At 44.6% G+C, this 144179-nt stretch overlaps 2 protein-coding genes across 6 annotated transcripts in view; both read right to left on the bottom strand.

Annotated features, from left to right (window-relative positions):
* Positions 1 to 6131: 6131 nt before the first annotated feature.
* On the bottom strand, positions 6132 to 77114 carry KCND1 (potassium voltage-gated channel subfamily D member 1). Of its 3 annotated transcripts, none has more exons than XM_056540898.1 (7): positions 77034 to 77114; positions 49402 to 50943; positions 28765 to 28927; positions 27831 to 27914; positions 25180 to 25272; positions 22696 to 22928; positions 6132 to 13750 (listed from the first exon to the last, which is right to left on the bottom strand). In XM_056540898.1, exons 2-7 carry the CDS (start codon positions 50511 to 50513, stop codon positions 13549 to 13551), a joined length of 1887 nt encoding a protein of 628 aa, XP_056396873.1. In that variant the 5' UTR covers positions 50514 to 50943; positions 77034 to 77114; the 3' UTR covers positions 6132 to 13548. The 3 variants fall into 3 exon arrangements, with proteins under 3 accessions (XP_056396873.1, XP_056396872.1, XP_056396871.1); XM_056540897.1 differs by lacking the exon at positions 77034 to 77114 and adding an exon at positions 72460 to 72567; XM_056540896.1 differs by lacking the exon at positions 77034 to 77114 and adding an exon at positions 67683 to 67800.
* A 5695-nt stretch (positions 77115 to 82809) lies between these two features.
* Positions 82810 to 144179, bottom strand: part of GRIPAP1 (GRIP1 associated protein 1) — a 98996-nt gene continuing 37626 nt past the window's right edge. For all 3 annotated transcript variants that reach the window (XM_056540894.1, XM_056540895.1, XM_056540892.1), the window contains 6 exons: positions 140971 to 141070; positions 116952 to 117079; positions 111165 to 111287; positions 109529 to 109622; positions 92822 to 92976; positions 82810 to 84508 (listed from right to left, as the gene is read on the bottom strand). In XM_056540894.1, the coding sequence (XP_056396869.1) occupies positions 84425 to 84508; positions 92822 to 92976; positions 109529 to 109622; positions 111165 to 111287; positions 116952 to 117079; positions 140971 to 141070 (684 nt within the window). In that variant the 3' untranslated portion in view covers positions 82810 to 84424. The remainder of the gene's footprint in view (positions 84509 to 92821; positions 92977 to 109528; positions 109623 to 111164; positions 111288 to 116951; positions 117080 to 140970; positions 141071 to 144179) is intronic.

Consider the following 144179-nt stretch of genomic DNA (forward strand, 5'->3'; position numbering starts at 1 on the left):
GTAGAGTGCTACCTTATATAATATGTATGTGTTCTTATATCTCAGTAGAGTGCTCCTTTATATAATATGGGATGTGTTCTTATATCTCAGTAGAGTGCTCCCTTATATATTATGGGATGTGTTCTTATATCTCAGTAGAGTGCTCCCTTATATAATATGGGATGTGTTCTTATATCTCAGTAGAGTGCTCCCTTATATAATAGGGGATGTGTTCTTATATCTCAGTAGAGTGCTCCCTTATATAATAGGGGATGTGTTCTTATATCTCAGTAGAGTGCTCCCTTATATAATATGGATGTGTTCTTATATCTCAGTAGAGTGCTCCATTATATAATATGGGATGTGTTCTTATATCGCAGTAGAGTGCTCCCTTATATAATATGGGATGTGTTCTTATATCGCAGTAGAGTGCTCCATTATATAATATGGGATGTGTTCTTATATCTCAGCAGTAGAGTGCTCCCTTATATAATATGGGATGTGTTCTTATATCTCAGTAGAGTGCTCCATTATATAATATGGGATGCGTTCTTATATCTCAGTAGAGTGCTCCCTTATATAATATGGGATGTGTTCTTATATCTCAGTAGAGTGCTCCCTTATATATTATGGGATGTGTTCTTATCTCAGTAGAGTGCTCCATTATATAATATGGAATGTGTTCTTATATCTCAGTAGAGTGCTCCCTTATATAATATGGGATGTGTTCTTATATCTCAGTAGAGTGCTCCCTTATATATTATGGGATGTGTTCTTATATCTCAGTAGAGTGCTCCATTATATAATATGGGATGCGTTCTTATATCTCAGTAGAGTGCTCCATTATATAATATGGGATGTGTTCTTATATCTCAGTAGAGTGCTCCCTTATATAATATGGATGTGTTCTTATATCTCAGTAGAGTGCTCCATTATATAATATGGGATGTGTTCTTATATCTCAGCAGTAGAGTGCTCCCTTATATATTATGGGATGTGATCTTATATCTCAGTAGAGTGCTCCCTTATATATTATGGGATGTGATCTTATATCTCAGTAGAGTGTTCCCTTATATAATATGGGATGTGTTCTTATATCTCAGTAGAGTGCTCCCTTATATAATATGGATGTGATCTTATATCTCAGTAGAGTGCTCCCTTATATAATATGGGATGTGTTCTTATATCTCAGTAGAGTGCTCCCTTATATAATATGGATGTGATCTTATATCTCAGTAGAGTGCTCCCTTATATAATATGGGATGTGATCTTATATCTCAGTAGAGTGCTCCATTATATAATATGGGATGTGTTCTTATATCTCAGCAGTAGAGTGCTCCATTATATAATATGGGATGTGATCTTATATCTCAGTAGAGTGCTCCCTTATATATTATGGGATGTGTTCTTATATCTCAGTAGAGTGCTCCCTTATATAATATTGGATGTGTTCTTATATCGCAGTAGAGTGCTCCATTATATAATATGGGATGTGATCTTATATCTCAGTAGAGTGCTCCCTTATATATTATGGGATGTGTTCTTATATCTCAGTAGAGTGCTCCATTATATATTATGGGATGTGTTCTTATATCTCAGTAGAGTGCTCCCTTATATATTATGGGATGTGATCTTATATCTCAGTAGAGTGCTCCCTTATATAATATGGGATGTGTTCTTATATCTCAGCAGTAGAGTGCTCCATTATATAATATGTGATGTGTTCTTATATCTCAGTAGAGTGCTCCCTTATATAATATGGGATGTGTTCTTATATCTCAGTAGAGTGCTCCCTTATATAATATGGGATGCGTTCTTATATCTCAGTAGAGTGCTCCCTTATATATTATGGGATGTGATCTTATATCTCAGTAGAGTGCTCCCTTATATAATATGGATGTGATCTTATATCTCAGTAGAGTGCTCCCTTATATAATATGGATGTGATCTTATATCTCAGTAGAGTGCTCCCTTATATATTATGGGATGTGTTCTTATATCTCAGTAGAGTGCTCCCTTATATAATATGGGATGTGTTCTTATATCTCAGTAGAGTGCTCCATTATATATTATGGGATGTGTTCTTATATCTCAGTAGAGTGCTCCATTATATAATATGGGATGCGTTCTTATATCTCAGTAGAGTGCTCCATTATATATTATGGGATGTGTTCTTATATCTCAGTAGAGTGCTCCATTATATAATATGGATGTATTCTTATATCTCAGCAGTAGAGTGCTCCCTTATATATTATGGGATGTGTTCTTATATCTCAGTAGAGTGCTCCCTTATATAATATGGATGTGTTCTGAAATCTCAGTAGAGTGCTCCCTTATATAATATGGGATGTGATCTTATATCTCAGTAGAGTGCTCCCTTATATAATATGGGATGTGATCTTATATCTCAGTAGAGTGCTCTCTTTACAATAATAACAGAGAATTCATAAATGTTTAAAGTTCTTTTATTTTAAGTCCTTATCATCAAAATAATCAATTTAAAAGGACATATGAGATGCAGAGTCTGAGACATCCCACCCCCTCCCCCCAAACAAAGCGACGACAGTCAGACGATCAACATGCATGGAAGACAGAAAGTGACAACTGCTCTGAGCGGGTCCATTATTGGGGGACATTACTGGGGATGTGGGGGGCTGCTCACAGTGTCCATGGCTCTAAGTCAGTGGTTTCCAACCAGGGTGCCTCCAGCTGTTGCAAAACTACAACTCCCAGCAGGCCCAGACAGCCGAAGGCTGTCTGGGCCTGCTGGGAGTTGTAGTTTTGCAACAGCTGGAGGCACCCTGGTTGGGAAACAATGCTCTAGGTAGAAGAAGGGGCATGTTGGATCCCTAGGTCTCCCAATGTGTATTGTACAGTGTTGTGCCATTCAAGAATTAAAGAAGACCTCTAGTCACCACATCCAGACCGAGCATTGATAAGTATAGATTCCGGGTGGTAGAAATGTCCCATGATGCATTGTTTTCCAAATCTTTACTATGTGTCACATGACGCGGGGATAGTAAAATAAGAGGGTGGAAGCTGGAAAATACAATGTATCATGGAAGTGACAAACTGCTACATTGTAGAAACCATACTGTTACAGCAAACATCGGAAGCCATAACAAGAGTGTAACAAGCCTGCTTTTAAAGGGGTACTCCGAATGGGGAAAAAAAGAGTTTCCTAATCAACTGGTGCCAGAAAGTTATACAGATTTGTAAATTTACTTTTATATAAAAATCTCAATCCTTCCAGTGCTTATCAGCTGCTGTATGCTCCACAAGAAGTTGTGTAGTTCTTTCCAGTCTGACCACAGCGCTCTCTCCTGACACCTCTGTCCGTGTCAGGAACTGTCCAGAGTAGGAGCAAATCCCCATACAAACCTCTCCTGCTCTGCACGGTTTCTGACACAGACAGAGGTGGCATCAGAGAGCACTGTGGTCAGACTGGAAAGAACTACACAACTTCCTCTGGAGCATACAGCAGCAGCTAAGTACTGGAAGGATTAAGATGATTAAATAGAAGTAATTTACAAATCTGTATAACTTTGTGGCACCAGTTGATTTGAAAACATATTTTTCCATCGGAATACCCCTTTAGGGTGCGTTCACACGCTATTTGTTTTTGCGGGTTTTCCGCTGCGTATTTGAAAGTGGGCGGGCTCTTCTCGTCTGTCCGCAGCAGATTTTCCAAGTAGGAATTTACGCTGCGGAAAATCCGCTGCAAGCCCCATTGAAGTCATTTTCCACAGCGTACATTCCGCCGCAGAAAATCTGCTACGGACAGCCGAGAAGAGCCCGCCCACTTTCAAATACGCAGCGGAAAACCCGCAAGAACAAATAGTGTGTGTACGCACCCTTAAAGTTAATAGGTAGTCTGGAGGACCCCTTTAAAGGGGGACACCAGCGGAATTTTTTTTTTTTTTTTTTAAATCAACTGGTGTCAGAAAGTTAAACAGATTTGTAAATTACTTCTATATAAACATCTTAATCCTTCCAGTACTTATCAGCTGCTGTATGATCCACAGGAAGTTCTTTTCTTTTAGAATTTCCTTTTCTGTCTGACCACAGTGCTCTCTGGTGACACCTCTGTCCATGTCAGGAACTGTCCAGAGCAGAAGAGGTTTGCTATGGGGATTTGCTCCTACTCTGGACAGTTCCTGAGACAGACAGAGGTGTCAGCAGAGAGCACTGTTGTCAGGCAGAAAAGAAATTCGAAAAGAAAATAACTTCCTGTGGATCATACAGCAGATGATAAGTACTGGAAGGATTAAGATTTTTAAATAGAAGTCATTTAAAAATCTGTTTCTTTCTGGCACCTGTTGATTAATAAACAATGTTTTTCCATCAGAGTACCCCATTAAAGGACATCTGCAGCGTGATTAACACTTATCCCCCATCCACAGGATAGGGGATAAGTGTTTGATCGCGGGGGTCCGACCGCTGGGACCCCCTGTGATCTCCTGTACGGGGCCGCGGCTGTCCTGTGCAGGGGGCGTGCCAGCCGCCGCATGACGTTGCAGCCAGCACGCCTCCTCCATACATCTCTATGGGAGAGGCGCCTTAGCGCTCACTATGAGCGCTAATGGCAGCGCCCCGTTAGGGAGATCGCGGGGGGGTCCCAGCGGTCGGACCCCCCACGATCAAACACTTATCCCCTATCTTGTAGATAGGGGATAAATGTATATTGTGCTGCAGTTGTCCTTTAAGGACTCTAAGATTACATGTACTTCTCTCTAGCAGAGTTTAATTAAAGGGGTATTCCAGGAAAAAACTTTTATTTATATATATATATATATATATATATCAACTGGCTCCAGAAAGTAAAACAGATTTGTAAATTACTTCTATTAAAAAATCTTAATCCTTTCAACAATTATCAGCTGCTGAAGTTGAGTTGTTGTTTTCTGTCTGACAACAGTGCTCTCTGCTGACATCTCTGCTTGTCTCAGGAACTGCACAGAGTAGAAGAGGTTTGCTATGGGGATTTGCTTCTACTCTGGACAGTTCCCGAGACAGGTGTCATCAGAGAGCACTTAGACAGAAAAGTACAACTCAACTTCTGCAGCTCATAAGTACTGAAAGGATTAAGATTTTTTAATAGAAGTAATTTCCAAATCTGTTTAACTTTGTGGAGCCAGTTGAGAGACTTTTATATATATATATATATATATATATATATATATATATATATATATGTGTATATATATGTGTATATATATATATATATATATATATATATATATATATATATATATATATATATATATATATATATAAAAGTTTTTTCCCTGGAATACCCCTTTAATGTAGTTCTTGCTCAGCCATTACACGGCTATGGAAGTCTGAAGGTCCAGGAGTCGGGTAAGAATTTTTGCTGTGTCCAAACTTTTGAGTCACTAAAATTCAAAGTGGCTCCTGACAGCAAGTTCTTATCTCCCTACAGTGCCCCCGCAGGGGAAGTGATGCATTACACAATTCTCATTGAAATCAATGAGCTGTCCACCTCATGCGGCAAGGACCCTCCAGGGGTCCCGCGTCAGTTCTGTGAAGAAGATTTCGACTTGATGCGCTAGGACCCCTGTGGCTTACCACCGCCACAGGGGTCCTAGGATATGATGTCACTGAGGACTTCTGACTGATGAGGGAAGAGATGTTCTGCAGCTTTTAAGTAATTGAAGTGCGATGTTCTGCAAATACCAACACTTGCATTGGAAAGCGAGTTTGTGGACATGTTGCATATGAGGGGAGCAACATTCTGCGTGCTTCATGCAAGAAATGGTCTGCGGATACCGTGAGCAGATGTGCTAGATCAGTGGACTTCTAGATGTTGCAAAACTACAACTCCCAGCATGCCCGGACAGCCGGCTGTCCGGGCATGCTGGGAGTTGTAGTTTTGCAGCAGCTTTTTTTTTTTTTTTTAACCTCTCCGTATTGAAAACACGTGCACACTCAGATGAGATAAGCATGCACGTGTTTGGGAACAGCCATTTACTGTCTGGGCATGCTGGGAGTTGTAGTTTTGCAGCAGCTTTTTTTTTTTTTTTTTTTTCCTCTCCGTGTTGAAAACACGTGCACACTCAGATGAGATAAGCATGCACGTGTTTGGGAACAGCCATTTGGTGTCTGGGCATGCTGGGAGTTGTAGTTTTGCAGCAGCTTTTTTTTTTTTTTTTTTTTTAACCTCTCCGTATTGAAAACACGTGCACACTCAGATGAGATAAGCATGCACGTGTTTGGGAACAGCCATTTGCTGTCTGGGCATGCTGGGAGTTGTAGTTTTGCAGCAGCTTTTTTTTTTTTTTTTTTTTTTTTTTTTTCCTCTCTGTATTGAAAACACGTGCACACTCAGATGAGATAAGCATGCACGTGTTTGGGAACAGCCATTTGCTTTCTGGGCATGCTGGGAGTTGTAGTTTTGCAGCAGCTTTTTTTTTATTTTTTTACCTCTCCGTATTGAAAACACGTGCACGCTCAGATGAGATAAGCATGCATGTGTTTGCGGAGGAATAGCTTTCATGATCGATCGCTATCTAATGTGTATGGCTGGCTTAAGAGGAGCAATGTTCAGCAAGTATCGAAAACAACGTTCTGCAAAAATTACGGAGGGAGGGAAGTAATGCTCTGCGTATCAGGGAGTCAATGGGCGCTGAGAGCAACAGTCAGATGTCATGGACAGAGGATGCAATGCTCTGCAGCAGTAGAAGGTAGCACAGAGGATAATCTTTAGCTACCATGGACAGCGTGAACATCACTGCAGATGCTGTATAGAGCCAGGAGCCAGCTGATTATTACAGGAGTGCAATGCTCTGCAGGTAATACTGAAAACAATAGCGACATTCTGCAGATAGCACTGAAAGTAGTAGCGACATTCTGCAGATAGCACTAAAATAGTGACACGCTGCAGATAGCACTAAAATAGTGACACGCTGCAGATAGCGCTAAAATAGTGACACGCTGCAGATAGCACTAAAATAGTGACACGCTGCGGATAGCACTAAAATAGTGACGCGCTGCAGATAGCACTAAAATAGTGACACGCTGCAGATAGTACTAAAATAGTGACACGCTGCAGATAGTACTAAAATAGTGACACGCTGCAGATAGCACTAAAATAGTGACACGCTGCAGATAGTACTAAAATAGTGACACGCTGCAGATAGTACTAAAATAGTGACACGCTGCAGATAGCACTAAAATAGTGACACACTGCAGATAGTACTAAAATAGTGACACGCTGCAGATAGTACTAAAATAGTGACACGCTGCAGATAGTGCTAAAATAGTGACACGCTGCAGATAGCACTGAAATAGTGACACGCTGCAGATAGTGCTAAAATAGTGACACGCTGCAGATAGCACTAAAATAGTGACACGCTGCAGATAGCACTAAAATAGTGACACGCTGCGGATAGCACTAAAATAGTGACACGCTGCAGATAGTCCTAAAATAGTGACACGCTGCAGATAGTCCTAAAATAGTGACGCGCTGCAGATAGCACTAAAATAGTGACACGCTGCAGATAGTACTAAAATAGTGACACGCTGCAGATAGTACTAAAATAGTGACACGCTGCAGATAGTACTAAAATAGTGACACGCTGCAGATAGCACTAAAATAGTGACACGCTGCAGATAGCACTAAAATAGTGACACGCTGCAGATAGCACTAAAATAGTGACACGCTGCGGATAGTACTAAAATAGTGACACGCTGCAGATAGCACTGAAATAGTGACACGCTGCGGATAGTACTAAAATAGTGACACGCTGCGGATAGCACTAAAATAGTGACACGCTGCGGATAGCACTAAAATAGTGACACGCTGCGGATAGCACTAAAATAGTGACACGCTGCAGATAGTACTAAAATAGTGACACGCTGCAGATAGCAATAAAATAGTGACACGCTGCAGATAGCACTAAAATAGTGACACGCTGCAGATAGCACTAAAATAGTGACACGCTGCAGATAGCACTAAAATAGTGACACGCTGCAGATAGTACTAAAATAGTGACACGCTGCAGATAGCACTGAATTAGTGACACGCTGCAGATAGCACTGAAATAGTGACACGCTGCAGATAGCACTAAAATAGTGACACGCTGCAGATAGCGCTGAAATAGTGACACGCTGCAGATAGCGCTGAAATAGTGACACGCTGCAGATAGCGCTGAAATAGTGACACGCTGCAGATAGCACTGAAATAGTGACACGCTGCAGATAGCACTGAAACCAATAGCAACATTCTGCAGATAGCAGTAAAATAGTGACATTCTGCAGTTAGCACTGTAATTAGTAGATACATTCTGCAGATAGCACTGAAAGTAAGTAGTCATATTCGGACCTTCTGCAGATAGCACTGTAAGCAGTAGAGACCTTCTGCAGATAGCACTGTAAGCAGTAGAGACATTCTGCAGATAGCACTGTAAGCAGTAGAGACCTTCTGCAGATAGCAATGTAAGCAGTAGAGATATTCTGCAGCTAGCACTGTAAGCAGTAGAGACCTTCTGCAGATAGCATTGTAATCTGTAGAGACGTTCTGCAGATAGCACTGTAAGCAGTAGAGACATTCTGCAGATAGCACTGTAAGCAGTAGAGACCTTCTGCAGATAGCACTGTAAGCAGTAGAGACGTTCTGCAGATAGCACTGTAAGCAGTAGAGACATTCTGCAGATAGCACTGTAAGCAGTAGAGACCTTCTGCAGATAGCACTGTAAGCAGTAGAGACATTCTGTAGATAGCACTGTAATCTGTAGAGACGTTCTGCAGATAGCACGGATCAGGGGGAGTGAAGCTCTTCAGATGGGAGTTTTGCAGGAGTAGAGAAGCGTTGAGTGTGGACCTGGACAGAGCTGGGTATTATGTGACCCCGCCATAATGCGGTATAGACTGTCAGAACACACATATGTAACAGTCTGTGTAATACTCTAACTAGAAGCAATACAATGAAAAAAAACCAAAAACAATCCAAATATTCGCCCCAGGTCTTGTACATCAGGACCATGTGGACAGGTACCTAGAACGGTACCTAGTCAAGCGCATAATACCCATACATACCCCCTCCCCCGCCCCCCTACACCCTCACATATGGCTGTGTGTGAATTGTGCCCACATGTGCATATATGAAAGTCACAACATGCATAGAACGGCCCTTGTAATGCCCATTGCGAGCCTGCAGATGGCGCCGTCACCACCCAAAATACACCCTGGCATCACCCCACTGTATGGCCGCAGACTTACACGTGCGACCTGATTTTGCTGTCTTTGGCCACACAATGATTGTACAACAATCACACAATGAACCTCAGCAAGAATCGCACAATGGCATCGCTTCTTTCAAAAGAGAAGAAAAAAAAATACATTTAAAGGGGTACTCCACTTTTTGTTCCGAACGCTGGGTGCGGGCTGCGGGGGTCGTGGCTTCACGCCACAGTTGCCACGCCCCATCCCATAGACTTGAATTGAGGGGGCATGGCGTGACATCACAAGGGGTGTGGCCGTGACGTCACAACCCCGCAGCCCGCACCCAGCGCTCGGAACAAAATGTTGGGGCAGTGGAGTGCCCCTTTAAGGGGTGGAGTGGTGTGCTCCTCGCCGTCACATTCGGATGGTCCTCGCGGGCGGTGGGCGGGCAGCACAGTGGGGCTGGTGGCATGCAGTGGTCACTGGTTGCAAGGATCAGACGTGTTGTAGTCTGCAAGGCCTTAAAAGTGAAGGCCGACGAGAAAGGAAGAAGAAAATCTGTGTGTCCCTGAGTCAAAAGCTCTTACCGAATCATCCCCTTTCTTTGTAGGGCAGTGCTTCCCAACCAGGGTGCCTCCAGCTGTTGCTAAACTACAACATGCAGTTTTCAATAAACTTTATTCGGCCCAATCTGTGACGCTTTTTTGGACATTTTTCACGACTAACCAAGCCAAGGGACCTCAAGATGATGCAAAACTACAACTCCCAGCATGCCCGGACAGCCAACGGCTGTCCGGGCATGCTGGGAGTTGTAGTTTTGCAACAGCCGGGGGCACCCTGGTTGGGAAGCACAGTCGTAGGGGGTTGCGGCCCACCACCCAGCTATATTATGCATAGTCGCCTAACCAACACCTTAACCTGCGCTGCATCGTAGACCCTGGAACACATTGCCCCTCCATTTATACAGTGCTGTACATATATATATATATATATATACACACATACATATCAACATATACAATGCTGTGCATACATCCACGGGGGCTCTGCATAGTCATATACATGGCTGTGACTACCGATCTGTGTTGTGCATACGTGTGGAGATTTTATATATATATATATATATATATATATATATATATATATATATAATTATATGGCTGTGCATAAATATACCGTACATAGCTCTGTGCATGTAGACCTTATACATTGCCCCTCTATAGAAGTGTACTGCGCTATACAAGTATCGATATCTACAGGTCTGTACATACATGTCCATCCCGGGTTCCGTACACACAGGTGTGCAATGTGTCTCAGTTCCAAATGCAAGGACCCCCCTCCCCCAGCGATTATATATATGTTTAGAGAATAATATGTGCATAGATTTCCTCTCATTTTGTGCATTACTCTAGACTACAGAATTGTCCATCCAGTGGAAACCAAGGTTGTGTGTGTGCAGTGTGAGGGTGTGTGTGTGTGTGTGTGGCGGTGTGTGTGCAGTATACATGGTCTGTGTGATGGATTGGTGATGTAGGATAAGGCTAGACAAATCCCAGTAGCCAGGTAACCAACGGGACTGCATAACTTCTACTGCTCCTATGAAGGTTCTTATTGGCGGCCTACTAGAAAAAGTCACAGGGGCTCCTGGTGCGGCCTGAGTGACCCCCTAGTATATTGTCCGTCCCTTGGATAGGGATGAGAGTGAAGAAGAATCTGAGTGTAGATAGAATGAGCGATGAAGATGAAACCTTCCCATACACATATCCATACACACAGATCCCCCTCTATGTTTGATGGTTCTTATAAGGTCCTGTGCCCCATTATCTGACCATCTGCATCTAAAAAGGTTTTAAGTTACCCAATAACCTGACCTAAGAATCTTGCAGAGGCCCGGACACCCCATTATCTGCTTCTCTGTATTACCCTTTAACCTTCATGACCTTTATTTAATACTCCATTACCTGACCTTTGGCACCTGTGATGGTTGTAAGTTACCCCATAACCTGACCTTCATGACCTGTGAAACATCTGATACCTCATAACATGACCCTTTGTACCTGTGATCCTTCTAAGGTACCCCATAAGATCTTGCAAAGGCCATGACATCCTATTACTAGTCCCTTTGTATCTAAGGTTTTAAGTTACCCCATAACCTGACCTAATGATCTTATAAAGGCCCTGACACCCTGTTATCTGACCTTCTGTATCTACCCCTTAACCTGATCTCTATGTCCCATGAAGCTTCTGATACCCCATTATCTGACCTTCTATATCTAAGAAGGTTCTAAATTACCTAATAACCTGACAACCTATTACTTTACTTTTTGAATTTATGAACCTGACCTTCTTGACCTGTGATGGTTCTGACACCCCATTTCCGGACTGAGATGGTTCTAAGTTAAACTGTAACCAGACCTTAGGGACCTTGTAAAGGCCACGACTCTCTAATACTATACCCTCCGCATCTAAGACGTTTCAATGTTACTCCATTACCTGACCTTCATGACCTGTGATGGTTCTGACACCCCATTACCTGACCTTCATGACCTGTGATGGTTCTGACACCCCATTACCTGACCTTCATGACCTGTGATGGTTCTGACACCCCATTACCTGACCTTCATGACCTGTGATGGTTCTGACACCCCATTACCTGACCTTCATGACCTGTAATGGTTCTGACACCCCATTACCTGACCTTCATGACCTGCGATGGTTCTGACACCCCATTACCTGACCTTCATGACCTGTAATGGTTCTGACACCCCATTACCTGACCTTCATGACCTGCGATGGTTCTGACACCCCATTACCTGACCTCTATCACTGATGGTTTTAAGTCAAACAACATCCTATTACCAGACCCTCTTTATCTAAGAAGTTTTGTATGTTACCCCTTAACGTGACTTGGGTGACTTGTAATGGTTCTGACACGCCATTACCTGACCTTCATGACCTCTGATGCTTCTGACACCCCATTACCTGACCTCCATGACCTGTGATGGTTCTGACACCCCATTACCTGACCTTCATGACCTCTGATGCTTCTGACACCCCATTACCTGACCTTCATGACCTGTGATGCTTCTGACACCACATTACCTGACCTCCATGACCTCTGATGGTTCTAACACCCCATTACCTGACCTCCATGACCTGTGATGCTTTTGACACCCCATTACCTGACCTTCATGACCTGTGATGCTTTTGACACCCCATTACCTGACCTTCATGACCTCTGATGGTTCTGACACCCCATTATCTGACCTCCATGACCTGTGATGCTTTTGACACCCCATTACCTGACCTTCATGACCTCTGATGGTTCTGACACCCCATTATCTGACCTCCATGACCTGTGATGCTTTTGACACCCCATTACCTGACCTCCATGATCTGTGATGGTTCTGACACCCCATTACCTGACCTCCATGACCTGTGATGCTTCTGACACCCCATTACCTGACCTTCATGACCTCTGATGGTTCTGACACCCCATTACCTGACCTCCATGACCTGTGATGGTTCTGACACCCCATTACCTGACCTTCATGACCTGTGATGGTTCTGACACCCCATTACCTGACCTTCATGACCTGTGATGGTTCTGACACCCCATTACCTGACCTCCATGACCTGTGATGCTTCTGACACCCCATTATTTGAAGATTTTTATACCCCTTTCCAGACCTTCTGTATCTGTGATGGCCTAGAATGACCTCATAAACCTGACCCTAAGTCTCTGTGAAGGTTTTGACACCCTATGAGTTGCCTTGACCCTTCTTGATGTGATAACAGGGTGTATGGTCCATGGTGGTACTCATCCAGTATGACTGACCCTGGCACTGCCATGTCTTACCTCCGTTGAGGGTCCTTTCCCACCGCCCTGGGTCACTTCTAGGGAACTATGCTTGTCAATCTGCTTTTTCAGCATGGTGGTCAGAGCCTCCAAGACTTTTATACAAATCATCACGGTCTGGACTATGTTCACCATGGTTCACTATGGTCACTACCACCCCGTACATTACACAGTAAACATTATGTGTGCTTTTAATATGCCGTTTCCTTTAACCCTTTTCATTCTGTTGCCGTTAATCGAGGGTGCTTCGGTGGCCGTGGCGATGTGCATGAAGATGTTATGGGCAATGGAGACGATTAAAGTTGTGCTGTTTTGAATGTGGGAAGCTTGCTGTCTGTAGTGTACGTAGTGGTGTTGTGCGGTAGCAGCGGGGTTTGTGTGTGTGTGGTCGTGCGATGGCTTTTGCATTGGTTCTGCTGTCCACGTGGAGATGGGTTGATTGTCTGGTATATATGGTTGACGTGAGGTGTTTCTTGTCTGTGTGGTGTCACAGTGTGTCTGGAGACGTCCCGGGGTTATACCAGACCCTACAAGCTGGAAATCCTGACAGTCTCCTGGTAGTATCTGGCGGTAACGCTGGAATTCCTCATGATGCCGGCGTTCGGCGATGAGGGCTCATCCGGGGTGTTGGCGGGCGGCGTGGGAATGCTTATAATGGCCGCCGTTAGGTCGGACGTCTCGCAGTTCAGCTTCATGTTCCCGTGGGTTTTGGCGTTGAGACTGGAACGACTAGACCAAGAAAAGACAAGACCAAGTGTGATTAACGATGTGTTTTCCAACCAGTGAGTCTCCAGCTGTTGCAAAACTACAACTCCCAGCATGCCCGGACAGCCAACGGCTGTCCGGGCATGCTGAGAGTTGTAGTTTTGCATAGTTTTCCATGTATCCAAACAGTGTGTCTCTGTTGCAGAACTACAACTCTTAGTATGCTGGGGGACACACTGTTGGCTAGACCTTCAAGAATTTTTCTTTATATATATATATATATATATATATATATATATATATATATATGGAAAACTATGCAAAACTACAACTCCCAGCATGCACGGACAGACAATGGCAGTTCAAACATGCTGGGAGTTGTAGTTTTGGATAGTTTTCCATATATATATATATATATATATATATATATATATAAAGAAAAATTCTTGAAGGTCTAGCAAACAGTGTGACTCCAGCTGTTGCAAAACTACAACTCCCAGCATGCTGAGAGCTGTAGTTTTGCAACAGCTGGAGACACACTGTTTGGACACATAGAAAACTATGCCGTTGACTGTCCAGGCATGCTGGGAGTTGTAGTTTTGCAACAGCTGGAGACACGCTGTTTGCTAGACATTCGAGAATCTTTCTTATAAAAAAAAGAAATGATACAAAACTACAACTCCCAGCATGCCCGGACTGCCGTTGGCTGTTTGTTAGACATTCGAGAATCTTTATATATATATATATATGACTATGCAAAACTACAACTCTCAGCATGCCCGGACAGACAGTGGCTGTTCAGGTATGCTGAAAGTTGTAGTTTTGCATAGTTTTCCATATATAAGAAAAATTCATGAAGGTCTAGCAAACCGTGTGTCTCCAGTTGTTGCAAAACTACAACTCCCAGCATGCTGAGAGTTGTAGTTTTGCAACAGCTGGAGACACACTGTTTGGACACATGGAAAACTATGCAAAACTACAACTCCCAGCATGCCCAGACTGCCGTTGGCTGTTTTGCTAGGCATTCGAGAATTTTTCTTATATATAGAAAACTAAGCAAAACTACAACTCCCAGCATGCCCGGACAGACAATGGCAGAAAGTTGTAGTTTTGCATAGTTTTCCATATATAGAAGAAAAATTCTTGAAGGTCTAGCAAACAGCCAACGGCAGTCCGGGCATGCTGGGAGTTGTATTTTTTCTACAGCTGGAGACACTCTGTTTGCTAGACATTCGAGAATCTTTCTTATATATAGAAGACTATGCAAAACTACAACTCTCAGCATGCCCGGACAGACAATGGCTGTTAAGATATGTTGGAAGTTGTAGTTTTGCATAGTTTTCCATATATGAGAAATATTCTTGAAGGTCTAGCAAACAGCCAACGGCAATCTGGGCATGCTGGGAGTTGTTTTGCAACAGCTGGAGACACACTGTTTGGACACATGGAAAACAATGCAAAACTTCAACTCCCAGCATGCCCAGTCTGCAGTTGGCTGTTTGCTAGACCTTCAAGAATTTTTCTTATATATGGAAAACTATGCAAAACTACAACTCCCAGCATGCCCGGACAGCTGTCTAGGCATGCTGGGAGTTGTATTTTTGCAACAGCTGGAGAAACTCCGTTTGCTAGACATTCGAGAATCTTTCTTATATATAGAAGACTATGCAAAACTACAACTCTCAGCATGCCCGGACAGAAAATGGCTGTCCGGGCATGCTGGAAGTTGTAGTTTTGCATAGTTTTCCATATATAAGAAAAATTCTTGAAGGTCTAGCAAACCGTGTGTCTCCAGTTGATGCAAAACTACAACTCCCAGCATGCTGAGAGTTGTAGTTTTGCAACAGCTGGAGACACACTGTTGGGACACATGGAAAACTCTGCAAAACTATAACTCCCAGCATGCCCAAGAATTCTCGAATGTCTAGCACAGTTTGTCTCCAGCTGTTGCAAAACTACAACTCCCAGCATGCCCGGACAGCCAACGGCTGTCCGGGCATGCTGGGAGTTATAGTTTTACAGAGTTTTCCGCATATAAGAAAAATTCTCGAATGTCTAGCAAAACAGCCAACGGCAGTCCGGACATGCTGGGAGTTGTAGTTTTGCATAGTTTTACATGTGTCCAAACAGTGTGTCTCCAGCTGTTGCAAAACTACAACTCTCAGCATGCTGGGAGTTGTAGTTTTGCAACAGCTGGAGACACACTGTGCTAGACATTCGAGAATTCTTCTTATATAGGGAAAACGTAAACTTCTTGGCATGCCGACTCTAATGTGACGTCCCATCAAAAATGGAATCCTCCGCATACAGAAGAGCTTTGTCGTATCCATTATTAATGTGTTTTATTTAAGCCGTTCGTTAACTTTAAAGCTCTCGGAGTGGTGGGCGGCGCAGTATGTACGGTGTAATAGATGAGGTTGTTATGTGATGGATAAGTCATCGTACAGCATCAAGTGCACTGAATAGAGATGAGCGAACTTACAGTAAATTCGATTCGTCACAAACTTCTCGGCTCGGCAGTTGATGACTTTTCCTGCATAAATTAGTTCAGCTTTCAGGTGCTCCGGTGGGCTGGAAAAGGTGGATACAGTCCTAGGAGACTCTTTCCTAGGACTGTATCCACCTTTTCCAGCCCACCGGAGCACCGGAAAGCTGAACTAATTTATGCAGGATAAGTCATCAACTGCCGAGCCGAGAAGTTCGTGACGAATCGAATTTACTGTAAGTTCGCTCATCTCTAGCACTGAACCTATGTACAATAGGTTGTGGCTTATAATGTCCAATATATAATATACAGCTGGTATTCGTAAAAATTGTTAGCGCCAGTTGCCCTCCTTGCACCCAGTATATTTGAGGGTACCATTAGGGAGATCAATATTCTTAGGTTATCACCCAAAAAACTGGAGGTCTTCTCTATAGTTTCTGGGCACAGATAGTGGCGCTCTCTGTTAGCAAAACATAACCTACTTGTATGTGGCTTCCTACCTGCAGAGGGAGCTGGTGAGTACTTTGAAAGGGTAGGGAGGGGAGGGGGGAGACCTCGCTAGGACCACTGACAGAGGCAATCTAGGCAAGGCTTGCTGTTATTGCTTACTTAAAGGGGTACTCCGGTGAAAAAAACTATTTTTTTTAATCAACTGGTGCCAAAACGTTAAACAGATTTGTAAATTACTTCTATTACAAAATCTTAATCCTTCCAGTACTTTTTAGGGGCTGTATACTACAGCGGAAATGCTTCTCTTTTTAGATTTCTCTGATGTCATGACCACAGTGCTCTCTGCTGACCATTTTAGGAACTGTCCAGAGCAGCTGCTGTATATAATACAGAGGAAGTTCTTCTCTATTTTAATATCTTTTCTGTCTGACCACAGTGCTCTCTGCTGACACCTCTGTCTGTGTCAGGAACTGTCCAGAGCTGGAGAAAATCCCCATAGCAAACCTCTCCTGCTCTGGACAGTTCCTGAGACAGACAGACAGGTGTCAGCAGAGAGCACTGTGGTAGGACAGAAAACAAATTTAAAAAGAAAAGAACTTCCTTTGTAGTATACAGCAGCTGATAAGTACTGGAAGGATTAAGATTTTGAAATAGAAGTAATTTACAAATCTGTTTAACGTTCTGGCAGCAGTTAATTTAAAAAAAAAATTATTTCATCGGAGTACCACTGTAAGGAAGGAAAAGGGTGACCTTGCTGTATTCGTTATAAAGGGACCCTGCTGTGACTTGGGGGGTTGAGGAGCCTGTTGTGACTACTTGGGGGGTTGAGGAGCCTGCTGTGACTACTGGGGAGGTCGAGTATACTGCTGTGACTACTGGGGGGGGGGGTTGAGGAGGCTGTTGTGACTACTGGGGAAATAGTAGGGGTCTGCTGTGACTACTGGGGGGGGGGGGGTTGAGGAGCCTGCTGTGACTACTGGGGAAGTAGTGGTAGGGGCCTGCTGTGACTACTGGGGAAGTAGTAGTAGGGGCCTGCTGTGACTACTGGGGAAGTAGTAGTAGGGGCCGGCTGGGACTACTGGCTTGGAGTGAAGGGAAGCTGAAGGGGAGGGGGAGCACTGCTGTAACTAATAAGGGGAGGGGGAGCACTGCTGTAACTAATAAGGGGAGGGGGAGCACTGCTGTAACTAATAAGGGGAGGGGGAGCACTGCTGTAACTAATAAGGGGAGGGGGAGCACTGCTGTAACTAATAAGGGGAGGGGTAGCACTGCTGTAACTAATAAGGGGAGGGGTAGCACTGCTGTAACTAATAAGGGGAGGGGGAGCACTGCTGTAACTAATAAGGGGAGGGGTAGCACTGCTGTAACTAATAAGGGGAGGGGGAGCACTGCTGTAACTAATAAGGGGAGGGGTAGCACTGCTGTAACTAATAAGGGGAGGGGGAGCACTGCTGTAACTAATAAGGGGAGGGGGAGCACTGCTGTAACTAATAAGGGGAGCTCTATTGGGATTACTTGGGGATACAAGCAAATGCTACATAAATCCAGGCTCATACATCCCCAATTGTAGTGTGTGGCAGTAAAGCTCTAGTAATACCTACATAAATAATGGCAGATCTTACCTTTTATACTAGTGTTTCCCATCCAGGGTGCCTCCAGCTGTTTCAAAACTACAACTACCAGCAAAGCCAAAGGCTGTCCGGGCATGCTGGGAGTTGTAGTTTTGCAACAGCTGGAGGCACCCTGGTTGGGAAACACTCCTTTATACAGTATTTGGCTCATCCCTCTATTCAGAAATGTCCATCTTGCAGAAATCTATTGTCTTGTTTACCTCTATGTACAGAGACGTTACTGCTGGGTCAGTGCTGACAACTCACTTTACTACCTGCCTGTCATCCTGACTAATGCCTGTCATCCCTCCCGCCTCCTGACAGCCGCTGCCATACCAGATATATGATGTGGTGGACTAAGTGCTGTCCGAGCAGGCGGCAAGTGAGCATTACAGGATGCTGACTACAAGCGCTGCCTCTTCTGTTCCCTATATATTTATTTTTTAAATATAACATTTTTTTTATTATTATTTTTTTATACAATGCATTCAGAAAGTCTACAGTCCCTTTCACTTTTTGACACTTTATGTTGCTCCTTGTGTTTCCAAATCTTTTCTAATTTATATTAAAAAAAATGGAAAATCTACAATTTTGCAGTGACATAAGTATTCATACCCTTTACTTAGTTGAAGCCCCTTTGGCAGTGATTACTCCTGGATTTGGGGATTTTCCTCCATTCTTCTCTGCAGATCCTCTCACCTCTGTCAGGTTGGATGGGACCGTTTGTTGAAGCCATTTTCAGGTTTCTCCATTGGGTTCGGCCTCTGGCTGGGCCCATCAAGGACATTCATAGAGTTGTCCCTAAGACGCTACTGTGTTGTCCTGGCCGTGTACTTAGGGTCATTGTCATGTTTGAAGGTAAAGCTTCACCCCAGTCTGAGGTCCAGAGCTCTGGATCAGGTTTTCATTAGGAACATCTCTGTATTTTGCACCATTCAGCTTTCCCTTAACCATAACCTGTCTCCCAGTACCCACAGCATGATGCTGCCCCCACCATGATCACTGTAGGGATGGTATTGGGCAGGTGATGGGCAGTACCTGGTTTCCTCCAGACATGATGCTGCCCCCACCATGATCACTGTAGGGATGGTATTGGGCAGGTGATGGGCAGTGCCTGGTTTCCTCCAGACATGATGCTGCCCCCACCATGATCACTGTAGGGATGGTATTGGGCAGGTGATGGGCAGTGCCTGGTTTCCCCCAGACATGATGCTGCCCCCACCATGATCACTGTAGGGATGGTATTTGGCAGGTGATGGGCAGTACCTGGTTTCCTCCAGACATGATGCTGCCCCCACCATGATCACTGTAGGGATGGTATTGGGCAGGTGATGGGCAGTGCCTGGTTTCCCCCAGACACGATGCTGCCCCCACCATGATCACTGAAGAGATGGTATTGGGCAGGTGATGGGCAGTGCCTGGTTTCCCCCAGACATGATGCTGCCCCCACCATGATCACTGTAGGGATGGTATTGGGCAGGTGATGGGCAGTGCCTAGTTTCCTCCAGACATGATGCTGCCCCCACCATGATCACTGTAGGGATGGTATTGGGCAGGTGATGGGCAGTACCTGGTTTCCCCCAGACATGATGCTGCCCCCACCATGATCACTGTAGGGATGGTATTGGGCAGGTGATGGGCAGTGACTGGTTTCCCCCAGACATGATGCTGCCCCCACCATGATCACTGTAGGGATGGTATTGGGCAGGTGATGGGCAGTGCCTGGTTTCCCCCAGACATGATGCTGCCCCCATCATGATCACTGTAGGGATGGTATTGGGCAGGTGATGGGCAGTACCTGGTTTCCCCCAGACATGATGCTGCCCCCACCATGATCACTGTAGGGATGGTATTGGGCAGGTGATGGGCAGTGCCTGGTTTCCCCCAGACATGATGCTGCCCCCACCATGATCACTGTAGGAATGGTATTGGGCAGGTGATGGGCAGTACCTGGTTTCCCCCAGACATGATGCTGCCCCCACCATGATCACTGTAGGGATGGTATTGGGAAGGTGATGGGCAGTGCCTGGTTTCCTCCAGACATGATGCTGCCCCCACCATGATCACTGTAGGGATGGTATTGGACAGGTGATGGGCAGTGCCTGGTTTCCTCCAGACATGATGCTGCCCCCACCATGATCACTGTAGGGATGGTATTGGACAGGTGATGGGCAGTGCCTGGTTTCCTCCAGACATGATGCTGCCCCCACCATGATCACTGTAAGGATGGTATTGGACAGGTGATGGGCAGTGCCTGGTTTCCCCCAGACATGATGCTGCCCCCACCATGATCACTGTAGGGATGGTATTGGGCAGGTGATGGGCAGTACCTGGTTTCCTCCAGACATGATGCTGCCCCCACCATGATCACTGTAGGGATGGTATTGGGCAGGTGATGGGCAGTACCTGGTTTCCCTCAGACATGATGCTGCCCCCATCATGATCACTGTAGGGATGGTATTGGGCAGGTGATGGGCAGTGCCTGGTTTCCTCCAGACATGATGCTGCCCCCACCATGATCACTGTAGGGATGGTATTGGGCAGGTGATGGGCAGTACCTGGTTTCCTCCAGACATGATGCTGCCCCCACCATGATCGCTGTATAGATGGTATTTGGCAGGTGATGGGCAGTGCCTGGTTTCCCCCAGACATGATGCTGCCCCCACCATGATCACTGTAGGGAGGGTATTGGGCAGGAGATGGGCAGTACCTGGTTTCCCCCAGACATGATGCTGCCCCCACCATGATCACTGTAGGGATGGTATTGGGCAGGTGATGGGCAGTGTCTGGTTTCCCCCAGACATGATGCTGCCCCCACCATGATCACTGTAGGGAGGGTATTGGGCAGGTGATGGGCAGTGCCTGGTTTCCTCCAGACATGATGCTGCCCCCACCATGATCACTGTAGGGATGGTATTGGGCAGGTGATGGGCAGTGCCTGGTTTCCTCCAGACATGATGCTGCCCCCACCATGATCACTGTAGGGATGGTATTGGACAGGTGATGGGCAGTGCCTGGTTTCCTCCAGACATGATGCTGCCCCCACCATGATCACTGTAGGGATGGTATTGGACAGGTGATGGGCAGTGCCTGGTTTCCTCCAGACATGATGCTGCCCCCACCATGATCACTGTAGGGATGGTATTGGGTAGGTGATGGGCAGTGCCTGGTTTCCTCCAGACATGATGCTGCCCCCACCATGATCACTGTAAGGATGGTATTGGACAGGTGATGGGCAGTGCCTGGTTTCCCCCAGACATGATGCTGCCCCCACCATGATCACTGTAAGGATGGTATTGGGCAGGTGATGGGCAGTGCCTGGTTTCCTCCAGACATGATGCTGCCCCCACCATGATCAATGTAGGGATGGTATTGGGCGGGTGATGGGCAGTACCTGGTTTCCTCCAGACATGATGCTGCCCCCACCATGATCACTGTAGGGATGGTATTGGGCGGGTGATGGGCAGTGCCTGGTTTCCTCCAGACATGACGTTCAGTATTAAGGATAAAAACTTCCATCTTGGTTCCATCAGACCAGAGAATCTTGTCCCTCACAGCCTGATCCTTTAGATCTTCTCTGTAATCTCCAGACGTCTTCCATCTTATTACTGAGGAGGCTTCTTTCTTCTTTCTGTCCAGATTGTGGAGGCCTCAGTGAATGTTCTGAACCTTCTGGAAGTTTCTCCCATCTGCACACAGGATATTTGGGGCTCAGAGTGACCATTGGGTTCTTGTTCTCATTTCTAACCAAGGTCCTTCTCCCCTGATTACTTAGTTTGGTGGGGCGGCAGCTCTAGCAAGAATCCCAGTTAAGAATTATGGAGCCCACTGAGCTCTTGGGAACTTTTAGTGCAGCAGAAATGTTTTTTTGTACCTTCTCCAAATCTGTGCCTCCACACAATCCTGTCTCTGAGCTCTACAGGCTGTCTCTGAGCTCTACAGGCAGTTCCTCCCTCCTCCTGATTCAGTGTTGCTGATATACATTATCAGCTGTGAGACCTTATATAGCCAGGGCTGTGTATTGTCCAATAAGATAAATATCAAGTGTCATAGTAAAGGGTCTGAATACTTATGGCCATGGGAAATTTTTGAACATCTGGTTCCCATAGACTTCAATGTTAAATTTTAACATCCGGTTTTTTGGCCGGACCAAAAATTAGTGCACTCACCGTCTTTTGTGCCGGCAAAACGGACGTAACTGACGCAAAAGGATGGTCAAAAAAATCCCATTGACTTGAATGGGATTTTTTGCCGGCCGTTTTCAGGACTTTTTGCCGGGAGTAATAATGGAGGTTTTTTTTACACGATGTTACCTGTAATGTGAAAGGGGCCTAAGTCTATTGAGGATTGTGGGGAAAATAGTAGTGTAGCCAGTTGTGGGGGCTCTGACATAGACCGGTCAGTGGTGGTCCTCATCTACTCACCTCTGGCTGAGACCCTTCTGTACATGCAGGGTGTCCAGCTCTTGCATGCTGCCACGACTGACCGAGACAGTGGAGTTAGCAAGTCGTATGGCACGGCGCTTGGCTCGTCGCGGGCAGCAGGACGTGGTCAGACCCTGCTGGGAGGAGACGGAGGTGCTGCGGCTTGTCCGGTACCCGATGGACTCGGTCATGAGAGCCTCGCTGTAGGTATGCTCATCTGTGAATTCATGGCACTGGGAAGAAGAAAGAAGAAGAGAGAAGGAGACAGCAATACAAGCTCAGCCCGATCGTAAAGCATCTTAGGTAGCATGAAGACCTCATCTGTACTCTATGGCCTAAAGTATGTGAACCCCCCCTCCTAATGATTGAGCTTTGCTGTTTCATCTACACCAGTGGTCTAAAACTGTGGCCCTCCAGATGTTGCAAAGCTTCAACTCCCAGCATGCCCGGACAGCCGTTGGCTGTCCGGGCATGCTGGGAGTTGAAGTTTTGCAACATCTGGAGGGCCACAGTTTTAGACCACTGATCTACACACATTGCACACAGCTGCATAACATCAAGCACACAGCCATGCAATCTGTATAGACATGCGGGATGCGTAAGAAATTGCACCCCAAACTGTCTCTGGAACTGACATCAGCCCAAAAAAAAAAACTGTATCAGGAGCTTCATGAAATGGGTTTCTTTAGTGGAGAAGCTGCACAGAAACTTAAAAGGGTACTCCACTGGAAAGCATGTTTTTATTTAAAATCAACTGGTGCCAGAAAGTGAAACAGATTTGTAAATTACTTCCATTAAAACATCTTAATCCTTCCAGTACTTATGAGCTGCTGAAGTTGAGTTGTTCTTTTCTGTCTAAGTGCTCTCTGAGGACACGTGTCTCGGGAACCGCCCAGTTTAGAAGCAAATCCCCACAGCAAACCTCTTCTACTCTGTGCAGTTCCAGAGACAAGCAGAGATGTCAGCAGAGTGCACGGATGCCAGACAGAACACAACAACTCAAATTCAGCAGCTTATAATTATTGGAAGGATTAAGATTTTTTAATAGAAGTCATTTACAAATCTGTTTAACTTTCTGGAGCCAGTTGATATAAGAATTTTTTTTTTTTTCCTGGAATACCCCTTTAATCCTTCCAGTACTTATCAGCTGCTGTATGATCCGCAGGAAGTTCTTTTCTTTTTGAATTTATTTTCTGTCTGACCACAGTGCTGACACCTCTGTCCATGTCAGGAACTGTCCAGAGCAGGATAGGTTTGCGATGGGGATTTGCTCCTTCTCTGGACAGTTCCTAAAATGGACAGAAGTGTCAGCAGAGAGCATTGTGGTCAGGCAGAAAGGAAATTCAAAAAGAAAAGAACTTCCTGTGGATCATACAGAAGCTGATAATTACTGGAAGGATTAAGATTTTTAAATAGAAGTAATTTACAAATCTGTTTAACTTTCTGCCACCAGTTGATAAAAAAAAAATAAAAATCCCAGTGGAGTACCCCTTAAGATCAGCATGCACAATGCCACATATCGACTAGAGTGGTGTAAAGCACGTCATCACTCTCTACAGTAAAATGTGGTGGAGGCGCGGTAACGTTATGGGGGCTGATTTTCAGAGATTGTCACACAATTGTCGATCCGGTTTTGGTGAAATAGTTTGGGGAAGACCCTTTCTTATTGCAGTATGACCTCCCCAAGGTTTATAAAGACAAATGGCGATGAGATTGTTGTGGAGGAACTGAGCTGCTGCACGTATCCCTGTCCTTAACCCCATCCAATATCTTTAGAATGAATTAGAACAACCAAATTTCAGCCCGAAATCAGGGCCTGACCTCACACGTGCAGGACGAATGCCTACGGACATTCTAAAATCTTGTGGAAGGCCCAAAAGAGGAGAAGTTGTGATAACTTAAAATGGGGACCCAACATTACATCAACACCAATGGTTGTAGAATGGGTTGTCCAACAAGCTCATATAGATATGATGGTCGGGGGGTCTAAATCCTTTTGGTCATATAGTGTATATACATAGTCATCTATATACCTAGACTGTGGACCCAACATATCAACACCAATGGTTGTAGAATGTGGTGTCCAACGAGCTTGTATAGTGTAATGGTCAGGTCTACATCTTCTTGGCCACTTCTGTGTACCTAGATTGTGGAACCAACATTCTACCTATGAAAAAGGCCTGCAGAGGGCCTTCTCCTGTCCTTGGCACCTTTAAGCTCGAGAATGCTTTATAGCATCCAGACCTGAATTTTTTTCTATATCCCTTTCCAAGCACATGTATTCTGTCTACCTGCATTTACCACTAGGGGGAGCTCAAGAGCTTTACTGCATACAAATTATACATTGACCTCCATTATAACTCTGTATACAGCGAGGATTTCTTCACCTCACGGTTTATCGTCCACATTTTACATAGGCATCGTGAACATTCGTAAGCTTTTGAGGACGGGGGAACCAGTATATAGACGTCTATAGATTCTTACCGTGGTCTTCTCCAGACAGTGAAGGAGATGGTGATGCTGGAGCTCAAAGGCTGAGCGGTTCTTCACGCAAAGGGCATGCATTTCGGTGTTCTCCTGGGAAAGAAGAAGACATTGAGAAACCACCTCCAGAACCTGTATCTCTCTAGCTGTAGCAAAACTACAACTTCCAGCATGCCCTGACAGCCGAAGGCTGTCAGGGCATGCTGGAAGTTGTAGTTTTGCTACAGCTGGAGACAGATCTATAAGATTTAGCCAAGGAACTATTTTTCTTCAGTCTATTCTCTCCTTAGCCTTTCTCCTTGTCATTCCTTGACCTCTAAGGAAGCTCTAATTTCTCCTTAAGAACTCTTCTATGCCTCCTCACCTTACTGATATCCCGTTTTCATGCCAGCTGCCAATATAAGATCCTTATTCCGTCCCCACTAGCGAATTGTTTCCTATCGATTTTTCACTGACTGCACATTCTACAATCTACATCGGGCATTGAGTTACCCTTAAAGGGGTACTCCGGTTGAAAACATTTTTTTTTAAATCAACTGGTGCCATAAAGTTAAACAGATTTGTAAATTATATTAAAAAAATATTTATCCTTCCAGTACTTCTTAGCAGCTGTATGCTACAGAAGAAATTCTGTTCTTTTTGAATTTCTTTTTTTTTGTCTTGTCCACAGTGCTCTCTGCTGACACCTCTGTCCGTGTCAGGAACTGTCCAGAGCAGTAGAAAATCCTCATAGCAAACCTATGCTGCTCTGGACAGTTCCTGACATGGACAGAGGTGTCAGCAGAGAGCACTGTGGACAAGACAAAAAAAGAAATTCAAAAAGCAAAGAATTTCCTCGGTAGCATACAGCTAGTAAAAAGTACTGGAAGGATAAAGATTTTTTAATAGAAGTAATTTACAAATCTGTTTAACTTTCTGGCACCAGTTCATTTAAGAAAAGAAAAAAAAAAGGTTTTCACCGGAGAACCCCTTTAAAATGTCTCTACTTTACCCGGTTCCTGTCTTAGACCGCGTTCACACTTCGAAAATAGAGATTCGGAGTACGGCCAGCACTGACTGAATCAGTCGGCGCTAGGAGCGAACGAACATTGCCATCCCGGTAGATGGCAATATCTGCGGTGCAGATTCCGACAGAATACTGAGCAGGTTCAATGTTTTTAGAATTTTTAGATCGGAATTTTCGGACGTAAATGGGGAAAAACGGAAAAACCCACTGACTCACATTTTACCCTTAGGAAGCGAAATCCCACCGTGAAAATTCTGCTAAAATAGAAGACTTGCCTTATATTTTGCAGAATTCTGCAGCTGAATCCCATTGAAATCAACGGAGCTTGAATTTTGGCGGAATTCTGTGTTCTGAGAAGCTTTGCTGACTGGAATTGCAGAACACAGAATTCTGCCGAAATTCCAGCCCCATTGATTTTAATGGGATTTCGCCCCAGAATTTCACAAAAACTTTGTTAATGTGGAATGCGGAAAGCGGAATGGGACAGCGGAATCCCATTTAAATCAATAGGCATTAAATTACAGCGTAATTCTTCAGCGGTATTCCGCATGGAAATTCCGCCGTGAACATACCCTTACTACAGTGACTTCCAGAGCTGCATTCAGAATTCTGCCGATCTAGTGATTAAAGGGGTTATCCAGGAAAAAAAAATTTTGTGTGTGTGTATATATATATATATATATATATATATATATATATATATACTAGCTCCAGAAAGTTAAACAGATTTGTAAATTACTTCTATTAAAAAATCTTAATCCTTTCAGTACTCATGAGCTGCTGAAGTTGAGTTGTTCTTTTCTGTCTAAGTGCTCTCCAATGACACGTGTCTCGGGAACCGCCCAGTTTAGAAGCAAATCCCCATAGCAAACCTCTTCTACTCTGTGCAATTCCCGAGACAAGCAGAGATGTCAGCAGAGAGCACTGTTGCCTGACAGAAAACAACAACTCAACTTCAGCAGCTGATAATTATTGAAAGGATTAAGATGTTTTTAATAGAAGTAATTTACAAATCTGTTTAACTTTCTGGAGCCAGTTGATATAAAAAATAAAGTTTTTTCTTGGAATACCCCTTTAAGCAAGCAGGTCTACTTGTGTACACTATAGCACCCCCTGGTGGATGAGTACAGGTCAAGCTTGGGATTGTACAGTAGCTTGATGTAAAACATAATATCATCTCCCATAATGCATGACATACATTCAATGTACTGCAACTATTATGAGCCTGACGTGGCAGCCTGCAGAATTATCATTGCAGCTCTGGAGGTTATATAACAATTAGAGATGAGCGAACTTACAGTAAATTCGATTCGTCACGAACTTCTCGGCTCGGCAGTTGATGACTTTTCCTGCATAAATTAGTTAAGCTTTCAGGTGCTCCCGTGGGCTGGAAAAGGTGGATACAGTCCTAGGAGACTCTTTCCTAGGACTGTATCCACCTTTTCCAGCCCACCGGATCACCGGAAAGCTGAAGTAATTTATGCAGGAAAAGTCAGCAACCGCCGAGCCGAGAAGTTCGTGACGAATAGAAGTTACCGTAATTTCGCTCATCTCTAATAACAATATAACAATACAGAATAAGTGGAGACTGTTGTGATGCTGCTGTCTGCCATCTGGGCTAGTTTAGAGAAGAACCCTTCCTTACCTCTAGGCCCCCACTCTCTTTGTAGCGCAGGAACGCGTTGGTTGTGTTGCTCTTTGCCAGTCTAATTCTGGCCAATCGGATTTTCTGTGAAAGTTAAAAAAAGAAAAAACAAAAAGAGAGCAAATTACTTAAAATAAATTAAATAAATAAATACATACGCGACCAAATTATGTAAAAAAAATAAATAAAAATCTCCGTGTAATTTGCCCCATATATCCTATGTGACCCTTCCTCAATAAGCTCCACCCCTGTACGGCTCAAGAACTGGGCTGGTGCTGGAGCCTTTTGAATTTCAACAAACTTAGGTCATTGGGGGGGGGGGGGGCGCTGTTTTTTTTCCAAATCTATGGAAAGTACTCAAAGACCTAGTGGTGGAAAGTAGTACTACAGGTTCTTTGAGACTAATTATAATGGGATCACAAAAAACATTCCCGCTTTAGGGTACGTTCCCACACGGCGTATTTTGCTGCGTATTTGCTGCGTATTTGGTGCTGCGTATTTTCCTACCCATTGACTTCAACAGAGAAAATAAAATACGCAGCAGCAAATACGCAGCAAATACGCCGTGTGGGAATGTACCCTTAGTATAAAAACAGCGGGCGCCCTTGGGTTGTAAGAGGCCGAGCTGCAATACCAGTTGCAACCTGTAGAGGTGCTGTGTCTACAAGTCAGCAGCCATGTTTTCCTAATCCCATACAATCCTTTTACACGCTAGACTAGTGTTTCTCAACCAGGGTGCCTCCAGCTGTTGCTAAACTACAACTTCCAGCATGCCCGGACAGCCAACGGCTGTCCGGGCATGCTGGGAGTTGTAGTTTAGCAAAATGTGGAGACACGCTGGATAAGAAACACTGTGCTAGACCATTAAACAATGTGAAAAGTCTCACTGTGTATACTGGCACCTGTGTATATTGGGGGGGGGGGGGGGTCTTACCTGCTGTGCCCGGCGCTTGTCGGCCCTCTGGTTTTGGTGATAAATCCGGCTAAAGTTGGATACGATGACGGGGACCGGTAGTGCAATAACCAGCACTCCGCTGAGGGAGCAGATGGAGCCAAAGATTTTGCCGGCTATGGTGTCTGGTACCATGTCTCCATACCTGAGGGAAGAGCGAAGACAACCATAACCAAAGTGAAAGGGTTTCCAGTTGATTTAAACTTGGAGTATAAAACACGAACCCCCCCCCCCCCCCCCCAAAAAAAATAAACATTTTAAAAAACGGTATTCACCTCTAAATTTGTCGCCATCTCAGTGCTGCCGACGCAAACTAAGATCATGGTAAAAAAAAAAAATTATTCAATATTTAAAAATAGAAAAAAAAAACCTAGGATTGTCACAAAACCAATACTGGTATCGGTGCCACTGCCGGACATGTGCAGGACCTGCTATGTGATGACATCATTATATTGTACAGCAGGTCCTGCACCACTTGCGGAGCAGACGATGCAGATGCCTCAGCGGGTGCAGAGGAAAGGTGAGTGTGATTTTTTTTAAATTTTTTTTATTATTTTCTTTTAAAGAGGACTTACTGGGGGAAAACTAATAGGGGGATCTGCTTAATATGAGGTTTCCTACCTACCTTCCTACCTACCTGACTATTAGATCAAAATACAAAATGTAGATGTGCGACCAGGTCTGTTGAATTCACCTAACTACTGGGGCTTCTACCTAAGAGGGAAGATTCCCTACCTACCTGTCTTCTTGGGGGCTTCTACCTAATAGGGGGGATTTCCCTACCTACCTATCTTCTGTGGGCTTGTACCTTGAAGGGCGTATTTTCCTACCTACCAAGGGGATTTTGCTGCCTACTGGGAGCTTCTACTTAATAGGAGGGATTCCCTACCTACCTAATTTTATTGGGGCTTTTACCCAGGGGGTATTTTCTGATTAACCATTGGAGTGGTGGTGAATTTAGAGGCGAGTTAAGTTATTGTGGTAGATTTATCAAAACCTGTGCAGAGGAAAAGCTGACCAGTTGCCCATAGCAACCAGATGGCTTCTGGAAAATGAAAGTGAAAGCAATCTGATGGGTTGCTATGGGCAACTGGTCAGCTTTTCCTCTGCACAGGTTTTGTTAAATCTCCCTCATAATTATTTAAATTTTTTTTTACTTCAGTTCCTGCCTGTGGCGACAATTTATTTATTTATTTTTTAACTCCGGTCCTAGCCCCAAATTTAGTATTAAAGAGTCTAAATACCTGAAAACCGTAAAAAAAAAAAAAATTCTATAAAAATTATATTTTATTTCGGTGGGGCTGAAAAAGCAAGGTTAATGCAGAGGATTTTCAGCATAATGATAGTTATTTATAGTGCGTCGGTCGCTTAAAAAAAACAACTTTTGACCTATTCGAGAGACATGTCAAAAGTTTTGATCGGTCTGGGTCCGAGTGTTCAGACCCTGATCAATCGCTAGTCAGAGCTAGGCGGAAAGCACAGCTGGCCTGAGACAATCCCATAGACTTACATTATAAGTTTGTCTAGTTTGGTGCTCTCTTCTCCCACTGTTCTCCATTTGTTCCAAAACTACAACTCCCAGCATGCCCGGAAAGCCAACAGCTGTCTGGGCTTGCTGGGAGTTGGAGTTTTCCATTGTTTGGAAAACACTATATTCGAAATATATAGATTTTTCATCAAAATTCTCATAAGTGCAGTACCATTTTTGGCCTGACTTTGTGAGGGCGCTGTTGCACTCCGCACAGCTATTTCTCAGCTGTCCAGCCCAGATCTCTCATTCATCTTCAGTAATATTTCATATTTTTAATGACCAGACTATTTCTGGCATCTCCCATTAATTCAAGGGTGTAAAAGGTGTAAAAAAAAAAAAGTTATTAATGAAACTTGACACTGTACAGCGAGATAGAATTATAGCGTAAGAGGCGCGCAGGCAGCGGCCAACAGCCTGTAATTAGAAATGCACAGCAGCACAGAGTATTTCAGACCTGCTGTGCAGAGGCAGTGACCTGATCTTGTAATAATAGTGAGTGCAGATGTGATAGGTCAGCAGCACAGAGTATCTCAGACCAGCTGTGCAGAGGCAGTGACCTGATATAGTACTACTAGTGAGTGCAGATGTGATAGATCAGCAGCGATAGGTCAGCAATAATAGCGAGGGCCGATGTGAGAGGTCAGCAGCACAGAGTATTTCAGACCTGCTGTGCAGAGGCAGTGACCTGATCTTGTAATAATAGTGAGGGCCGATGTGATAGGTCAGCAGCACAGAGTATTTCAGACCGGCTGTGCAGAGACAGTGACCTGATATGGTACTAATAGTGAGGGCAGATGTAATAGGTCAGCAGCACAGAGTATTTCAGACCTGCTGTGCAGAGACAGTGACCTGATATAGTACTAATAGGGAGTGCAGATGTAATAGGTCAGCAGCACAGAGTATTTCAGACCGGCTGTGCAGAGACAGTGACCTGATATGGTACTAATAGTGAGTGCAGATGTGATAGGTCAGCAGCACAGAGTATTTCAGACCGGCTGTGCAGAGACAGTGACCTGATATGGTACTAATAGTGAGTGCAGATGTGATAGGTCAGCAGCACAGAGTATTTCAGATCGGCTGGGCAGAGACAGTGACCTGATCTTATACTAATAGTGAGGGCAGATGTAATAGGTCAGCAGCACAGAGTATTTCAGACCAGCTGTGCAGAGGCAGTGACCTGATCTTATACTAATAGTGAGTACAAATGTGAGAGGTCAGCAGCACAGAGTATTTTGGGAAGGGGGTACACTCCTATTGTAGGAGGAAGCATTAATGGGGTCAGGTATACAAGTGACAGTAGCAGAGACGGGCAAGATAAGGAGCACAGAGTATTTTAGGGAGACGTGTGCTCATCCTGTAGTACAGTGTTTCCCAACTAGGGTGCATCCAGCTGTTGCAAAACTACAACTCCCAGCATGCCCGTACAGCCTCTGCTGCTTTACTACAATTCTTATATAGTAACATAGTTCATAAGATTGAAAAAAGACCAGAGTTCATCAGGTTCAAACTATAACCCTAATGAGTCCCTACTATTAGTGCTCCTATTCCTTATCTGTGTTGTCATTGCTCACTGTCCCTCACCGAGATCTTCACCTAACAAATGCTATGTCTGAAATGGGCGCTGAAGCTATGGTCATAGGCCATTGTTTCCCAACCAGAATGCTTCAAGCTGTTGCAGAACTACAACTCCCAGCATGCCTGGACAGCCTCTGCTGCTTTACTACAATTATAATATGTGTGCTCCTGCTCCTTATCTGTGTTGTCATTGCTCACTGTCCCTCACAGAGATCTTCACCTAATAAATGCTATGTCTACAATGGGCGCTGAACCTATGTTCATAGGCCATTGTTTCCCAACCAGGGGTGCCTCCAGCTGTTGCAAAACTACAACTCGGCTGTCCGGGCATGCTGGGAGTTGTAGTTTCGCAATAGCTGAAGGCACCCTGGTTGGGAAACACTGCTTTAGTAACCGGGGCAGTGCAATGATAGCGGAAGGGAAATAGGGGAAGACACAGATAGGCAGCACAGAGTATTTCAGGCAGCATTGTACTAGGGGAGGAGACAGGCAGAGGAAGAAGTGACACACAGCTGCACAGAGTATTTCAGACCGCAGTATGCTCATCTCTATAGAAGGCAGTATGATCGAGAACAGGGCTGTGTGTAATGGGGCTGTGTCCCGAATGCCAAGAGGGGGGGGGGAAGAGATAGGGGAGGACACAGGCAGAGGGTAGAGAAATGTCACACAGCAGCACAGAGTAGTTCAGGCTGGGGTATGCTCATCTCTTTAGGAGGCTGCATTGTTGACAACCGGGCTACATGTGATTGGTCTGTGTCCTGATGGGGAAAAAAGGAACGATAGTGGAGGACAAAGGCAGAGGAAGGAGTGATGGCCCACAGCAGCACAGAGTATTTCATGTGGCTCTGGATCTGCTGGGACGAGGGAGGTCACTGCAGCACAGAGTGTTTCAGGAGATGTACAATGCATCCTATAGACCTGGATAACAGGTGAAGATCAACAGCTTCTCTACGCGAGGTAATAAATCTCAGCGCAAATCATTTGCCGACATCAGAACGCCCCCTGTGGGTTCCTGACGGGAATGTACAATGATTTCATATTAAGCGCATCTGCTGATATATATTCGCTGGGGGATTCACTCTATATACCGAGCGCAGCAGAAGATCCGCGTCTGCAACCTCCAGACAAGCCAATTAGCTGCTCCTCGTGAAACCCGGCAGATTAGACGGGGAATATTGGCTGTGTGTGATGTGTGCGCCTCCTGTGGGTCTAGTTAGATATGTCACGCTTACCGCCGAGGGCTAAATTGGTTGCAGATGAGAATTTTTCAAAGGGGTTGTTTGAGATTAGAAAAAAAATGGCTGCCGTCTTTTTCTCAACACAGCGCCACTTTTGCCCAGTGGCTGTGCCTGGTATTGCAGCTCAGCCCCGGCGGGGCTGAGCTGCAATACCTGGCACAGCCACTGGCCAAAGGTGGCGCTGTATTTAGAAGAAAAGTTTCTGATGGTGGCAGGGGTGTGAGGAGTAGAGAGTCACTGACTGCAAGATCAAGGAGTTAAATTTTATCCCTCAGAACTAGGCACTGGTAGACAGTCTTAAAGGGGTACTCCAGTGGAAAACTTTTATTTATTTATTTATTTTAAATAAAGTGGTGGCAGAAAGTTAAACAGATTTGTAAATGACTTCTATAAAAAAAAATCTTTATCCTTCCAGTACTTATTAGCATCTGTATGCTACAGAGGAAATTATTTTCTTTTTGAATTTGACTTTTTTGTCTTGTCCACAGTGCTCTCTGCTGACACCTCTGTCCGTGTCAGGAACTGTCCAGAGTAACATAGGTTTGCTATGAGGATTTTCTCCTGCTCTGGACAGTTCCTGATACGGGCATCAGGTGTCAGCAGAGAGAGAGCACTGTGGACAAGACAAAAAAGAAATTCAAAAAGCAAAGAATTTCTTCTGTAGCATACAGCTGCTAATAGGTAATGGAAGGATAAATATTTTTTAATTTTTTAATAGAAGTCATTTACAAATCTGTTTAACTTTCTGGCACCAGTTGATTTAAAAAAAAAAAAAAAAAAAATTTTTTTCCACCGGAGTACCCCTTTTATTATATTACCACGTCCACCAGGGGGCGCCAAAAACAAACCTGCCCCTAGGCTGGGACGTATGGCAGTACTCATCGTTTAACCATGAGAAGCTGGGATGCAATACCAGGTACAGCCACTGGACAAAAGTGGCACTGCATTTGTATGAAAAGTTTATAATGGCACAACACCCAGGTGGCAGAGGTCTGAGGAGTAGAGGCGCACTTAACGCAAGCTTAAGGGGTTAAATTTTCCTTCCCAGAACTAGGTGCTGGTAGCCCGTCTAATTATATTACCATGCTCACCATGGGCAGCCAGAAACAAACCAGGTGTCCGTGCCCCTAGGCAGGGCCCTATGGCAGTGGTCCTAGTCTAATCAGAGGGAAACTACATGTGGTTGTAGATTGTAGATGAGGGGACTGAGCTGCAATACCATGCACCACCACTGGGGCTTAACTGCAATACCATGCACCACCACTGGGGCTTAACTGCAATACCATGCACCGCCACTGGGGCTGAGCTGCAATACCATGCACCGCCACTGGGGCTTAACTGCAATACCATGCACCGCCACTGGGGCTTAACTGCAATACCATGCACCGCCACTGGGGCTTAACTGCAATACCATGCACCGCCACTGGACAAAAGTGGCACTGTATTTGGAAGAAAAGTTTATGATGGCACTGCACCCAGGCCGTAAGCATCTGAGGAAATGAGAGGCACTGACCGTAAGCCGAAGGTGTTAAATTCCCTCTCCCCCAAACTAGGTGATGGTAGACCGTCTTAGGCTCGGTTCACACCACGTTTTTGCAATACAGTTCCCGTATCAGGTTTTTGATAAAATAAAAAAAAAAACCTGATTCCTCAAAACCTGATTAAACTGTATCAAAACGTGTGCACAAATTTTAATCTGTATACGGTTTGAACAATGATGTCCGGTTGCATCCGAATTTTAAGAAAAAAACTTATATGTTTTAACTTTTCATTCCATTATGAATAAAGTTTCACTTGTTTGTGTGCAAAGTCAAAAACTGTATGGTGAAAACCGGATGGAACCTTACGCACATATTGTTCTGTACGGTTCCCATTGACTCTCATGTTAAAAAAAAAAAAAAAAAAAAAACTTATACGTTTCAATACGTCTTTTCACCCGGACCAAAAACCGTGGTAGGCTACGGTTTTGGGTACAGGGAAAAAAAAACTGACAAAACCGTACAGGGTACAAAACGGACACAACCTGATGCATCTTTTGGCATTCGGTTTTCACTACGGTTCCGGTTTTCAAATTGAAAACGTATACGGGAACTGTATTGCAAAAACGTGGTGTGAACCCAGCCTTAAAGGGGTATTCCAGGAAAAAAAAAAATTTTTATAAATCAACTGGCTCCAGAATGTTAAACAGATTTGTAAATTACTTCTATTAAAAAAAATCTTAATCCTTTCAGTACTTATGAGCTGCTGAAGTTGAGTTGTTCTTTCCTGTCTAAGTGCTCTCTGATGACACGTGTCTCGGGAACCGGCCAGTTTAGAAGCAAATCCCCATAGCAAACCTCTTCTACTCTGTGCAGTTCCCGAGACGAGCAGAGATGTCAGCAGAGAGCACTGTTGCCAGACAGAAAACAACAACGACTCAACTTCAGCAGCTGATAATTATTGAAAGGATTAAGATTTTTTAATAAAGAAGTAATTTACAAATCTGTTTAACTTTCTGGAGCCAGTTGATAGAGATAGATATATATATAAAAAGTTTTTTCCTGGAATACCCCTTTAATTATATTACCACATCCACCAGGGGGCGCCAAAAACAACCTACAACCAGTTGTCTATGACCGTAGGCTGGGCACTATGGCAGCACCCCTCGTCTAACTAGAGGAAAGCTGCATGTGGTTGTACATTTAGGCCCCCTGCTGAAGAAATGTGGTATTACATGGTGCCTATGCATGTTGAGTCCTCCATTGTGAGGGGGGCGCTGTTTGCAGTTCGAGTAAACATTCTTATTGTTCGCTGATTCTACCCATCAGTGCAGAAGATTAGAGACATATAAAGCAACATAACTTCAGGATTCCATAACAATGGTCACTAAACGTGTCGATCATGCAGAAATGAGATGCCCGGGAGATGACAGGGATGCATCACGCTGCCACACACCCTGCCAGGCACATCAGGAAAGAGCGGGCGATACAACAAGACAGGCTCATGGAAGCAACAAAAATCAGCGTGTCCCAGAATCCTTCGCTTCTGGCAGGAAGATCACAATATCTATGGCGAATGCAAAATTATACAGACGTGTGTGTGTGTGTGGCAACCCATGTGCCCAACCCGGAGAGGGCAGGATCTAGTATTCACGGTGCAATAGAAAACAATGGAAGTGCTTGGCAAGATGGTTATTTACAGAACTTCACTCCCCAGAGCAGTAGTTCATGCTCCAGAGCTGCTCTTCCCATTAGGAATTTTCAGCCATAGTCAGCCATAGACAGCCGTTGGCTGTCCGGGCATGCTGGGAGTTGTAGTTTTGCAAAACTGGGGGGGCTCAGTTTCGAGGACGCAGAGGCTGCATAGATGTAGACCAGTGCTTCCCAACCAGGGTTGTAGTCCTGTATATATATCCCCTGTATACAAATCATCTCTTCTCTAGTTGTCTGTCTAGTGCTGGAGGCGAGGAGTATAACTACTATATATCCTGATCCCATAGAGATAGCAGCAGTATACAGATAGAGCTGGAGGCGAGGAGTATAACTACTATATATATATCCTGATCCCATAGAGATAGCAGCAGTATACAGATAGAGCTGGAGGGGAGGAGTATAACTACTATATATATATCTTGATCCCATAGAGATAGAGCTGGAGGGGAGGAGTATAACTACTATATATCCTGATCCCATAGAAATAGCAGCAGTATACAGATAGAGCTGGAGGCGAGGAGTATAACTATATATATATCCTGATCCCATAGAGATAGCAGCAGTATACAGATAGAGCTGGAGGGGAGGAGTATAACTACTATATATATATCCTGATCCCATAGAGATAGCAGCAGTATACAGATAGAGCTGGAGGCGAGAAGTATAACTACTATATATATATCCTGATCCCATAGAGATAGCAGCAGTGTACAGATAGAGCTGGAGGGGAGGAGTATAACTACTATATATATCCTGATTCCATAGAAATAGCAGCAGTATATAGATAGAGCTACAGGGGAGGTGTATAACTACTATATATATCCTGATACCATAGAGATAGCAGCAGTATACAGATAGAGCTGGAGGGGAGGGAATATATTCTCTATTTACAGAACTTCACTCCCCAGAGCAGTAGTTCATGCTCCAGAGCTGCTCTTCCCATTAGGAATTTTCAGCCATAGTCAGCCACTATGCCCTCCAGTTTTGTAAAACTACAACTCCCAGCATGTCCGGGCATGCTGGGAGTTGTAGTTTTGCAAAACTGGGGGGGCACAGTTTCGAGATTACTAGGACACAGAGGCTGCATAGATGTAGACCAGTGCTTCCCAACCAGGGTTGTAGTCCTGTATATATATCTCCTGTATACAAATCATCTCTTCTCTAGTTGTCTCTCTAGTGCTGGAGGCGAGGAGTATAACTACTATATATATATCCTGATCCCATAGAGATAGCAGCAGTATACAGATATAGCTGGAGGCGAGGAGTATAACTACTATATATATATCCTGATCCCATAGAGATAGCAGCAGTATACAGATAGAGCTGGAGGGGAGGAGTATAACTACTATATATATATCTTGATCCCATAGAGATAGCAGCAGTATACAGATAGAGCTGGAGGGGAGGAGTATAACTACTATATATCCTGATCCCATAGAAATAGCAGCAGTATACAGATAGAGCTGGAGGCGAGGAGTATAACTACTATATATATATCCTGATCCCATAGAGATAGCAGCAGTGTACAGATAGAGCTGGAGGCGAGAAGTATAACTACTATATATATATCCTGATCCCATAGAGATAGCAGCAGTGTACAGATAGAGCTGGAGGCGAGGAGTATAACTACTATATATATATCCTGATCCCATAGAGATAGCAGCAGTATACAGATAGAGCTGGAGGCGAGAAGTATAACTACTATATATATATATCCTGATCCCATAGAGATAGCAGCAGTGTACAGATAGAGCTGGAGGCGAGGAGTATAACTACTATATATATATATATCCTGATCCCATAGAGATAGCAGCAGTATACAGATAGAGCTGGAGGGGAGGAGTATAACTACTATATATATATATATATATATATCTTGATCCCATAGAGATAGCAGCAGTATACAGATAGAGCCGGAGGGGAGGAGTATAACTACTATATATCCTGATCCCATAGAAATAGCAGCAGTATACAGATAGAGCTGGAGGCGAGGAGTATAACTACTATATATATATCCTGATCCCATAGAGATAGCAGCAGTATATAGATAGAGCTGGAGGCGAGAAGTATAACTACTATATATATATATCCTGATCCCATAGAGATAGCAGCAGTATACAGATAGAGCTGGAGGGGAGGAGTATAACTACTATATATATCCTGATTCCATAGAAATAGCAGCAGTATATAGATAGAGCTACAGGGGAGGTGTATAACTACTATATATATCCTGATCCCATAGAGATAGCAGCAGTATACAGATAGAGCTGGAGGGGAGGTGTATAACTACTATATATATCCTGATCCCATAGAGATAGCAGCAGTATACAGAGATAGCTGGAGGGGAGGAGTATAACTACTATATATATCCTGATCCCATAGAGATAGCAGCAGTATACAGAGATAGCTGGAGGGGAGGAGTATAACTACTATATATATCCTGATCCCATAGAGATAGCAGCAGTATACAGATAGAGCTAGAGGGGAGGAGTATAACTACTCTATATATTCTGATCCCATAGAGATGGCAGCAGTATACAGATAGAGCTGTTATACCCTATATAAGTGGTCTCCAAACCGTAGACCTTCAGATGTTTCAAAGCTAAAACTCCCAGCATGCACAGACAGTCCGAGCATGCTGGGAGTTGTAGTTTTGCCATAGAGGAAATCACTGATATTCTGGACCCTCCATTAAGCCCGTTGGTTGTCAGGCCTGCAGTACTGGTTAGATGACAGTGATGGGCGTCCTCCCCGGGGACTGTCAGGTCACATAAGAATACATTTGTATAATCCTGGGTGACAATATCTGGATATGATAATGTCTCTGCTATCGCTGCGGTGCAGGAAGGTACAATGCTACAGGGCTGCAAGGAGAACAGTCATGATCCATCTTTACCCCCTAGAGCAGTGTTTCCCAACCAGGGTGCCCCCAGCTGTGGAAAAACTACACCTCCCAGCATGCCCGGACAGCCGAAGGCTGTCCGGGCATGCTGGAAGTTGTAGTTTTGCAACAGCTGGAGGCACCCTGGTTGGGAAACACTGCTCTAGATATACAGCGCCATTAACTGTTAACATCCCTGAGCTCCAGAAATATTACCTAATATTCAGTCTATAGCGAAAGAACACTAAAACCCCCAACATGATCCAACCACTGAACAGGACTATAATACGATTCTATTATATTCTATACACAGAGCACTACAACCCCCAACATGAACCAACCACTGAACAGGACTATAATACGATTCTATTATATTCTATACACAGAGCACTACAACCCCCAACATGATCAAACTGCTAGACAGGACTATAATATGATTCTCTTATATTCTATACACAGAGCACTACAACCCCCAACATGAACCGACCACAGAACAGAACTATAATATGATTCTATTATATTGTATATACAGAGCACTACAACCCCCAACATGAACCGACCACTGAACTATAATATGATTCTATTATATTCTATACACAGAGGACTACAACTCCCAACATGATCCAACCACTGAACAGGACTATAATACGATTCTATTATATTCTATACACAGAGCACTACAACCCCCAACATGATCCAACCACTGAACTATAATATGATTCTATTATATTCTATACACATAGCACTACAACTCCCAACATGAACCGACCACTACACAGGACTATAATATGATTCTATTATATTCTATACAGAGAGCACTACAACTCCCAACATGAACCGACCACAGAACAGAACTATAATATGATTCTATTATATTGTATATACAGAGCACTACAACCCCCAACATGAACCGACCACAGAACAGAACTATAATATGATTCTATTATATTGTATATACAGAGCACTACAACCCCCAACATGAACCGACCACAGAACAGAACTATAATATGATTCTATTATATTGTATATACAGAGCACTACAACCCCCAACATGAACCGACCACAGAACAGAACTATAATATGATTCTATTATATTGTATATACAGAGCACTACAACCCCCAACATGAACCGACCACTGAACAGAACTATAATATGATTCTATTATATTGTATATACAGAGCACTACAACCCCCAACATGAACTGACCACAGAACAGAACTATAATATGATTCTATTATATTGTATATACAGAGCACTACAACCCCCAACATGAACCGACCACTGAACAGAACTATAATATGATTCTATTATATTGTATATACAGAGCACTACAACCCCCAACATGAACTGACCACAGAACAGAACTATAATACGATTCTATTATATTCTATACACAGAGGACTACAACCCCCAACATGAACTGACCACTGAACAGGACTATAATACGATTCTATTATATTCTATATACAGAGCACTACAACCCCCAACATGAACTGACCACTGAACTGGATTATAATACGATTCTATACACAGAGCACTACAACCCCCAACATAAACTGACCACTGAACTGGTTTATAATACGATTCTATTATATTCTATACACAGAGCACTACAACCCCCAACATGATCCAACCACTGAACAGGACTATAATACGATTCTATTATATTCTATACACAGAGCACTACAACCCCCAACATGAACTGACCACAGAACAGAACTATATGATTTTATTATATTCTATACACAGAGCACTACAACTCCCAACATGAACCGACTACAGAACAGGACTATAATATGATTCTATTATATTCTATACACAGAGCACTACAACCCCCAACATGAACCGACTACAGAACAGGACTATAATATGATTCTATTATATTCTATACACAGAGCACTACAACTCCCAACATGAACCGACTACAGAACAGGACTATAATATGATTCTATTATATTCTATACACAGAGCACTACAACCCCCAACATGATCCAACCGCTTGACAGGACCATCATAAAATTCTATTATACTCTATTCGTAAAGCATTACAACCCTCATCATGATCAAACTGCTGGACAGGACTATAATATGATTCTATTATAATTTATACATAAAGCACTACAACCCCCAGCATGAACTGACTATTCTATTTTACCTTATATAATAGACCATTTCAACCCCCATCATGATCATTATACAACTCTTTAATACCCTAAACATAAACACTACTACCACCAACAGGATCCAACCACTCGACATGATCATTACATAATTCTATAAACATAACGGAATTTTGTTATAATGCCCCATACATAGAGCACTATAACCCCCAACATGATCAACTACTGGACATGATTATAATACAGTTCAGTCATATTCTCTACATGGAGCACTACAACCCCCAACATGACTGTCCACTGGAAAGGACCATAATACAATTGTTATACCCTAAACCTATAACACTACAACCCCCAACATGACTGTCCACTGGACAGGACCATAATACAATTCTGTTATACCCTAAACCTAGAACACTACAACCCCCAACATGACTGTCCACTGGAAAGGACCATAATACAATTGTTATACCCTAAACCTATAACACTACAACCCCCAACATGACTGTCCACTGGACAGAACCATAATACAATTCTGTTATACCCTAAACCTATAACACTACAACCCCCAACATGAATGAGCACTAGACATAATAATAATACAATTATAGGATTTTCTCTGCATAGTGCACTACAACCCCCAACATGACCATCACACCGCTTTCTTATACTCTGTGTAGACACCGGACACTATAAGAACCTGCAGATCATCCCGTCTCTGTATGTATAAGGGACGCTATACTCTCCAGTAAGATGGCCGCTGCACCCCCCTCTAGGAATCCATTACTGGTTGGTGATAATCTCATCACTGTGCTATATCTGCTGTAAATGAGCGCAGTTCCCGCTTGCTGTAATATAACCCGTGCAAGATTGATAAACACTGGAAATAAGTGCACCCAGCCGAGCTGCTCCTCCCTGCCTGATGTATATGGGATATAAAGAACGGCTGCACAGACATTACAGGGGCTGCCCATGTAGAGATGCCAGTGGGACCCAGATCATACAGTATATTTCCTTTCAGATGCTCCCTCTCCCCTCTCACAGCATGCAGTCTCATAGACAGGCTGAGGCACAGGACTGCAGCGTCATCCCCATCCTCTCCCCTCATCCCTATCTAGTACTAGGTAAGGACCTGGTCTTCTTACCTAAACCTTGTGGGAGAGGAAAAACAACAATGACGCTGTTATACCAATATACCAACCACATACTGCGTCCTTTTATCCTGTCCTCATATCTCTTCCTTATATCCTGTGCTCCTATTCCTGTCCCCATATCCAGTCCTCATATTTAAACTTCATATACCGTCCTCATATCCGGTCTTTATATCCCGTCCCCCGCAGTAACTATTTTCTGCACCTGCCGGACAGTCGCCAGGATGTTTAAAAGTCCTGGACAATCTCTGCAGCCAGAGAGTAACGCAATCAGGAGATTAACAGGAAGTCCCAAAGACTTGCATGGGACTTCAGAGAAAAAAAATCACCCTCATAAATGGGGGTGGGTTAGGGTAAAATTAACACGTACTAAGTTTCATCGAAATATCTCCAGCCCTTTGGGAATTTATGCTGAAATATATAAACACACATTTATATATCCATACATATAAACATACATACTATCCATACATATAAACATACATACTGTACATACATATAAACATACATACTGTACATACATAAACATACATACTGTACATACATATAAACATACATACTGTACATACATATAAACATACATACTGTACATACATATAAACATACATACTGTACATACATAAACATACATACTGTACATACATATAAACATACATACTGTACATACATATAAACATACATACTGTACATACATATAAACATACATACTGTACATACATATATACATACATTTATACATACATACTGTACATACATATAAACATACATACTGTACATACATATAAACATACATACTATCCATACATATAAACATACATACTGTACATACATATAAACATTCATACTGTACATACATATAAACATACATACTGTACATACATATAAACATACATACTGTACATACATATAAACATTCATACTGTACATACATATAAACATACATACTGTACATACATATAAACATACATACTGTACATACATACAAACATACATACTGTACATACATACATATAAACATACATACTGTACATACATACATATAAACATACATACTATACATACATATAAACATACATACTGTACATACATATAAACATACATACTGTACATACATATAAACATACATACTGTACATACATATAAACATACATACTGTACATACATACATATAAACATACATACTGTACATACATACATATAAACATACATACTGTACATACATATAAACATACATACTGTACATACATACATATAAACATACATACTGTACATACATATAAACATACATACTGTACATACATATAAACATACATACTGTACATACATATAAACATACATACTGTACATACATACATATAAACATACATACTGTACATACATACATATAAACATACATACTGTACATACATATAAACATACATACTGTACATACATACATATAAACATACATACTGTACATACATACATATAAACATACATACTGTACATACATATAAACATACATACTATACATACATATAAACATACATACTGTACATACATATAAACATACATACTATACATACATTTATACATACATACTGTACATGCATATAAACATACATACTATCCATACAGATAAACATACATACTGTACATACAGATAAATATACATTCATACTGTACATACATTTTTTACATACATACTTTACATACATTTATACATACATACTGTACACACATATAAACATACATACTATACATACATTTATACATACATACTGTACATGCATATAAACATACATACTATCCATACAGATAAACATACATACTGTACATACAGATAAATATACATTCATACTGTACATACATTTTTTACATACATACTTTACATACATTTATACATACATACTGTACATACATACTGTACATACATATAAACATACATACTGTACATACATACTGTACATACAGATAAACATACATTCATACTGTACATACATACTGTACATACATTTATACATTCATACTATACATACATATAAACATACATACTGTACAAACATATATACATACACACATACATATTGTAGATACATATACAGTACATATATACATACTGTACATAAATATATACATACACACACATATATCCATACACACATACATATACATACATAAATATATACATACATACAGTAGATATATCTACATACTTTACATACACACACATATATACGTACACATAAATATTGTAGATACATAATATACATACTGTACATATATATACATCAGTACATACAATACATACTGTACATGCATATATACAAACATACATACATATCTACGTACATACACACACATATGTACACATACATATTGTAGATACATAATATACATACACACATATATACACATCAGTACACACATACTGTACACACATATATACAAACATATATACATACAGTACATATATACATACAGATAAAAGCAGGAAAAGTCCAAACATAAGCAAAGAAGATGTTCAGGAGGCACTCACCAGTATAGTGGAACAGTAATTCTTTATTATTCGTGCATAGAACAGAGAGGACAGAGCTGCACTTTTCATAACTTATTACTAAAGGTGCAGCTCGTGGTGTCCTCTCTGTTCTATGCGGCTTTTATATGCAGGAATAATAAGGAATTTGCCATTCCACTATACTGGTGAGTGCCTCCTGAACATCTTCTTTGCTTATGTTTACACTTAATGGGCAATTGCTGGCACAGATGGGCACGGCCTTATTTATACGTAATTCTCCAGTAAGATGAGAGCAGCCTTGTATTCTTCCTTAGGATTTGGACTATAGGTTCTATAGATATTGCTGGCAGTTCCGGCCACGTTCCAGGAGAAGGACATTTAAGGTTTCAGACAATGCGGCTGCAGCTTCGTTATAAGATTCTATAAGATCTAAAGGAGGAACTTGGCAGATGGCTGGTGATCACATCTCGGCCGCGCTAAAGATAATTCTGAGATACATGAGAGGGGTCGGAGCAGCGTCCAGTATCTGGGGGATCAGTAGTTAGGGTCACAAGCTATTCAAGGTTCTTTCTGTTTAACTGGGACAGCGCCACCTAGTGAGTGCATTATCATGAATCATGACAGAGTAAAAAATAACATTCACAGGATTGTCTGGGGTGTTCAGATTCTGATCTAATAGACCCAGTAGATAGGTGATCCGTCTTATAGACAACGCTTTAAGGAACATCTCTCTTTCTGAAGGCCATTTTATGCCAGATTATATAGAATTCTCCATAGTGTATACAGGACCTTCCATTGTATATAGAATTATCTATAGTGTATACAGGACCTTCCATTGTATATAGAATTATCTATAGTGTATGCAGGACCTTTTATTGTATATAGAATTATCCAAAGTGTATACAGGACCTTCCATTGTATATGGAATTATCTATAGTGTATACAGGACCTTCCATTGTATATAGAATTCTCCATAGTGTATACAGGACCTTCCATTATATATAGAATTATCTATAGTGTATACAGGACCTTCCAGTATATAGAATTATCTATAGTGTATACAGGACCTTCCAGTATATAGAATTATCTATAGTGTATACAGGACCTTCCAGTATATAGAATTATCTATAGTGTATACAGGACCTTCCATTGTATATAGAATTTTCCAAAGTGTATACAGGACCTTCCATTGTATATAAAATTCTCCATAGTGTATACTGGACCTTCCATTGTATATAGAATTATCTATAGTGTATACAAGACCTTTCATTGTATATAGAATTATCCATATTGTATACAGGACCTTCCATTCTATATAGAATTAACCATGGTGTATACAGGACCTTCCATTGTTTATGGAATTATCTATAGTGTATACAGGACCTTCCATTGTATATGGAATTATCTATCGTGTATACAGGACCTTCCATTGTATATGGAATTATCTATAGTGTATACAGGATCTTCCATTGTAGATAGAATTATTCATAGTGTATACAGGACCTTCCATTGTATATAGAATTATCCATAGTGTATGCAGGACCTTCCATTGTATATAGAATTATCCATAGTGTATACAGGACCTTCCATTGTATATAGAATTATCTATAGTGTATACAGGACCTTCCATTGTATATGGAATTATCTATAGTGTATACAGGACCTTCCATTGTATATGGAATTATCCATAGTGTATACAGGATCTTCCATTGTAGATAGAATTATCCATAGTGTATACAGGACCTTCCATTGTATATAGAATTATCCATAGTGTATGCAGGATCTTCCATTGTAGATAGAATTATCCATAGTGTATGCAGGACCTTTCATTGTAGATAGAATTATCCATAGTGTATACAGGACCTTCCATTGTGAATATATAATTGACCACAGTGAATACAGGACCTTCCCTCGTATTCATCTATGTAATTATTAACCCTTCCACTGCCTCCATGGTCGGCTGCCCACAGACACAGGATCCGTCGGCAGCTCTCGGCTTTGATGCACATCACAGATGCCATAGATGAATAGATACACGACTGCTGGCTCAGTTGTGCTTCCACATACAATAAATCACTGCACTCTTTTATTCCCGCAGCCGTCCTGTAATCGTATTATTACCGCCATAATTAACCCAAAGCCACCGTTGTTCAGATGATGGGGATGTGAGCAGAACATGACAGCCCCGAATCCTCCGCATTCATCCTGCTATGAGCTAGGCCCCTCTAGGCCCTACAGCTGCGTATAGATGAGCGTATACATTATATGAGGTATACAGGGGGGAGTCATAAATAAGAACCCCGCCACATAAATGTCTGACGTTTAGTCACGCATCATATGACTTGCTTCTTTCTTTAATGCCACCATTTTAGGGCAGCAGTACTGTGAATAAATAGGGTTCGGCGTATGGAGCAGCTGGGCCCTACAGCCTCCCCGGGTTCTTCACCCATGTGTATTTTTAGAAACTCCTGATCAATAATGCAGGCTGAGGTGGGAAATGGAGTGGTATGGCGGCTGCCAAGCATAGTGCCAGCTGGGAGCTGAACAGCTGAGTCATTTGAGGCAGACTGGTTGTTAGGGACATACTACCTAGCAACTACAATGGGGTTGTCTGACAGCAGGTTGTCTGACAGCACATCATTAAAGTTTGGTTCTGCCGATTGAAAAAATTATCTCTTTTTGGACGTAGCAACAGGTTTTATGCCTGGAAAGTGACTTTATACAAGTTGATTCTCATTTTGGGGTGTAGCAACAGGATTGTCATCCTAGAAAGTGCACAAGAGTGTCATAAAATCCTCCTATACACGGCTTCTTCACAGTTAGTGTAAGCCAAAAACAAAAAATTGGCACAATTAACTTGCAATTAAAACAGAACAGATGGAGAACGCTCTCTGCTGCTTTACTACAATTATTATACGTCTGCTCCTACTTCTATCTGTGTTGTCACTGCTCATTGTCCCTCACAGAGATCTTCACCTAACAAATGCTATGTCTAAAGTGGGCACTGAAGCTATGTTCATAGGCCAGTGTTTTCCAACCAGAGGTGCCTCAGCCTGTTGCAAAACTACAACTCCCAGCATGCCCGGACAGCCGAAGGCTGTTTGGGCATGCTGGGAGTTATAGTTTTCCAACAGTCAGAAGCACCCGAGCTGGGAAACCCTGGCATAGACTTTTATAGTGACTGACATTAACCCTATACTCCCTCCTGCCTTGGAGAGTTGTTTGAAATGAATTATGGGATTCCCTGAGGTCATGTCATTCTTCCTCCTTCTTTTTTCTGCCATGGGTTAAGTTCTAGCCTAACCAAAATTCTGACCGAACTCGGGTTCTACTGGTTAGGTTTGCTCATCTCTAATCCTTAGCAACCAGCAACCAGTCTGTCTCAGATATGTGACCCCTAAAAACAACACTAGGGTTGTCAGGTGGCACATCCTTAGCACCAGTTTATCTCAAATCAGTCAAGTGAAATAACTACAATAGGGTTGTCAGGCAGCATATTCTTAGCAACCAAACTCTTTGAGATTAGTAAAGCCTAACAACAATAATATGGTTGTTAGGGAGCACTTCCTTGGCAACTAGTCAGCCTTAGATCAGTCAAGCCTAACAACTACAATTAGTCAAGCACATCCTTGGCAACCAATCTGTTTTAGATTAGTCAAGCCTAATAACTATAATATGGTTGTCAAGCGGCACTTACTTGGCAAACAGTCTGCCTCAAATCTTTCAAGCCTTACAACTTCAGTCTGGTTATCAGGCAGCGCATCCTTGCAAACCAGTCTGTCTCAGATCAGTCAAGCCAACTAACTACAATAGAGTTGTCAGACAGCACGGACTTAGCAACCAATCCGTTTTAAAGTAGTCAAGCCTAGCAACTACAATATGGTTGTCAGGCAGCACATCCTTAGCAACCAGTCTGGCTCAGATCAATCAAACCTAACAATTACAACTAAGTTTTCAAGCAGCACATTCTTAGCAACCAGTCTGTCTCAGATCAGTCAAGCCTAACAACTACAGTCCAATTTTTATGTAGCACATCCTTAGCAACCAGGCTGTTTCAGATCATTTGAACCGAACAATTACAATCAAGTTGTCAGGCAGCACATCCTTAGCAACCAGTCTTTCTCAGATCAGTCAAGCCTAACAACTACAGTCCAATTTTTAGGTAGCACATCCTTAGCAACCAGGCTGTTTCAGATCATTTGAACCGAACAATTACAATCAAGTTGTCAGGCAGCACATCCTTAGCAACCAGTCTGTCTCAGATCAGTCAAGTCTTTGACACTGATAGATTTATTATTGTTGATGTTAAAAAACGCTAGCTGATAATTTTTTTTACCATAGTCACCGTTTCTTGAAAGGGAAATTACACGCTCAAATTGCGGGTCGGCATAGCAACAATGACACTCTTAAACGCTAATAGGAGATCATGTGACTCACCCTAGTGTTGTCATAGTAACAATTGTGTACCAGAAGGCAGCAGGAATGCTAGTGAACTTCGTCTTGCTCGTCCCCTTCTCTGCATAGAACATCACAGTGGCGAAGATGATGATGGCCATGGTCAAGGAGAAGAGGAGAAAGCCAAGCTCTGAGGCGCAGCTCTTCAAGGTGTACCCGAGAATCCGTAGTCCTTGGGAGTGGCGGGAGAATTTGAAGATCCGGAAGACTCGAAAAACACGTAATGTGACAAAGGCACCACTCATATCGTTCTCTGGCATGACCAGCTGTATGTAGTAGGGCATTATGGCCACCACGTCAATGATACTCATAACACTACGCATAAACTTACAACGGCATGGGGCTGCAAATAGTCTCATGAGGTACTCAAAGGTGAAAATAAGGACACAGGCTGTATCCATGCAGTCAAAGGCTGTCAGGTACTTTTCCCCACAGGGCAGATCCTTAAGGCGCCCGGGTGGTGGACGACAAGGCACCGTTTCCACTACATTTGCAATCACTGAGACGGCAATGAAGAAACCAGTAACATAGTAGAAAACGAGAGCCATAGTGCTGGTGTGAGGGTTCTCAAAGGCCCTCCACAGTCTCTCCCGGAAAGTACTATCAGGGGGTAGAGGGGCATCATGAGCGGTTTCCGCCTCTGTATCCTCCGCTAGCCTCTCCAGATTTTCCTTTTTCCGGTCACGATATTCTTCCAGACAACAATCTCCGATGATCTCAGGTATGATGCCATAAAACAACAGCTCTTCATCAAAAGCCTGGATGCATTCATGGCGCGGATAATGCAACTTGCCCGTTCGGTAGAAGTTGAGGATGTGTCTGAACATCTCTGGATCACGGTCAAAAAAATATTCCTGCGTCTCCTGATTGAAAAAGAATTCCTTCTCGCTGCTTCCTAACAAGGTGTCTGGGTAGCGGTCCAGTGTGTTTTTCCATGTCTGGAACTTCCTTCCGCTGACGTTGACCACCAGTATTTCGTCGTTTCTCTTTCTCTTGTCACTCGGAGGCTTGGGCATAGACCTCTTTGCCAGAGGAAGCCATCCCACTGCTGCCGCTCGAGCAAAGGGAAGCCATGTTGCCACTCCAGCCGCCATCGTTCAGTGGCTAAGTCTTCAGTGGCCACAAGTCCAGTGTGTGGATCCAGTATGTGACCATGAAAAGGTGGACCTGCCTTAGGAAACTTGAGGGCCGTTGTAGAATTTTGGTATTTAGTGCCAGTCCGAGAGGGGGGCAGACATGAAGGAAAGTCAAAGATGGTTACCTATGCCCAACAATGTTCCTCTAGAGAGCCTGAGGGCCTAGAGATCTGGATTGCCAATACTCAATAAAGCTCATGAAGGTCTAGATCCACAGCTGCAGTGGAGGCTTAGTCAGACCGTAGTGCACCATAGTCATCAGCTATATTGCTATTTTTCTTTCCAAATCCTGGTTCTTCTTGGATTCTTTGCCTGCATCCTACAGATTCTTCCTGTGTTCTTCTCCCACACAATCTGTAATTAGATTTCTTTCCAATATACTGTTGTTCTGTTGGCAAATTAAGAAAATATCAGAATATATAAGATATGCAGAAAAATATACAGCCCTATTTGTGTTTAATAGATGCTAGGATGGTATTTTATGAGTCATGCAATGCACATCAGACCCTATCATTTTTTTCACATTTTGTTAAGTTACAGTCTTGTGCTAAAATGAAATAAAAATGAAAAATGTCCCCACATCATTCTGCGCCCAATACTGCATAATGGAAAGTGAAAACAGAATTCTTGCTAATTTAATAATAATAATAATAATAAAAAAAAAATATGAAAAAACTTAAATTTTGGATGGACATAAGTATTCAGACCTTTTACTATGACACTTGATATTTAGCTCTGGCTCCTCCCATTTCTCTTGATCTCTCTGAGATGTTTCTCCACTTTAGTCGGAGTCACCTGTGTTAAATTTAGCTGATTGGACAGGATTTGGGAAGGCACAGCCCTGTCTATATAAGGTCTCACAGCTAACAATGTATATCAGAGAAAACACCAAAACATGAGTGGGAAATAACTGCCTGTAGAGCTCAGAGACAGGATTTAGGAAGACACAGCCCTGTCTATATAAGGTCTCACAGCTAAAAATGTATATCAGAGCAAACACCAAGACATGAGGGGGAAAGAACTGCCTGTAGAGCTCAGACAGGATTTGGGAAGACACAGCCCTGTCTATATAAGGTCTCACAGCTGACAATGTATATCAGAGCAAAAACCATGAGGTAGGAAGAGCTGCCTGTAGAGCTCAGAGACAAGATTGTGTGGAGGCACAGATCTAAAGAAAAAGGTCAAAAACATTTCTGCTGCAGTTAAAAGTTCCAATAGCACAATGGTCCGTAACAACTAGGACTTTGTGTTGAGCTGCCATCCCACCAACTAATCAGGTGAGAAGGGTAAGAGAGGGGGCCAAGAACCCAATGGTCACTCTGAGCTCCAAAGATCCTGTGTACATATGGGAGAAATTTCCAGAAGGTTCAGAACCATCACTGAGGCCTCCACAATCTGGACAGAAAGAAGAAAGAAGCCTCCTCACTAATAACATGGAAGACGTCTGGAGATTACAAAAAAAAAGCCCTAAAAGAACTGTTAGGCGGACTGTGCGCCCTGGACAATTTTGCAAACAGTTTATGATCAAGGAACCCTTCTGGATATTCCCAACTGGAGAACACCTTTAAAAGAATCTTGAGGACTCTGCACCTATAATACATGATCATCAGAACATAGACCTCCTAACGCCTGTATAGTCATTGGTTCTTGGTCTTCTCACTATCTCCTAAAATTCAGAAGACATAAACTTTGACCTTCATCTAACTCTACATTGAGACATGGAGTGTTCTGAGGGGGATCTGGGCTCTCAGGAATAAAGGGGATCCCTGCATGCTCTGGTGGACTCATTATGTAATTCATTTAAAATTACCATAAAGGGATACTCTGCCCCTAGACATCTTATCCCCTATCTAAAGGATAGGGGATAAGATGTCTGATTGCTGGGTCCTGCCGCTGGGGACCTCGCAATCTCCCTTCTGCACCCGGTGTTTGTTTAGAGCATCGGGTGCAGCGCTGGAGGTTCGTGATGTCACGGCCGCGCCCTGCTCGTGACGTCACGGCTACGCCCCTCAATGCAAGTCTATGGGAGGTGGCATGACAAGTCCATAGACTTGCATTGAGGGTGCATGGCCGTGACGTCACGAGCCTCTGTCCCGTATCGCCAGTCATCTGGCTCGGAACAAAGTTCACTCCGTGCACCGGATGTCTGGGGTGCTGCAGCTGCTGGGGACCCGTGCGATCAGCCATCTTATCCCCTATCCAAAGGATAGGGCATAAGATGCCTAGTGGCAGAGTACGCCTTTAAATATTATATTTCCATTGTAGGGGGCATTTAGAGAATATATCTGGCTGGCCATGTTGGGTGTGTTGGTCATGGTGACTCTGATAGGAAAGGGGTTATCTGTGGCAAAAACCAACTAAGGATCCATGGGCACTTCCACCTTGGTTTAGATGCATCAACACCACCTTTTGAAGTCAATGGAAAAATCAGTCGGTCCTAAAAGCTTTCTGAATAATTCCCTTCCTGAGCATGCCGCTGTCTATCTAGGAACTGTCAACTCGAGGAACCGGAGTGATGAGGAGATGTGGCGGTGAGGGAGGGACTGTCACTCAGGATCCCGGCAGATGCACTTTATCTTTCTTTACTTGCTGTTATAGATGGAAATCCAAGGAAATCTCTGTGTTGGTGTGACATTGAGTAATGTCACCTCTCTGAACCAGATCGACTGTCACAAAACTACAGCCACTAATAGGACTGGCCCTGCCTAATAAATTATGGAGGCGCTGAGCTAGAGGCCCTTCTAACCCTCATCTCTCCTTAAAGGGAATTTAAGATGGAATTGTCCAAAGTGGAGGATCCCTTTAAGTGAACAGGCCAGTCCTGAGGAGCACATGACACAGGAATGCTACAACCAAGAGAGATTCCCGGTGTCAGGCTCCTCCCCCTCAGGCTTCGCACTAAACATAAGTGTATCAGACTTGCCTGGAGTGCTCCTTTAAATACAAAAAATAAAAAAGTAGCTTAAAGACTGCAAAGTTATAAAATCAAGTTTTTCTTCAGAGCTGAGTCATAGAGGCCAAGCTGAGCTGCATCACGCACACCTTCTCCATCTCGAGAGGCGTGGCTGTGACATCAAGTACCCTGCAGCCCGCACCCAACATTCGAAACAAAATGTTTCGAACGCTCGGGCAGTGGAGTACCCCTATGGGGTCCAGGAATTTCACAAGGCAAAATGACCAAATACAGAAGTGAGGGGAGGACAAGCAGGGCTCTGTGCAGGCTCCTGTCTTGTCAATCATCCTGCTGTGTGAGCCGGGAGCGAGTCACAGAGCCCCACTGCACAGAACCCAGCTTGTCCTCAGTGTACAGAGCCCCGCTTGTCCTCAGTGTACAGAGCCCCGCTTGTCCTCGGTGTACAGAGCCCCGCTTGTCCTCAGTGTACAGAGCCCCGCTTGTCCTCGGTGTACAGAGCCCTGCTTGTCCTCAGTGTACAAAACCCAGCTTGTCCTCAGTGTACAGAGCCCTGCTTGTCCTCGGTGTACAGAGCCCCGCTTGTCCTCGGTGTACAGAGCCCCGCTTGTCCTCGGTGTACAGAGCCCCGCTTGTCCTCGGTGTACAGAGCCCTGCTTGTCCTCGGTGTACAGAGCCCTGCTTGTCCTCAGTGTACAGAGCCCTGCTTGTCCTCAGTGTACAGAGCCCTGCTTGTCCTCGGTGTACAGAGCCCCGTTTGTCCTCGGTGTACAGAGCCCCACTTGTCCTCGGTGTACAGAACCCCGCTTGTCCTCAGTGTACAGGGCCCTGCTTGTCCTCAGTGTACAGAACCCTGCTTGTCCTCAGTGTACAGAACCCAGCTTGTCTTCAGTGTACAGAGCCCCGCTTGTCCTCAGTGTACAGAGCCCCGCTTGTCCTCAGTGTACAGAGCCCCGCTTGTCCTCAGTGTACAGAGCCCCGCTTGTCCTCAGTGTACAGAGCCCCGCTTGTCCTCAGTGTACAGAGCACTGCTTGTGAGCTGTACTCACTATTCTGCTGGTGAGGTCACTGTGTACATACATTACATTACTTATCTTGAACTCATCCTGAGTTATATCCTGTATTATTCTCCAGAGCTGCACTCACTATTCTGCTGGTGAGGTCACTGTATACATACATTACATTACTTATTCTGTACTGATCCTGAGTTATATCCTGTATTATACTCCAGAGCGGCACTCACTATTCTGCTGGTGAGGTCACTGTGTACATACATTACATTACTTATTCTGTACTGATCCTGAGTTATATCCTGTATTATACTCCAGAGCTGCACTCACTATTCTGCTGGTGGAGTCACTGTGTACATACATTACATTACTTATCCTGTACTGATCCTGAGTTATATCCTGTATTATACTCCAGAGCTGTACTCACTATTCTGCTGGTGAGGTCACTGTGTATATACATTACATTACTTATCCTGTACTGATCCTGAGTTATATACTGTATTATACTCCAGAGCTGTACTCACTATTCTGCCGGTGGAGTCACTGTCTACATACATTACATTACTTATCCTGTACTGAACCAGAGACGGCAAGGAATGCTGGGAGATTTGTACATGTTGTACAATAATTGTTGAATACATATTGTACACATCCATGTTTTCTTATTCCTGACAACCGCTTTTATTTTATAGGTCTGTCTGGAGTTGGTGTGATGTGAAGGCATAAGAAAGTCGCACCCACATTGGTCAGTATGAAGATTTATGTTAATCATTTCTAATCTAAGAAATGTCTGAATCAGAGTATCAGGTGTAGAGGGAAGCAGATCCATCATCAGTACAGGAAGGATTCTTTACAATAAGAGCACGAAGCGGTGACTAGGTTAGGTTCAACAACAGGAGCAAAATCAATAGTCCTCTCCTATAACCAATCACTAAAGCACTAGTCTGGAGACTGCGGATTTATCCAGGTATAATACAGGAATTTAGGTGCACTATTGTGGTAGATGTAACAATGACATTGTCTAACCCTTAACAATGATGTTAAAATTGAGACATTCGCCAGTATATCCTTAGATGAAGGACATACCAGAGCCCGCACACCAACGCCAAGGTTTCTCAAGTGGCACGGGACCTAACACTAACCTACCTGTGTGTGATAAGCAAAAACCAAGGGCCAGTGGGCAATTACAGCAGTATTAGGCCGACTCGCACCCTGCCATTTGAGACGACGTCTTTGTTGTTGTTTAAACTTAAACTTGGAGGTGTATAAACTCCATATGTATTGCGCCTTGATCACTATTAAGGCAGCATTAAGGTTCACCTGTGAGGCCGGCAACATATCAGACTACTTAGGTGGGGCTTATAGTCTGCCTCCCTCCTCCCATTGTATGTGTGCTCAGCTACACTGGAGGTTACTGGGAGCAGGCTGCATGTCGGCCCTAATACTGCTGTAATTGCCCACTGGCCCCTGGTTTTTGCTTATCACGCACAGGTAGGTTAGCGTTAGGTCCCGCGCCATTTGAGAAACCTTGGCGTTGGTGTGCGGGCTCAGGTATGTCCTACATATAAGGATACACTGGCGAATGTCTCAATTTTAACATCAGTGTTGAGGGTTAGCCAATGTCATTGTATACATCTACCACAGTAGTGCACCCATATTCCTGTATTGTATTCTAATTGTTACACATCCACACCGTCTATCTGGTGTAGGATTCTATTGTGGGACTTGTAGTCCGCTGCAGGCATCCTCCATTGTATGCATTTTTATGCTGGGGATCGCCCCTAGCAACGGACCACAAGGGCAGGATCTGCTCCCCCAGTGTAAATGCACAACCGCATTTGGGGTTGAGCACCTCCAGCCATTTGAGACGACGACTTTGTTGTTGGGATTTATCCAGATGCCTCTTGTTTTTATTACCTCGATAATTTTATAATGTTGTGGATTACTGACGGTGCGAGACTGGGGGATAGGATTGAACGTCTGCCCACCCAGAAGATTCCTGACAACATGGTGACATGGCCACTACAAGACTACCTACCTGTCTACATATATCTATCTATCTCATATCTATCTATCTATCTATCTATCTCATATCTATCTATCTCATATCTATCTATCTCATATCTATCTCATATCTATCTATCTATCTATCTATCTATCTCATATCTATCTATCTATCTCATATCTATCTATCTATCTCATATCTATCTATCTCATATCTATCTATCTATTTCATATCTATCTCATATCTATTGTGAGAAGGTGAAAGGCATGGTTGTTAATGGGCTCCTGTCCTTAGTGAAGTAAGAACCGGTATTATTCAGTGTCTGTGCTGCAATGCAGACTGATACTGTGGCCGTAGTATGGCTGGAAGGCCAATCCGGGACGGCTCTTACTGGAAATGGTCAAGTGTAGGGTGGGGGTCATTCCCCGCAATCCAGGCCGCCTGCTTCACCAGCTGAGGGGGATTTTCTAGTTGCAGCTCACACTGCCAGAGAGAGCTGAGTGTGGAGTCTTCCCTGAGAGTTTGGAAGGTGGTGAGCAGCCTGGCTGGAGGCTTGGAAAAGACTTGCTTGATGCCGCATGGCATGGACTTAGGTGTGAACAAACACCTAAGGAATACAGGTGGAATTTTGTTACTTTTTCCTTTGTTCTGCATTTAAAGACTGTTTGCCAAGTGTGAATAAAACACTGAACTTTGATTTGAAACGTACTGTTCACCTGACTCTATACTGCAACTGCACCTATCTGCAAGAGCGAGTCCTCACATTATCTATCTAAATAAAAGCATAGCCTCTGATGTTGGGTGAATAAATGCCACACACTTTTTCACCAAGATACCAGAGTGCTGCTATTTTTTCTTTTATTCAGATTATCTAGGACTTTTTCATTGGGACCAAGTCCATCTTATCAAGCACCGACCAGATTCTTCTACAGCTCTGCCCAAATCTGTTTTTTTCTAATTATCTATCTATCTCATATCTATCTCATATCTATATATCTATCTTAGCTCGCAAAAGTGCCTCACTATCTCATAGTTTCACATTTGCATCTATTACACCATAGCTGTATAGCTCTCCATGTTTTATCTGCATGTTCATGTTTCACCTATATCCTTGTGCTGGCAGTGTGCTGCTGTATTCTTCTGTTGCTGTATATCTAGCCTAGTAGCATGCACCTGTAGGCCAGGTCCATATAATAGTTTGGTATCAACTAAAGTGCTGGCTGACTTATTCTTTGTCTGTATCTATCTATCTATCTATCTATCTCATATCTATCTATCTATCTCATATCTATCTATCTATCTCTTATCTATCTATCTATCTCATATCTATCTATCTCATATCTATCTATCTCATATCTATCTATCTCATATCTATCTATCTATCTCTTATCTATCTATCTATCTCATATCTATCTATCTATCTATCTATCTATCTATCTATATATCTCATATCTATCTCTCTCATATCTATCTATCTCCTATCTATCTATATATCTCATATCTATCTATCTCATATCTATCTATCTATCTATCTCATATCTATCTATCTCATATCTATCTATCTCATATCTATCTATATATCTCATATCTATCTATCTCATATCTATCTATCTCCTATCTATCTATCTCTTATCTATCTATCTCCTATCTATATCTACCTTACATCTGTCCGTCCATCTATCCATCATGTTGATGACATCTATATACCATGACATATCCCGGGTAATGCACTCCCAGAAGCGCCATATAAGCAGGTCTGTCTTTCTTCCATCGGGGATATAGATGGTGAAAGGTTTGGAGATAGAGGTGCAGTCTCCGTGTCCCCGGCTATATCTAAGGCCTCATCCTGCAGCTCCATCAGCTCTTTGTAAATGCGTCTTAAATAAATAATTTACTGTTGTTTATGGAAGTATTATGTTATGCAGAGCTCTCTGGACGCGGCTCCTTAGAAGTCAGCCCCGCCTTCTGATTTACATAAGAGGTGGGGCCAATTATTAGGGCAGCATTTTAGTCGTGAGTTGCGTAACGCATCATTGGCCATGACTATAGATGAGAGAGACATTGGGGGGTCTTCAGCTGGGGCCCTCAATCCTGGTGGTCTATGCTTGTGTGTGAATGGCCACCATGTAATGTTCTCCCTGCAGCGGCCCCTGTAAGAAAACGGGAGACTAGATATGACTTGGCTATGGCCTTACGGGGGGTCCTCTTTTAAAAAAAAGGGGTCATCTTTGTGTGACGTCCCTTTAAGTTCAACATGGCTGCCTATATTGTAGAATGAATGGCGCACAGATAACACTGAGCTGGTAATTTTACCTTGGGATTTGCTTAGATTAATCGGCAGCAGATCACAGTACAAAACATATGGGTGACATGTAACCAGTCTCATCCTCGTGCTGTGAGCGCCGCAGATTTTCCTCTTTCCAGTGTTCCCATCCTGCTGTCGATCGGTCACAGATTTTCACCACGGATTTTTTCCATTGTCAATGTAGCAAATGCAGATTGTCCTCTGGATTCACTATGGATTTGTGGTGAGATCCACGGCTTTAATATCCACCACATGGGGACCTGGCCCGGCAGTGTGGAAGGGGGTCCCACACCCCATGGGTCTAAGCAGTGTGGACACCACAGAGGGGAAGGGGGTCCTACAACCCATGGGTCTAAGCAGCAGTGTGGAAGGGGGTCCCACACCCCATGGGTCTAAGCAGTGTGGACACCACAAAGGGGAAGGGGGTCCCACACCCCATGGGTCTAAGCAGTGTGGACACCACAAAGGGGAAGGGGGTCCCACACCCCATGGGTCTAAGCAGTGTGGACACCACAAAAGAGAAGGGGGTCCCACACCCCATGGGTCTAAGCAGTGTGGACACCACAAAGGGGAAGGGGGTCCCACACCCCATGGGTCTAAGCAGTGTGGACACCACAAAGGGGAAGGGGGTCCCACACCCCATGGGTCTAAGCAGTGTGGACACCACAAAGGGGAAGGGGGTCCCACAACCCATGGGTCTAAGCAGCAGTGTGGAAGGGGGTCCCACACCCCATGGGTCTAAGCAGTGTGGACACCACAGAGGGGAAGGGGGTCCAACACCCCATGGGTCTAAGCAGTGTGGACACCACAAAGGGGAAGGGGGTCCCACACCCCATGGGTCTAAGCAGTGTGGACACCACAGAGGGGAAGGGGGTCCCACACCCCATGGGTCTAAGCAGCAGTGTGGAAGGGGGTCCCACACCCCATGGGTCTAAGCAGTGTTGACACCACAAAGGGGAAGGGGTCCAACACCCCATGGGTCTAAGCAGTGTGGACACCACAGAGGGGAAGGGGGTCCAACACCCCATGGGTCTAAGCAGTGTGGACACCACAGAGGGGAAGGGGGTCCCACACCCCATGGGTCTAAGCAGTGTGCACACCACAGAGGGGAAGGGGGTCCCACACCCAATGGGTCTAAGCAGTGTGGACACCACAGAGGGGAAGGGGGTCCCACACCCCATGGGTCTAAGCAGTGTGCACACCACAGAGGGGAAGGGGGTCCCACACCCCATGGGTCTAAGCAGTGTGGACACCACAGAGGGAAAGGGGGTCCCACACCCCATGGGTCTAAGCAGTGTGGACACCACAGAGGGGAAGGGGGTCCCACACCCCATGGGTCTAAGCAGTGTGCACACCACAGAGGGGAAGTGGGTCCCCCACCCCATGGGTCTAAGCAGTGTGGACACCACAAAAGGGAAGGGGGTCCCACACCCCATGGGTCTAAGCAGTGTGGACACCACAGAGGGGAAGGGGGTCCCACACCCCATGGGTCTAAGCAGTGTGCACACCACAGAGGGGAAGTGGGTCCCACACCCCATGGGTCTAAGCAGTGTGGACACCACAAAGGGGAAGGGGGTCCCACACCCCATGGGTCTAAGCAGTGTGCACACCACAGAGGGGAAGGGGGTCCCACACCCCATGGGTCTAAGCAGTGTGCCACCAAGGGCTGTACATCCTGTATGTCTGTGTGTATGGGATGTGGGTATCCTCTGTATATGGGATGTGGATATCCTCTGTGTGTATGGGATGTGGATATCCTCTGTATATGGGATGTGGATATCCTCTGTATATGGGATGTGGATATCCTCTGTATATGGGATGTGGATATCCTCTGTATGTCTGTGTATGGGATGTGGATATCCTCTGTATGTCTGTGTATGGGATGTGGATATCCTCTGTATATGGGATGTGGATATCCTCTGTGTGTATGGGATGTGAATATCCTCCGTATGTCTGTGTATGGGATGTGGATATCCTCTGTATGTCTGTGTATATGGGATGGGGATATCCTCTGTGTGTATGGGATGTGGATATCCTCTGTATGTCAGTATATGTGGGATGTGGATATCCTCTGTATGTCTTTACTATATCCAGGTGCTCTGTACATTATACAGGAGCCCGCAGCACTATATCCAGGTCCTCTGTACATTATACAGGAGCCCGCAGCACTATATCCAGGTCCTCTGTACATTATACAGGAGCCCGCAGCACTATATTCAGGTCCTCTGTACATTATACAGGAGCCCGCAGCAATATATCTAGGTCCTCTGTACATTATACAGGAGCCCGCAGCACTATATCCAGGTGCTCTGTACATTATACAGGAGCCCGCAGCAATATATCTAGGTCCTCTGTACATTATACAGGAGCCCGCAGCACTATATCCAGGTGCTCTGTACATTATACAAGAGCCCGCAGCACTATATCCAGGTGCACTGTACATTATACAGGAGCCCGCAGCACTATATCCAGGTCCTCTGTACATTATACAGGAGCCCGCAGCACTATATCTAGGTGCTCTATACGTTATACAGGAGCCCGCAGCACTATATCCAGGTGCTCTGTACATTATACAGGAGCCCGCAGCACTATATCTAGGGGCTCTATACGTTATACAGGAGCCCGCAGCACTATATCCAGGTCCTCTGTACATTATACAGGAGCCCGCAGCACTATATCCAGGTGCTCTATACGTTATGCAGGAGCCCGCAGCACTATATCCAGGTGCTCTGTACATTATACAGGAGCCCGCAGCACTATATCCAGGTGCTCTGTACATTATACAGGAGCCCGCAGCACTATATCCAGGTGCTCTGTCCATTATACAGGAGCCCGCAGCACTATATCCAGGTGTTCTGTACATTATACAGGAGCCCGCAGCACTATATCCAGGTCCTCTGTATATTATACAGGAGCCCGCAGCACTATATCCAGGTGCTCTGTACATTATACAGGAGCCCGCAGCACTATATCCAGGTGCTCTGTCCATTATACAGGAGCCCGAAGCACTATATCCAGGTGCTCTATACGTTATACAGGAGCCCGCAGCACTATATCCATGTGCTCTGTACATTATACAGGAGCCCGCAGCACTATATCCAGGTGCTCTGTACATTATACAGGAGCCCGCAGCACTATATCCAGGTGCTCTGTACATTATACAGGAGCCCGCAGCACTATATCCAGGTCCTCTGTACATTATACAGGAGCCCGCAGCACTATATCCAGGTGCTCTGTACATTATACAGGAGCCCGCAGCACTATATCCAGGTGCTCTGTACATTATACAGGAGCCCGCAGCACTATATCCAGGTGCTCTGTCCATTATACAGGAGCCCGCAAAACTATATCCAGGTGTTCTGTACATTATACAGGAGCCCGCAGCACTATATCCAGGTCCTCTGTATATTATACAGGAGCCCGCAGCACTATATCCAGGTGCTCTGTACATTATACAGGAGCCCGCAGCACTATATCCAGGTGCTCTGTCCATTATACAGGAGCCCGAAGCACTATATCCAGGTGCTCTATACGTTATACAGGAGCCCGCAGCACTATATCCAGGTGCTCTGTACATTATACAGGAGCCCGCAGCACTATATCCAGGTGCTCTGTACATTATAAAGGAGCCAGCAGCACTATATCCAGGTGTTCTGTACATTATACAGGAGCCCGCAGCACTATATCCAGGTCCTCTGTATATTATACAGGAGCCCGCAGCACTATATCCAGGTGTTCTGTACATTATACAGGAGCCCGCAGCACTATATCCAGGTCCTCTGTATATTAAACAGGAGCCCGCAGCACTATATCCAGGTACTCTGTACATTATACAGGAGCCCGCAGCACTAGATCCAGGTCCTCTGTATATTATAGAGGAGCCCGCAGCACTATATCCAGGTGTTCTGTACATTATATAGGAGCCCGCAGCACTATATCCAGGTGCTCTGTACATTATACAGGAGCCCGCAGCACTATATCCAGGTGCTCTGTACATTATACAGGAGCCCGCAGCACTATATCCAGGTCCTCTGTACATTATACAGGAGCCCGCAGCACTATATCCAGGTGCTCTGTACATTATACAGGAGCCCGCAGCACTATATCCAGGTGCTCTGTACATTATACAGGAGCCCGCAGCACTATATCCAGGTGCTCTGTACATTATACAGGAGCCCGCAGCACTATATCCAGGTGTTCTGTACATTATATAGGAGCCCGCAGCACTATATCCAGGTGCTCTGTACATTATACAGGAGCCCGCAGCACTATATCTAGGTGCTCTGTACATTATACAGGAGCCCGTAGCACTATATCCAGGTGCTCTGTACATTATACAGGAGCCCGCAGCACTATATCCAGGTGCTCTGTACATTATACAGGAGCCCGCAGCACTATATCCAGGTGTTCTGTACATTATATAGGAGCCCGCAGCACTATATCCAGGTGCTCTGTACATTATACAGGAGCCCGCAGCACTATATCTAGGTGCTCTGTACATTATACAGGAGCCCGTAGCACTATATCCAGGTGCTCTGTACATTATACAGGAGCCCGCAGCACTATATCTAGGTGCTATGTACATTATACAGGAGCACGCAGCACTATATCCAGGTGCTCTGTACATTATACAGGAGCCCGCAGCACTATATCCAGGTGCTCTGTACATTATACAGGAGCCCGCAGCACTATATCCAGGTGCTCTGTACATTATACAGGAGCCTGTAGCACTATATCCAGGTGCTCTGTACATTATACAGGAGCCCGCAGCACTATATCTAGGTGCTATGTACATTATACAGGAGCACGCAGCACTATATCCAGGTGCTCTGTACATTATCTGCATTGTGCTGTTATTCCAGGGTTTAATACGTTGCGGCTTTTCCCATTACTGGTGTCCAGGAGGATTCGGTAGATTCCTGTGCACACTGCTCCTTCTCTGGACACTTCTCTGCATCTTATTGATCTCCTCGAGTGCTGAGTCCCAAGATACCGGAGGTAATGGGGATCCATTCACACACGGCTCTGCAGGGATTCTCGTAAACACAATGCCCTGCTGCAGACACATACGAGCTGGCACTGCCAGTGTGTCCTCCTGTAATAGCTGTCTGCTCTGTGCAGTGCCATGCTGCCCTGCATAGATCATTTATATAACACATATTCATCACCCTGTGCACTGCACCCAGCACTGCATTACAGACATGAACCACTATGACAAGCACGTCCTCTGCTGCCTGTATGCCAGCTGTCTCTGCCAGCTCTCCACCAACAGTGCCTGCTGTCCACCAGGTGTTCCTAGGTTCTCCATACTGACAGTCACAATCAGGTTTCCATTAACAGTCCTGCCCTACTCTCCACAGTCGTCCCTGACAGCTCTCCACCAGCTGTCCTCCTGTATCCCACCATCTGTATCTACCTGTCCTCCTGTATCCCACCATCTGTATCTACCTGTCCTCCTGTATCCCACCATCTGTATCTACCTGTCCTCCTGTATCCCACCATCTGTATCTACCTGTCCTCCTGTATCCCACCATCTGTATCTACCTGTCCTCCTGTATCCCACCATCTGTATCTACCTGTCCTCCTGTATCCCACCATCTGTATCTACCTGTCCTCCTGTATCCCACCATCTGTATCTACCTGTCCTCCTGTATCCCACCATATGTATCTACCTGTCCTCCTGTATCCCACCATCTGTATCTACCTGTCCTCCTGTATCCCACCATCTGTATCTACCTGTTCTCCATCATAGGTCTCAGTCTGCTGTCCCTCACAGGTCTCTATCAAGGCTCCTTCAGATGTCTTAACTAGAGATCCATCAGATGTCTAAACTAGAGATCCATCAGATGTCTAAACTAGAGGTCCATCAGATGTCTTAACTAGAGGTCCATCAGATGTCTTAACTAGAGGTCCATCAGATGTCTTAACTAGAGGTCCATCAGATGTCTTAACTAGAGGTCCATCAGATGTCTAAACTAGAGGTCCATCAGATATCTAAACTAGAGGTCCATCAGATGTCTAAACTAGAGGTCCATCAGATGTCTAAACTAGAGGTCCATCAGATGTCTAAACTAGTGGTCCATCAGATGTCCAAACTAGTGGTCCATCAGATGTCCAAACTAGTGGTCCATCAGATGTCTAAACTAGTGGTCCATCAGATGTCCAAACTAGTGGTCCATCAGATGTCTAAACTAGAGGTCCATCAGATGACTAAACTAGAGGTCCATCAGATATCTAAACTAGAGGTCCATCAGATATCTAAACTAGAGGTCCATCAGATGTCTAAACTAGAGGTCCATCAGATGTCTAAACTAGAGGTCCATCAGATGTCTAAACTAGAGGTCCATCAGATGTCTAAACTAGAGGTCCATCAGATGTCTAAACTAGTGGTCCATCAGATGTCTAAACTAGAGGTCCATCAGATGTCTAAACTAGAGGTCCATCAGATGTCTAAACTAGAGGTCCATCAGATGACTAAACTAGAGGTCCATCAGATGACTAAACTAGAGGTCCATCAGATATCTAAACTAGAGGTCCATCAGATATCTAAACTAGAGGTCCATCAGATGTCTAAACTAGAGGTCCATCAGATGTCTAAACTAGAGGTCCATCAGATGTCTAAACTAGAGGTCCATCAGATGTCTAAACTAGAGGTCCATCAGATGTCTAAACTAGTGGTCCATCAGATGTCTAAACTAGAGGTCCATCAGATGTCTAAACTAGAGGTCCATCAGATGTCTAAACTAGAGGTCCATCAGATATCTAAACTAGAGGTCCATCAGATGTCTAAACTAGAGGTCCATCAGATGTCTAAACTAGAGGGCCATCAGATGTCTAAACTAGTGGTCCATCAGATGTCTAAACTAGAGGTCCATCAGATGTCTAAACTAGTGGTCCATCAGATGTCTAAACTAGAGGTCCATCAGATGTCTAAACTAGAGGTCCATCAGATGTCTAAACTAGAGGTCCATCAGATGTCCAAACTAGTGGTCCATCAGATGTCCAAACTAGTGGTCCATCAGATGTCCAAACTAGTGGTCCATCAGATGTCTAAACTAGTGGTCCATCAGATGTCTAAACTAGTGGTCCATCAGATGTCCAAACTAGTGGTCAATCAGATGTCTAAACTAGAGGTCCATCAGATGACTAAACTAGAGGTCCATCAGATATCTAAACTAGAGGTCCATCAGATGTCTAAACTAGAGGTCCATCAGATGTCTAAACTAGAGGTCCATCAGATGTCTAAACTAGAGGTCCATCAGATGTCTAAACTAGAGGTCCATCAGATGTCTAAACTAGAGGTCCATCAGATGTCTAAACTAGAGGTCCATCAGATGTTTAAACTAGAGGTCCATCAGATGTTTAAACTAGAGGTCCATCAGATGTCTTAGCCTGTTCTTAACTAGAAGTCTCCATTAGATTTCCCTGGAGCTCAATATCCAGGAGCGGGTACTAACACCTGCCCAGGGCTCATGTCCTACAGGAACACATGGGAACAGAGTTTCTGCACTTTTTCCACAGCACAGAAACACTGTTCCCATTAGCAGAAGCCCTGCCGAACCAGTCCTTGGGTGGAAATCTTGGGTCAGTTCCCACACTTTTTTCCCCCAGGACTTGACCCCTGCACCTGCCCATCACCCGCTCTCCACCATCAGTCCTCATCTCCTCTATACATGAACTTATCAGCAGTTTTCTCCCAGATGCCCCTTCCTGGACCTTTGCCGGTCTTCTCCACTGACTCTATGGTTCCTTCTGTATACTCACATACAATCCACAGTCTTTACATTACTCGGCAGCAGTCTCTCTACCTCTGTGCTTCCCAACCAGGGTGCCTCCAGCTGTTGCAAAACTACAACTCCCAGCATGCTGGGAGTTGTAGTTTTGCAAGAGCTGGAGGCACCCTGGTTGGGAAACACTAGCCTATAAACATAGCTTCAGTGCCCATTTTAGACATAGCATTTGTTAGGTGAAGATCTCTGTGAGGGACAGTGAGCAGTGACAACACAGATAGAAGTAGGAGCACACATATAATTGTAGTAAAGCAGCATAGAGCATTCTCCATCTATTCTGTTTTAATTGGAAGTTGTAGTTTTGCAACAGCTGGAGGCACCCTGGTTGGGAAGCACTGCTCTACCTGTTCTTCACCAGATGTTTATGTCTTCCTGTACCAGTCCATATAGGCTATAATCCAGTAGCCTACATTATCAGCTACCTCCCAGTTCCCCACCATCAGTGACCGCAGGTCTCCATCAGTAGTCCCTAATCTTATGCCTCCGTTCCCCAGCCCTCTTCTGTCTCCATCCCTCTGTTTTCCACCAGCAGTGCAGTCCTTCTCTGTTCTCCATCAGCAGCCTGTCTCTGTTCCCTGTCAACAGTCCCCTCTGCTGCACACCAGCAGGACCCATCTATTCACCAGTCCTTGTTCCTCCACGTGCATTGTTACCTGCAGTCCCATTCTGATCTCCACCATCAGTCCCTATTTGTCACCTGCAGTTCCTCTTCTGATCGCCTCCAGTAGTTCCTCTTCTGATCCCCACCAGCATTCCCCTTTTTGTCACTACTAGCAATCCTACTAGCTCTTTCTCAGCGAGCAGTCCTTTTCTGATCTCTATCATCTGTCCCTATTGCCACCTGCAGCCCCCATTGATTCCCACCAGCAATCCCCTTGTTTCACCAACAGCAGTCCATAGTGTCACCTACAGCCTCCTATTAACCTCTACCAGCAGTCCCTATTGCCACCTGCAGCCCCCCATTGCTCTCCACCAACAGTCCCTATTGCCACCTGCAGCCCCCATAGTTCCCCACCAGCAGTCCTTGTTTCTTCAGCAGTAGTCCCTATTGCCACCCGCAGTCTCTGCCCCAGCAGCAGTGCCTTGTATCCGGGTGCAGTCCTTACCTGGACTCCATGAGTGGTCCCTCTCCACAGTGGTCCAGCAGAGATACAGTGGTCACCCCGGGGCTGCCTCCTTCATCTCAGCGCCTGGATTAGGAGAATTCCCCCTCCTCCCTCCATCCCTCCTCCTCCATCCTCACTCCCTTCTTCTCATCTCTTAATCGTTCTGCAGGAGGAGGGACCTGGCGGAGGCTCCAGCACTGATGCCAGGGAATAGTGGGTGCAAGTATTGGGGAGTGCATGGGGCATTAACCCCTGATTTGCCGTGCTGTAGCCTGCCACAAAGGGACTGCAATGGGTATTAACCCCTACATTGCGGCAACACTGATTTCAGCCATGGGAAGCAGGAGAGCAATGTTAACCTCTGCACTGCAGCACTGGAGCAGATGTGGGAACGGGAGGGCAGCATTAACTGGGGGGCATAGGAAATAGGAGGCATAGGGGATAGGGGGCATTAACTGGGGGCATAGGGGATAGGTGGCATTAACTGGGGGCATAGGGGATAGATGGCATTAACTGGGGGGCATAGGGGATAGGTGGCATTAACTGGGGGCATAGGGGATAGGGGGCATTAACTGGGGGCATAGGGGATAGGGGCATTAACTGGGGGGCATAGGGAATAGGGGGGATAGGTGGCATTTACTGGGAGGCATAGGGGTTAGGTGGCATCAACTGGGGGGGCATAGGGGATAGGTGGCATTAACTGGGGGGCATAGGGGATAATTGGCACTAACTGGGTGCATAGGGCATGGGTGGCATTAACTGGGGGGGCATAGGGGCTAGGTGGCATTAACTGGGTGCATAGGGGATAGGTGGCATTAACTGGGAGGCATAGGGAATAGGTGGCATTAACTGGGAGACATAGGGGATAGATGGCATTAACTGGGAGGCATAGGGAATAGGTGGCATTAACTGGGGGCATAGGAAATAGATGGCATTAACTGGGAGGCATAGGGGATAGGTGGCATTAACTGGGAGGCATAGAGAATAAGTGGCATTAACTGGGAGGCATAGGGGATAAGTGGCATTAACTGGGGGCATAGGAAATATGTGGCATTAACTGGGGGCATAGGGAATAGGTGGCATTACCTGGGGGCATAGGAAATAGGTGGCATTAACTGGGGCATAGGGAATAGGTGGCATTAACTGGGGACATAGGGAATAGGTGGCATTAACTGGGGACATAGGGAATAGGTGGCATTAACTGGAGGCATAGGGGATAGATGGCATTAACTGGGAGGCATAGGGGATAGGTGGCATTAACTGGAGGCATAGGGGATAGGTGGCATTAACTGGAGGCATAGGGGATAGGTGGCATCAGAGCACTCACTCACTGCTTCACTGCAGAATCAGGAGCAGATCCAGTGAGATGATGGGAGTAGTGATCCCTGTCCTACAAGTTCTGCAACACTAGAGCCAAAAAAGGGAACAACATGTATTAACCCCTGCAGTGCAGGACTGGAGAAACATTTAGGGGATGGCAGTGTTAACCCCTGCAGTGCAGAACTGGAGTCACATTCAGAGGATGGCAGTGTTAACCCCTGCAGTGCAGAACTGGAGTCACATTCAGAGGATGGCAGTGTTAACCCCTGCAGTGCAGAACTGTGGATTTGTGGACTATGTTATGTGGATTTCAAATTTACATAATCTGCCACTAGATGAACTATAACACCGACTCAGAATGTGTCTCAGAATTGATAGAATGTGAATTTCATCCCCAAATCCAAGAAAAAATCTGTGTGAATGCACATGAAAGAGAAAGCAAAGAAGGCTGAGAGAATAATTCCATGTACAGCTGGTATAAGTTATATATCTCCTGTATATAATGATATGGACCATGCTGGTATAACCTGGGTATATACTGTATATAATTATATATGTACAGCTGGTATAAGTTATATATCTCCTGTATATAATGATATGGACCATGCTGGTATAGCCTGGGTATATACTGTATATAATATATATGTACAGCTGGTATAAGTTATATATCTCCTGTATATAGTGATATGGACCATGCTGGTATAACCTGGGTATATACTGTATATAATATATATGCACAGCTGGTATAAGTTATATATATCCTGAATATAGTGATATGGACCATGCTGGTATAACCTGGTATATACTGTATATAATTATATATGTACAGCTGGTATAAGTTATATATCTCCTGTATATAGTGATATGGACCATGCTGGTATAACCTGGATATATACTATATATAATTATATATGTACAGCTGGTATAAGTTATATATCTCCTGTATATAGTGATATGGACCATGCTGGTATAACCTGGGTATATACTGTATATAATTATATATGTACAGCTGGTATAAGTTATATATCTCCTGTATATAGTGATAGGGACCATGCTGGTATAACCTGGTATATACTGTATATAATTATATATGTACAGCTGGTATAAGTTATATTTCTCCTGTATATAGTGATATGGACCATGCTGGTATAACCTGGTATATACTGTATATAATATATATGTACAGCTGGTATAAGTTATATATCTCCTGTATATAGTGATATAGGCCATGCTGGTATAACCTGGGTATATACTGTATATAATATATATGCACAGCTGGTATAAGTTATATATCTCCTGTATATAGTGATATGGATTACATATGTTTCCATAGTAGCGGCTGTCTCTTTACCACATGTAGGTTGTTACCTATCACACATTTAGTGTATCGGTAATGTAACGTTTGGAGTTATCTCGCCTTCCTTCGGTGATGTAGCGATTTCCTGTCTCGCCTCTTGCGCAGGCCTTGAGTAATTGTGTCTTGTCTACGGCCTTGTCCTGTTTCGTGTGATGGCCTGACCTGCTCTGAATTGCAAATGTGCAGCGTGTAAGGTTAGCCCGGGCTGCACTGGGGTAATAAGCTTCAGGTCAATGAGCTGCGGGTCTTCGCCCCCTCCGTCATACGCTGCCGTACCTTAATTAAAAATCTTTATGGGAATGAGACGTGGGCATGTGACACCTACTTAGTTGCAGAACTACAACTCCCAGCATGCCTGGAGAGGCACAGGTTGAACACCACGGTTATAGAACAACAATTCAATGTTTGATTTCCAGGGTTTCCCAACCAGGGTGCCTCCAGCTGTTGTAAAACTACGACTCCCAGCATGCCCGGACAGCCGTTGGCTGTCCGGGCATGCTGGGAGTTGTAGTTTTACAACATCTGGAGTCGGCCTGGTTGGGTAACCCTGCTTACAGATACGCAGCGCTAAAAGCGTCTTATAAAGGCTTACTTTATTCCTTTCTTAAAGTGGTTGTCCAAATTGAAGGGTCAGGTGTTTGATTATAACAGCTGGTCTCCAAGCATGCTGGGAGTTGTAGTTTTACAATGGCTGGAGACACCCTGGTTGGTTACCCCTGGTTAGAGATACACACTGCTAAAAGCATCTTATAGAAGATAACCTTCCTGATTTATTAAAAGGGGTTATCCAAATTAAAGGGTCAGGTGTTTGATTATTGCAGCTGGTCACCTAATGAAAGTGGCTGTCCGGGCATGCTGGGAGTTGTAGTTTTACAACAGCTGGAGGCGACTTGGTTGGGTAACCCCACTTACAGGTACGCAGCGCTAAAAGCGTCTTATAAAGGCTTACTTTATTCCTTTCTTAAAGTGGATGTCCAAATTAAAGGGTCAGGTGTTTGATTATTACAGCTGGTCTCCAAACATGCTGGGAGTTGTAGTTTTACAATGGCTGGAGACACCCTGTTTGGGTACCCCAGCTTAGAGATACACAGTGCTAAAAGCATCTTATAGAAGATAGCCTTCCTGATTTATTAAAAGGGGTTGTCCAAATTAAAGGGTCAGGTGTTTGATTATTGCAGCTGGTCACCTAATGAAAGTGGCTGTCTGGGCATGCTGGGAGTTGTAGTTTTACAACAGCTGGAGGCAGCGCTAAAAGTGTCTTATAGAAGCTTACCTTTCTCCTTTCTCAAAGGGGTTGTCCAAATGAAAGGGTCAGGTGTTTGATTATTACAGCTAAACCCAATGCTCTACACATGGTTAAAGTGCGGGTGAACCTAAAAAAATGATGTATCACTCACTATGATCCATGATCCTGTTAAGCCTCCATTGCTAATATTCAAATATGCTCCTTTGCGCAATGTAGGCGGGAGCCAGCATTCCGAGTTTCCCTGTCTCCGCCCCCTCTGCCGCTCTATGCCTGGCCATCCCTGAATATGCATATCCTCATCAGAGTGGTCACGTCTAATAAGTTCATCTGGGTGACCTCCAGCACCAGCAGCCTAATGTCCTAGATGACCAGGTGCAGTGATCAGACTCCACACCCCCTCTCTGCAAAGCCAGAGGAATTATGGGAAATATAGGCAACATTATCAAGTAATTTCAGATTTGCAATCACGGGGCCTATGCGAGTGTTCACACATTTTAACTGCAGTTTAGCTGTTTTTGCAGCAGTTTTCCAAAATTATGGTAAAATTTTCTATTTTTTGCCATATTTTGCATAAATGGTGTACCATATCATTTTTGCCATGGTATTGGGAAAATCACATCAAAAAAATAACAACAAAAAAACAGTAAAGAAACACAATGTGCGAACATACATGGCCTAGGGGAGGTTTATCACTACCGCCATGTTTCCCCTAAAATAAGACGTAGCCATAAAATAAGCCATAACAGCAGTTCTATCTGTAGGCCTAATATAAGCCACACCCCCAAAAATAAGGTATGATGGTGGGCGTGGCTTATTGAAGCTAATGAAGAAGGACAGCCCTTCTTGACAGGTACCGTACCATAGGGATTTCCTTGCAGCAGCGACAGCGGATCCCATGTCCCAGCTGATCCCAGGACGGCAGCTGATCAGCGGGACGTGACTTCTGTCCAGCGGTGGCGGCGGGTCCCGGGATGGCAGCTGACGTGCAGGGCGTGAAGACGTCTTCTGAAAATAAGCCATGGTGTGTCTTTTTTAAGAAAAAAAAATATAAGACAGTGTTTTATTTTTGGGGAAACACGATATATGTCCTGATCCCATAGAGATAGCAGCAGTATACAGATAGAGCTGGAGGGGAAGTGTATAACTACTATATATCCTGATCACAGAGATAGCAGCAGTATACAGATAGAGCTGGAGGGGAAGTGTATAACTACTATATATCCTGATCACATAGAGATAGCAGCAGTATACAGATAGAGCTGGAGGGGAAGTGTATAACTACTATATATCCTGATCACATAGAGATAACAGCAGTATACAGATAGAGCTGGAGGGGAAGTGTATAACTACTATATATCCTGATCACATAGAGATAGCAGCAGTATACAGATAGAGCTGGAGGGTAAGTGTATAACTACTATATATCCTGATCCCATAGAGATAGCAGCAGTATACAGATAGAGCTGGAGGGGAAGTGTATAACTACTATATATCCTGATCACAGAGATAGCAGCAGTATACAGATAGAGCTGGAGGGGAAGTGTATAACTACTATATATCCTGATCACATAGAGATAGCAGCAGTATACAGATAGAGCTGGAGGGGAAGTGTATAACTACTATATATCCTGATCACATAGAGATAACAGCAGTATACAGATAGAGCTGGAGGGGAAGTGTATAACTACTATATATCCTGATCACATAGAGATAGCAGCAGTATACAGATAGAGCTGGAGGGTAAGTGTATAACTACTATATATCCTGATCCCATAGAGATAGCAGCAGTATACAGATAGAGCTGGAGGGGAAGTGTATAACTACTATATATACTGATCACAGAGATAGCAGCAGTATACAGATAGAGCTGGAGGGGAAGTGTATAACTACTATATATCCTGATCACATAGAGATAGCAGCAGTATACAGATAGAGCTGGAGGGGAAGTGTATAACTACTATATATCCTGATCACATAGAGATAACAGCAGTATACAGATAGAGCTGGAGGGGAAGTGTATAACTACTATATATCCTGATCACATAGAGATAGCAGCAGTATACAGATAGAGCTGGAGGGTAAGTGTATAACTACTATATATCCTGATCCCATAGAGATAGCAGCAGTATACAGATAGAGCTGGAGGGGAGGAGTATAACTACTATATATATCCTGATCCCATAGAGATAGCAGCAGTATACAGATAGAGCCAGAGGGGAGGTGTATAAGTATTATATATCCTTGTAACATTATTTTTATATCCTGATCTTATAAAGAAAGTAGATGGAGCTGAGTGGGAGGGGTCTGGGATCTTGGAGGAGGGATCGGGTAGGGGATGATGTCATCCTTTAGTCCACAGAAATTCATGACCCAAGTCTGACATCCTGTCACTCCCATTTAGCAAAGTAACTTTTTTTTAATCATATTGGTGATCACATGACCAAGTTACAGTAATGAAACACATGGATGCAGCTGTGCTGGAATAAAACAATTTTTTGTTGTTGTTGTGCTGTACATTTTATGGTAGAATAAAAAGTGTCATTACAAAGTACAGTTGGTCACACAAAAAACAAGCCCTCGTATGGGTCTGTAAAGGGAAAAATAAGAGTTATGGCTCTTAAAAGACTAGAAGGAAAAAAACAAAAACACAAAAATGAAAATTGGCTGCATCCTCGAGGGGTTAATAAACTCTAAAATATATAGAACACTAAGGGGTTATTCACACGATGGGATTTCCGCTTGCGGAATTCCAACGCAAATTAAAGCTCATAGACTTATATGGGATTCCGCACTCCCATTCACAATTTTGAAATTCCGCTGTGTGAAAAGACCCTTTAAAGGGGTACTCCAGTTGAATTATTTTTTTTTTTAAATCAACTGGTGGCAGAAAGTTAAACAGATTTGTAAATTACTTCTATAAAAAAAATCTTAATCCTTCCAGTACTTATTAGCTTCTGAATACTACAGAGGAAATTATTTTCTTTTTGGAACACAGAGCTCTCTGATGACATCACGAGCACAGTGCTCTCTGCTGACACCTCTGTCCATTTTAGCAACTGTCCAGAGCAGCATATGTTTGCTATGGGGATTTTCTCCTACTCTGGACAGTTGGACAGAGATGTAGAAGTAATTTACAAATCTGTTTAACTTTCTGGCACCAGATTTAAAAAAAATAAAATAAAAGTTTTCCACCGGAGTACCCCTTTAATGGTTAAATAAATAAAATGTAAAAAAATCCCAATTCTGGCTTTAGAATTGCCAGTAGAACAAGCCTCAGTTTTGCCCCTGACTGAAGCTTCATTTTGGGATGTTTGTGGTGCACAGAGGAGCCGTTCCCCGCAGCGTCTTCTCTGCCATTAGCTGCGCATTTTTTATAGCAAATTATGGCGCTGAGTAATGTCCCCCTCCAGCAAGAAGAGGGAAACGTTACATTTAATATAACAAGAAGCAAAAAAAAAAAAAAAAAGTGTCACACTGCGTCTGTTCTGCGCGGAGATGAAGGACGGGAGGTTTATACATTCACCGGAATAATTAGAGGAAAAGGAAAACTGTAATTATAGGAAAGAGATTGAGCTGGGAGTGAGAAGACAAACACACTGCGGCTACAATCTACAACACATTCAATTACTCCGCATTTAAACAACCACTCCGGGGGGTTTATTTATTTTTGCCCCATATTATGCACACTCACCATCACTAGTCATACGGCCATCTGTTTCATAATAGAGCAGCTGCATCTATGTGTTTCATTACTGTAACTGGGTCATGTGGTCACCAGTTTGACTTAAAAAAAGTTAATGCTTAATGTGTCAGAGTCATGCATCAGCTAACATATCCAGTGAACTACACAATGGCATAATCCCCTATCAGACCCCTCCCCACCCAGTACTGTATGCTGCTGCTATCGCTATGCGATCAGGATATATAGTAGTTATACACCTCCCCTATAGCTCTATCTGTATACTGCTGCTGCTATTGCTATGGGATCAGGATATATAGTAGTTATACACCTCCCCTATAGCTCTATTGGTATACTGCTGCTGCTATCTCTATGGGATCAAGATATATAGTAGTTATACACCTCCCCTCCAGCTCGATCTGTATACTGCTGCTGCTATCGCTATGGGATCAGGATATATAGTAGTTATACCCCTCCAGCTCTATCTGTATACTGCTGCTGCTGCTATCTCTATGGGATCAGGCTATATAGTAGTTGTACATCTCCCCTCCAGATTTATCTTTATACTGCTGCTATCTCTATGGGATCAGGATATATAGTAGTTATACACCTCCCCTACAGCTCTATCTGTATACTGCTGCTATCTCTATGGGATCAGTATATATAGTAGTTATACACCTCCCCTCCAGCTCTATTTGTATACTGCTGCTATCTCTATGGGATCAGAATATATACTAGTTATACACCTCCTCTCCAGCTCTATCTGTATATTGCTGCTATCTCAATGGGATTAGGATATATAGTAGTTATACACCTCCCCTCCAGCTCTATCTGTATACTGCTGCTATCTCTATGGGGTCAGGATATATATGTTACAGTGGGGCAAAAAAGTATTTAGTCAGCCACCAATTGTACAAGTTCTCCCACTTATAAAGATGAGGCTGTCATTTCCATCATAGGTTATAACCTCAACTATGAGACAGAATAAGAAAAAAATCCATAAAATCTCATTGTCTGATTTTTAAAGAATTAATTTGGAAATTATGGTGGAAAATAAGTATTTGGTCAATAACAAAAGTTCCTCTCAATACTTTGTCATATCCCCTTTGGTGGGAAAGGAAGAGGTCAAACGTTTTCTGTCTTCACAAGGTTCTCACACACTGTTGCTGGTATTTTGGCCCATTCCTCCATGCAGATCTCCTCTAGAGCAGTGATGTTTTGGGGCTGTCGCTGGACAACATGAACTTTCAACTCCCTCCAAAGGTTTTCTATGGGGTTGAGATCTGGAGACTGGCTAGGCCACTCCAGGACCTTGAAATGCTTCTTATGAAGTTTGTTTCCTTCGTTGCCTGGGCGGTATTTTTGGGATCATTGTCATGCTGAAAGACCCAGCCACGTTTAATCTTCAATGCTCTTGCTAATGGAAGGAGGTTTTCACTCAAAATCTCACGACACATGGCCCCATTCATTCTTTCCTTAAAGGGGTACTCCACCCCAAGACATCTTATCCCGAAGGATAGGGGGATAAGATGTCTGATCGCGGGGGTTCCGCAATATAGCATTAGCCTAGAGCGCCCAGGGGATGATGTATTATGGGAGGGGGCATGGCTGGGGGGCAATAGATTTCTGCCCCTTTCAGATCTGAACAAATTTCATCTTTTTTTTGTTGTAAAATAAACTCCTTTTGAAATCTGTTTATTTCTAGGTCTTCCTATTACGTTCTTATTAATAAAGACCTTATTTACTTACTGTTTTGGTTGAAATTCTTTTTTGTTTCACGACACGTGGATTTTTTTCCCATTTTAGTCCCTTGGACAAGTAGTTTTTGTTTTTTATTTCCTCACCCCTGTGTCTCACACTTGCTCTGAGGTGGGTTACCATGGCAACATCAGCAGTCCTGTCATGTGACTTTCCCTCTAATGAATGCTTCTCCATTGGTGGAGGTCACCTGACAGGAAGTCCTTACAAAGTTCTGTTGCCATTACCATGGCAACCCCAGAGCAAGCACAATATATTCACAAATTGTTGGAGAGAAACAGCGAAACATTTTTACACTGCAATCTATTGAGCTACACACCAAGTCCAGTAAATATCTATCAGCTTTCCTCTACCAGTGTGCCTCCAGCTGTTGAAAAACTACAATTCCCAGCAGGCCAGGACAGCCGACATGCTGGCTGAAAAACACTGGTCTAATGTATTCAAAATGGCTGCCGTGTATACAATATAGAGGCAGAAGGTGAGGGACTGTGTGTACAGAACGCGGGTCAATCGGCCATCAGACATCCAACATTAGTGTGCGTCTATTTGTTTTTGCGGGTTTTCCGCTGCGTATTTGAAAATGTGCGGGCTCTTCTCGGCTGTCCGCAGCAGATTTTCCACGGGGGAATTTACGCTGCGGAAAATCCGCCGCAAGCCCCATTGAAGTCAGTAGGGACTGTGGCGGATATTCCGCAGCGTAAATTCCGCCACGGAAAATCTGCTACGGACAGCCGAGAAGAGCCCGCCCACTTTCAAATACGCAGCGGAAAACCCGCAAGAACAAATAGCGTGTGAACGCACCCTTTAAAAGGAAACTCGGTACTTAAAACTTATCCCCTATTCTCAATATAGTGGATAAATGTCTGATCGCAGGGGGTGTGACAGCTGGGAGCCCCCACAATCTCCCACCCAGCACCCTGGCACTCCCCATGCACAAAGCGGTGTACTACACCCCCTCTCTATGCATCTCTATGGTAGAGCCGGAGATACATAAGCGGTTTCTGAATTCCCCTTTAAAAGAGATATCAGGCAAAAATGAATTCATCAAGTAGCCGATCGCGGGGGATCCGAGTGCTGGGACCCCTCGCGATAACCAGGATGGGACCCCGCACTCCATAGGTTTCTATAGGACCGCCGAAAAGACACGAGTACACCAAAGAAATGAATGGAGTGCCTGCTGTCTACTTGTAGACGACACGCGCTCCTCTCTGTGAGAAATGGAGTCCTGTTTTGGAGATCGTGGGGGGTCCCAGCGCTCAGACCCTCTGCAATCGGCCACTTATCCCCTATCCTGTGGATAGGGGATAAGTTAAGTTTCGCCAGAGTTCTCCTTTAAGGCCTGAATAAACTCTGCTCGATCAGCAAGCAGCATCGGCTCGCTGCTCAATGTCAGGTCACCTACGAGGTCACGTGTGCCCGGACGCCTGCCAACTACATTATCGACAGCCACCAGACACCAATCCAACAACACCGGTTGTGAATGTTTTAACACTTTATTGTCCAGTCAAGTACATGTTTTGCAGTCCTGTGCTGGCAGGTGGCATGCGTGACATGAGAATATGGCTGTCTGGATGTCCTCGTGCTCCACCGCCGGCGCCATTCCCGCGTTGATGCATATCTGCACTTTACATTAGAAAGAAACTAAAGTGTCCAGGAAAAACAAAACAAAAAATAATAAACCCAAAACCGAGTCGTTAAAAAACGTCGGCCGCTGCTCGCCGCCAAGCGTGGACGGCCAACATACCTCCAGTGTAACCCGGTCTGCCCAGACCTCGCTGCAAAATAGACACACAATGATAGATATATATACAGGTCATTGTACAAGTCCACGGTACATTAAATATATATGTATAACAGGGTTTCCCAACCAGGGTGCCTCCAGCTGGTGCAAAACTACAACTCCCAGCTTGCCCGGACAGCCGAAGGCTGTCCGGGCAAGCTGGGAGTTGTAGTTTTGCACCAGCTGGAGGCACCCTGGTTGGGAAACACCGATGTAGAGATATAAAATCCGCACGTCAGTCAGAGAGCATGGGACATAACCTTATATACAGTATATGGACCTGACGCTTGCGGGATACGAGATAAAGTGATATTGCTGCGCCGAGCCGATCCTGCGTGCACAGAGGTGGCGAGAAGGCAACGACATGAATCATGGATTAGCCTACAGTATGGCCGCCTCTACTGCTTTAATATTACTTTTTTTTTTTTTTTTTTTTTTTTTTTTACCTCAGGCCCCACTTATCCTCCTACTGTGCTTGGTACCAAAAAAATAAATAGGATTTATAACACTTACTGGCATCTATGAGTGAACAGGCCTACCTAGAGCTCCAGGGAGTAAAGGGGGATTCCGCATGAATGTACACGGGTGAGGGCAGCTGGGAGACGCAGGTTTCTGAAATGAAGGAGCTATCTGGGGTACTTACAATAGGAAGAGAGGGGGGGGGGGATGATGGATTCAACTTGTACTTCAGACCCTTAAAGGGGTACTCCAGCATTTAAAAGCCCACAGGTTGGAGGATGAGTGTCTGACAGCGGGGGGACCTCCTGTGATTTCTACAATGGAACCCTGAGCCCCTCAACTGCACAGAATTGGGAGTTGCGATGCGCTTCATACATTCTATTCGGGATGCCCTGTAATCTCTAAAACAGGGCCACTAATCTCCCCCCGCTGCATGGAGCGTGGGGTCGATGTATGCTCCATGCATTCTCCATGGGACCCCCTGATCTCTAAAATAGGTCCCCAAGTCTCCCCCACTGCATGGAGCACAGGGTTGGCATGCGCTCCATTAATTCTGTATAGTGAACCCCTCCCAATGCGATCTCTAGAACAAGGCCCCAATCTCCCCCCCCCCCTTGCACAGTGTGGGGTCGGCGTGCGCTCCATTCATTGTCTATAGTGCCCCCCATATTATCTAGAACAGGGCACCGAATCTCCTCCATTGCAGAGAGTGTGGGATTGGCGTGCGCTTCATTAGTTGTCTATAGTGTCTTTCTTATTATCTAGAACAGGGCCCGAATCTCCCCCCTTGCAGAGAGTGTGGGGTTGGCATGCGCTCCATTCATTGTCTATAGTACCCCCCCGTATTATCTAGTACAGGACCCCTAATCTCCCCCCTTGCAGAGACTGTTGGATTGGCATGCGCTTCATTAATTGTCTATAGTGCCTTCCGTATTATCTAGAACAGGGCCCCGAATCTCCCCCCTTGCACAGAGTGTGGGGTTGGCGTGCGCTCCTTTCATTGTCTACAGTGCCCCCCGTGATATCTAGAACAGGTCACTAAATTTCTCCCACATGGAGCACGGGGTCGGCGTGCGCTCTAAACATTCACTATAGGACCCTCTTCCCTGCGATTCTCAGACCAGGGCTCCGAATTTCCCCCACTGCATGGGGCATAGGGTTGGCATGCGCTCTATGCATTCTCTATGGCCCCCCTCCCCGTGATCTTTCGTACAGAACCCCGAATCTCGCACACTTCATGGAGCAAGGGGTCAGCACGCGCTCCATGTATATAGTCTATGGGGGAGATTAATCAAAACCTGTCCAGAGGAAAAGTTGACCAGTTGCCCATAGCAACCAATCAGATCGCTTCTTTCATTTTTAACAAGGCCTCTGCAAAATGAAAGTAGCGATCTGATTGGTTGCTATGGGCAACTTTTCCTCTGGACAGGTTTTGATAAATCTCCCTCTATGTAAGCAATGGAGATACGCAAGCGATGTACTGCCATATTTCCAGTGCTCCCATTTGGGGTCCTGTTAGGAAGACCATGGGCTCCCAGAAGTCGGACCCCCAGCCCCCCCCCCCCCCCCGCCAAGGTCAGACATTTTTCCCCAGATAAGTTTTTAAACACTGGAGAGAACTCCTTTATAATGTTCTCCACCCCTGCTGATCCGGCACCGTGTCCCTCAGTGACAACATATCCGAGCATTTTAGGTAGAACCTTCTTAATAATAAAGCTGTGGCACAACTACTGCCCAGATGCCATCCTATTCTTCCCCCCGCCTTGTGCCAATCCAGTCTGGTTGCTATGAAAAACAAAACAAAAAAAACTCCCTAACAACCACAACTATGGTTGCCAGGCAGCAAGTAACTAAGTGGGAGATTTATCAAAACCTGTCCAGAGAAAAAGTTGCTGAGTTGCCCATAGCAACCAATCAGATCACTACTTTCACTTTTGAATAGGCCTCTGGAAAATGAAAGAAGCGATCTGATTGGTTGCTATGGGCAACTTATCTTTTATTCTGGACGGGTTTTGAAAAACTTAACCCTAAGTCAGTGTTTCCCAACCAGTGTGCCTCCAGCTGTTGCAAAACTACAACTCCCAGCATGCCCGGACAGCCGTTGGCTGTCCGGGCATGCTGGGAGTTGTAGTTTTGCCCTCAGTCTTTAGTGACCAGCTGTCCAGAGCAGTGACAGGAGGCAGGTGATACTATTCCCCGCAGCTGTAGGCCCCTCAGTCTTTACGTCTCTAAGGCTGCATTCACACCACGTTTTTGCAATACAGTTCCCATATTAGGTTCTTGATGAAAAACGGATTCCTGAAAACCTGACTAAACTGTATCAAAACCTGTGTACAAAATTTAACCCGTATACGGTTAAAAACCGTATACAGCTTGAAAGATGATGTCCGGTTGCACCCGTTTTTTAAGAAAAATATGGATACGTATTAAACTTTTCACTCCATTATGAATAAAGTTTCACTTGTTTGATTGAAATTCAAAGAAAATAAACTGTGCAAAGTCAAAAACCGTATGGTGCAAACCGAATGGAACTGAACGCACATACGGTTCTGTACGGTTCCCATTGACTCCCATGTTAAAAAAAACATACGGTTTTTCACCCGGACCAAAAACCGTGGTAGGCTACGGTTTTGGGTACGGGGAAAAAAAAAAAAAAGGACAAAACCGTACAAGACGCAAAACGGACACAACCTGATGCATCTTTTGGAATACGGTTTTCAATGGAGAGTCAATGCGTACGGTTTTCAATACGGTTCCGTACGGTTTTCACATAGAAAACGTATACGGGAACTGTATCGCAAAAACATGGTGTGAACCCAGCCTAAGACGCTGAACCTTGTGTAGGTATAACAGGGGGAAGGTGCTATTAAAATGTTAGTTGTGGTTTGAGTTACCCTTTAATATTCAGAAGAATATGTGAGAGGAGTCTGATAGCTGCTGCTTCGCTTTCGTCTTTACCACTTTCACCTCTATGAAATATACAGGGTATATCCATCTGGACATTTATGGCGTATTCATAGAACATGCCAGAAATGTCCCACCTCTGGGACCCGCACCGATCTTGAGATGGAGGATAACTTGTCATTTATCCCTGTAAATCTTTGCGCATTCTGGGCAAAGTAGTCATATGGGTGGGGCTACTCAGTGACTGACAGCTGTGTAGTCAAGGAGGCAGTCCTCGCAGTGATTGACAGCTCTCACACATCACTACATGCACACACATAGCTGTCAATCTCTTCAGTAAACTTGTCCACATGGCTACATAGCTCAATATAATAAACAGCTCTCTCTACATACACAGATTGCTGTCAATCACCGAGAGGTACCACCCACATGACTATTTATGAATGAGCAGAGATTCACATGAATAAATGACAAGTTATCCTAGAACTTTCCCTACAAAACTATATATCATCTGCTCAGCTCCTCCTGCTCTATAACATGATACCTGCAGATTGTACTGTATTGTATATATCATCCGCTCAGCTCCTCCTGCTCTATAACATGATACCTGCAGATTGTACTGTATTTTATATATAATCTGCTCAGCTCCTCCTGCTCTATAACATGATACCTGCAGATTGTACTGTATTGTATATATATCTTCTGCTCAGCTCCTCCTCCTTTATAACATGACACCTGCAGATTGTACTGTATTGTATATATATCTTCTGCTCAGCTCCTCCTCCTCTATAACATGACACCTCCAGATTGTACTGAATTGTATATATCTGCTCAGCTCCTCCTGCCTATAACATGATACCTGCAGATTGTACTGTATTGTATATACCATCTGCTCAGCTCCTCCTGCTCTATAACATGATACCTGCAGATTGTGCTGTATTGTATATATCATTTGCTCAGCTCCTCCTGCTCTATAACGTTACCTGCAGATTGTACTGTATTGTATATATCATCTGCTCAGCTCCTCCTTCTCTATAACATGATACCTGCAGATTGTACTATATTGTATGTATCATCTGCTCAGCTCTTCCTGCTCTATAACATGATACCTGCAGATTGTACTGTATTGTATATATCATCTGCTCAGCTCCTCCTGCTCTATAACATGATACCTGCAGATTGTACTATATTGTATATATCATCTGCTCAGCTCTTCCTGATCTATAACATGATACCTGCAGATTGTACTGTATTGTATATATCATCTGCTCAGCTCCTCCTGCTCTATAACATGATATCTGCAGATTGTACTGTATTGTATATATCATCTGCTCAGCTCCTCCTGCTCTATAACCTGATACCTACAGATTGGACTGCATTTTTAGTGTGACATATTTCCTTAAAGGAGAAGCCTTGTGGTGAAAAACTTATCCCCTATCCACAGGATAGGGGATACATTTTAGATTGCGGGTGATCCGACCGTTGGAGCCCCCCTCTCCCTGGGAGTGGTGCGTCACGACCTCCACATGAAGCGGGGGCTGCCACGCCCCCTCCATATACCGTTCAGCTATCTTTGTCTCTCCCATAGAGCTATATGGAGATCGTGACACAACGCTCCCGGGGAAAGCCGGGGCTCCATACAGGAGATTGTGGGGGCCCCCAGTGGTTAGACCCCCCTGCGGATAGGGGATAAGTTTTTCACCACGAGACTTCTACTTTAAAGCTCTGAAGCAGTATTTCCCAGTGTGCCTCCAGCTGTTGCCCGGACAGCCAAATGCTAGGAGTTGTACTTTTCCAAAGCAGGTTGGGAAACAATGCTCTGGCTTGAGGGAATGTGAGGTGCAATGGCAGGAAATGAAGAGGATGCGGCTGGACGGCTCGGTGCAGGGTGTAGAAGGCATTAAGATAAAATTCATAAGACCTGGAAATTAAGGTGGGGCAGGGAAATCATGACTCAGGGGTAAGAGGTGCCCCTACATACATCCCCATGATTCACGTCACATTTGTGCAAACTGTCCCTACCGTATAATGTGGATTCATGGTGACCCCACAACATCCAGAGAAGAAAAGGTTCAAAGGAGGCAACTAAGATAAAAACCAACGCACACATGGAATGCACAAGTCTAGGGGGGAACGTAAGGCGTAAAAATGGGGGGAACATCCAGTTCATCTAGTCCACAGGGGGCGGCTGCACTAGTGGGAAGCTTGAGATGATGGGAGTAAAGCCACAGTCCTGGTTTCAGCTTGAGGATGGGGTCTGGGGGCTCCCGGGCACACATTCCTTGCTTAGTCGGACAATCTCCTGGGACAGAGCTTCTAGGTCCTGCATGAGAGAAAGAGAAAGGGTTAAAGGGGTATTCCAGGGAAAAACTTTTTTTTTTAATATATCAACTGGCTCCAGAAAGTTATACAGATTTGTAAATTACTTCTATAAAAAAAAAAAAATCTTAATCCTTCCAATAATTATCAGCTGCTGAAGTTGAGTTGTTCTTTTCTGTCTGGCAACAGTGCTCTCTGCTGACACCTCTGCTTGTCTCGGGAACTGCACAGAGTAGAAGAGGTTTGCTGTGGGAATTTGCTTCTACTCTGGACAGTTCCCAAGACAGGTGTCATCAGAGAGCTCATAAGTACTGAAAGGATTAAGATTTTTTTTATAGAAGTAATTTACAAATCTGTTTAACTTTCTGGAGCCAGTTGATATATATATATATATATATATATATATATATATATATAAAAAAAAAGCACTAAGGCAGTGTTTCCCAACCAGAGTGCCTCCAGCTGTAGCAAAACTACAACACCCAGCATGCCCGGACAGCTGTTGGCATTCACACGTCCCGGCAGCCGTATTGCAAAATCGTGGTGTGAATGTAGCCTTAGAAAAGGAATCCACATCTCCATATATATATATATATATCCAAAATAAAGAAACTCCAGCAGCACACCGTTGTAGTGAAAAACAAATGTGAAGTTTATTCACCCAAAGTCTTGCGACGTTTCGGCCGTCCAATTACAGCCTTTCTCAAGCATGAGAAAGGCTGTAATTGGACGGCCGAAACGTCGCAAGACTTTGGGTGAATAAACTTCACATTTGTTTTTCACTACAACGGTGTGCTGCTGGAGTTTCTTTATTTTGGATATCTACTTTAAGTCTCCGGACCAGAGCCTATACCAGCTGGCACCCGGCACCTGAGCAACTTTTAGTTGTGCTGCTTCTCCCAAATCATCAGTATATATATATATATATATATATATATATAGACCATCACTGTCACGTCTGCGGACTATACCCCTCCCCTGGCGCTGTGCGATCATGTCTGTCACGTGGCGCCCCATGCTTGGTACATGAAGGTTAAGGCGACACTTAAGAAATCTGCTTCTCCCAGCAGTAGGAAGAGGCTTTTCATGTTGCTATTCCCAGGCCGCAGGTTCTATGCAATCGGAAAATCAATGGGATGGATTCCTTGCACACTGGCAGCCTGAGATCTGTTTGACCTTCTCATGTCCTGATGGAAGACAAGTAACAATGGCAAGAAATAGCCCAATGTCTCCCAAGTGTGTGTAAAGGCTAAGTGTGTAGTGACCGGAGGGGGCCGGCTGTGTGTGTAGTGACCGGAGGGGGCCGGCTGTGTGTATAGTGACTGGAGGGGACGGGCTGTGTATATAGTGACTGGAGGAGGACGAGCTGTGTATATAGTGACTGGAGGGGACGGGCTGTGTATATAGTGACTGGAGGAGGACGAGCTGTGTATATAGTGACTGGAGGGGACGGGCTGTGTATATAGTGACTGGAGAAGACGGGTTGTGTGTATAGTGACTGGAGGGGACGGGCTGTGTGTGTAGTGACTGGAGGGGATGGGCTGTGTATATAGTGACTGGAGGAGGACGAGCTGTGTATATAGTGACTGGAGGGGACGGGCTGTGTATATAGTGACCGGAGGGGGCCGGCTGTGTGTGTAGTGACCGGAGGGGACGGGCTGTGTATATAGTGACTGGAGGGGACGGGCTGTGTGTGTAGTGACTGGAGGAGGACGAGCTGTGTATATAGTGACTGAAGGAGGACGGGCTGTGTATATAGTGACTGGAGGAGGACGGGCTGTGTATATAGTGACCGGAGGGGACGGGCTGTGTGTATAGTGACTGGAGGGGACGGGCTGTGTGTATAGTGACTGGAGGGGACGGGCTGTGTATATAGTGACTGGAGGGGACGGGCTGTGTATATAGTGACTGGAGGGGACGGGCTGTGTATATAGTGACTGGAGGGGACGGGCTGTGTATATAGTGACTGGAGGGGACGGGCTGTGTATATAGTGACTGGAGGGGACGGGCTGTGTATATAGTGACTGGAGGGGACGGGCTGTGTGTATAGTGACTGGAGGGGACGGGCTGTGTGTATAGTGACTGGAGGGGACGGGCTGTGTATATAGTGACTGGAGGGGACGGGCTGTGTATATAGTGACCAGAGGGGACGGGCTGTGTGTGTAGTGACTGGAGGAGGACGAGCTGTGTATATAGTGACTGGAGGGGACGGGCTGTGTGTGTAGTGACTGGAGGGGACGGGCTGTGTATATAGTGACTGGAGGGGACGGGCTGTGTATATAGTGACTGCAGGGGACGGGCTGTGTATATAGTGACTGGAGGGGACGGGCTGTGTATATAGTGACTGGAGGGGACGGGCTGTGTGTATAGTGACTGGAGGGGACGGGCTGTGTATATAGTGACTGGAGGGGAGGGGCTGTGTATATAGTGACTGGAGGGGACGGGCTGTGTACAGTGACTGGAGGGGACGGGCTGTGTATATAGTGACTGGAGGGGACTGGCTGTGTATAGTGACTGGAGGGGACAGGCTGTGTATATAGTGACTGGAGGGGACGGGCTGTGTATATAGTGACTGGAGGGGACGGGCTGTGTGTATAGTGACTGGAGGGGACGGGCTGTGTATATAGTGACTGGAGGGGACGGGCTGTGTATATAGTGACTGGAGGGGACGGGCTGTGTATATAGTGACTGGAGGGGACGGGCTGTGTACAGTGACTGGAGGGGACGGGCTGTGTGTATAGTGACTGGAGGGGACGGGCTGTGTATATAGTGACTGGAGGGGATGGGCTGTGTATATAGTGACTGGAGGGGACGGGCTGTGTATAGTGAACCCCTTTGCACACATTAATACTAGAAAATATCTGTGATAAAGTGATAAACAACACAAAAGCACTACAACCGCACAGTAATGCCGGCCGCAGTGTAAACCATTTACAGTAAATTACGTTCATACAGGCCATAAATGAATTATTCCTTACTCCGTGCACCAGGACTCAGTGCTGAGCCAGGCTGAATGCAAACAGCTCCATCATTACGGCTTCAGAGCGGCTTTACTAAGACCCGGCCATTGATTGATAGACCTTCTCTCCACAGGAACACAACTGGGGATACACACGACCTGCTTCTTACATTGTGCAGAGAAATCCAACAGATCCATCACCCTGTGACTAATTCTTTCTATTGAGCAGAGTTAATATTCCTCCCACCCAAACTCGGACACTTGTTCTACTACTACTCTCATCATCTGCCACCCTCTGGGTGCTTTATCCTTGTCTGATAGCATATTGCATATAGAGGTTAGTGTGTGGGTGCAGACGGGACCAGGGGGGTCCCTTTGGCTGTCCGAGCATGCTGTGGATTTGTATAGATCAGTGTTTCCCAAACGTGGTGCCTCCAGCTGTTGCAAAACTACAACTCCCAGTATGCCCGGACAGCCGAAGGCTGTCCGGGCATGCAGGGAGTTGTAGTTTTGCAACAGCTGGAGGCCCACAAATTGGGAAACACTGCTTTATAGCCTAGGTCTTCAAACTGTGGTCATCCAGCTGTTGCAAAACTACAACTCCCAGCATGCCTGGACAGCCTTTGGCACCCTCGTTGGGAAACAATTTTTTAGATGATCCAAACTAAAATTGGTGGGATTGGCCACGCAGCAAAAGTTATAGTAGTAACAGTACGCTTCTGTGGGCATGCTGTGGATTTGTATAGATCAGTGTTTCCAAAACTGGGGTGCCTCCAGCTGTTGTAAAACTACAACTCACCAGTATGCTCGGACAGCCAGAAGCCCTCTGGGCATGCTGGGAGATGTGGTTATGCATCAGGTGGAGGTCCACAAATTGGGAATCACTGTTCTGTAGCCTAGGTCTTCAAACAGCGGACCTCTGGAAGTTGCAAAACTACAACAAGTCCCAGCATGCTGGGAGTTGCAGTTCTGCAACAGCTGGAGGCACCACGGTTCCCAACTAAATCACAACTAAATTGGTGGGATTGGCCATGCAGGAAAAGTTGTCATGTAGCAGTGAAATAGTAACAGTACGTTGCTGTGGGCATACTGTGGATTTTTATAGATCAGTGTTTCCTTACTGGGGTGCCTCCAGCTGTTCCAAAAATACAACTCCCAGTATGCTCGGGCAGGCATTCTGGGCATGCTGGGAGATGTAGTTATGCAGCAGATGGAGGTCCACAAATTGTGAAAAGCTGTTCTGTAGCCTGTGGACCTCTGGCTGTTGCAAAACTACAACTCCCAGCATGCCCAGACAGCCTTAGGCTGCCTGGGTATGTTGGGAGTTGTAGTTTTGCAACAGCTTGAGGTACCCTGTTGGGAAACACTTTGTTAGTTGGTCGTTCGATCCTACTTAAAGGTGTATTCCAGTGAAAAACTATTTTTTTTTCATATCAACTGGCTCCAGAAAGTTAAACAGATTTGTAAATTACTTCTATTAAAAAAATCTTAATCCTTCCAGTACTAATCAGCTGCTGAAATTGAGTTGTTCTTTTCTGTCTGACCACAGTGCTCTCTGCTGACACCTGTCTGTCTGTCTCAGGAACTGTCATGCTGGGAATTGTAGTTTTGAAACAGCCAGAGGTCCACAGTGCATGCTGGAAGTTGTAATTTTGCAACAGCTGGAGGCACATGGTTCCCAACTAAACTCACAACTAAATTGGTGGGATTGGTCAAGCAGCAAATGTTATTATCCAGTAGTACAGTACGCTTCTGACATAATGCACCCAGGTATCCCATACCTAACCCCCGCTCCGCACACAGAGCATTGATTTCCTTTATACCTGCACTTTCCAATCTAAGGAACATAAGTCGGGCCGAGGCGACGACACGTATCCATCCTAGTATCGTCACCTTCGGTCCTGTCTAGTCTGCAGAGCGGTATTATCTTCCGGCACAGTCTGCGGTATAGCCGGCTGTATGGTGATACTCGGCGGCCCAGGACACACAGTAAAGGAGTCCGGCGCACAGCGCAGCACTGGCACGAGGGACGGCCCCGGAGTGCTCCTGTATCAGCACATTGCTAAGCCGGTCATTTCCTAGTATTGATTAAAAGTCTTTGCAAAAATGATTAGGCCGATATTGCCTGGTGGCTTATTTCCCATTGAGCTCTCCCCAGGCCCATTACCTGCCTCAGCAAGATCGAGCGACAGGAGACCGCCGCTAAGTCACGGGGAATACCTCAGAGGGGCTCCGACTATATGGCTGTGATTGACAGGTGCCCTCCCCCATCTAAAACGGTAAGGTTTCCATAAATGGTGAATGCTTTATATAGAGGACTGTCAACTGGGCAATTATTTTTTCCCTAACACTAAGTCACGGCGCTCGGAGTGTGGGGGCTGAGTTTCCCAGCATGCCGTGTGCTTCACAGAGCTTTGCGGGGCACGACAGGAAAATATAAGTGTGTAAAATAAGGCTTAGGTTTAAAGGGGAAACCCTGCAAAATAATGATCATTTGATATGTTTTTTTTATATATATATATATATATATATATATATATATATATATATATATACCCAAAACCAAGTAGAAGCGGCACACCAGAATTCCAGTAAAAGCGTGGGTTTATTCACACATCTGTGTAGAAAAGCACAGATCTCGAATCCTTGTGCACTCTGCTCCCCTTCATCTACTATTGCTATATATTATATATATATATATATATATATATATATATATATATATATCGTTAATTAAAATAAATGATATTTATAAATACATACATAAGTATAAATATGTTAATATAAATAATTATATATGTGTGTGTGTATATATATATATATATATATATATATTAAACAAGGATAAGAGGATAAGTTAGCCAGCACTACTGATCCCAAACTACTATATGGACCTGGCATACAGGTGCACGCTGCTATATATGTAATATATTATATATATATATATATATATATATATATATATATATATATATCTATATCTATATCTATATCTATATATCTATATATATATATATATATATATATATAAAAATAAATCTCCAAAATATCAAGGCGGCACTCCAGCGATCCAATATAAAAAGTGATTTTATTCACCCAAGTGTGAACTGCAACGTTTCAACCTACTCAATGAGGTCTTTTTCAAGCAAGCGATGCTTGAAAAAGACCTAATTGAGTAGGTTGAAACGTCGCAGTTCACACTTGGGTGAATAAAATCACTTTTTGTATTGGATCACTGGAGTGCCGCCTTGATATTTTGGAGATTCCTACTTATTGGGACGTGGTCAAGTCTAACGCAGGACTGAGCAACCGCCTGGATCCGGGGATTTTATATATATATATATATATATATATATATATATGTGTGTGTGTGTGTGTATTTTTGCCCCATATACGGTTTCCCCACCAGACCTTAAACCGTGGTCTATCCGTATAGGGGGCAAAAAATGGCCCAACCGGAGTCAGCGTTTGACTCCATTTTAGGAACTGTCGAGAGCAGGAGCACATCCCCACAAGCAAACCTCTCCTGCTCCGGACAGTTCCTAAAATGGACAGAGGTGTCAGCAGAGAGCACTGTGGTCAGACAGAAAGGAAATTCAAAAAGAAAAGACCTTCCTGTGGAGCATACAGCAGCTGATAAGTACTGGAAGGATTAAGATTTTTAAAAAGAAGTAATTTACGAATCTGTTTAACTTTCTGGCACCAGTGGATTTAAAAAATATGTTTTCCAGGGGAGTACCCCTTTAATACTCCCTTGAAGAGTAATCTGCAGCCTGTATATCTGTCTGGATTCCCTTTATGGGGCCTGTTGACATAAAGGTCAAATCAATGAAGAAAATGAGGTGTACGGCGGTGCTGCTGCCTTTAACTACATACTCAGTATTCTTGCCGTATGCAGCGGTGACGGTAACACCTGATTTTCTGGCATTGATCTGATCTTATGTTTGTGTCCGTAAAGTCTTGTAGTCGCATCTATTTCCTATCCAGTCTTCCTGCTCCTCCAAGCTTGATGGTAGTGTCTCTCTCTCTTTCTTTACTGCAGTGTTTCTCAACCAGCGTGCCTCCAGCTTTTGCAAAACTACAACTCCCAGCATGCCCGACAGCTTTCGGCAGTCTGGGAGTTATAGTTTTGCAACAGCTGGAGGCACGCTGGTTGGGTTGCCCTGCTCTACTGTCATGCTATTATCCTTCCTGTCTCATCAGTCTAAAGCTGGCCATACACACATAGTGGTCAGACAAATATTTCAGCTGACAGCTCTCTCTCCTGATGCCCCCACACACACATGCATGCTCAGCTGAGCGTGCATATGTTCTGAACAGAGGGGGGGGGGTGAAATCTGCTGATAAGCCACCAACAGAGGAGTCTATCTACCCCTGAGAACAAGAAGATTAGGCATCTAAAAAATCCAATATGTCCAGTCTTCCCTGACATCTACCGTTAAGGGGCCCCTATACATGTTAGTATGTGTGCCTCCAGCTGTTGCCCGGACATCAAAAGGAAGGCCCCTATAGATGTTAGATTAATGTTTCCCAACTAGTGTGTCTACAGCTGTTGCAAAACTAACACCCCCAGCATGACCGGGCAGCCGACGTGAGGCCCCTATAAGTCATAGATCAATGTTTCCAAACCAGTGTGCCTCCAGCTGTTGCAAAACTACAACTCCCAGCATGACTGGGCAGCCGAAGTGAGGCCCCTATAAGTGATAGATCAATGTTTCAAAACCAGTGTGCCTCCAGCTGTTGCAAAACTACAACTCCCAGCATGCCCGGACAGCCTTTGGCTGTCCGGGTATGCTGGGAGTTGTAGTTTTGCAACAGCTTGAGGCACCCTGGTTGGGAAACACTTTGTTAGATGGTCGTTCGATCCTACTTAAAGGGGTATTCCAGTGAAAAACTATTTTTTTCATATCAACTGGCTCCAGAAAGTTAAACAGATTTGTAAATTACTTTTATAAAAAAAATCTTAATCCTTCCAGTACTTATCAGCTGCTGAAGTTGAGTTGCTCTTTTCTGTCTGACCACAGTGCTCTCCGTTGACACCTGTCTGTCTGTCTGTCTGTCTCAGGAACTGCACAGAGTAGGAGCAAATCCTCATAGCAAACTTTTCCTGCTCTGGACAGTTCTTGAGAGAGACAGAGAGGCGTCAGCAGAGAGCACTGTGGTCAGACAGAAAAGAACAACTCAACTTCAGCAGCTGATAAGTACTGGAAGGATTAAGATTTTTTTTTTAATAGAAGTAATTTACAAATCTGTATAACTTTCTGGGGCCAGTTGATAGGGAAAAAAAAAGTTTTTTTTTTTTACTGGAATACCCCTTTAAATTGTCGGGATTGGCCTAGATATGTCCATGGCGCTCACCTTCTGCAGGTGCATGTTCTTGGTGAGCTGCTCCTCCAGCATGTTCTGCAGCTTCTTGTTCATCTCCCTCAGGTTCTCATCGCCCGGTTTCACCAGATCTCGGAGGACGCTGCCGAGGCTGCTGCGGTCCACCTGCCCGTGGATGGCTGACACATCTACAAGAGAAATAAATGAAGCTGGTTACTCTTAAAGGGGTACTCTGGTGGAAATTTTTTTTTTTTTTTTTTTACATGAGCTGGTGCCAGAAAATTAAACAGATTGGTAAATTACTTCTATAAAAAAAATCCCAATCCTTCCAGTACTTATTATATGTATGATACACAGGAAGTTCTTTTCTTTTTTAATTTCCTTTCTTTCTGCCTGACCACAGTGCTCTCTGCTGACACCTCTGTCCATTTTAGGGACTGTCCAGAGTAGGAGAAAATCACATTAGCAACCCCCCTCTCTTGCTCTGGACAGTTCCTGACATAGACAGAGGTAGGGATCGACCGATATCGTTTTTTTAGGGCTGATACCGATAATCGGTGGAGGTTAGGGCCGATAGCCAATAACTTGTACCGATATTCTGGTATAAATTATCGGCTATTTACCCCCCCCCCCCCCACAGATCATTGATTTAAAGCGGGTGCTTTAAAACAATGAACTGCAGCGGCTGTTGCGTTGCCATAGACCGCCGCCACCACCCGTTTCTCTCCCCCTGCCTGTCCGGGGGTCCTGAGTCCTATCACAGCCACCGCGACCACCCACCGCAGCACCGCGCTCCACCGCACTGCACCCCCCACCGCCCCGGCCCCATTGCCTCCCCCATCCCCGATTTTATAATTACCTGTTCCTGGGGCCCAGGGTCCACTCTACATCTGACTCCGGTGGCGTCCTCCTGAGCGGTCACTGTGCGCACAGACGGTGACGTCACGTCGCGTCACTCGTCATTGCGCACAGCGTAACGCAGGACGCAGCAGGAGCCAGAAGTAGCGTTGACCCCGGGCCCCAGGAACAGGTAATTATAAAACTGGGGATGGGGGAGGCAATGGGGCCGGGGCGGTGGGGGGTGCGGTGGGGGCTAAGCGGCGGGTCAGTGGGGGGGCTAAGCGGTGCAGGCGGTGCGAGGGGCGGGGCATTATCGGCAAGGTAATTGCCGATACGATAATGCCCAAAATCATGATTATCGGCCGATAATATCGGCCAAACTGATAATCCATCGATCCCTAGACAGAGGTGTCAGCAGAGAGCACTTGTGGTCAGGCAGAAAGGAAATTCAAAAAGAAAAAAACTTCCTGTGGAGCATACAGCAGCTGATAAGTACTGGAAGAATTGGGATTTTTTAATAGCGGTAATTTTCAAATCTGTTTAACTTTCTGGCACCAGTTGATTTAAAAGAAAATGTTTTCCAGTGGCGTACCCCTTTAAAGGGATCTCACAGAGCATGGCTGGACGAGGAGGTGCATGAAAATGGAGGGACTATCATCACTGAAATACGGAAAGTCCAGCTCACCTGCTAATTTCCATGCTCGGATTCCCACCTAGACTCCGTGCGTCCAATATAGAAAGAAGAAGAAATAATAAAGCAATTGGGAAAACTGCGGCTTTATTTTGAAATCCAACAGCGTTGAGCTGACACACTTCACAACATCTGAAAGATCTTGACGCGTTTCGAGCGCATGCGCTCGAAACGCGTCAATATCTTTCAGATGTTGTGAAGTGTATCAGCTCAAGGCTATTTTAAAGAGGACTTGAAAATAAAGCAGCAGTTTTCCCAAGTGCTGGATTATTTCTTCTTCTTTCACTATCATCACTGACCCTGAAGAAGTTGGCATCCCTATGTGCCAGTACGTAAGTAAGTAACCCCCTTACTCATCCCCTGCAACCAGTATGGCTCCCCCTTGTTAGATAGGAATAATACATTGGTGTTTTGACTGTAACCTAAATAATTCAGGTTCCTATAATCTCCATCCGATTCTCACAAACCTAAAACACCCGTCTGCCCGCCGCGTCCTCGGCTGCACGGCGCACCCCCTCACCTCTCCTTTTTTCTGCCTTAGTAAATAAAACATCAGCCAATCTTCCTGCAGCTAAATTATTCACACCTTGCAGCCCCCCTACTTGCTGACTGCCTCGAAATCCACAATGCGTGTCAGGTCCTGTTAGTCTCAGATCAAGTGGATGGGGGTCACGGGCAGGCATCGCCGTGTGATCTATAATCGGAGGGGAAGCCTGACACTGCATTAGGCATCGCCGGGTCCCCTGGCGCCACGAGCTATACTCACTGAGCAGTGCACACGGGATGGAGACTGAGCTGGGCACATAATGCCACCAACATGGGCACAGCTAGCCTGGCACCGACAACAAGTTGGCACTGACACCCCTTATGACGAGAAGGACTGAAGTCATCCAGATTCTGTCCACCCAATATGGCGCGATGGCAGGGAATAGCGGGAGTCACATCAGTCCCGGGCGGTAACATATGTCAGACCGGCAGGAGAAGAATTACCGTCTTACACCACGCGAGGTGGCAGCACGAGCGCCGGGCATCCAGACACATTATGAAGTCAGTGTGTTACCTAATCTGCCCTGATGCCAGTCATCTCCCGCACACATTACCAGGCTTATGCAGCAATGGTTAACCCCTTGTTTGCCCATAGCCTAGTTGAGTGCCTTCACTTTCCGGCGCCTGTTACATAAGTCGAGTCATCTCCCGCAAGATCCTTTTAAGTAGGAGCCTCAAGCCGGCAATATTAACCCCTAATCCTCCAGGGCCGAGGTTCGCATTACCGAGCTATGCATCGCATTGATTGCTTCCAGAGACCTACTTATCTCCTTCTCAGGATTCGGCTCTATAGTGTTACGGCGTCTTATTTAACTGGGGCACGTGTATAAGAACGAGGCCGGGATGAGTATTTCCTGACAAGCAATGCTAGTAAATTTTAGCCCCTTAATGTGTATATATATTATTATATATATATATATATATATTTTATTATTATAGAAGAGAACAGGTCTGGCAGATTTGGCGTTCCCTTATGTTAGTGCTAGTAAATCTGTTTTTATGGATCTATTAATAACATCTTGTATGGGAGGGTATGAGTCAGCCATGCCAAGAATCGATGATGAGAACCTCGCTGTGTTGTATGGGAACCCCCGTGATGTCACATGATGACATCACAGCCATTACAGTCTATATTTATTGGGCCAAATATTGGGCTAAAAATATACAAATATACACTGAGCTGGAGAGCGATAGTAACAGTGAGATCTGTGAGTACTGGACAAGGAGACTTAACATGTAATTATGTACCAAAAAATAATAATTATATATATATATACACATATGTGTGTGTGTGTGTGTTTGAACAGAGTTGTGGCACTGATTGCACATACTATATAAATACATAATACAAAAAAATATATATATATACATAAAAAAAATAATAATAATTATATATATATACTGTATATTATATATATATATATATATATATTTATTTTTATTTTTGCTGTGCAATTAAGGGGGAGTGGCACCCCTCCCCTTTTTCACAGGAGGTATTTTAAATTGATAGTGGATCCAGCATTTCAACCAGTCAGAAGCCATATGCCCAGCAGAGGTGAGTGGAATGAGTGTTAGGGTCCCATCCGAAATGAGGCCACCTCCACGTGGTGGATGGGGGACACATTTTGATCAAAAAGTGCGCTAAGAGCCTAAATTTTTTGACTAAGAGTGAGATGTGTCACAGAAATATATATATATATATATTATATATATATACAGTCATGGCCGTAAATGTTGGCACCCCTGACATTTTTCTAGAAAATGAAGTATTTCTCACAGAAAAGGATTTCAGTAACACAGGTTTTGCTATACAGATGTTTATTCCCTTTGTGTGTATTGGAACTAAACCAAAAAAGGAGGAAAAAAAGCAAATTGGACATAATGTCACCAAACTCCAAAAAATGGTCTGGACACAATTATTCGCCCCTTTCAAAATTGTGGATAAATAAGATTGTTTCAAGCATGTGATGCTCCTTTATACTCTGGGGCAAGTAACAGGTGTGGGCAATATAAAAATCACACCTGAAAGCAGATAAAAAGGAGAGAAGTTCACTTAGTCTTTGCATTGTGTGTCTGTGTGTGCCACACTAAGCATGGACAACAGAAAGAGGAGAAGAGAACTGTCTGAGGACTTGAGAACCAAAATTGTGGAAAAATATCAACAATCTCAAGGTCACAAGTCCATCTCCAGAGATCTAGATTTGCCTTTGTCCACAGTGCGCAACATTATCAAGAAGTTTGCAACCCATGGCACTGTAGATAATCTCCCTGGGCGTGGACGGAAGAGAAAAATTGATGAAAGGTGTCAACCCAGGAGAGTCCAGATGGTGGATAAGCAGCCCCAAACAAGTTCCAAAGATATTCAAGCTGTCCTGGAGGCTCAGGGAGCATCAGTGTCAGCGTGAACTATCCGTCGACTTTTAAATGAAATGAAACGCTATGGAGGAGACCCAGGAGGACCCCACTATGGAGGAGACCCAGGAGGACCCCACTATGGAGGAGACCCAGGAGGACCCCACTATGGAGGAGACCCAGGAGGACCCCACTATGGAGGAGACCCAGGAGGACCCCACTATGGAGGAGACCCAGGAGGACCCCACTATGGAGGAGACCCAGGAGGACCCCACTATGGAGGAGACCCAGGAGGGCCCCACTATGGAGGAGACCCAGGAGGACCCCACTATGGAGGAGACCCAGGAGGACCCCACTATGGAGGAGACCCAGGAGGACCCCACTATGGAGGAGACCCAGGAGGGCCCCACTATGGAGGAGACCCAGGAGGACCCCACTATGGAGGAGACCCAGGAGGACCCCACTATGGAGGAGACCCAGGAGGACCCCACTATGGAGGAGACCCAGGAGGACCCCACTGCTGACACAGAGACATAAAAAAACCAAGACTACATTTTGCCAAAATGAACTTGAGTAACCAAAATCCTTCTGGAAAAACGTCTTGTGGACAGATGAGACCAAGATAGAGCTTTTTGATAAAGCGCATCATTCTACTGTTTACCAAAAATGGAATGAGGCCTAAAAAGAAAATAACACAGAACCTACAGTGACATATGGGGGAGGTCAATGATGTTTTGGGTTGTTTTGCTACCTCTGGCACTGGGGGCCTTGAATGTGTACAAGACATCATGAAATCTGAGGATTAACAATGGATTTTGGGTCGCACTGTACAGCCCAGTGTCAGAAAGCTGGGTTTGCGTCCGAGATCTTGGGTCTTCCAGCAGGACAATGACCACAAACATATGTCAAAAAGCCCCCAGAAATGGATGGCAACAAAGTGCTGGAGAGTTCTGAAGTGGCAGCAATGAGTCCAGATCAAAATCCCCTTGAACACCAGGGGAGAGATCTTAAAATTACTCTTGGGAAAAGGCGCCTTCCAATAAGAGAGACCTGGAGCAGTTTGTAAAGGAAGAGTGGTACAACATTCCGGCTGAGAGGTGTAAGAAGCTTATTGATGGTTATAGGAAGAGTGGTCCAACATTCCGACTGAGAGGTGTAAGAAGCTTATTGATGGTTATAGGAAGAGTGCTCCAACATTCCGGCTGAGAGGTGTAAGAAGCTTATTGATGGTTATAGGAAGCCACTGATTTCAGTTATTTTTTCCAAAGGGTGTGCAACCAAATATTAAGTTAAGGGCGCCAATAATTTTGTCCAGCCCATTTTTGGAGTTTGGTGACATTATGTCCAATTTGCTTTTTTTTCCTCCTTTTTGGTTTAGTTCCAATACACACAAAGGGAATAAACAAGTGTATAGCAAAACCTGTGTTACAGCAATCCTTTTCTGTGAGGAATACTTCATTTTCTTGAAAAATTTCAGGGGTGCCAACTAGAGATGAGCGAACTTACAGTAAATTCGATTCGTCACGAACTTGTCGGCTCGGCAGTTGATGACTTATCCTGCATAAATTAGTTCAGCTTTCAGGTGCTCCGGTGGCTGGAAAAGGTGGATACAGTCCTAGGAAAGAGTCTTCTAGGACTGTATCCACCATTTCCAGCCCACGGGAGCACCTGAAAGCTGAACTAATTTATGCAGGATAAGTCATCAACTGCCGAGCCGAGAAGTTCATGGCGAATCGAATTTACTGTAAGGGTGCATGCACACCACGTTTTCGCTATCCAGTTCCCGTATCAGGTTTTTCTTGTAAAAAACGGATAGGCAAAAACCGGACTCAACCGTATTAAACAGTGTGCACATAGATCAACCTGTATCCGGTTTGAATCGTGATGTACGGTTTAATCCGGTTGTATCCGTTTTCACCCTAAAAAAACGTATACGTCTGTCAATGTTCGCCTTGTTTTTAAATAAAGTTTTTTTCCAGAAAGAACATTCTAGAAGGTGTAGTGGTGTTTTCGGCTTGCATTCCGCATGTGCAATAATAAAAACGGAGGGATTAAGACGGATGCAACCGTACACTCATACGGTTTAGTCCGGTTCTCATTGACTTCCATGTTAATAAAAACGTATCCGGTTAGGATACGGTTGGTCAACCGGACCTAAAAACGCTGTACACTCCGGTTGCGAACACGGCTGAAAAACTGGGGCCAACCGTAAAAGTCGCCAATGGGACATAACCGTATGATGCGTTTGCAATACGGTTTGCAATGTTAAGTCAATACATCCGGTTTTCAATACGTTTTAGTACGGTTTTTGAAGGAAAACCGTATACGGGAACTGGATAGCAAAAACGTGGTGTGCATGCACCCTAAGTTCGCTCATCTCTAGTGCCAACATTTACGGCCATGACTGTATGTATGTATACATATATATATATATATATATATATATACATATATATATATAATTATATATTTATAATATGAAGTCAACCTATAACATATAATTGCACATACTTAACAGATTTAATCATAGCATCGTCTTAAAGGGGTATTCCAGGCAAAAACTTTTTTTTTATATATATCAACTGGCTCCGAAAAGTTAAACAGATTTGTAAATTACTTCTATTAAAAAATCCTAATCCTTCCAATGGTTATTAGCTTCTGAAGTTGAGCTGTTGTTTTCTGTCTAACTAGCTTTCTGATGACTCACGTCCCGGGAGCTGTGCAGTTCCTATGGGAATATTCTCCCATCATGCACAGCTCCCGGGACGTGACATCATCATTGAGCAGTTAGACAGAAAACTTCAGAAGCTAATAACTATTGGAAGGATTAAGATTTTTTAATAGAAGTAATTTACAAATCTGTTTAACTTTCCAGAGCCAGTTGATATATATATAAAAAAAAGTTTTTGCCTGGAATACCCCTTTAATCCTCCTCCCGAAGTGGTGATAGGAAACCATCAATAAGCAGCTCGCTGTTACTGACAGACCTAATGACTATTATTTTTCTCTACTAATTCCTTATGAAGACATCACCATTGAATATTCATGTTTTATCGAGCCAAGCTACGGAGAAGCACATGTCATAAAATGTTAATTATTATCGATTGTAGTGATAACAGATCCAGAACCAATGATGCTGATGGTTTCCATGAACACGTTTTTTTTTAATCTAATATTTTCAATTTAGGAGGCTCCGGCGTCGTCATCTGACTCCCCTCATTATTATACAAGTCAAATAAATTTTCAATCCTAAAAGTATACAGTTTTTTTTTCCCGCAACCAGTGTGCCTCCAGCTGTTGCAAAACTACAACTCCCAGCATGCCCGGACAGCCGTTGGCTGTCCGGGCATGCTGGGAGTTGTAGTTTTGCAACAGCTGGAGGCACACTGGTTGCGAAACACTGATCTATCCTGTATAAGGGCCTCTCAACTATACCAGGGTTTCCCAACCAGCGTGCCTCCAGCTGTTTCAAAACTACAACTCCCAGCATGCGCGGTCAGCCAAACATACTAAGGCTTTTTCCTACCCCTTTTTCATCAGGTATCAAGCATCAATCCGATTTCCACTTACGTTTTTACGTGAAATATTAATCGAGTTGTTAAAATCTTAAGTGAATCTTTTTTCTGCCCGTCTGTGGAGCTCAGCAGTTTCCTCTCATTCTATCATAAAAAACGGCGACTCGGAAAGATTTACATGATGGAGTGCAGGTAATGCACGGCGCTGCAGTCAGATCGTAGAGTACCTGCGTCATTGGGTTATAGTATCTCCTTCTGTTTGAAGACTTACGGTCATTGTATATAAAAAAATAAAATAAAAAGAATTTTAAAAAAATTATAATTTTTTTTTTTAAATCGGACAGGGTCTCAGTGCTAAGACCTCCACCAATTTTGCGGCTTTGCAGTCAATGCAGAAGATGAGCTCCATTAAAGCCTATGCAGCCTGTTGCTTGCAAGAACTACCCTCTAAATGCAGTGTTTCCCAACCAGTGTACCTCTAACTGTTGCAGTACTACTACTCCCAGCATGCCCACACAGTCAAAGGCCTATCATTTCCAGTTATGGCCTTAACATTACGATCAATACAGTTCGGCAATCACAATGTTAAAGCTTACCCCCAGCCATATGTTGGTAGATCTGGGTGCCACCTTGAGGGCACCATCTGTGTGAGGCTTGTAATTAATCTCTAAGGTGGTGTTTCCCAACCTGGGTGCCTCCAGCTGTTGCAAAACTACAACTCCCAGCGTGCCCGGACAGCCAAAGTCATGGGAGTTTTAAGTTTGGCAAAAGCTTGAGAGCATTAGGTTGGGGGGGGGGGGGGAGAAGACTGGCCTATAGGATCTTCCTATTAAAATTCTGTCGGGCATGCTGGGAGTTGTAGTTTTGGAACAGCTGAAGAAATGCAGTTTGGGGGAAGACTGGCCTATAGGATCGCCACATGAAAATTCTGTCGGGATCTGATGAGAGTTGTAGTTTTGCAACAGCTGGAGGCACCCTGGTTGGGAAACAGTGGCCTAAAAGGTGTAGTGGGAGGGAGATAGGAGTTTACTGAAATTCTGGCTAGAGTGTCCTGGATGTGATGGGCAATTATAATGTTATAGCTTGACTGTCTGGTGCAGTGTTTCCCAACAGTTGAAAAACTACAACAACCAGTATGCCTGGACTGTCCGGGCATGCTGGGAGTTGTAGTTTTGCAACAGCTGGAGAAACCCTGGTTAGAAAACACTGGCCTAGAAGGTGTAGTGGGAAGGAGATAGAGTTTGCTGAAATTCCGGCTAAAGTGTCCTGAGCAGGCAGGAAGTCCATTACAGATGCACTACACCTTCTAGACCAGTGTTTCCCAACCAGTGTTCTTCCAGCTGTTGCAAAACTACAACTCCAAGCATACCCGGTGCAAAAAAAGTTGAACAGATTTGTAAATTACTTCCATTTAGGAATCTTAACCCTTCCAGTACTTATCAGCTGCTGTGTGCTCCAGAGGAAGTTGTGTAGTTCTTTCCAGTTTGACCACAGTGCTCTCTGCTGACACCTGATTTGCTCCTGCTCTGGACAGTTCCTGACACTTACAAAGGTGTCAGCAGAGAGCACTATGTTCAGACTGGAAAGAACTACACAACTTCCTCTGGAGCACACAGTAGTTGATAAGTACTGGAAGGATTAAGATTTTTATATAGAAGTAATTTACATATCTGTATAACTTTCTGACACCAGTTGATTTTAAGAATTTTTTTTTCCCCTTATGAACACCCCTTTAAAGGGGTACTCCACTGCCCCAGCGTTCAGAAGATTTTGTCCCAAACGCTGGGAACGGGCTGCGGGGGTTGTGACGTCACGGCCACTCCCCTCGAGACGTCACACTACACTCCCTTAATGCAAGTCCATGGGAGGGGGCGTGGCAGCCGCCAAGCCCCCTCTCATAGATTTGCATTAAAGGACATCTGTAGTGCAATATAACTTATCCACTATCCTTCGGATAGGGGATAAGTTATAGATCGCGGGGGGTCCGAGCGCTGGGGCCTTCCAGTACTTTTTAGGGGCTGTATGCTACAGAGGAAATGCCTTTATTTTTAGATTTCTCTGATGTCATGACCACAGTGCTCTCTGCTGACCTCTGCTGTCCATTTCAGGAACTGTCCAGTGCAGGAGAAAATCCCCATAGCAAACATATGCTGCTCTGGACAGTTCCTAAAATGGACAGCAGAGAGCACTGTGGTCATGACATCAGAGAAATCTAAAAATAAAGGCATCTCCTCTGTAGCATACAGCCCTTAAAAAGTACTGGAAGGATTAAGATTTTTTAATAGAAGGAATTTACAAATCTGTTTAAAGGGGTATTCCAGGAAAAAACTTTTTTTTATATATCAACGGACTCCAGAAAGTTAAGCAGATGTGTAAATTACTTCTATTAAAAAATCTTAATCCTTTCAGTACTTATGAGCTTCTGAAGTTAAGATTGTTCTTTTCTGTCTAAGTGCTCTCTGATGACACCTGTCTCGGGAACCGCCCAGTTTAGAAGAGGTTTGCTATGGGGATTTGCTTCTAAACTGGGCGGTTCCCCAGACATGTGTCATCAGAGAGCACTTAGAAAAGAACAACCTTAAAGGGGTATTCCAGGTAAAAACTTTTTTTATATATATCAACTGGCTCCGGAAAGTTAAACAGATTTGTAAATTACTTCTATTAAAAAATCTTAATCCTTCCAATAGTTATTAGCTTCTGAAGTTTTCTGTCTAACTGCTCAATGATGGTGTCACGTCCAGAGAGCTGTGCATGATGGGAGAATATCCCCATAGGAACTGCACAGCTCCCGGGACGCTACATCATCATTGACCAGTTAGACAGAAAACAACAACTCAACTTCAGAAGCTAATAACTATTGGAATGATTAAGATTTTTTAATAGAAGTAATTTACAAATCGGTTTAACTTTCCAGAGCCAGTTGATATATAAAAAAGTTTTGGCCTGGAATACCCCTTTAAAGGGGTACTCCACCCCTGGCATCTTATCCCCTATCCAAAGGATGGCACCCCGCCATCATTACTGCCAGAGCGAGTTCGCTCTGTGCGTAATGACGGGCGATACATGCTGTGTGCTCCTCATGACATCACGGCCCGTCCCCTTAATGCAAGTCTATGGCAGGGGGCGTGACGACCACCACGCCCTCTTCCCATAGATTTGTATTGACGGGGGCGGGCAGTGATGTCACGAGGGGTGGAGCCGTGACGCAACGATGCTCCGGACCCTGTATTGCCCGTCATTACGTACAGAGCGATCTCGCTCTGCGCAGTAATGATGGCGGGGTGCTGCAGCGGCGATCCCCGGGGTCCCCAGCAGTGGGACCCCGGCGATAGGGGATAAGATGCCAGGGGCGGAGTACCCCTTTAACTTCAGAAGCTCATAAGTACTGAAAGGATTAAGATTTTTTAATAGAAGTAATTTACAAATCTATATTAAAAAAATGGTATAACCAATCCTTCAAGGATTTTACCCTTAAAAAAGGTACACAATGATATCAAATCCATAATGGATATGCTTCAATTGATGGTTGTTTTTATTAAACATAAAACATGTTTTAATATGTTTAATAAAAAACAACCATCAATTGAAGCATATCCATTATGGAGTTGATATCATTGTGTACCTTTTTTAAGGGTAAAATCCTTGAAGGATTGGTTATACCAATTTTTTTATATATATATTTTAATTCCGGCCGTTGGGTTTCGGTACATAACCAAATATATCCTCGGATTTTTGGTTTGTGAGCTGCACACACACCTATATTAATTTACAAATCTATTTAACTTTCTGGAGCCAGTTGATATATATATATATATAGATATATACATATATATATATATATATATATATATATATATATATATATATATATATATAAAAATGTTTTTTACTGGATAACCCCTTTAACTTTCTGGCACCAGTTGATATAAAAAAAAAAATTTTTCCAAGGGAGTACCCCTTTAAGAGGACGTGGCGTGACATCGCGACCCCCACAGCCAGTGTTTGGAACAAAATGTTCCGAACGCTGGGGCAGTGGAGTACCCCTTTAAAGGGATTGTCCTTTCATCCATACAGAATATACCATAAGATTATGATCAATCTGACTCATCAGAGAGGGAGCGATCATATTGTTATAGCTAGAGATGAGCGAACTTACAGTAAATTCGATTCGTCACGAACTTCTCGGCTCGGCAGTTGATGACTTTTCCTGCATAAATTAGTTCAGCTTTCCGGTGGGTTGGAAAAGGTGGATACAGTCCTAGCAGACTCTTTCCTAGGACTGTATCCACCTTTTCCAGCCCACCGGAGCACCTGAATGCTGAACTAATTTATGCAGGAAAAGTCATCAACTGCCGAGCCGAGAAGTTCGTGACGAATCGAATTTACTGTAAGTTCGCTCATCTCTAGTTATAGCGTATGCTCTGTAACAGTGGTCTCCAACCTGCGGACCTCCAGATGTTGCAAAACTACAACCCCCAGCATGCCCGGACAGCCGTTGGCTGTCCGGGCATGCTGGGAGTTGTAGTTTTGCAACATCTGGAGGTCCGCAGGTTGGAGACCACTGCTCTATAAGATGGCACCATAACCATACCCTACCCTTATGCTGTCTAATACTGTATCCCCCCCCATGACGGCGAGGAGCACAAATGTCTTTCATAAGTTTGTAGGTCACGTTTTAAGACAAGTGGAGAGAAGAGGTAACAAGACCCAGTGACAATCCAAGGACGGATAGAGAGCGGTGAGCCAACATAAGCCGGGCAAGAGGAGGGGGAGAGGGATCAAGGCAAGGATGCCAACGCAGACTGGCAAACAGGTGGTGGGAGGAACAGCAGCGCTGGCATCTCCCCCCCCCCCCCTTACATCCGCTCAAACACCCACAGCGCTTGGCAATGAGCGAAGATGAACTGCGAGCTGCTGAAATCTCTACAGGAAAGTGTTTATTTAATGACAGCGAGCGATCGCTTACACCAGTAAATAACCGCAAGGAGAGGAAAGAAGAAAGGCTTTGTTATTGGCAGCGCTTCCACCCATGCTGCGATCCTGAATAAACACACGGAGCGCCCACCGCCTCTCACCGCAGACATCCAGGGCCGCCATGTATTTAAGACGCATTAAGCGGAGTAAAGCGCTAATGAAGCCGGAGCCTCAGTAATGAGTGAGATTCATACAGACGCAGCCAAAATGTATTGTAAGGCTTTGTTCACACTACCGAATTTACGAGTAGAAATCCAGTTTGGAAATTCCATGCTGGCAATGGCATTCCGCTGCACAGTACACACAGTTAACCCTTGCAAAAATGTGAAATTTTGGGGGGAAACACACATTTTAGAGAAAAAAATGTTTTGTTTTTTACGTATGCAAAAGTCGTGAAACCCCTGTGGGGTATTAAGGCTCACTTTATTCCTTGTTACGTTCCTCAAGGGGTCTAGTTTCCAAAATGGTATGGCATGTGGGTATTTTTTGCTGTCCTGGCACCATAGGGGCTTCCTAAATGCGACATGCCCCAGAGCAAAATTTGCTCTCAAAAAGCCAAAAATGACTCCTTCTCTTCTGAGCATTGTAGTTCGCCCGTAGTGCACTTCAGGTCAACTTATGGGGTACCTCCATACTCAGAAGAGATGGGGTTACAAATTTTGGGGGGTATTTTCTGCTATTAATCCTTGCAAAAATGTGAAATTTGGGGGGAAACACACATTTTAGTGAAATTTTTTTTACATTTATTTACATATGCAAAAGTCGTGAAACACCTGTGGGGTATTAAGGCTCACTTTATTCCTTGTTACGTTCCTCAAGGGGTCTAGTTTCCAAAATGGTATGCCATTTGTTTTTTTTTTCCTGTTCTGGCATCATAGGGGCTTCCTAAATGCAACATGCCCCCCAAAAACCATTTCAGAAAAACGTACTCTCCAAAATCCCCTTGTCGCTCCTTCGCTTCTGAGCCCACTGCAGAATTTTAGCGGCAGATATTCCACCACAAAAAAGAATGGTCTTGTCCACGCTTTAGACTGAATCCGCTCCCTAGACATTGCCGTCTATGGGGATGGCAATGTCCGCACAGTCCTAGCGCCAACGGATTCAGTCAGCAGTGGCTGCACTTGGAAGCTCTGGAAGGAGTTTTTTCGTGTGTGAATCTGTCAAAGTGTTCTTGTGTATGCTTTGTGCTTACCTGTTTTAGCAGATGTGGCAGGAATAGTTTTCAGCTATTCTGACTGCAGGTTCATCAATGGAATGATTTCCCAATGCTGCCTACATTTCTTAAAGGAGTAGTCCAGTCCTGAAAAAATTATTCCCTATCCTAAGGATAGGGGATAAGTTACAGATCGCGGGGGGTCCGACCGCTGGGGCCTCCCGCGATCTCCTGTACGGGGTCCCGGTAGCCCGTGGGAAGGGGGCATGTTGACAACCGCACGAAGTGGTGGCCGACACGCCCCCTCAATACAACTCTATGGCAGAGCCGGAGCGCTGCCTTCGGCAATCTATATAGAGTTGTATTGAAAGGGCGTGTCGGCCGCCGCTTCGTGCGGTTGTCAACACGCCACCATCCCACGGGCTGCCGGGGCCCCGTACAGGAGATCGCGGGGGGCCCCAGCAGTTGGACCCCCTGCGATCTGTAACTTATCCCCTATCCATAGGATAGGGGATACGTTTTTCAGGACTGGACTACTCCAAAAAGAATCTGGATTTGCAGAGAGAGTGGTGTGGAGTCTCATCACTGCACCTGGTGCAGGAGTGGGTTGGTATCCGTTCACATTATGTGCTGGTTTGACGCCTTCTCATATTCAGAGTGCGTTTTTAATAAAAATATTGTCGAAAGTGATCTGACTTGAGGCGTTTTAGAAAGACTCGAAATCTTTAGGCATGTTTCACACATTGTAGCCGTCTTTGCTGCGATTTTTCAAAATCGCTGTAAAAATGACACATTTTTGCCCTGTCCTGACATTGCACAAAGTTCAACAGAACATCTTTATTATAGGGTTAATTAAATATACGTCCGACAGATACATAAGGTGTCACTTATCTAAAGAGGAACTTATCTCTTAAAATACATCCCCCCCATCATAGAATTAAAGGGGTTATCCAGGAAAAAACTTTTTTTTTTAAATATATATATATATATATCAACTGGCTCCAGAAAGTTAAACAGATTTGTAAATAACTTCTATTAAAAAATCTTAATCCTTTCAGTACTTATGAGCTTCTGAAGTTAAGGTTGTTCTTTTCTGTCTAAGTGCTCTCTGATGACACCTGTCTCGGGAACCGCCCAGTTTAGAAGAGGTTTGCTATGGGGATTTGCTTCTAAACTGGGCGTTTCCCGAGACACGTGTCATCAGAGAGGACTTAGACAGAAAAGAACAACCTTAACTTCAGAAGCTTATAAGTACTGAAAGGATTAAGATTTTTTAATAGAAGTTATTTACAAATCTGTTTAACTTTCTGGAGCCAGTTGATATATATATATAAAAAAAAGTTTTTCCTGGAATACCCCTTTAAACTGAATTTGATGGGAAAACGGCCAGACTTATTACAGGGGTGTATAAAAAATAAAAAGAGCGTATGGTACGTCACATGGAATTTTATGTGTTTTTAGTGCGTTTTTCTTATTTTAAGGAGTAATCCAGGATTGGAAAACTTATGCCCTATCCTAAGGATAGGGGATAAGTGTCAAATCGCAGGGAGTCTGACCGCTGGGCCCCCCATGATCTCCCGTACGGGGCCCTGGCAGTCTGTGGGAAGAGGGCGTGTTGATCACTGCACAGAGCGGCGGCTGACACGCCCCCTCAATACAACTCTATGGGACAGCCAGAGCGCTGCCTTTGGCAATCTCCGGCTCTGCCATATTGCTGTACGGGAGATCGCAGGAAGTCCCAACTAGAGATGAGCGAACTTACAGTAAATTCAATTCGTCACGAACTTCTCGGCTCGGCAGTTGATAACTTATCCTGCATAAATTAGTTCAGCTTTCCGGTGCTCCGGTGGGCAGGAAAAGGTGGATACAGTCCTAGGAGACTCTTTCCTAGGACTGTATCCACCTTTTCCAGCCCACCGGAGCACCGGAAAGCTGAACGAATTTATGCAGGATAAGTAATCAACTGCCGAGCCGAGAAGTTCGTGACAAATCGAATTTACTGTAAGTTCGCTCATCTCTAGTCACAACGGTCGGACTGCTTAAGATAGGGGATACGTTTTTGGCTCCAGAAAGTTATACAGATTTGTAATTTACTTCTATAAAAAAAAAAATCTTAATCCTACCAGTACTTATCAGCTGCTGAAGTTGAGTTGTTCTTTTCTATCTGACAACAGTGCTCTCTGCTGACACCTCTGTCTGTCTCAGGAACTGTCCAGAGTGGGAGCAAATCCCCATAGAAAACCTCTCCTGCTCTGGACAGTTCCTGAGACAGACAGAGGTGTCAGCAGAGAGCACTGTGGTCATATAGAAAATAACAACTCAACTTCAGCAGCTGATAAGTACTGGGAGGATTAATATTTTTTTTTTTTTTACAGAAGCAATTTACAAATCTGTTTAACTTTCTGGAGCCGGTTGATATGAAAAAAATAGTTTTTCACCGGAGTACCCCTTTAAATACTTGAAAATAAAAAAAAAGCACTACTGTAAGGCGTTCATTTAAGTAATGTAATCTATGATAACTTCAAATTCATATCAATCGCTGTTTTCCAAACAGTACGTCTCCAGCTGTTGCAAAACTACAACTCCCAGCATGCCCGGACAGCCGTTGGCTGTCCGGGCATGCTGGGAGTTGTAGTTTTGCAACAGCTGGAGACACACGGGGCACTCACCTATCCGGCTGTCCATGACGTAGGCCTCGATGATGGCGCTCTTCCTGCACAGATCCTCAGCCATGGATGCGCTGCTCACTTCTAAGTGCTTAACCTGCAGGAGAGACATTAGGCCAAAATTAAGTCCGTTGTCAGCGCCGGCGAGAGATAAAAATGAAGGATGATCCGCCTGGACCGTGCAGCGAGCGCTACAGACCAACACGGAGCAGCGGCTCTATTAACATTATGTACAGTGAAAGACGTCTTAACACAGCAGCCGACCGAGTGGGCATCACCTGTTTATAGCTACATAACATACGCTCCCTGACTAAAGAAGAAAAGTATGGCGATTCAAAGAGCGGCTGAAGGAAAAATAGCGCCACCCCTGCCTATAGCCTGCATCTGGTACTGCAGTTGGGTAACTGGGGCTAAAAAATAAATAAACTGCATTAGGCTGGGTTCACACTACGTTTTGTCCCATACGGGAGCGCATACGGCAGGAGGGAGCTAAAAGCTTGCGCTCCCGTATGTGACCGTATGCGCTCCCGTATGTCATTCACTTCAATGAGCCGACCGGAGTGAAACGTTCGGTCCGGTCGGCTCATTTTTGCGCCGTATGCGCTTTTACAACCGGACCTAAAACCGTGGTTGACCACAGTTTTAGGTCCGGTTGTAAAAGCGCATACGGCGCAAAAATGAGCCGACCGGACCGAACGTTTCACTCCGGTCGGCTCATTGAAGTGAATGGCATACGGGAGCGCATACGGTCACATACGGGAGCGCGAGGTTTTAGCTCCCTCCTGCCGTATGCGCTCCCGTATGGGACAAAACGTAGTGTGAACCCAGCCTTACAAGAGCAGCCTATGGAAAAGTGTGGCGCTATGTCTGGGGGAAAAAGTGATGCAGATCCTACAAGTCGGATATCTATCTATCTCATATCTATCTATCTCATATCTATCTATCTCATATCTATCTCATATCTATCTATCTATCTCATATCTATCTATATCTCATATCTATCTCATATCTATCTCTCTCATATCTATCTATCTATATCTCATATCTATCTCATATCTATCTATCTATCTCATATCTATCTCATATCTATCTATCTCATATCTATCTATCTATATCTATCTATCTATATCTCATATCTATCTCATATCTATCTATCTATCTCATATCTATCTCATATCTATCTATCTCATATCTATCTATCTATATCTCATATCTATCTCATATCTATCTATCTATATCTCATATCTATCTATCTATATCTCATATCTATCTCATATCTATCTATATATATCTCATATCTATCTATATATATCTCATATCTATCTATATCTCATATCTATCTATATCTCATATCTATCTATATCTCATATCTATCTATATATCTATATCTCATATCTATCTATCTCTCTCATATCTATCTATATATATCTCATATCTATCTATATATATCTCTCTATATATATATCTCTATATATATCTCATATCTATCTATCTCTCACTATATATCTATCTATATCTATAAATAATCATCCTGATATGTTAAATGTAAGAATAACAGGCTCACTATTGACTTGCTTTCCTTAATCAGTACATAATGGTAAAAGAGATAAAGGAACGGCCATGGGTAGGTTTAGGTCACCTTTTCTTCCAGCAACCATTTTTCCTGCTGGATTTCGGCGAGTCTCAGGAACAGGTCGGACATCTCCTCATCAGACAGCTCGGCCGGTCTCTGTGGCTGGGACTGGGGGCTGCCATTGTTAGACTAAAAGATAGATAGAAGTATTTAGGATGTAGTATTAAAACACTTACATGCTTTACACCATAACCATAAAAGCCCCTATAAATCTGAGCCTCAAAAAGTACCCGTCATGATCTTGTCAAATGTTACAATCCCCCCAAACAAATGCCCTCTGGTCGTTGTTTTCTGCTTTGGTCTAGATGGTACTTTTCTGTGCCTTACATTTTTCATTCAGCCAGGTCGTTGTTGGTTTTGAGTGCTGTGTGAGTGCGTGTTGTGTATCGTCCTTGTGCTTTTTTCCCTCTCTTTTCCTTCTTCTTATTGTAGGTCTTCACTAGTCTCCTTTGCTTCATGTAATCATAGAGTTGGTCTCCTGGAATGTTACGGGCCTGATGTCGCCCAGAGAACACAGATCCTACGCCACTTGAAACGTTTACATCCTAACATCGCATTGCTCCAGGAAAAACTCACCTTGCTGTTGCTGTTATGGTTTGTATGTCCCGCTTGTTGGTGGGGGAGGTGATTGGGGCCCCTTTCCGTGTCTCCCGCCCCATGTTAAACGATCCCTGGTAATACATGATACCATCCTGACCTAGAAGGCTGTTCGTAAGGCTTTCGGTCTCCTATACCTGCTGTCTGGGTACCTTGACTTCTGGGGTCATCCTGAATTCCCTCAGGGCCAGGAAAATCGCTTGTTTGCAACCTAGCGCATGAAGGGGACTCTGCTGGCAAATATGATACTAAACTCTGCAGATGATACTAAACTCTGTAAAGCGGTAAACACTATAGAGGACAGTGCACTGTATATAGTAGATAACACTATAGAGGACAGTGCACTGTTACAAATGGATCTGGATAGGTTGGAGGTTTGGTTTGAGAAGTGGCAGACGAGGTTCAACACTGATAAATGTAAGGTAATGCACATGGGGAAGAAAAATCTGGGCTAGGATTATGTATTAAATGGGAGAACACTTGGGATGACTGACGTGGAAAAGGACTTGGGAGTCTTAGTTAATAGTAAATTTAGCAGTAGTGACCAGTGTCAGGCAGCTGCTGCCAAGGCAAATAAAATCATGGGGTGCATCAATAGGGGCATAAATGCCCACGACAAGGAAATTATTCTACCGCTGTACAAATCACTAGTCAGACCACACATAGAATACTGTGTACAGTACTGGTCAGACCACACATAGAATACTGTGTAGAGTACTGGTCAGACCACACATAGAATACTGTGTACAGTACTGGTCAGACCACACATACAATACTGTGTACAGTACTGGTCAGACCACACATAGAATACTGTGTACAGTACTGATCAGACCACACATGGAATACTGTGTACAGTACTGGGCAGGCCACACATAGAATACTGTGTACAGTACTGGTCAGACCACACATAGAATACTGTGTACAGTACTGGTCAGACCACACATAGAATACTGTGTACAGTACTGGTCAGACCACACATGGAATACTGTGTACAGTACTGGTCAGACCACACATAGCATACTGTGTACAGTACTGGTCAGACCACACATAGAATACTGTGTACAGTACTGGTCAGACCACACATAGAATACTGTGTACAGTACTGGTCAGACCACACATAGAATACTGTGTACAGTACTGGTCAGACCACACATGGAATATTGTGTACAGTACTGGTCAGACCACACATAGAATACTGTGTACAGTACTGGTCAGACTACACATAGAATACTGTGTACAGTACTGGGCAGACCACACATAGAATACTGTGTAGAGTACTGGGCAGACCACACATAGACTACTGTGTAGAGTACTGGTCAGACCACACATAGAATACTGTGTACAGTACTGGTCAGACCACACATAGAATACTGTGTACAGTACTGGTCAGACCACACATAGAATACTGTGTACAGTACTGGGCACCACACATAGAATACTGTGTACAGTGCTGGTCAGACCACACATGGAATACTGTGTACAGTACTGGGCAGGCCACACATAGAATACTGTGTAGAGTACTGGTCAGACCACACATATAATACTGTGTAGAGTACTGGTCAGACCACACATAGAATACTGTGTACAGTACTGGTCAGACCACACATGGAATACTGTATACAGTACTGGTCAGACCACACATAGAATACTGTGTACAGTACTGGTCAGACCACACATGGAATACTGTGTACAGTACTGGTCAGACCACACATAGAATACTGTGTACAGTACTGGGCACCACACATAGAATACTGTGTACAGTACTGATCAGACCACACATAGAATACTGTGTACAGTACTGGTCAGACCACACATAGAATACTGTGTACAGTACTGGTCAGACCACACATAGAATACTGTGTACAGTACTGGTCAGACCACACATAGAATACTGTGTACAGTACTGGTCAGACCACACATAGAATACTGTGTACAGTACTAGTCAGACCACACATAGAATACTGTGTACAGTACTGGTCAGACTACACATAGAATACTGTGTACAGTACTGGTCAGACCACACATAGAATACTGTGTACAGTACTGGTCTGACCACACATAGAATACTGTGTACAGTACTGGTCAGACCACGCATAGAATACTGTGTACAGTACTAGTCAGACCACACATAGAATACTGTGTACAGTACTGGTCAGACCACACATGGAATACTGTGTACAGTACTGGTCAGACCACACATAGAATACTGTATACAGTACTGGTCAGACCACACATAGAATACTGTGTACAGTACTGGTCAGACCACATATAGAATACTGTGCACAGTACGGGGCAGACCACACATGGAATACTGTGTACACTACTGGTCAGACCACATAGAATACTGTGTACAGTACTGGTCAGAACACACATAGAATACTGTGTACAGTACTGGTCAGACCACACATAGAATACTGTGTACAGTACTGGTCAGACCACACATAGAATACTGTGTACAGTACTGGTCAGACCACACATAGAATACTGTGTACAGTACTGGTCAGACCACACATAGAATACTGTGTACAGTACTGGGCACCAGTGTACAAGAAAGATATAGTGGAGCTGGAGAGGGTTCAAAGACGGGCAACCAGGGTAATACGGGGAATGGGAGGACTACAGTACCCAGAAAGATTATCAGAATTAGGGTTATTTAGTTTAGAAAAAAGAAGGCTTAGGGGAGACCTAATAACTATGTATAAATATATCAGGGGACAGTACAGAGATCTCTCCATGATCTATTTATACCCAGGACTGTATCTATAACAAGGGGGCATCCTCTACGTCTAGAGGAAAGAAGGTTCCTACACCAGCACAGACGGGGGTTCTTTACTGTAAAGAATTTGGAACGGATTACCATCGTATGTTGCGGGACCACTGTACTGTGTGGAGTATGCCGGAGACTAGCTTCTCTTTCTTTTATCTCCCCATCTTCTCCTCTCTCTCCCCCCCCCCCCCTTTTTTCTTTCTTTTTCCTTTGTTCGTTGTGTCAGTGTTGGTGTTTTATGTTGGTGTGAAGGATGTTTGACTAGTAGTGCTGGGACTGTGAACCTTTGCTTTACAAGTATTGCTATTGTCTAACTACTTGGGGACATGGGTACTGCGTTACCCACATAAGCCCTTTTTGTTCATATCGATTTGCTTTGCTTTCTGTATTACCGTTTTATGATAAAATTCGTGAAAATTCAATAAACAAAGTTCTTTAAAAAAAAAAAAAGGCATGTTTTACAGTGATTTGCACAATTTTGGAAAAAAAGCACAATATTTGTGGCGATATTGGGATAATCAAAGCAAAAACAATAAAATAAAAAAAGTGGTGTGTGAACACAGCAGAGGTGTTTACCTACTCTATATTCAGATCCCATACATATAGCAGCAGCAGTATACAGATAGAGCTGAAGGGGAGGAGTATAACTACTATATATCCTGATCCATTAGATATAGCAGCAGTATACAGATAGAGCTGGAGGGGAGGTGTATAACTACTATATATCCTGATCTCATAGAGATAACAGCAGTATACAGATAGAGCTGGAGGGGAGGTGTATAACTACTATATATCCTGATCTCATAGAGATAACAGCAGTATACAGAGAGAGCTCGAGGGGAGGTATAACACTAATATATATACTGATCCCATTGCAATAGCAGCAGTATACAGATAGAGCTGGATAAAGGGTGTATTAACTACTATATCTCCTGATCCCATAAACATAGCAACAGCAGTATACAGATAGAGCTGGAGGGAAGGTATATAACTACTCTAAATCCTGATCCCAAAAAGATATCAGCAGCAGTATAAAGATAGAGCTGGAGGGGAGATGTATAACTACTATATATCCTGATCCCATAGAGATAGCAGCAGCAGTATACAGAGAGCTGGAGGAGAGGTGTATAACTACTATATATCCTGATCCCATAGAGATAGCAGCAGTATACAGATAGAGCTGGAGGGGAGGTGTATAACTACTATATATCCTGATCCCATAGAGATAGCAGCAGTATACAGATAGAGCTAGAGGGGAGGTGTATAATTACTATATATCCTGATCTCAGAGATAACAGCACTGGGAGGAGAGGTGTTTAACTACTATATATATATATATATATATATATATATATATATATATATATATAGATCCCATAGAGATAGCAGCAGCAGTATACAGATAGAGCTGGAGGAGAGGTGTATAACTACTATATATCCTGATACCATAGAGATAGCAGCAGTATACAGATAGATCTGAAGGGGAGGTGTATAACTACTATATATCCTGATCCCATAGAGATAGCAGCAGTATACAGATAGAGCTGGAGGGGAGGAGTATAACTACTATATATCCTGATCCCATAGAGATAGCAGCAGTATACAGATAGAGCTGGAGGGGAGGTGTATAACTACTATATATCCTGATCCCATAGAGATAGCAGCAGTATACAGATAGAGCTGGAGGGGAGGTGTATAACTACTATATATCATGATCCCATAGAGATAGCAGCAGTATACAGATAGAGCTGGAGGAGAGGTGTATAACTACTATATATCCTGATCCCATAGAGATAGCAGCAGTATACAGATAGAGCTGGAGGAGAGGTGTATAACTACTATATATCTTGATCCTATTGAACATCAGACGCTTCTGTAATCTTTATTGTTTCCGAGTAGAATACACGCGGTCGGTGTGAAGACCTCTGGGTGCCATCTACAGAACATCACAGCGTCGCTATCATTTCCTATATTCCGGCGGCTCCTCCGTACAGCTCTGAAGAGGATGAATTCATCACGGATCGCCCCGCGCCACGCGCATTAACCGGGAGCAAAGATCCCGCCAGACAATTAACCCTCTTCTCTGGGTTTTCCTTGTAAGGAGATGAGAGCGTCTGGAGGAAAGCCGCCTGAGCAATGATAATAGGTCTGGTAATATCTCTGATGCGTTTCGCTCTATTACAAAGACCCTGAATTACGGAGGACGATCGGACTTGTCACATCTTCAGAACAACGACTGATGGCGCCAAAGTTGTAAGCAAGGAGAATGCAATGTCAAGATGGCGGCGATCTAGAGCAGTGGCCTCAACCTGGTGCAAAACTACAACTCTCAGCATGCCCTGACAGCCGAAGGCTGTCAGGGCATGCTGGGAGTTGTAGTTTTGACACAGCTGGAGAAGCGCAATGGTGCGCACTTTATACACTATTACCTTATTGCTGCTGGTGGTGGCGTTCTCCTTCATGATCTCCCGGTAGCTGAAGGAGGAGACGCTGCTGCTGTCGCCCGTCTGCGTTCGGCTGGGGGAGCTGATTTCGGCTAATACCAAGTCCTCCAAACCTGAAGCAGAGAATGGGGGTTAGTACCCGAAACATGGAGGCAAAATACATATGGTATATACAGTCATAGGACTCACCGCCTGCACTATATACAGTCACATGATTTACTGCCTGCACTATACAGTGACATGATTTACTGTCTGCACTACACACAGTCACATGATTTACTGCCTGCACTATACACACAGTCACATGATTTACTGCCTGCACTATACACAGTCACAGGACTCACCAGCTGCACTATACACAGTCACAGGACTCACTACCTGCACTATAAACAGTCACAGGGCTCACTACCTGCACTATACACAGTCAGTGATCACTACCTGCACTATACACAGTCACAGGACTCACTACCTGCACTATAAACAGTCACAGGACTCACTACCTGCACTATACACAGTCACAGGACTCACCGGCTGCACTATACACAGTCACAGGACTCACTACCTGCACTATACACAGTCACAGGACTCACTACCTGCACTATACACAGTCACAGGACTCACTACCTGCACTATACACAGTCACAGGACTCACTACCTGCACTATACACAGTCACAGGACTCACCAGCTGCACTATACACAGTCACAGGACTCACCAGCTGCACTATACACAGTCACAGGACTCACCAGCTGCACTATACACAGTCACAGGACTCACTACCTGCACTATACACAGTCACAGGACTCACTACCTGCACTATACACAGTCACAGGACTCACTACCTGCACTATACACAGTCACAGGACTCACTACCTGCACTATACACAGTCACAGGACTCACTACCTGCACTATACACAGTCACAGGACTCACTACCTGCACTATACACAGTCACAGGACTCACTACCTGCACTATACACAGTCACAGGACTCACTACCTGCACTATACACAGTCACAGGACTCACTACCTGCACTATACACAGTCACAGGACTCACTACCTGCACTATACACAGTCACAGGACTCACTACCTGCACTATACACAGTCACAGGACTCACTACCTGCACTATAAACAGTCACAGGACTCACTACCTGCACTATAAACAGTCACAGGACTCACTACCTGCACTATAAACAGTCACAGGACTCACTACCTGCACTATACACAGTCATAGGACTCACTACCTGCACTATACACAGTCACATGATTTACTGCCTGCACTATATACAGTCACATGATTTACTGCCTGCACTATACAATCACGATTTACTGCCTGCACTATATACAATCACATGATTTACTGCCTGCACTATACAATCACAATTTACTGCCTGCACAATATACAATCACATGATTTACTGCCTGCACTATATACAGTCACATGATTTACTGCCTGCACTATACAGTGACATGATTTACTGTCTGCACTATACACAGTCACATGATTTACTGCCTGCACTATACACACAGTCACATGATTTACTGCCTGCACTATACACAGTCACATGATTTACTGCCTGCACTATACACAGTCACAGGACTCACCGCCTGCACTATACACACAGTTACATGATTTACTGCCTGCACTATACACAGTCACAGGACTCACCGCCTGCACTATACACACAGTCACATGATTTACTGCCTGCACTACACACAGTCATATGATTTACTGTCAGCACTACACACAGTCACATGATTTACTGCCTGCACTATATACAGTCACATGATTTACTGCCTGCACTATACACAGTCACAGGACTCACTACCTGCACTATACACAGTCACAGGACTCACTACCTGCACTATATACAGTCACAGGACTCACCGCCTGCACTATACACAGTCACAGGACTCACCGCCTGCACTATACACAGTCACAGAACTCACTACCTGCACTATACACAGTCATAGGACTAATAACCTGCACTATACACAGTCACAGAACTCACTACCAGCACTATACAGTCATAGGACTAATAACCTGCACTATACACAGTCATAGGACTAATAACCTGCACTATTCACCGGACTCATCACCTGCACTATACACAGTCACAGGACTCCCTGCCTGCACTATACACAGTCACAGGACTCACCGGCTGCACTATACACAGTCACAGGACTAATAACCTGCACTATACACAGTCACAGGACTCACTACCTGCACTATACACAGTCACAGGACTCACTACCTGCACTATACACAGTCATAGGACTAATAACCTGCACTATACACAGTCACAGAACTCACTACCAGCACTATACACAGTCACAGGGCTCACTACCAGCACTATACACAGTCATAGGACTAATAACCTGCACTATACACAGTCACAGGGCTCACTACCAGCACTATACAGTCATAGGACTAATAACCTGCACTATACACAGTCATAGGACTAATAACCTGCACTATACACAGTCACAGGGCTCACTACCTGCACTATACAGTCATAGGACTAATAACCTGCACTATACACAGTCATAGGACTAATAACCTGCACTATTCACCGGTCTCATCACCTGCACTATACACAGTCACAGGACTCCCTGCCTGCACTATACACAGTGTGGCGGTGACATCCCTGTCCGTGCACTATATGGCGCTCCATCCTCATCCTCCACTCCCAGCATTACTTCGGCTCAGCACTTTCCACCCTGGTTTTTGTGAGATCGGGTCCGGCTGCCTCCCACCTCCTGACTCATCACACCCATGAAATATTAATGTTCTGCTGAAAGTCTTAATGCTTCTAGAGGGATTATAAGGAAGGTGGGGGGGCGGCCTGCGCTAGAGCGGCGAAGGGGGCGGGAGACGTGAAACCAGGTCCCCATACACCACCGCCGATACAGCCTGGTGACGTGGTGACAGCCTCACATGATGCCCGACCTGCCGGGTCACCCTGCCGGATCTATATCAACCACCAACCACAGCTGAGAGAACGCGCAACCCCCAGAAAGGGATCGCCGCATAATAAAGCGCATTTTCCACTCATGACCAGAATACGCTGTAATATTTATGGGCTCGCCGTATAGATATTTACTAGGGAATGCAGAAAATATTCCACATCCTTCCCATGGGCTCTTACATAACACAGCCTTGCAGTGTGCAAAAACGTCTATACAACCAATATGGCCGCCATGAAGATACAGCTTAAAGGGGTACGCCGGTGGCAAACTTTTTTTTTTAAATGAACTGGTGCCAGAAAGTTAAACAGATTTGTAAATTACTTCTATTAAAACATTTTAATCCTTCCAGTACTTATAAGCTGCTGAATACTACAGAGGAAATTATTTTCTTTTTGGAACACAGAGCTCTCTGCCGACATCACGAGCACAGTGCTCTCTGCTGACATCTCTGTCCATTTTAAGAACTGTCCTGAGTAGGAGAAAATCCCCCATAGCAAACATATGCTGCTCTGGACAGTTCCTAAAATGGACAGAGATGTCAGCAGAGAGCACTGTGCTCGTGATGTCAGCAGAGAGCTCTGTGTTCCAAAAAGAAAAGAATTTCCTCTGTTGTATTCAGCAGCTAATAAGTACTGGAAGGATTAAGATTTTTTTAATAGAAGTAATTTACAAATCGGGTTAACTTTCTGGCACCAGTTGATTTAAAAAAAAAAAAAAAAAGTTGTCCACCGGAGTACCCCTTTAAGCTTATAGCGAATGGGCCCATTGCTACCCCTAAGTCTGACGGACATGGAGAGGTCATGCCTGCAATAGATAGAAGTGATGTATAATTTGATGGCACTATACAAATAAGTTTTTATCCATATTATTATTATTGTTATTATCATAATTTTTATTATTATTACCTTTACAGCTTCCTGGGTGGGGCATTTAAACCACTACCTGAGCATGTGACCAGACTGCAGGAGTCACCTGAGGATCAGCAATGGCTATGGGGGTAAACATTTTGGGGTTGGGATGGGTGTGTATATTTAGCTTTTTGCCTAAAGTAGTGTTGTGGCTATCCAGCCGTTAGAAAAACTACAACTCCCATCATGCCCAGAACAGCTGAAGGTGGTCAGGGGAATGATAGAAGTTGTCGTTTTGAAACAGCTGGAGAGAAACATGTTGGGGAAGACTGGCTATAGCAGTGGCCCTCCAGATGTTGAAAAACTACAACTCCCAGCATGCCCAGACGGCTGTCTGGGCATGCTGAGAGTTGTAGTTTTGCAACACCTGGAGGGCCACAGATTGGAGACCACTGCTATAGCCAGTCTTCCCCAACATGTTTCTCTCCAGCTGTTGTAAAACTACAACTTCTATCATTCCCCTGACCACCTTCAGCTGTTCAGGGCATGCTGAGAGTTGTAGTTTTGCAACACCTGGTTTATGGGATCACCCCATGAAAATTCTGGGACCTGAATCGGGACCTGATGGGAGTTGTAGTATTGCTATAACTGGAGAGAATCTGATTGGGGGAAGAATGGCCTATAGGATTGTCTCATAGAAATTCTGTCAGGAACTGATTGGAGTTGTAGTTCTGCAACAGCTGAAGAGCATCAGTTTGGGGTAAAACTGGCCTATAGGATCGCTCCATGAAAATTCTGCTGGGACCTGATGGGAGTTGTAGTATTGCTATAACTGGAGAGAATCTGGTTGGGGGGGGGGGGGAGAATTGGGGGAGAATGGCCTATAGGATTGTCCCATAGAAATTCTGTCCGGAACTGATGGGAGTTGTAGTTCTGCAACAGCTGAAGAGCATCAGTTTTGGGTAAAACTGGCCTATAGGATCGCTCCATGAAAATTCTGTCAGAACCTGATGGGAGTTGTAGTATTGCTATAACTGGAGAGCATCAGGTTGGAGGAAGAATGGCCAATAGGATTGTCCCATAGAAATTCTGTCAGGAACTGATGGGAGTTGTAGTTTGGCAGCAGCTGGAGAGCTGTAGTTTGGGGAAAGAATGGCCTATCGGTTCGCCCCCGTGAAAATTTGTCAGAACCTGATGGGAGTTGTAGTTTTGTTTGGGAGAAGACTGGCCCCCATGAAGAAGAAGGGGGCAGGTGGACATATTGGATACAGATGTAAGACGCTGAACAGAACCTGTACAGTCTGGAGACCTATTTTCGCTCCACGCAGAGCAGGGGGTCAATGATGGATCAATAAATAAAAGTCACGCCGCGGCAATCTCTCCTATCGATTGGCCATTATGTCCTGAAAGAAAAACCCGAACTGATCTACAAATAGTTTATTTTTACCTGATCACTGGGAGAGACAGAAAATGTGCACAGTCAACTGAGCGCTGAACGGCAATAGAACAGCGCCCCAAGTGGCCACTTGTATATCACAAAATACAGATTATACACAATACTGTTTACATTTCTAAGGACTTTATTTTGGAATTTAGTAATTGCACACATGCTCTATACCTGCGGCACTCCAGTGGTTGCAAAACTACAACTCCCATCATGCCCTGACAGCCAAAGGCTGTCAGGGCCTGATGGGAGTTGTAGTTTTGCAACAGCTGCCTTTTGGGGAACAGTGCAACAGAGACATATTTATAGCTGTCAAGGCATGATGGGAGTTGTAGTTTTCCAACAGCTGTTTTTGCGGAACAGTGGAACAGAGACAAATTATAGCTGATAAGACACGATGGGAGATGTAGTTGTGCAACTGCTGCAGTTTGAGGAATAGAGCAATATTATAGCTGTTAAGGCATGATGGGAGTTGTAGTTGTGCAACAGCTTTAAGTGCCGCAGCTTGGGGAACAGAACCAAAGAGCAATTATATAGATGTCAAGGCATGATGGGAGTTGTAGTTTTGCAACAGCTGCAGTTTAAGGAACAGTGCAACACGTTAATATTATAGCTGTCCAGGCATAATGGGAGTTGTAGTTGTGCAACTGCTGTTCTTTGGGGAACAGTACTACAGAGAAATAATTTAGCTGTTAAAGCATGATGGGAGTTGTAGTTCTGTAACTGCTGTTGTTTGTGGAACAGTGCAGCATAGGCATATTATAGCTGATAAGACATGATGGGAGATGTAGTTGTGCAACTGCTGCTGTTTGAGGAATATTATAGCTGTCAAGGCATGATGGGAGTTGTAGTTGTGCAACAGCTTTAAGTGCCGCAGTTTGGGGAACAGAACCAAAGAGCAATAATATAGATGTCAAGGCATGATGGGAGTTATAGTTTTGCAACAGCTGGAGAGCCACAGGTAGGAGAACACTGGCTTAACAGAAGATCCCATAAAAAAAGGTCAAGGCATTCTGGGAGTAGTAGTTCTGCAACTGGTGTTTGGGGACCAGTGCAACAGAGAATTATTATAGCTGTTTAGTCAATGAGAGTTGTAGTTTAGCAACTACTGGAGTGCTGCAGTTTGGGAACAGGGCCGCGGAGCAATATTTTAGCTTTCAATGAATGCTGGGAGTTGTAATTTTGCAACAGCTGCAGCTCGGAGAACAATGAAACAAAGAAACATTATAGCTAATCAATGCATGATGGGAGTTGTAGTTTTGCAACAGCTATGAAGCCAGAGGTTGGGAGACACTATAGCAATGATTCTATCAAGCTGTTTCTGAATGTTATCAGTTCATAGAAAAGCTGGGATGCATCCAAAATTGCCACCATTACCACCCCCGTAGGGACTGTCACCCAGTCTGGGGTCCTACCTATCTACCCTGTAATAGCGCCCATAATGGTTGTCACCCATCAGCTGCCAGGACCTGCATTTGCTCAGGATGAGTTAAGGATGAGTTTCCCTTTAAGCAGCCTATGGATAATGTACGTCTCGGAGGACTGCGGTGAAGATAAAGCAGAGGACGCACAAGTGGCAGAATTCTATGGAGCCCCAGGTGAGGAGACAGCAGCGAACGCTCCTGACCCCAGACGCTCTCATTGACTCGGAGGCTTTAGTACTGCAGCAGGATCACTTTACAGCATGTGGCTCCACTGCAGAGCATCCGAGTATTGGAGATTCTGTGTCAGGATTAAAGGAAGAAAACAAAGCCCTGACAGCTCCATTTATAACCGGCTGCCGAGTACTGGCAATGATGTGGAGATAACAAGACGTCTCCAGAGGCCGAGCCTCACACTGCAGAGGCTGAGGAGAGCAAGGAGCACGTACACTGTGCCTGGCACCGCTGTACCCGGAAATAAGAGGGTGGAGAGGAGCAGGAGCACATACACACCGCGCCTGGCACCACTGTACCCGGGAATAAGAGGGTGGAGGGGAGCAGGAGCACATACACACTGCGCCTGGCACCGCTGTACCCGGGAATAAGAGGGTGGAGGGGAGCAAGAGCACATACACTGCGCCTGGCACTGCTGTACCCGGGAATAAGAGGGAGGAGGGGAGCAGGAGCACATATACACCGCGCCTGGCACCGCTATACCCGGGAAAAAGAGGGTGGAGGGGAGCAGGAGCACATACACTGCGCCTGGCACCGTTGTACCCGGGAATAAGAGGGTGGAGGGGAGCAGGAGCACGTACACTGCGCCTGGCACCGCTGTACCCGGGAATAAGAGGGTGGAGGGGAGCAGGAGCACATACACACCGCGCTTGGCACCACTGTACCCGGGAATAAGAGGGTGGAGGGGAGCAGAAGCACATACACACCGTGCCTGGCACCGCTGTACCCGGGAATAAGAGGGTGGAGGGGAGCACATACACACCACGCCTGGCACCGCTGTACCCGGGAATAAGAGGGTGGAGGGGAGCAGGAGCACATACACTGCGCCTGGAACCGCTGTACCCGGGAATAAGAGGGTGGAGGGGAGCAGGAGCACATACACACCGCGCCTGGCACCGCTGTACCCGAGAATAAGAGGGTGGAGAGGAGCAGGAGCACATACACACCGCACCTGGCACCGCTGTAACTGGGAATAAGAGGGTGGAGGGAGCAGGAGCACGTACACTACGCCTGGCATCGCTGTACCCGGGAATAAGAGGATGGAGGAGAGCAGGAGCACATACACTGCGCCTGGCACCGCTGTACCCGGGAATAAGAGGGTGGAGGGGAGCAGGAGCACATATACTGCACCTGGCACCTCTATAATCCTGCAGTACTAATATTATGTATAATCCTGCAGTACTGTGCATCCTGCAGTACTAGTTCTATATATATATATAATCCTGCAGTACTATGTATCATCCTAGTTCTATATATATATATAATCCTGCAGTACCAGTACTATGTATAACCCTGAAGTACTCTGGAGCTGTTGCGATCAGCATTGTAGATCCTTACAGATTAGGGTGAGAACCTTTGTATCTAACACTTACTCTGGCTGTCACTAAGTTTTTCCAGAAAAATACATTTTTGAGCCAGTGATGCCCCATAGTCTGTCCGGACATGCTGGGAGTTATAGTGTTGCAACAGCTGGAGGCAACCTGGTTGGCAAACTCTGTGCTATAATGATGGTGGCCATATTAGACTTCACCCGGTTTTCCCAGGAAAACATAGAGCTGAATAGAACGTGACCCCGATGATAAGATCTTATAGAGGTCTCACCCATAAACCTCGCTCTGCTTTTCCAAGGGAAATCCCTGAGTGTTGTACAGGAAATAGACGTGTGTCCCGCTCCAATGATCTTCCCATTAGCTCCAGTAATAACTCCAGATAAATAATCCCATATAAAGTATCACTAGAGACTCCGCGCCCACCAGTCCGTCATGGAGGCACTCACCATGTTACTGATCCCCACCCCCAGAGGGGACGCCAATGATGGATGACTACTAGAAGATGGTAATGGCGATGAAAGGAGAAGACTATGGGGGGTACAATTATATTAGAAAGAAATGATAAGATGGTAAAAGGCTAATGGTGTCTCTTGAGGAGGAAGAGGAGAACATAAGGAAAGACCAAGGAACAAATTAAGATTTTTTTTTTTTTTGCTCTCCATAGGACCCTGTAAGCACATGCCGGGGGGAAGGGGACATTGAGTGACAGAGGAACATCCTTAACATCTAGCCACCAGGATGCTGTGGTTATTACTGACCTTGGAGGTAGGACCACACGGTCGTGCGCTGCCTTACAGGGCAGAATCCCACTGACAACAATAGGTACACAGTGTGAACGAGCCTTTAGTTCTTCCCAACCAGGGTGATTCTAGCTGTTGCAAAACTACAACTTCCAGCATGCCCGGCTGTCCGGGCATGCTTGGAGTTGAAGTTTTGCAACAGTTAGAGGCACCCTGGTTGGGAAACAGGCCTATGAACATAGCTTCAGTGCCCATTTTAGACATCGCATTTGTTAGGTGAAGATCTCTGTGAGGGACAGTGAGCAGTGACAACAGAGAAAAGGAGTAGGAGCACACATATAATAATTGTAGTAAAGCAGCAGAGGCTGTCCGGGCATGATGGGAGTTGTAGTTTTGCAACAGCTGGAGGCACCCTGGTTGGGAAACAATGGCCTTTGAACATAGCTTCAGTGCCCATTTTAGACATAGCATTTGTTAGGTGAAGATCTCTGTGAGGGACATTGTAGTAAAGCAGCAGAGGCTGCCCAGGCATGCTGGGAGTTGTAGTTTTGCAAAAGCTAGAGGCACCCTAGTTGGGAAACATTGGACTATGAACATAGCTTCAGCGCCCAATTTAGTCATAGCATTTGTTAGGTGAAGATCTCTGTGAGGGACAGTGAGCAGTAGCAACACAGATAAGGAGTAGGAGCACACATATAATAATTGTAGTAAAGCAGCAGAGGCTGTCCGGGCACGCTGGGAGTTGTACTTTTGCAACAGCTGGAGACACCCTGGTTGAGAAACAACGGCCTTTGAACATAGCTTCAGTGCCCATTTTAGACATAGCATTTGTTAGGTGAAGATCTCTGTGAGGGACAGTGAGCAGTGGCAACACAGATAAGGAGAAGGAGCACACATATAATAACTGTAGTAAAGCAGCAGAGGCTGTCCAGGCATGCTGGGAGTTGTAGTTTTGCAAAAGCTAGAGGCACCCTAGTTGGGAAACATTGGGCTATGAACATAGCTTCAGCGCCCAATTTAGTCATAGCATTTGTTAGGTGAAGATCTCTGTGAGGGACAGTGAGCAGTAGCAACAGAGATAAGGAGTAGGAGCACACATATAATAATTGTAGTAAAGCAGCAGAGGCTGTCCGGGCACGCTGGGAGTTGTACTTTTGCAACAGCTGGAGGCACCCTGGTGGGGAAACACTGCCTTAGGCAGTCAACTGGCTGGGAATGGGGTTATCTATTGTTAATGCGGCTCTCTACTTCCAACGTTTGTCAGATGCACATCCCCTAATACTCGGAAAAACCTGCGGCCAACAAATGAGGATTTTTTAATCTGTCAAAAACTAAGAAGGAGCGTTTCCATGTTTATCATCTGACCCCTGGGCCTATTACACAGTGCCATATCGTCCTGTTCAGCTGCAAATTTCACCCCAGCTACATCAATGTGCAGAAGAAACCCGTCGAGCTGTACAGGTTTCCATGCAGGAGCGTGACCAAAATAAAGAATAGTCTCTCCTGCATTCCCTCTGCTATTCCACACTGTTCGGACTCTGCAGCGCGGGGCCTCCACCTGTGTAGGAGATAATGTATCTGCACAGTCTAATGATCTGTCCGGAGTTAATTATATTCAGCGTTTAAAGCCTAATTTGCCAGGAATGCAGCAGATACATCAGCCTGAGATTCTCACTCTGGTTTTAAGGAAAATAAAATGATTTCCGCAGCTAATGGTTCATTAGGGGGAGGAGAGGCTGGAGCGGAGCACAAGAGCAACTACCACCTTATAGATTGGCCTCCGAGCGGAAAGAATAGGATTTTTGTGTTGCTCACCTGTAAAATCCCTTTGCTTGCCTAGTTCATTGGGGGACACAGAAGACCGTGGGTATAGACTGGTGCCACTAGAATAATCCTAATCCTTATTTTATACTCCACACACACTAATGAGTTAAAGGAGTATTTTAGTGAAAAACTATTCTTCTCATATCAACTGGCTCCAGAAAGTTAAACAGATATGTAAATTACTTCTATTAAAAAAATTAATCCTTCCAGTACTTATCAGCTGCTGAAGTTGAGTTGTTCTTTTCTGTCTGACAACAGTGCTCTCTGCTGAAACCTCTGGTTGTCTCAGGAGCGGTCAAGAGCAGGAGAGGTTTGCTATGGGGATTTGCTCCTACTATGGACAGTTCCTGAGACAGACAGAGGTGTCAGCGGAGAGCACTGTTGTCAGACAGAAAAGAACAACTCAACTTCAGTAGCTGATAAGTACTGGAAGGATTAAGATTTTTTAATAGAAGTAATTTGCAAATCTGTACAACTTTCTGGAGCCAGTAGAAAAAAAATTGCTTTTCACTGTAATACCCCTTTAATAGCGAGCTCCCAATTCAGGCTTGCTGTCTGTTAGCCACAGCGTACGATATTACAGTCTAGTGAATTCAATGGATACTATGTAATATTTCCCTGGAGGCGCTGCAGGGAAACTATAAAGTTGACTGTTCACTCTAACTGATATCCGGAGGTCCCCGCAGACCTTAGATTAGTGTTTTCCAAACAGTGTGTCTCCAGCTGTTGCAAAACTACAACTCCCAGCTTGCCTGGACAGCCTTCAGCTCCTCCGCTATACATCTAGACCCCTCTCCTCCATTATACATCTAGACCCCTCTCCTCCGCTATACATCTAGACCCCTCTCCTCCGCTATACATCTAGACCCCTCTCCTCCGCTATACATCTAGACCCCTCTCCTCCGCTATACATCTAGACCCCTCTCCTCCGCTATACATCTAGACCCCTCTCCTCCGCTATACATCTAGACCCCTCTCCTCCGCTATACATCTAGACCCCTCTCCTCCGCTATACATCTAGACCCCTCTCCTCCGCTATACATCTAGACCCCACTCCTCTGCTATACATCTAGACCCCTCTCCTCCACTATACATCTAGACCCCTCTCCTCCATTATACATCTAGACCCCTCTCCTCCACTATACATCTAGACCCCTCTCCTCCACTATACATCTAGACCCCTCTCCTCCATTATACATCTAGACCCCTCTCCTCCACTATACATCTAGACCCCTCTCCTCCGCTATACATCCAGACCCCTCTCCTCCATTATACATCCAGACCCCTCTCGCCGCTATACATCTAGACCCCTCTCCTCCATTATACATCTAGACCCCTCTCCTCCACTATACATCTAGACCCCTCTCCTCCACTATACATCTAGACCCCTCTCCTCTATTATACATCTAGACCCCTCTCCTCCATTATACATCTAGACCCCTCTCCTCCGCTATACATCCAGACCCCTCTCTTCCATTATACATCTAGACCCCTCTCCTCCGCTATACATCTAGACCCCTCTTCTCCATTATACATCTAGACCCCACTCCTCCGCTATACATCTAGACCCCTCTCCTCCGCTATACATCTAGACCCCACTCCTCCGCTATACATCTAGACCCCTCTCCTCCATTATACATCTAGACCCCTCTCCTCCACTATACATCTAGACCCCTCTCCTCCATTATACATCTAGACCCCTCTCCTCCACTATACATCTAGACCCCTCTCCTCCGCTATACATCCAGACCCCTCTCCTCCTCTACACATCCAGACCCCTCTCCTCCTCTACACATCCAGACCCCTCTCCTCCGCTATACATCCAGACCCCTCTCCTCCGCTATACATCTAGACCCCTCTCCTCCACTATACATCCAGACCCCTCTCCTCCATTATACATCTAGACCCCTCTCCTCCACTATACATCTAGACCCCTCTCCTCCATTATACATCTAGACCCCTCTCCTCCGCTAAACATCTAGACCCCTCTCCTCCATTATACATCTAGACCCCTCTCCTCCACTATACATCTAGACCCCTCTCCTCCGCTATACATCTAGACCCCTCTCCTCCATTATACATCTAGACCCCTTTCATCCATTATACATCTAGACCCCTCTCCTCCACTATACATCTAGACCCCTCTCCTCCATTATACATCTAGACCCCTCTCCTCCACTATACATCCAGACCCCTCTCCTCCACTATACATCTAGACCCCTCTCCTCCACTATACATCTAGACCCCTCTCCTCCATTATACATCTAGACCCCTCTCCTCCATTATACATCTAGACCCCTCTCCTCCACTATACATCTAGACCCCTCTCCTCCACTATACATCTAGACCCCTCTCCTCCGCTATACATCCAGACCCCTCTCCTCCTCTACACATCCAGACCCCTCTCCTCCTCTACACATCCAGACCCCTCTCCTCCGCTATACATCCAGACCCCTCTCCTCCGCTATACATCTAGACCCCTCTCCTCCGCTATACATCTAGACCCCTCTCCTCCACTATACATCCAGACCCCTCTCCTCCATTATACATCTAGACCCCTCTCCTCCACTATACATCTAGACCCCTCTCCTCCATTATACATCTAGACCCCTCTCCTCCGCTAAACATCTAGACCCCTCTCCTCCATTATACATCTAGACCCCTCTCCTCCACTATACATCTAGACCCCTCTCCTCCGCTATACATCTAGACCCCTCTCCTCCATTATACATCTAGACCCCTTTCATCCATTATACATCTAGACCCCTCTCCTCCACTATACATCTAGACCCCTCTCCTCCATTATACATCTAGACCCCTCTCCTCCACTATACATCCAGACCCCTCTCCTCCACTATACATCTAGACCCCTCTCCTCCACTATACATCTAGACCCCTCTCCTCCATTATACATCTAGACCCCTCTCCTCCACTATACATCTAGACCCCTCTCCTCCACTATACATCTAGACCCCTCTCCTCCACTATACATCTAGACCCCTCTCCTCCATTATACATCTAAACCCCTCTCCTCCACTATACATCTAGACCCCTTTCATCCGCTATACATCTAGACCCCTCTCCTCGGCTATACATCTAGACCCCTCTCCTCCATTATACATCTAGACCCCTCTCCTCCGCTATACATCTAGACCCCTCTCCTCCTCTATACATCTAGACCCCTCTCCTCCTCTATACATCTAGACCCCTCTCCTCCGCTATACATCCAGACCCCTCTCCTCCATTATACATCCAGACCCCTCTCCTCCATTATACATCCAGACCCCTCTCCTCCACTATACATCTAGACCCCTCTCCTCCACTATACATCTAGACCCCTCTCCTCCATTATACATCTAGACCCCTTTCATCCACTATACATCTAGACCCCTTTCATCCACTATACATCTAGACCCCTCTCCTCCGCTATACATCTAGACCCCTCTCCTCCTCTATACATCTAGACCCCTCTGCTCCGCTATACATCCAGACCCCTCTCCTCCATTATACATCCAGACCCCTCTCCTCCATTATACATCCAGACCCCTCTCCTCCACTATACATCTAGACCCCTCTCCTCCACTATACATCTAGACCCCTCTCCTCCATTATACATCTAGACCCCTTTCATCCACTATACATCTAGACCCCTTTCATCCACTATACATCTAGACCCCTCTCCTCCGCTATACATCTAGACCCCTCTCCTCCATTATACATCCAGACCCCTCTCCTCCACTATACATCTAGACCCCTCTCCTCCATTATACATCTAGACCCCTCTCCTCCGCTATACATCTAGACCCCTCTCCTCCGCTATACATCTAGACCCCTCTCCTCCACTATACATCTAGATCCCTCTCCTACATTATACATCCAGACCCCTCTCCTCCATTATACATCTAGACCTCTCCTCCGCTATACATCTAGACCCCTCTCCTCCACTATACATCCAGACCCCTCTCCTCCATTATACATCCAGACCCCTATCCTCCATTATACATCTAGACCCCTCTCCTCCATTATACAGCTAGACCCCTCTCCTCCACTATACATCTAGACCCCTCTCCTCCACTATACATCTAGACCCCTCTCCTCCACTATACATCTAGACCCCTCTCCTCCACCATACATCTAGACCCCTCTCCTCCATTATACATCTAGACCCCTCTCCTCCGCTATACATCTAGACCCCTCTCCTCCATTATACATCTAGACCCCTCTCCTCCATTATACATCTAGACCCCTCTCCTCCGCTATACATCTAGACCCCTCTCCTCCATTATACATCTAGACCCCTCTCCTCCATTATACATCTAGACCCCTCTCCTCCGCTATACATCTAGACCCCTCTCCTCCGCTATACATCTAGACCCCTCCCCTCCATTATACATCTAGACCCCTCTCCTCCATTATACATCTAGACCCCTCTCCTCCATTATACATCTAGACCCCTCTCCTCCATTATACATCTAGACCCCTCTCCTCCATTATACATCTAGACCCCTCTCCTCCATTATACATCTAGACCCCTCTCCTCCGCTATACATCTAGACCCCTCTCCTCCGCTATACATCTAGACCCCTCTCCTCCGCTATACATCTAGACCCCTCTCCTCCGCTATACATCTAGACCCCTCTCCTCCGCTATACATCTAGACCCCTCTCCTCCGCTATACATCTAGACCCCTCTCCTCCGCTATACATCTAGACCCCTCTCCTCCGCTATACATCTAGACCCCTCTCCTCCGCTATACATCTAGACCCCTCTCCTCCATTATACATCTAGAACCCTCTCCTCCGCTATACATCTAGACCCCTCTCCTCCACTATACATTCAGACCCCTCTCCTCCATTATACATCTAGACCCCTCTCCTCCATTATACAGCTAGACCCCTCTCCTCCACTATACATCTAGACCCCTCTCCTCCACTATACATCCAGACCCCTCTCCTCAACTATACATCTAGACCCCTCTCCTCCACTATACATCTAGACCCCTCTCCTCCACTATACATCTAGACCCCTCTCCTCCGCTATACATCTAGACCCCTCTCCTCCGCTATACATCCAGACCCCTCTCCTCCATTATACATCCAGACCCCTCTCCTCCATTATACATCTAGACCCCTCTCCTCCACTATACATTCAGACCCCTCTCCTCCATTATACATCCAGACCCCTCTCCTCCATTATACATCTAGACCCCTCTCCTCCATTATACATCTAGACCCCTCTCCTCCACTATACATCTAGACCCCTCTCCTCCACTATACATCCAGACCCCTCTCCTCCATTATACATCTAGACCCCTCTCCTCCATTATACATCTAGACCCCTCTCCTCCACTATACATCCAGACCCCTCTCCTCCATTATACATCTAGACCCCTCTCCTCCATTATACATCTAGACCCCTTTCATCCACTATGATTTGACTTTATATTGCCAGTGGCCACAGGTTGGTGTATACTGGTTTATGTCAATGCTGTGAAGCCAAGCTCATAGATAGGTTAGTGACGTATATAGAGCGAATACTTATTTCTTGCTTGTAACATTGGGAGACACAGAAGACTGTGTTGAAGTGTTGCAACAGCTGGAGGCACATTGTTAGGAAAACAATACTTTAGATCATCTTAAGAGCTAATAGATTGACTCCATTGCATTACTTATCTGTACAGAAGGGTTAACCCTATTGTCTCCAGCGCAGGTAGTAACACCTGACTCACACTTACATCTACTGGTTTAATTTCCCATCAAAAAATGAATTAAAAAGCCGCCGTGATTTTCTTTTCTTTTCCAGCCATATTAATCCTGCATTTTGTCCATTTGTAAACTAATGGAAATGATGTAAACGCAGCCATTAGGGTAATTGGTTTTTTATGTGAGTTTATAAGCAGCCACTTTACTGCGTTTGCTGTTTTCCAAAGGATTCGGGTTCATCGAACCGCGCAATCTGTTTCTCCCCGTTTATCCACGTAAGGACTGACGCTTACGATATTCCCAGGGAAGCCGTTCATATCCGTGCGGAAAATGATTGGATTTTGCACTGGTGATTGGCTTCATGGAGAGCGCCAGCCATTCATCAGCGTCCTCTTATAATTGTATCTGGTGCAGCTAATAAGGTTTTTGGTCATAGTATGTGACTGGGTATTAGACGGACCGGCACAGCGGAGGCCTGGGATATGGGAACTGGACTAAAAAACGGCTCAGCGCGGCCTTATTGGAAGACATTATCATTGTATTTATTCAGAAATGATTTTACCCTATGGTATAGTGATCCTGAATACAGTCATTATCTAATATACAGGGGGAGCAATAAAACACTTGGCTACTCCAGATGCCGAAATATATTATTAATTACGGTATAGTAAAATAAATAATAACAACAACAACAATAATATTAAAATAAAATAAAAATGAATGATAATTAAAATAAAATAAATAATAAAAATCAAACTAAATAGTAAATAATAAAAATCTAACTAAATAGTAAAAAAAAAAAAACTAATAAAAAAATATAAAAATAATAAAACAATAATAATAAAAAAAAATACTACTAATAATAAAATAGTTATAATACGTGGCTGGGTATGAGGTGGACATGGGAACTGGACTAATAATCGGCTCAACAGGGCCTTATTGTAAGAAATGATCATTATATTCATACAAAAATTATTTTTCCCCTACGGTATAGTGATCCTGACGACAGACAGACATTCTGTAGTATACAGGTAGAGCAATAAAACACTGGGTAACTCCAGATGACAAAATATATGATAAAATAATATTCATAAAATTAATAATAATAATAATAATAAAAATAAATAAATTATAATTAAAATAAAACAAAAAAATTATATTTACAATAAAAATAACTTATGAAATAAAAATAATAAATAATAATAAATGATAACCATAAAGCTATAAGGCTAAAAAACAAAGAAGCATTGAGATTTATTTTTCCATGCCAAACAAAAGTTGTGTCTGTATGTAGCCTTAGGGTACGTTCACATGAGTGGATTCCCAACGTGTATTACGCTGTGGATCTGCCGCTAAAGGACCGCTGTGTGCTGCCTTTACAGGTGCCTGCTCGGAGCGGCAATACGCCCCTACATGCAGACACACTGAAGCGATGAGCGAGTCGCTGCGCATGCGCGGTGTACTCACACACATCGCGGCCACTCCCCCTGCTCTTTGAGCTAGGCCGAGAGCTGCCGCGATGTGCGAGTATACTGCGCATGTGTGAGGCAAATCGCACATTGCAGTGTGTCTGCTCGTATTGGAACGCTGGGTTCCCGCGGCGGGGGTCGTGACATCACATCCCCTCTATTCATGTCTATGGGAGGGGGCGTGGAGGCAGTACCCCAGCGATCAGACATCTTATCCCTTATACTTTGGATAGGAATAAGATGTCTAGGGGCGTAGTGTCCTTTTAAAGGGGAAAAAACAAACAACCGTATTGGTTTCGGGATGAGTTTATCAGGGCTGTGGAGTCGGAGTCGAGGAGTCGGACGAAATTTTGGGTACCTGGAATCGGAGTCGGCAAACAATGTACAGACTCCGACTCAGACTCCTACTAAATTTACATTGGAATAAAAAAAAAGCAAGTTTAAATGTCCCAATTCACAAAAAGTTATAATTAATGAATTCTCTACTATAAGAATAAAGACCAATGCATGCAGTGCTTCACGTAACCGCAAAACGAACACGTTAAGTGACTGTGAAGAAGCTTTTCATGTGCTTCACTATATGGCACGCAACGCACAATTAGGAGCAGCAATACTTATACTTTCCATAGTGTTATGTTCTGCTGTTACAGGGAACCCATGGGTAACCTAGCCTCTCACTGATAAGGGATTAAGGAAATATGTTTTTTGCAGGACTAGAGACACTTGTATAAGTGAAGGGAATGGAGGGTCAATAGTTCATCACTGAAGCTGTAAACCATTGGAAAAACTTCTGCCATTCAGCTAAGGCTATAAAAACTTGTAAGCTCGATTGTTAGCTTAAAGGGGTACTCCGCACCTAGACATCTTATTCCCTATCCAAAGGATAGGGGATAAGATGTCAGATCGCCGGGGTCCCGCTGCTGGGGACCCCCGGGATTGCCGCTGCGGCACCGCGCTATTATTACTGCACAGAGCGAGTTCGCTCTGTGTGTAATGACGGGCGATACAGGGGTTGGAGCACCGTTACGTCATGGCTCTGCCCCTCGTGATGTCACGGCCAGCCCCCTCAATACAAGTCTATGGGAGGGGGCGTGGCGGTCTTCACGCCCCCTGCCATAGACTTGCATTAAGAGGGCGTGCCGTGATGTCACGTGGGGCGGAGCTATGACATTACGCTGCTCCGTCCACTGTATCGCTCTGTATCTGTCCCCCGAACTCGCTCTGTGTAGTAATGAAAGCGCGGTGCCGCAGCGGGACCCCGGGGATAAGATGTCTAGGGGCGGAGTACCCCTTTAAACTTTAAACATGACTATGGGATTCTACTAGGGAAATCATGTTTTATAATAAATGCCCCTTCCTTGATCCTCCCACTGCCCTATCTTCAGCAGCAGATCAGCACACAAACTGTTCAATACAGTAGACTGTTGGCTTCCCAGCCAGTAGTCCTGTGGTAATGACAGGTATGTTACCTTTCTTTCCTTCAAGGAATGTATAAAATACATTCGCATATTAATACAGAGGAGTCGGAGTCGGAGTCGGAAGTACAGAAAACTCCGGAGTCGGAACATTTATCTACCGACTCCACAGCCCTGGAGTTTATTGGCAGTGCAGTTGTAATAAGTGAGACACGTTCTTACACTTCTGATCTGTTTACACCGCACTGTCAATAACCATGTTGCAAAATGGAGCCAGTGCATGTTTTTTCCTCTCCTTGACTTTCCAATCTTAATAAAAAAGTCTGTCCGGGAATTCTGGGAGTTGTAGTTTTGCAACAGATGGAGGCACCCTGGTTGGGAAACACCGGCATAGAGGTTTTCACACAGTTACTCAAATCTTCCAATCTACGCAGTGAGCGCCACCTAGTGGTGGCCAGAGCTTTATCATGTAACTCTATGACTGTGGGAAGCAGAAGATCCAGAGGCCAATGTATGAAGATTTATTAAGAAATGGTGAATATTAAAGGGGTATTCCATGAAAAAACATTTTTCTTCTTATCAACTGGCTCCAGAAAGATGAACAAAATATCAAAACAGCTCAAAGCTCACAACAAAAATTGTACAAGGTTAACTGGGTGCACCTGTACCCTCAGGTGAAATGACAATGGAATGTAAAATAATTGAGTTCCCAGTCCTCAAATACCTCTGCCAAAAAGGTTGTACAATGGATGTTTGGAAAGAGGAATACATTTTATTATAAATAACTTTTACACATAAAATTTCTCACAGGACTCGGGTGATATAACATAATATAACATAAAAATCTACTTGATAATAAATGGACAATCTAAAAAAAGAGAAACCTGTAAGATACAAGAAAAATGTCCAGTGTGTATGGAAGGACACTTCTGAATATATATATAACTGCAATAGTGATTGATCGCAATTCACATTCAATAGCTTCGTATTCAATAATGCGGTATCTGGAATAATCGCCGTCCACCACAGTGATATGCGGTGGTATATGAAATAGTACCTGGCAGGGTGAACAGATGGAGGCACACACAGTGATATGCGGTGGTATATGAAAGAGTACCTGGCAGGGTACACAGATGGATACAGCTGGAACAGTGTGGCGGCAGGAGCGGCAGAATTTTCAATCTAATAGCGGTCAGCTAGTAATCCAGGTAAAGTTCCTAAATAAAAAGTCCTTCCTTAGCACCTTGTTCAGACAGGGTAGGTAGGCCAAACGCGTTTCGGGGCATGGACAAGTGAGAGCACACTTGTTCTTGATTCTAAAGCCACTGAGGAAGGGGCTAGACACTTGTCCATGACCCGAAACGCGTTTTGCCTACCTACCCTGTCTGAACAAGGTGCTAAGGAAGGACTTTTTATTTAGGAACTTTACCTGGATTACTAGCTGACCGCTATTAGATAGAAAATTCTGCCGCTCCTGCCGCCACACTGTTCCAGCTGTATCCATCTGTGTACCCTGCCAGGTACAATTTCATATACCACCACATACCACCGTGTGTGCCTCCATCTGTGTACCCTGCCAGGTACTATTTCATATACCACCACATACCACTGTGTGTGCCTCCATCTGTGTACCCTGCCTGGTACTATTTCATATACCACCGCATACCACCGTGTGTGCCTCAAACTGTGTACCCTGCCAGGTACTATTTCATATACCACCACATACCACTGTGTGTGCCTCCCTCTGTGTACCCTGCCAGGTACTATTTCATATACCACCACATACCACTGTGTGTGCCTCCCTCTGTGTATCCTGCCATGTACTATTTCATATACCACCACATACCACTGTGTGTGCCTCCATCTGTGTATTCTGCCAGGTACTATTTCATATACCACCGCATACCACCGTGTGTGCCTCCATCTGTGTACCCTGCCAGGTACTATTTCATATACCACCACATACCACTGTGTGTGCCTCCATCTGTGTACCCTGCCAGGTACTATTTCATATACCACCACATATCACTGTGTGTGCCTCCATCTGTGTACCCTGCCAGGTACTATTTCATATACCACCACATACCACTGTGTGTGCCTCCCTCTGTGTACCCTGCCAGGTACTATTTCATATACCACCACATACCACTGTGTGTGCCTCCCTCTGTGTACCCTGCCAGGTACTATTTCATATACCACCGCATACCACCGTGTGTGCCTCCATCTGTGTACCCTGCCAGGTACTATTTCATATACCACCACATATCACTGTGTGTGCCTCCCTCTGTGTACCCTGCCATGTACTATTTCATATACCACCACATACCACTGTGTGTGCCTCCCTCTGTGTACCCTGCCAGGTACTATTTCATATACCACCACATACCACTGTGTGTGCCTCCATCTGTGTACCCTGCCAGGTACTATTTCATCTACCACCACATACCACCGTGTGTGCCTCCATCTGTGTACCCTGCCAGGTACTATTTCATATACCACCACATATCACTGTGTGTGCCTCCATCTGTGTACCCTGCCAGGTACTATTTCATATACCACCACATACCACTGTGTGTGCCTCCCTCTGTGTACCCTGCCAGGTACTATTTCATATACCACCACATACCACCGTGTGTGCCTCCCTCTGTGTACCCTTCCAGGTACTATTTCATATACCACCACATATCACTGTGTGTGCCTCCATCTGTGTATTCTGCCAGGTACTATTTCATATACCACCGCATACCACCGTGTGTGCCTCCATCTGTGTACCCTGCCAGGTACTATTTCATATACCACCACATACCACTGTGTGTGCCTCCATCTGTGTATTCTGCCAGGTACTATTTCATATACCACCGCATACCACCGTGTGTGCCTCCATCCGTGTACCCTGCCAGGTACTATTTCATATACCACCACATACCACTGTGTGTGCCTCCATCTGTGTACCCTGCCAGGTACTATTTCATCTACCACCACATACCACCGTGTGTGCCTCCATCTGTGTACCCTGCCAGGTACTATTTCATATACCACCACATACCACTGTGTGTCTCCAGCGCTTCAAAATCACTGGAGCTCTGCCGGCCGCAGCAGAAACAGCTGATTGAGTGACGTCAGACGCCGCTTTCACTAACCATCTACACGCTCCCGGTCTGGAGCTCCTTAGCTGTACAGTGACCCCCCAACCTACGATGGAATTTCAACATACGATGCTTTTGTATGTCGGGGCCATCGCATAAACGGTTATTTGGCAGCGCAGACTGCTTCACTGCCACCGGATAGCAGTTTAAGGTGCCCCGTGTGCTCCGGTGATGGTCACTCACCTGTTCCCGGCGCTCCGGGCCGTTCTCTTCAGGATCCCCTGCATCGCCGTCGCTCTCGCGGCGTGCACATCGACATGATGACAGTGATAAAGAGCGACGATCCCAGGCAGCAGAGATGGTCCGGAGCGGCGGCGACAGCGATGGAGGGCGACATCCAGGGCAGCGGTGACGGTCCGGAGCGGCAGGGACAGATGAGTATATCGTCCTATTCTTTACATTGCACGGATCCCTCAACATACGATGGTTTCAACTAACGATGGTTCATTTGGAACGGATTACCATCGTATGTTGAGGGACCACTGTATACTGTTCCGGCAGAGTCTCAATATTATTTACTCTATACCGGCAACTTTTACATACATCGGCGGAGCCTTTACAGAGTGGTGGACGGCGATTATTCGAGGAGCGGTGAGCGGTACATATTACCATCAGTTATTCAGATACCGCATTATTGAATACGAAGCTATGGAATGTGAATTGCGACCAATCACTATTGCAGTTATATATATATTCAGAAGTGTCCTTCCATACACACTGGACATTTTTCTTGTATCTTACAGGTTTCCCTTTTCATAGATTGTCCATTTATTATCAAGTAGATTTTTATGTTATTTTATGTTATATCACACAGGCCCTGGGAGAAATTTTATGTGTAAAAGTTATTTATAATAAAATGTATTCATCTTTCCAAACATCCATTGTACAACCTTTTTGGCTGAGGTATTTGAGGACTGAGAACTCTATTAGATTTGTAAATTACTTTTATCAAAATCTTAATCGTACCTGTACTTATCAGCTGCTGAAGTTGACTTGTTCTTTTCTGTCTGACCACAGTGCTCTCTGCTGACACCTCTCTGTCTGTCTCAGGAACTGTCCAGAGTAGCAGCAAATCCCCATAGCAAACCTCTTCTGCTCTGGAAAGTTCCTGAGACAGACAGAGGTGTCAGCAGAGAGGACTGTTGTCAGACAGAAAATAACAACTCAACTTCAGCAACTGATAAGTACTGGAAGGATTAATATTTTTTTTAATAGAAGTAATTTACAAATTTGTTCAATTTTCTTGAGCCAGTTTATATGAAGAAATGTTTTTTTCATGGAATACCCCTTTAACATTAATAAAAGAAAATAACCTATGTATCTGAGTGCTCAGTGGAGGAAAGGGACTATTCTGAGTTTTGCTGACACGCTAGGATTTCTGTGTACACCCTGGGTCAGAGGTGATACAGTCGACTATCAAAAACCAGATGACCCCACAGTGGAGTGAAGCACACACTAACCTGTCCGGGTTTTACTATTTGTCAGGATCTCTTGTAGACGTTCCTGCAGTTTATCCGCCCTCTTCCTCTCCAGGTGCAGCTGTCTTTTCAGGTCCTTTAGCTGTGAGGAAAGGAAAATATACATATATAAGATCAAAAATACAAATATAGTCTAATGATAGACATCAATATTGTAATGTATTTAGTGCAAACCGTGTAATAAATGCTGTAAAATACACAATATGAGGGATATATATATATATATATATATATATATATATATATATATATATATGTATATATATATATATATATATATATATATACTGTATACCGTATTTTTCGCCCTATAGGACGCACCGGCGTATAAGACGCACCCAATTTATAGGTGCAAAATCTTAAAAAAATTAGATTTTGAACCCAATAGTGGTCTTCAACCTGCGGACCTCCAGATGTTGCAAAACTACAACTCCCAGCATGCCGGGACAGCCGTTGGCTGTCCGGGCATGCTGGGAGTTGTAGTTTTGCAACATCTGGAGGTCTGCAGATTGAAGACCACTGCATAGGAGGTAATACTCACGTGTCCCCGCCGCTCCGGACCCGTCACCGCTGCCCTGGATGTCGCTCCATCGCTGTCCCCGTCGCTCCGGAACGTCTCTGCTGCCGGCCGGGTATCCTCGCTCTCCGTCGCCGCCATCACGTCGTTACGCACGCCGACGCACGTACGCGATGACGTGATGACAAGGAAGGAGAGCGCCGGCCATACAGGGGATCCCTGAACGGAGAAGCCACCGAGGAGGCAGGTAAGGTCCCTCCCGGTGTCCTGTAAGCACTAACCCGGCTATTTAGTCGGGCTGTTCGGGACCGCCGCGGTGAAATTTCACCGCGGCGGTCCAAAACAGCCAGACTGAACAGCCGAGTTAGTGTCACTTTCCCTTCAGACGCGGCGGTCAGCTTTGATCGCTGCGTCTGAAGGGTTAATACAGGGCATCACCGCGATCGGTGATGTCCTGTATTAGCCGCGGGTCCCGGCCGTTGATGGCCGCAGAGACAGCCGCGATAGGGGTGTATTCGCCGTTTAAGACGCCCCGACTATTCCCCCCCCAGTTTTGGGGAAGAAAAAGTGCGTCTTATACGGCGAAAAATACGGTATATATATATATATATATATATATATAATTAATTCCCATGTCACGGTTTATAATATATATTCATCCTATCCCAGCTCTGCTCATTGGCTGTTAATAATAAACCCTACCTGTAAACCCCGCAGGACATGACCTCAAATCTCTGTGACCTAAATAAAAGAGCTAAGTCTACCAAGGGAACACTCTTCAGAATTATACTATACTTATATGTACAGTCACTAATGGGGCCGTCTCATCACATATCCAATGTTCCCTTAAAAACTCCGGTAAAGTTTCCTGAATGATCAGGCAGAGCAATGAGGCCGCTCTCTGCCCAATCATAGAGAACGCTGTCTACAGTCCTCACTTCTCTTCCCTGCATTCATCTACATGACCATTGCTGGGAGGAAACAGAAAGCTGAATTATCGATGTGCAGCTTCCTGCTACGGATCAAAGTCAGGAGAAAGGGAATATGAAAGGGAGAAAACAGTCAGAGAGAGAAGAGGTGTAAAAGGCATTCTACAAGTGTAGCAGTCTGTGAGAGGAGGGGCATACATATATATATATATATATATATATATGCCCCTTCTCACATACATACAGTCTGTAAAAGAGGGGAAATAAGGAGCAGTATGTGAGAGGGGGATAAGGGGCAGTCTGTGAGGGGGGGGGATAAGGAGCAGTCTGTGAGAGGGGAGATAAGGAGCAGTCTGTGAGAGGGGGGATAAGGAGCAGTCTGTGAGAGGGGGGATAAGGAGCAGTCTGTGAGAGGGGGGATAAGGAGCAGTCTGTGAGAGGGGGGATAAGGAGCAGAATGAGAGAGGGGGGATAAGGGGAAGTCTGTGAGGGGGGGATAAGGAGCAGTGTGTGAGAGGGGGGATAAGGAGCAGTCTGTGAGAGGGGGGGATAAGGAGCAGTCTGTGAGAGGGGGGATAAGGAGCAGTCTGTGAGAGGGGGGATAAGGAGCAGTCTGTGAGAGGGGGGGATAAGGAGCAGTCTGTGAGAGGGGGGGATAAGGAGCAGTCTGTGAGAGGGGGGATAAGGGGCAGTCTGAGAGAGGGGGGGATAAGGGGAAGTCTGTGAGGGGGGATAAGGAGCAGTGTGTGTGAGGGGGGGATAAGGAGCAGTGTGTGAGAGGGGGGGATAAGGAGCAGTGTGTGAGAGGGGGGGATAAGGAGCAGTCTGTGAGAGGGGGGATAAGGAGCAGTCTGTGAGAGGGGGGGATAAGGAGCAGTCTGTGAGAGGGGGATAAGGAGCAGTCTGTGAGAGGGGGGGATAAGGAGCAGTCTGTGAGAGGGGGGATAAGGAGCAGTCTGTGAGGGGGGGGGATAAGGAGCAGTCTGTGAGAGGGGGGATAAGGAGCAGTCTGTGAGAGGGGGGATAAGGAGCAATCTGTGAGAGGGGGGATAAGGAGCAGTCTGTGAGAGGGGGGATAAGGAGCAGTCTGTGAGAGGGGGGATAAGGAGCAGTCTGTGAGAGGGGGGATAAGGAGCAGTCTGTGAGAGGGGGGATAAGGAGCAGTCTGTGAGAGGGGGGATAAGGAGCAGTCTGTGAGAGGGGGGATAAGGAGCAGTCTGTGAGAGGGGGGATAAGGAGCAGTCTGTGAGAGGGGGGATAAGGAGCAGTCTGTGAGAGGGGGGATAAGGAGCAGTACATGAGAGGGGAAATAAGGAGCAGTCTGTGAGAGGGGAAATAGGAAGAAGTCTGTGAAAGGGCGAATAAGAACCAGTCTGTGAGTGGGGGCATACATTGCAGTCTTAAAGAAAGGAATAAGCAGCAGTCTGTGAGTGAGAAGACATACATGGCAGGCTGCGAGTAAGGGGAAATAAGGAGCAGTCTGGGAGTCAGTCAGCATCCGGATGATAGTGGCGCCCGCTCCCTTCCCCTGTCATTCGCATATTCGGTCGCATGTGCGTTCAGGGCTTGGAGCAGAGACTATCGGCAGTGTGTTCGCATTTTCGTTCGCATGTAGTTTCACCGCGGGCCCTGTATGGACTTAGCTCCGCCTACCTGTGGCCGGCGGGGATTCTTCAGAGCGCGCGATTTGTCACAGCTCAGTGCTGTGCGTGCGCAGGGGGATTTTCAGGGCAAATCAGTGGCAC

The sequence above is a fragment of the Hyla sarda genome, chromosome 9, assembly GCF_029499605.1.
Source record: "Hyla sarda isolate aHylSar1 chromosome 9, aHylSar1.hap1, whole genome shotgun sequence".
In the NCBI taxonomy this organism is placed as follows: domain Eukaryota; kingdom Metazoa; phylum Chordata; class Amphibia; order Anura; family Hylidae; genus Hyla; species Hyla sarda.

What these genes read in the sequence shown, in the direction of transcription:
- KCND1 (XM_056540898.1), bottom strand. Translation starts at nt 50,513, where the DNA reads ATGGCGGCTGGAGTGGCAACATGGCTTCCCTTTGCTCGAGCGGCAGCA. An exon ending in ACAAGCGCCGGGCACAGCAG is followed by an intron (nt 27,915 to 28,764) that starts GTAAGACCCCCC and finishes TAACTTTCACAG; the next exon opens with AAAATCCGATTGGCCAGAAT. An exon ending in CAGAAGGGTCTCAGCCAGAG is followed by an intron (nt 13,751 to 22,695) that starts GTGAGTAGATGA and finishes TTCTTGGTCTAG; the next exon opens with TCGTTCCAGTCTCAACGCCA.